The sequence below is a fragment of the Mesoplodon mirus genome (genome assembly GCF_964341445.2).
Source record: "Mesoplodon mirus genome assembly, chromosome: 14".
Lineage (NCBI taxonomy): Eukaryota > Metazoa > Chordata > Mammalia > Artiodactyla > Ziphiidae > Mesoplodon > Mesoplodon mirus.
Genome location: NC_138990.1, coordinates 60,067,043 through 60,211,221, shown reverse-complemented (window position 1 = coordinate 60,211,221; position 144,179 = coordinate 60,067,043). Strand labels below are relative to the sequence as shown.

The following is a 144,179-nucleotide window of genomic DNA, read 5'->3' as shown; positions in this document are numbered from 1 at the left end:
AAACGCACTCACATAAACTCTGGGCAATATAAAATACTGCTCTTGGTTTTCTAGAAGATGACATTCATGATTGTATACAAAGGGCTTACTTGTGTTATCATATTTCAAGTTTATAGTTTAATTAATTATCATGATAAAAAGATATTGATTATGTGACAGACACTAAATGAATGTAAAGTATAGTGATGGTAAAGGCTGTTAAAATTCTATTCCTTTCTTAAAATTGTAGTCTTATCTAGCCTTTGCCAGGTGACATTTGTACAACCTGGTTTTTTATCTTCATTTTACAGAGATTATAAAATCAGTATCAAACTACTACTTGAAAACTCTATTCCTTTTGATTGGTGTAATATGCCATAACAATCACAGTAGATGTCTAACAAGAAGACATATGAAATCTTTTTCCTTGTTTTGCCCTTACTGAGGTTTTATTAAATTGCTATAATTTTCCAGTGAACAGGTTCATCTACATGAAATGAATTTCAACTCATGCATAAAAATCTAAAGAAGTTGTTTGTGATGTTATCTTTAACTATATATGGGGCTAAGAATTCTAGGGATAATCCCAACAGTAACTCACTGGATGGTCCTTCTGCATATTGCTCCATATCTTCTGTCTCATTTCAGAAAGTGCTTTAGCATTTTTCTTCCCCAGTTTCATCATCACTTTATCTACATGAAGTTTTGTGGCTTGCAACAGATTTTCCATGGTGGGCCAAAGGTCATTAGGTTTCGAAAGGTCCAAAACAAGAACAATAGAAAATGTCCTAAAGAAATAAAAACATGTTTCAAAAAAAACGACTCAAAATAATTACTATTTGAAACCATACTACACCGTAATTTATTTTCTAAAAATAACACTATAGTTTAAGAAAAAAAAACCCAGCAATTTTCTAAGGAAAAAAAGCCAAAATTATAGCCTTATTTATTCTAGTGCTTTTCCCTAGTGATATTTAAGTGTCACAACTGAAGTTTTTGTTTGAACTAGTAATAATCCAGTTCAAATAATCGGCAAGTAATTGGGTCCAACACTGCCATGTTTAGATCCAGTTTTGCTGTGTGCTCCAAAGAAGGGAAGCAAAAATAATAATCACAGCAGCAGCAACAATGCAACAACCTGGTGAAGGAGAAGAAAACATTTACTGATGGTCCTTGCTAGGGGGACTACCTACCTTATTTACTCTTAACAACAACACTTCCTAGAAGATGTTATGACGGCCATTTTATGGATTAGAAATCTGAGGCACAGATTCATATAACTAGTAAATTGTAGAGCTGGTATTTACATCCAGAGCCACGTGCCTTTCTGCTGTACCTTGCTGCCTCTCTGAAAGCACACCCCTGGCCACCACACACACCACCACTGTGACCACATGCATGTGTGCTCATGTTCATGTAAATCTAACCTCAGCAACAACAAACAACCCAATTTAAAAAGGGCAAAGAACTCAAATACACATTTCTCTATTTAAAGGTATACATATGGCCAATAAACATATGAAAAGAGGCCCAATATCACTAATCATTAGAGAAACCCAAATCAAAACCACAATGAGATACCACTTCACACCCATTAGGATAGCTATGATAAATAAAAGTAAAAATAAACAAAACCCCCCAGAAAATAACGAGTGTTGGTAAGGATATAGAGAAATTGGAACCCTGGTGCATTGCCAGTGGGAATATAAAATAGTACAGCAGACACTGTGGAAAGCAGTATAGTGGTTCCTCAAAAAATTAGAGGATCCTGCAATTCCACTTCTGGGTGTTTTGAAATCAGGGACTCAAATAGATATATGTACACCAATGTCCATAGCAGCATTACTAACAATTGCCAAAGGGGAAAAATGACCTAAATGTCCAAAGGGTGGAAATGACCCAAATGTCCATCAATGGGTTAAGAGATGAACAAAACGTGGTATATACATACAATGAACTATTATTCAGCCTTAAAAAGGAAGGGAATTCTGATACATGCTACAACATGGATGCATCTTAAAGACATTATGCTAAGTTAAATAAGCTAGACTCAAAAGGACAAGTATTGTATGATTTCATTTACATAAGGTACCTAGAGTAGTCAAATCATAGAGACAGAAACTAGAATGGTGGTTGCCAGGGGCTGGAGAAGGGAGAAATAGGGAGTTATTATTTATTGGGTACAGTTTCAGTTTGGGCAGATGAAATGTTCTGGAGATGGATGGTGGTGATGGCTGCACAACAACATGAATATACTTAATGCCACTAAACTGTACATTTAAAAATGGCTAAAACTGTGAATTTTGTTATGATATTTTACAATAAAAAACGAACAAACAAATATAGGAGTATTTCAGAAAATGGTCATAATAAGTATGTAGAACCATAATCATGGGCCAATATATTTTTGATCAACAGGGCAAACATTCCGCTAGTAGATATAGCAAGGAATTATAATACATGCTAGTTATAATATAGTCAAGTTATTTTGCTTAGTTTGAGCAAATCAGCTGTGTTGTGTAATTACAGCAGAACAGTAGCTAAATTCTATACTATAGGTCTAAATCCAGAAAGTAGTCTTTTTAGACATTAATTAGCAAGATTTTCTATAAAATTGTGCCATTAAATTCTCTAGCCAACTACATCTATGTCATTTTAATAAGCTCAGAACCAGTTTTGCTTAATTGTAACAGAATATATATACATAAGTGAGGATACTGTATTTTCAGAGTTTTAGTATGGTTAATGTTTAAAAAAGAGAGGGGGCTTCCCTGCTGGCGCAGTGGTTGGGAGTCCACCTGCCGATGCGGGGAACGCGGGTTTGTGCCCCAGTCCGGGGGGGTCCCACGTGCCGCGGAGCGGCTGGGCCCGTGAGCCATGGCTGCTGAGCCTGCGTGTCCGGAGCCTGTGCTCCGCGGCGGGAGAGGCCGCAGCGGTGAGAGGCCTGCGTGCCACAAAAAAAAAAAAAAAATCTATTAAAAAAGAGAGGACTATGGTTGAACTTTTTTTAACTGCAGTAAAATATATATAACATAAAATTTATCATTTTTTCCAAATGAAAATAACTTTGTTTTAAGCAAAGGAGAAATGGATTATTCAACTTTTTTCTAAGATTAAAATTTATGTTTCCAGTGCACTGGAAATATCTGTGTTACTTTTACCTTCATAGCAAATGACAGCTAAAAACATTTTTTTTAAAAAAACATGACCTTTTAAAACAGGGAAGTGGACCACAGGAAATGCTCTATTACAAATTATCTAAGGTCTGTGGAAGTGTCCAGTGCATCTATAATTATTCTATGAACAAGCATCTTAAAGATAAACAGTATCTAAGAGCACTAGTACGGCTGCTGAGGTCGCTGGGCTTCGTCCAACATAAGGAAATTATAAGTCAAATTAATTCCAGCCACAAAACACTCTGAGATTTGCAGCTACATGAGGAGTGAAATGCTTTCCATGAATTCTTCCATCACTCAGCGAGCTACTCTGGACCCAGGCCTATGGCGCCCCTGCCCTCTGTTCATCATAACGCTGACCGCTCTTCTCTCCTAAAGCAGGTTCCAGCTGCCCTGGGGTTCCAGGGAAAGAAGACCAAGGACTCACAAAGTGAGGCATTAAAGAAACTGGAGAGGTTTGGCTTCCTGCAGAAACCAGAATTTCTACAAGCCCGTGAGGTCTAGAGAAGGGAAGTGAGGTAATATGGCAAGGTGAAGTGCAAGTCAGGGTCAGGTAAGAGCTGCTCCCGGCCTTTTCAGTCCTGCCAGCCTCAGGCCAGGCTGGCTGGCAGCTCTGGGTCCTTCAGCTCCTCCCTGTCCATGCCATCTCTTCACAACCACACCACCGTGAGCTGCCCGAATTCCCAGGTAGCTTCGATTATTTGTCTCTGTTAAAGGAGGACAAATGAAAACTATACAGCTGTAAAATCCCACGATTCAGAAAAATAATGTCAGGGGAAAACGGTGGTTATACGTGCAAACGCAAGATCTAAATCTATATACATACAATATCCCACACCTGTACAAAGTATATTTACGAACACTGAAAACACTGAAAGAAATACCTCAATATGTTGATAGTTCTTTTTCATGTGATTGAGGATGCTTTTACTTTCTATGTACCTTTCAGTATTTTTCCAAGTTTTCCATATGAGCATACACTACATTTGTAATAAGTAAAAGACAGTAAATCATATTTCTTTAAAAAAATCACTGGACAAATAAAGCCAACATTACCGGCTAGTTATAGGAAAACAATTATCCTAATAACAAGAAATAATTCCATACTCTAAAGATCTTAATGGCTGAAATTTAACAAATAATTGTCAAGCCCTTTGTATTTGGTCCAGGTAGCAGAAATGGTTTGGTTAAACTCTGACAGGAGTAAGATATTTCAGATTTAAAAATTTTGTTTTCCTTGGCTAAGATGACAGTTTTCCACATCTGATTTGGCCACGTGTGGGAGTCATTGTTAGGAAAACACCACCAAAGAGTTTGAGGTTTTCCCCCAGGTTCTGTTTCTTTTAGGTCAGCAAATAGAGACTTTCTTCCTCCTCTGGCTCATAGACTTCCCTTGGATGAAGCTTCAATGGTATTAATTAGCATTAAATTCAAAGTAGACATAATGTCCACCTGCAGGAAAAACTCAGGGCTGAATTAGCTCACGCTTGGATGGGTATTAGAAATAATTGTTTTCAAATTTATTTTTGCCAAGTGAATTCATTGCCCAAGTGTTATTTGACGTATTTTGTTTGCAGGCTTGCAAAATATGTTACTAGTTGGAATGCCAACTATTTCACTTCAGCACAGGCCAGAACCTTGGTTCTTTTAAAATCTCTGACAGCATTACAGTTTAAGCACATAGAAAGGAAGTGAACGTAAGCAACATAAAACTGTCCCTGAAAATTCTGGTTCACAAAAGCCTACTCATATTCATCCTGTGGCCTCCACTGGATACTTACTAACAACTGTTCCTGGAGCTGGCCACACTTACCGTAAGGTGTCACTTGTGATTGGTATGCTGATTAAGTCCAGTAAAGAGGTTCCTCCACCTAGTTCCCAAAAATGAGCAATATCTTTTGGCTGAAAAAACAGGGTTTTTTCATATTAATGTTCTTTGATGTTTTTAAATTTTAAATAGTTCTTATATTTCATTAGTACCAGCCAGTAATAATTATGGATACAAGATATTATAGTCCTCAAGACCATTTCTTGGCAATTTTTTGAAAGGAAAGGAAAGTAAATCTTTTTCCTTTCTCTATTCCATCCCTCAGAATGCACCAAAACCTCTATTCCAGAGAACAAAACTGAAACATTAAGAATGTACCCTAACTTAATAGAAGACATTAAACAGGGCCCCAATTCTGTAAATATCACATGTAGCAGACACTCACTCAAATTAGAAATAAAATTAACAAATTGAACACATTTGGAATTATCTTTTTGAAAACAGTTATAATTTTAGATAGAAATAAAATAGTTGAACAGGAAAGCATCCTAATTGAGGGAGGCAGAAGCTCACAAAATAAATCAGACACACAGACAAGACATGAGGAAACGGGAAGAACAGATGGCAGTCCGGGCTGCAGACTGGGATTTCCCGGGCAATAGTATATAAGCAGCTGGTCTGTGCCTGACTTCCCTGGGGAATGTGACCGGCTGGCACTGGCCATACAAGCGGTAGGTGGGGGAACAAGGAGAGACTCAACAACTGTTTCCCTTTTTAGAGGACTCCAACACTAGGGGATGGAAAGGGCTGGGCAGCCAAAGGGCTGGGTAGCTTGGAAATAAGACCGTCTATTCCATGACAGCTCTCCTAGACCACCGGCTAGCTGATGGCATCTCTGCCTCTGGCCAGATACTAAGGAACCTTCAGGACACCAAGATTGTGTGAGGAGCTAATAAAGCTCTTCCACTTAGAACTTTTAGGAGACATTAAATCTGAGAAAGATGTGAAGCTTCTAGAATGAATATGGAAAAGCCCAACTTGATAGCACAAAGTTTAACAGAAACAAATAGGTGAAAAAGAATCACATGAGTTTTTATGTGTCTAATACCATGAACTTGGAAGAGGCAGGTGGTCATTAAAGCAGTTTTAGATGAATATATATATTTTGCATTTTTGACAAGTTATCTCAACCATTAAAATTGTTTTGCGGTTGCTATTTGAATCATTAATGTTTGTGGGGGAAATAAGTTTGCATTGGAAAATCTCCCTTGATTCACAACTGGATGAAGAAAAGTTTTTAGAGCTCTTCTCAAAAGTTAAGCTTATGAAAGTTGTCTCAGAGTTTCCCATGAAAAGGATAATTCCATTTCTAGGCTTATCACTCATGCAAAAATTCATGTGAGTCACAAAAATAAAGTCCTCCCCCATCTCAATATATTACTTTTTTTCTTTTCTCTTTTTAATTTCACAGTTTTAATAACCAGCTTGGCATTGGTGAATCCAGGAAGCAGCAACAGCCCATTTTAACTGTTTATACATTGTCTAATAATCGAACACTTGGACTGGATCAATCTATAAAAATTTGCCTGTGTTATGGGAGATATGGGACCTTCTACTGTATTCTAGATTGTTCTTCCGTACATCTAATTTTATTTTAAAAAGACCTCTTTTTCATATGAGAACTCCAAAAGAGAATTCCATTTAGGAATTTTTATTCCTCTAACATACACTATAAGTTCTCCCTATACCCTGAACAATGTCTAATTTTCCTCTGTAGATACACTAACACAAGTGAAAACAGGATTATAGCCAATTAGGGCCTGTGGTCTCAAATAGCATTACCAACTTCAAGATGTATTTGTAAAAATGCTAATAATCTGGATTTTGACCAGTATTTTTTCATAAATTTTCCACAGGTCAAATTCATATTTTTAGCAGATTTTTTGGAGACAGAAGATAACTCATGATGTTATTCTCATTTGAAAGAAGAAAATATGCCAAAAAAACTGTACAATAAAGTTACAGAGGAATCCGATTCAAGCAGTTTAAGACATAACAAATGAGAAGGCCAAAATATTTCCCCACAGTTCGGTTGGCTTCATATGTGCTGAGTTGCATTTGAGTTAAAAAGTACATAGCTATGAAGTGTACAGCTGGATATGTGCAACAATTGTAGGTAAGATGGAAAATATAAAACAGTGTCAGCATCCTCACTCCTCCATGCATGTGTAGCGCAGCATCACCAAAAAGACACTCACTATGTTATGTCCTTTTGCTCTCCTTCCATATGTATATTCCAAGGCTAAGGTTGGTTTTGGTGGCTCATCCCTGCACAGTAAAAGACAGGTAGTATTACCATCATGGGTGGAATTATTTTCTTACGCTATCATCTTACCTGATTTATTTTTGCTTCCTCTTAAAAACTTTGATTAGTAGAGAAGTTACACCTTGTATAACACATTGAGATAAAAATGATTAAGAATTTATACAAAAATTAAATAAGCCTTCAAAATACCATCTTTAGTAGCAACTGCAGAGAATAATGGCACCTGCACGTAGTGGCAGCACCTAGCAACACTGTTGGGGGAGTAGAGAAGGAGCTGGCAGTGTTGGTGGCCATGTTAGGGCACAAGCTCTCTGCATCCAGGCCACGTGGGAAGCACTGACAGCAGGTTTGTGCTCAGCCTTGATGTGGGGAGCTGGGAACCTAATGACTATCAATTTAACGGCAACATCAATGAAAGATTTTTATACAGTTCTCAATCTGAAATCACGGTTCAAATGTAGGCATCATTTAGCTAATGAAAGCTACAAACAAACAAGACTTTCCTTATCAACTTCCTGCAACACCTACCAATCATAATCCTAAATCTTAATCTGGTGGCATGCTTCTATGGTATAGATTAGGAAGTATATAAAACAAATGGTAACATGCACAGTTTAAAGACCAATAATGTGCTTCAAAAGTAAACCCGTGAGAGGGCTTCTCTGGTGGTGCAGTGGTTAAGAATCCATCTGCCAATGCAAGGAACACGGGTTCGAGCCCTGGTCCGGGAAGATCCCACCTGCTGTGGAGCAACTAAGCCCGTGCGCCACAACTACTGAGCCTACGCTCTAGAGCCCGAGAGCCACACAACTACTGAAGCCCACACACCTAGAGGCCATGCTCCACAACAAGGGAAGCCACTGCAATGAGAAGCCTGAGCACCGCAACGAAGAGCAGCCCCCGCTCGCAACTAGAGAAAGTCCACGCGCAGCAACAAAGACCCAACGCAGCCAAAAATAAAAATGAATTAATTAAAAAAATATATACCCATGAGCAATTCGAAGACTAATTAACGTTCAAACAGTCATGAACTAGATAGAACTAAAAAGTTTAAATATCAGAGTAGCATAGCCAAAAAAAGCAAGTACTATGGTAGGCTGAGTAATTATGTTAATTTCTCCCCCCAAATAAGGAAATCCAATATTAATCCTGTATAATTTCTTTTTGCTTGTTGTTGGTTTTATCTTTAAAGGAGATTGTAAAAGCCATAATAAGGATTCACTAAGAATTAAAATATTTTGTTTCGGCCTCAAAATTATTCTCTTTCCATATGTCTTTTAGATTCTAACTTGCCCTACACAATAAGAAAAAGCAAATGTAGTCTAGAGGTTAACATAACACTTACCTGTCAAGACACCTTAGAATAATAGTAGTCTTTCCCTGGAAATTCAAAAAGAAAGAAATACTGTGTTAATGTCATCCACATGTAAAATTTTATTATTGTTCATAATTGTGGCCCAAAATAGCTTTTAATCACTTGAATGATAAATTACCTGGAAACTAGAAACTAGAAACTTTCAGAATTATTCCTAAGTTTGATGAGTAGAAAAAGTTAACTGTCAACTTTCCATCAGAGTGCAACTACACTGCTATTATTATAATTATAAAGTCCTGCAGATGACAAATACTAGCAAATCAAACCTCATTTTAGTGGTCAACTTGGCAGCTGTCTTAAATTTTCTCTCTACTCATCAATGCTAATTACTGGTTAAGCTGATGATTAGTGTCTTCTAAAATGTTTTAATTCCAATTTGTTGAAGTGGAAATAAAAAAAGATAGCATACAAATAAAGGACATGTTGAAAATATGTTCCAAGTAAGCAATCCAGATACCAGGTTAGAGTACTTTTTTGGGTTTGTTTTATTTCTAGGACATGTATTTATTCTAAATTTCTTTTTAGGAGTAAGGATATATAGGATGGCATATAGGATATCCCATCTCTGCCACTAATCATGAAATTTAACTTCACATCTTAACCAGGGACTGGCTCAGTGGGTTAAATCATTGTGTTTGTTTTCTTAAAACTATTTTTTTTAAACAAACAATCTCTTACAAGAAAATAGACAAAAGAGGAGCAGAGGGAAAGCTCTACCAAAGGAAACATTTAGGATCCAAAGAAGGCAGTTTGGAAAACTCTGGACTACCAAAAACACAGACTATTTTACTATACATGTGTTTTTTTAAGCCAAGAAACCTATAATATTTACCAAAAAAAAAAGATAATCATAAATAAATGACTCCAGATTGTATCTGGGCTATGATCAAATTGAATGACTTTTTTTTGGTAATGAGATATATAAATAATTGGAATAGTACTAAAAATATATATTATTGAAGGATATTTATTGGTAGGTGTTATATCAGAGTGAAAAAACAGAAACAATCTAAATATCCCAAATAGGGAATTGATTGGCTAAATTAATAACGGCAATCTGTATAATGGAATAACATGCAGCTAACAGGAATGATGACGTAGGAATATACATACTGACATGGGAAGACATGCATAATAGATTATGCATGACCCTGTTTTCAGTTAAAAAGCTTCTTTTCCTACTTCTCTGAGATGCACATACATATATAATATGCATAGATACAGAGAGAGAGAAAAAAAATACAAAAATGAATCCAGAGAGACATCACATGTTAACAGTGAATGTTTCCAGGTGATAACTTTGTAGGTGATTATTATTATTTTTTTTTGCGGTACGCAGGCCTCTCACTGTTGTGGCCTCTCCCGTTGCCGAGCACAGGCTCCGGACGCGCAGGCTCAGTGGCTATGGCTCACGGGCCCAACCGCTCTGCAGCATGTGGGATCTTCCCAGACCGGGGCATGAACCCGCGTCCCCTGCTTCAGCAGGCAGACCCTCAACCACTGTGCCACCAGGGAAGCCCGGTGATTAATTTTTTTAAGAAAATAAAGATCTTCTAATTATCCTGTGCCGAATGTGTACATGTAGAATATTTTTAAAGTTGTAAATAAATGAGGACTACAATACCTAAAAATTAATGTATTCTATGTACAAGAAAGTATACAGAATTACTGTATTTTAGAATTGGAAGGAATCTTAGATAATATCTAGCCAATTTTCTCAAGTTCTCATGATCCCATAGTGTTGATTTAAATTATTTTTATTATAATTTCATTTAAATGTATAAGACTACTTGGTGGAATTCCAAATAAACTCAACTCTGGGCACTGAAGTCAACTTTTAGATTATCATTAAAATAATGATCCAAATTTTAAAAATTCACTAGTAAACTGTTGCGCTCTGAGAATGCATCCACAGACCCCTGGGTTTCCTAGTCCAAGAAGCACTGACACAGTACAAGTTCATTTAGAGACTACCAAAATGAATCTCATCTTCCCTTCTATTACTTCAATCACAGCAGCAGAGTAAACAATTACTCTACTTCTCTTCTCTGGCAAGAATCTTAGAGGCTTGTATCAGTCTACCCTCATGGGTGTCATCTCTTCTGGCTTACAGTCTCCCTCTCCCTCTCAGCTACTGTCATTAGTCTTGTTAACTTCACACCCACATGGGCATGGGCAACCCACTTAAGACCCCCGACCTCTCAGTCCCCTGTGCCTCCTCAAGAGAATTTCCTTCACTCTACTTCTGCTACATGTCACTTTCAAGGTTCTATTTTGAACCATTTCACTACTGGAAATTGTACCACTTCCAAAATCACACAAACAACACATGCTCTAACCATTTTTTAGGAATCCCCACAGGAATAACTCTTTAGCTTTAGTGAGAGGCCTCCAAAGTCCACCCATCCTTCTGGGACACAGCTGGAAACAGAGGGGTGCTCAGGCTACCTGGGCACTGATACTGCCCAGTAAAGCTGTAGCTTCACTGATGCAGAAGTTAGTTCCTGAAAGCCTCATGTCTGTTAACGTGTAGAAGCATGAAGCACAGAAATAAAATAGTATTATATATACTATATATATATAAAATATCATAAAATAGACAGTCCCCGACTTAGGACAGTTCCACTTCTGATTTTTTGACTTTATGATGATGTGAAATTGATATACACTCAGTAGAAACTACACTTTGAATTTTAAATTTTGACCTTTTCCCGGGCTAATGATATGCACTAATATACTCTCTCATGATGGTGGGCTGCAGCTCCCAGTCAGCCCCTCGATCACGAGGGTAAACAACCAATACACTTACAACCATTCTGTATGCACACAACCATTCTGTTTTTCACTTTCAACACAGTATTCAATAAGTTACATGAGATATTCAACACCTTATTATAAGATAGGCTTTGTGTTAGATAACTTTGCTCAACTGTAAGCTAATATAAGTGTTTTGAGCACATTTAAGGTAGGTTAGGCTAAGCTATGATGTAGGTTAGGTTAGATGTATTAAATGCATTTTCGACTGACGATATTTTCAACTTATGATAGGCTTACTGGGATGTAACCCCATTGTAAGTGGAGGAAGGTCTGTAATATAAACCCCAAGTAAGATGAATTTCAGCATCTGCAAGCCTCAACCTTTTTTAGACAGGGTCACCAGCAGTTCTACATCCCTGGCGGAAACTCTGTGGGCCAAGCAAAGCTGCATGAAGATATGACGCATCTGTTCCTGCTCTGTACGGCCACTTCCAAAACCTTTTTTATCCTTGGCTAAACAAGGGAAACTTACAGTCAGTGGGGAGGGGTCTCTTGCTACTAAAGTGTTCCAATGGATATGCTGTCCTTTTCACAACAATAAACAGCCCTTTGACAAACATCATTGGCACAATTCAATTATTCCTTAAATGAGATTCCTAAAAGTGAACTAACTGAATCCAAAATATGAATATTATTTAAGATACTGACTTATTGACTTAGATATTTAAATGGATCCTGGCTTTTTTTTTTTTTTTTTTTTTTTGCGTTACGTGGGCCTCTCACTGTTGTGGCCTCTCCCATTGTGGAGCACAGGCTCCGGATGCTCAGGCTCAGTGGCCACGGCTCATGGGCCCAGCCACTCCGTGGCATGTGGGATCTTCCCAGACCGGGGCGCAAACCCGTGTCCCCTGCATCAGCAGGTGGACTCTCAACCACTGCGCCACCAGGGAAGCTCCTGGATCCTGGCTTTTATACTCAACTGAGGTAGAAGACCTTAATATTTTCAAATTATGAAATAAAAAAGTTAAAATATTTTTAATTATATTTACTATTATAATTTTTCCTAGATCAATATAAGTACTTTTTAACTCACACTAAATATGGTATTAGCTAAGTATAAAATTAGTTCATTAACTTCAAGCTCAATGGTTCCATGACCATGAATTTACGCAAAATGTCTAAATATTATTTTCAAAATGTAATTATTCTAATATTAGGTGATAAAAAATAAAATAATTTATTTCATATGTAAAATTCTTTCATCTGGGTATTTTTCAATCATGTCTTAGTGAGAATGTTAATACTGTCATCAACATTATTTCTTAATTAACTGCCCCCTTATGGTACACAACACTTAAATGATTATTCTATGTGAAATTAGCTCTCTGTTGATCTAAAGGGTATGCTATACCTGTGCACCTATCAACCCATGGATTTTGGCTGACTTCTGCTAATCTGTGTGGAGATAAATGACGTTACTAGGGTCAGAAATGACAAACAGATTGTTGTATCTCAACCACCAACACTATCCTAGAATGCTGTGGATCAGATGTCATCTTCAGGCTCAGCATTAAAAGGCACCATGACTGATAAGATGTGTGTGGAAGATGTGTGCCTAGTGTTTGCTGTCCTTTAAGGGACCTTGGAAAGCACCTTCTGACAACCAGATCTTAGACTATGGAAAACTGGAAAAGTAAAAATGTAGAGGTCTAGATAGCTTCCTTCCCACTTTTCTACCACCTAGAGATTCAGGTTTAGGATGAGAAAGTACGCTCTGGGAAGTGAAAGACTAGTCAATGACAAAGTTCTCTGGGCCACACTCTAGGAATACTAGAATGATTAACCCTTTAAAAAATTTTTTTCTGCAAGCTTTATTTTTTCCCTTTTCCATTATGGTTTATTACAGGATATTGAATATAGTTCCTCAGCTATACAGTAAAACCTTGTTGTTTATCCATTCTGTATTTAATAGTTTACATAGAATGATTATCCCTTGAAAAGAGAGGAAACATACGTCAAGAGGATCAGAAGACCATGCCTAGAAACTTGACAATCAAATGAGAGCAGAGAAAACAAGAGAGAAAGGTCTGGATAAATTGAGATGTCATTAGGTAGGATATTAAGAAAAATTTTTAAAGAGAATAATGGAAGAGGGTCCATGTAATTCATATGACAAAACTGCTGAGACAATGCCTTAGAATAATAAAGCCACAGATGCAAAACTACAAGTAATAAGTTCAGTATTATCACAGGAAAACAAAATGACCTCATATATATTACCAAAACCTGTGGCATGAGTGAGTGCAGTATCAATGTGAAGAATAAAAAGAGACAGAAGAGGAGGAAAAATGCAGCACACTTTGTGTATCTGTATGGAAACTTACAAACATGCAGGTGGTGGCAGCATAAACAAATGCATTTGGATGAAAATAAATAAACAGGGACTTCCCTGGCGGCACAGTGGTGACAGTCTGCCTGCCAATACAGGGGACACAAGTTTAAGCCCTGGTCCGTGAGGATCCCACATGCTGCGGAGCAACTAAGCCCGTGCACCACAACTACTGAGCCTGTGCTCTAGAGCCCGCAAGCCACAACTACTGAGCCTGCATGCCACAACTGCTGAAGCCCGCGCACCTAGAACCTGTGGTCTGCAACAAGCCACCGCAATGAGAAGCCCACGCACCACAACAAAGAGTAGCCCCCACTTGCCACAACTAGAGAAAGCCTGCATGCAGCAACGAAGACCCAACACAGCCAAAAATAAATTAAAAAAAAAAGTTTAAAAAAAGAAAAAAAATGAACAGGGACTTCCCTGGTGGCACAGTGGTTGAGAGTCTGCCTGCCAATGCAGGGGACATGAGTTCGAGCCCTGGTCAGGGTGGATCCCACATGGCATGGAGCAACTAAGCCCGTGCGCCACAACTACTGAGCCTGCGCTCTAGAGCCTGCAAGCCACAACTACTGAAGCCCGCGTGCCACAACTACTGAAGCCCGTGTGCCTAGAGCCCATGCTCTGCAACAAGGGAGTCCTCTGCGATGAGAGGTCTGCACACTGTGGCAGGGAGTAGCCCCCGCTTGCTGCAGCTGGACGAAGCCTACGCACAGCAACAGAAACAGACTCAACAGTTTTCAAAAACAAACTTATTGTTACCAAAGGGGAAAGGTGGCAGGAGGGATAAATTAGGAGATGGGATTAACATAAACACACTACTATATTTAAAATAGATAATCAACAAGGACCTACTGTATAGCACAGGTACCCCTACTCAATATTCTGTAATAACCTATATGGGAAAAGAATCTGAAAAAGAATGTATGTATGTATATGTATAACTGAATCACTTTGCTGTATGTACACCTGAAACTAATACAACATTGTAAATCAACTATACTCCAATATAAAATAAAAATTTTTTTAAAGGGATGGTCCCAAATGAGCCCAGCCTCCTGGTATTCACAGCCATCTGTAGTCCCTCACACTGCACTGCTCTTTTTGATCAACAGCATATGGCAAAAGTGATGGCATGTCGCTTCCAAAATTAGGTTATAAAAGACTGTAGCCTCTGTCTCAGGTAACCTCTCACTTTTGATCTCTCACTCTGGAGGAAGCAAGCTGCCATGCTGTATGCAGCATTGTTGAGAGGTCCACATGGCAAAGAACTAAAGCCTCTGGCCAAGAGCCAGCAAGGAATTGATGCCTCTTGCCAGCAATCATGTTGAGGAGCCTGGAAACTGATTCTCCAGTTCAGTTGAGGCGAGAAATAACTTTAGTCCCAGATGACATCTTGACTACAACTTTATGAAAATTCTTAAGCAGAACCACCCAACTAAGGTGCTCTCAGAGTCCAGACCCTCAGAAACTGGGTGAGATAATGTTTGTTGTTTTAAAAGCTGATAAGTTTTGAGGTAATTTATTATGTAGCAATAGATAACTAATGCATGTAAAAACTAAGGTACATATAAAAACTAGGCAAATAAAAAACAAAGAAGTTTTAAACTTCAGGAAAAAGTTACTTGAGAAAGGAAATATAATCACAGTTCTGCACTTGGCACACCAGCAAAAACGATTTAGACACTTATAATAAAATAAACTAACACTGAATATTGATTCAGCCCAACATGATAATAGCAATGATATTACTAGAAGTGGGAGTTTGAGAGAGATGGGGAAGTAAATACTCTTCTACTATTATCAGAAATTCAACAGATAGTGTATAATATTGAAAGTCTGGAAACAGCCCATAAGCACATTATTCAGAAATATAGAAGTAAATTACAGAAGAAACAGTAAAGGATATGAAAGTGGTGGCTTTGAGTAGAGATTCTGAATGATGTGGAGAGATTTGTTATTTTACTTTATGTACCTTTGGTAATTTTTTTTAAGGTAGGTGTATTTTATTTTCATCTTATACATGAGGAAACAGACACAGAGAGATTAAGCAACTTGATCAACATGCACAAAGATGTTCATCATAGCATAAATTATAATTGTTGAATAAAACACAGAGGAGAGAGTCCAAATATCAAAAAGTAGGCAAACTGTGTTAAATCAATTATGGTACATCATTTGATGGAGGTACTTTAATAATAGTCTATATCAGATTAAGAAGTTTCTTTTCTATTCCTAGTTTGCTAAGTTAGTTGCCCCAGATGCTGAATTTTATTGAATGCTTTTCTAATCTACTGAGATGACCAAATGATTTTTTTTGACTATGACAAATTAATGCAGTATTAAAATATCAAGGAAAGAAGAAAATCATGTCTTTTTTCCAGATTCTTTTCCATTATAGGTTTTTATAAGATATTGAGTATAGTTCCCTGTGCTATACAATAGGTCCTTGTTGGTTATCTATTTTATATATAGTAGCACATATATGTTAATCCTAAACTCCTAATTTATCCCTCCTCCTTCCGCTATCCACTTTAGTAACCATAAGTTTGTTTTCTTTCTTTTAGGATTTTTTTGATGTGGACTTTTTTTTTTTTTTTTTTTGCGGTACGCGGGCCTCCCACCGCTGTGGCCTCTCCCGCTGCGGAGCACAGGCTCCGGACGCGCAGGCCCAGCGGCCATGGCTCACGGGCCCAGCCGCTCCACGGCACGTGGGATCCTCCCGGACCCGGGCACGAACCCCGCGCATCCCCTGCATCGGCAGGCGGACTCCCAACCACTGCGCCACCAGGGAAGCCCATGAGGACCATTTTTAAAGTCTTTATTGAATTTGTTACAAATATTGCTTCTGTTTTATGTTTTGGTTTTTTGGCCGCGAGGCATGTGGGATCTTAGCTCCGGATTTGGGATCGAACCAGCACCCCCTGCCCTGGAAGGAGAAGTCTTAAACACTGGACCGCCAGGGAAGTCTGCACAACTTTGTTTTCTATGTCTGTGAGTCTGTTTCTGTTTTGTAAATAAGTTCATTTATCTTTTGATAGTTTTTAAGTTCTTAAACCACATACATGAATTACTTTAATAAAAGTAATTTAAGATAACAAAAACAGACTGTAACAAAAGATCCAATCTAATAAAATTAAGGACAAAACAACATCATAAATGAAAAAGGCTTGCAGATCCCAAGCTCAAACTTAGTGAGCAGGGTTATGTGATTACTAATATTTTTCTGTACAATAACAGGAACACGGCATCTGGCAACAGAGAAGCTGGCGGACCTGCTCTAGTTGACAGTAGGTAAGCAAAACCTGAAAAATTCTGTTTTATCCTGAGAATTTCACATTAGAATAATTCCAGTTGAGTTACTAGGATCATGACAGATAGATAATCCATGACGTGTAGAGTCCATGACACGGACAGTGTCTAAACCTTCTACAGTTGTTAAGGAAAACCTCAAAAATTCTGTTCCATCCTGAGAAATACAGATTAGAATCACGGCAGATAAGACAATCCATGACTGACTGATATAGAGTCCCTGACACAGAGGCATGGCTGAAAGAAACGTTAAAGCTGAAACAGGAAGACTGAGGGAGACAAGGTGGTTGCCAGAACTATTTGAAGGGCAATTTTTAAATATTTGAAGGTTTAACAAGTAGAAGAGTAAAATTAGACTTACTCGCATACTTTTACAGGTCAGAATTCAGACCAAGGGGCGGAAGTTACAATGAGACAGACTGCAACTTTCCAGCAACTAGGCTTTGTAACTAGGATTTTCTAGAAACAAAAATGGAAGCAGCCTGCCTTGTAAAAGAAAACACCGCCCATTGTTGGAAATATTCAAACCAAGACCATACAACCACTGTTTTCAGTGACTAGAACCCTGGGGGAATCTAATTTCTCATTAAAAAAAAGCACCAGTGCACAATCACACACAATTCTGCATACATTTCTAGGGAGTTCACAGACCCCAAGAAGTACCTCCATGGATCCCAGAGTAAGAATCCCTATTGCAGAAGAGTAGACTAGGGCTTCCCTGGTGGCACAGTGGTTAAGAATCCGCCTGCCAATGCAGGGGACACGGGTTTGAGCCCTGGTCCGGGAAGATCCCACATGCTGCAGAGCAACTAAGCCCGTGCGCCACAACTACTGAGCCTGTGCTCTACAGCCCCGTGCTCCACAACAAGAGAAGCCACTGCAATAGGAAGCCCATGCACTACAACGAAGAGTAGTCCCCACTCACCGCAACTAGAGAAAGCCCACACACAGCAACAAAGACCCAACGCAGCCAAAAATAAAATAAAATAAATTTATTTAAAAAAAACAGTATATCGCTTTTAAAAAAAAGAAGAGTAGATATCTTCAAGGTTCCTTCCATTTCTGTGACACTAAGTTAAGACAGTGAAAGTTAAACGTATTATACTCTATATGGTTCATGTTTTTATTATCTATATGCTTGTTTCAGCTGTACAAGTTACCTATAAATATGGCCATCGGAATAGTATCAATATTTATGGTGACTTTGTGCAAACTGGGAAAAGATAACTCCTCTGGGCTGTCTAGTCAGAAACACATGCCCCTTCCTCTGGGCTGCTGTGGCCCAGGTCAGGACACACCGCTTGACAAGAAGAGAAAGGCTGGGTGTTAGTCCCTACCCACCCATGAGCAGGGCCCAACCAGATCCAATGTAACCAGCAGGCCGGATATTGGTCATCTGGTTAAAGGGTTGAAGTACCTAAATTTTTATCAAAGTATTACAATAAATTTTACCACTGGTTGTTAAATCATTACAATACTTGGGGGAAAAAAAAGTAGGGGGCCTCCCTGGTGGCGCAGTGGTTGGGAGTCCGCCTGCCGATGCAGGGGATACGGGTTCGTGCCCCGGTCTGGGAGGATCCCATGTGCCGCGGAGCGGCTGGGCCCGTGAGCCATGGCCGCTGGGCCTGCGCATCCGGAGCCTGTGCTCCGCAACGGGAGAGGCCACAGCAGTGAGAGGCCCGCATACCGCAAAAAGAAAAAAAAAAAAAAAAAAAAGTAGGAAGAAATGCATTACCCCGTTTTTACTGCCAATGAAGAAAACAGACTTTTCTCCAGTTTCAACTCCATCGCCTTCACTTCCATTACTTCCCCGTTTTTCCACTTCAGCTGTTGCGATTTCCCAGAGAGTTTCACTATATGAGGCAGAAAACCAAAATTCAGAGAAACAAAAAAGAATCCTTTCAAAAATTTCTTTCCAGCCCAAAGAAATTTTATTTCAGTCAGATTTATAAAACAAATCAACATCATTTGGGGGGGGACAATTTACTGGTAAAACTTCGGAGGATTAGTCATTCTCTTTGTACTAGATTGAAGCGGAAAATGATAAGCAGAGTCTTTATTGCCAGGATTTGAGGTTGTCTGATTTGGGGGCTTCCGGGCAAGGCTGAAAGCTGTGTGTGTTAGCGTGTCAGACACACATGAATGTACAATGACTTTTGGAAATGCACAACTTGAAAACCACCATCATCTAGGAAAAGGGGGAATGTGTAAAGCCAGTGTACCACATAATCTTTGCCCCCTGAAATAGTTTTTGGCTTTGTTTTTTAAATTATATATTTTTTGGCTCAAGATTCCTTTTTTAAAGGGGGAAAATCACCTAAAATCACTTTTGAAAATCAACTTTTCATTTACCTCTCTACACACTCATATAATTTTATACAAATAAGATTATATCTTTTTTTTAAAGTAAAGCCTAAATGAATTATGGAGTATTGAACTAAAAATACATGAGAAAGATTTGATGTGTTACAAGCTCGAATCTACTACTTTCTACACAGAGTATGCCAACTTGAGCAAATTACCTAACCTCTCTGGATCCTTCATTCCTTTATTAAGTCAACAAGTATTTCCTGAGCGCCTAATATATGAAAGCTTCTGTGCTAGTCCCCAGGCTTACCTGTTTCTTCACCTCTAAAATGCTGATAAAAAAGAATACCAACATCATAGGATTGCCATGACTGTTCAAATGTGATAATTCATTTAGGTTAGGGCCTGGCCTATACATAAATCACCTAAAATCAGTGAGTGTTTATAATCATTATTATTCAAGAACCAGGAATGAAAAAAAAGGGGTTAGAAAAGATCAAAACAGGTGTCCCTAAATGTTTGCACTAAAATTCGCACATTTATTTCACAGGTGAGCCCCTGAGAACTCAGTCCGGGCCTGTTTGCTCTTCAATTACACACTGTTTCTTCATAATGTGATTATCTTCTTTCCAAGTTCCCAGCAGAAAACAGAGAAGGAGGTGTTGTAACCAATTAAACCGTGATGGGAAGCTTAAGGTTCATAAACTCAACAGAGATCACACTGCCCATCCACCATGTGAGAAAAACAGACTTTCCTGCTCTGTGATGGACTCCAGGACTCCTCTCTCCTGATGTCCTTGTAAGTCGTTTAGAGAAGGTTTAGGTATGACCTTGAGAACAAGCAACTAAAACAGACATCATAGAATTGAAGAGCTAAAATGTATTTGATAGGTGATTAAAATCCCACCCCCACCCCCGCTGCCCGTTTATATATGACCTTACATTCTTCACAGTGCCTTCACAAGTTAGGCTCATTTATTGTTGTCGTGAACCCCTGCACCCGGAGCCGAGGTCCCTGAGGAAGTGGCTTGTGGTCTCGCTCACCGCCTGAAACCCTGTTCCTAGAACATTCCCTAACCCTCGAGAAACTCTTATTGAAAAAGTGAATAATTGGAGTTGAATGATCTTTCAAAATCTCTTAACTTTTCCACCTGGGGAACTTTTCTACTTGCTTTCGGCAGAATCCACACTCTCAAGGATAGTGCCTACGGATCCTTGACTAACAAGACAGGAATTGTAAAGAGGACGAACTCACAATTTTCTTCCACCAACGGGTCCCGCGAATATCTCCTCTCCCCAAATATACCCCCAGCGGCCTCTCCCTCCACCCCTCCCCCATCTCCACCCCTTCCTGGCTGGGTTGGGAAAGAAGGGAGGCTCGCGAGGGGAGCATAAGCCAAGCGCAAGCAGGGTTGCAGGGATACCTGGGCATTGTGGCTCGGCCGCCCCACCGTCGTGGTCTCCGCGTAGGGCCCAGCCTAGAATCAGCTGGACCGCGAGCTCTGCGCGAGGCCGGCTTTAGTGCTGGCTCTTGTGTTGCTATGGTAGCGACGTCACAAGTAAACGTTGCGTGCAGAAGAGGGGCATCATGGGAAATGTAGTTTTCGGCGTCCTTTTCGAGCCTCTCAGCTTCCTCCGTTAGGGTGGGAGAGGCGACAAGTAGTAATAAATCTGAGACCTAAAAACTCTGGGCTTGGAAGTGTTCTTTTATTTAAAAAGTATTCTACTGAGTACCAACTATTTATATGCCAGGGGTCTCTCTCTCTTCAATTACTTTTCTCTCCCCAGTAGCAGTGAATTGAGAACGGAGAAAGAAACAATCTCCTGAGCTGTTTTCTAGTGATTTACTAGAGGCAAAGAATATTTACGATTTTAGTATTTTCCAACTTTCTGCTTGTTTGGTTGTTTCAGGTTTTATGCAATAGCACATCATTTATTAATAAGTTAATAAAGCAAATGCATCTCCAAATACTTCATTTATCTCCAAATCAATAAAAAAACATCATTACTATATGACATACACAACTAATTATAATAACCCAAAGGAAGCCAGAGATATAAGCTATTGCAGAGAGGTACAAACAATTTATATTAGAACAAGTGACTAATTATTCCTCAAAGAGTTGGTGAAACATTCATGGCAGTGACAGTATTTGATCTGTTTTGAATGCTGACCCAGGCTCTCTAGCCCAAGATGAACTGATTGACTGAAGGAGAAACTGTTCCTCTACTGTTCTGCCATTTGGCTTAGTCTCTATGTTGTAATGTTTAAGAATGTGGGCTTTGGAATTAGACAAACTTAGATCGAAGTCGGGACTCAGCCACACTAGCTAAGTTGCCACATTGCCACAATGGAAAATAACTCAATTTCTCTGAGCCTTAGTGTCTGATCCTGTAAAGCAGGGGAAAATTATGAGTTTTAAGTGAGATAAATACATGTAAAACATAACTTATGTGTGTCTGAAACATTATAAGTGCTTAATACTTGTTATTATGGTGAGGTAAGCTGATGATCAGCAACTTTGAAGAAAGAAACACAAGGAAATGAAGCAGATGGTTCATAGCAAATAAAAAGCATTCACTTCAGATAAAATCTTTGGGGACAACATTCTCCCAACACGTAGGTGCATTTTGGAGACATAGAAGACTACAGTTGCACATAGGAAGGGAAGTAATGAAGTTCAATGGAGAAAGGATGGTAGCAAGTGAGGCTGATACATCCATCATTGAATCAGCATTGCCTATAAACTCACAAACTGATGTGGGACAAATTGTAATGAATCGCAATGATTTGGGTTCTGGAACTCTAGAATCCCTTTGCATGTTAGTTGGGAAGCCCTATTGATACGGACAATAATGGCAGCTAACATTTTGCCAGGTGTTTTCTGTGGACTAGGCACAGTACTAGCATTTTAAAGTATAATGGTTTGGGTAACTGGGATACGTGGTTGAAGGAGGGAGCCTGGTAACCAGGAAGGTGAAGGTTATCTGCCTGGGCCCTAATCACCAGCACTGATTCAGGAGTGATTCAGTTGATTCACCTTGATCTGATTAAGCAGGTGAGGTCTCTTTTCTACCCTTATGCCTCCTGAGGCTTCATACTTGGATGAAGAAAGTGACTTTCCTGGGTAGATGAAAATTGTTCTCAAGGTAAAATATACAAAGATTTGAGCTCCTCTTCTGAATCAGCCCAAGAAAACTCACAGATTTCAATGGTGGTGATGGAGGAGGAGACGGTTTTATGCTGCTTGCTGGATGAAACGAACAACAGTGCAAAAGGATAAAGGTGTGTGCAGAGTATATTTGGGGACCTGTGAATAGTTTGGGGTGGAAGCATATAAAGTGCCTGGTGGGGCTACGGTGGGAGAGCAAACTGGACAGGTAGATTGAGCTACAGTGAAGGATCTTGCAGTCTGGATTTTACTGTGCTGGCGATGAGAAACCAAATAAGATTTCAAATAGGGGTGTGCCATGACTAGACCTAAGTTTCAATGAGATAATTTTTTGCAGCTATGTGAGGGATGCTTTGGAGTCTAGAAGTCCATACGGAGGCTATTAACAATAGCCCAGAAAGTGAGAGTTTTTATATTTTTTCCTTGTTTTCAAAGTTACATGAGCTTATTGTAGAAAAAAATAGTATACAGAAAAAACTAAGAGGGTATAATAAGCAAATACCAAGAGTAACAACTATTAAACATTTTGATGTATTTTATTCCAATCTTTTTTCTCACAGAGTTGAGATTTTACTGTAAAGTTTGTTAACATTCTGATTTTAACATGTCTTTTCCCATATCAATTTTTTAAAACCCATAATAAACATAGCTTTGATGGCTGCATAAGGTTCCACTATATAGATTTTTAATAATTTACTTAAGCATTCTCCTAATATGAGTGTTTGAGGTTAAACACCTGAGTTGGGCCAGTCAGAGTCCTTTTCTGGAATTTTTCAAACAAGCATTAGGAAAATCAAGTCATTCCTTCTCTGGAGGAAATTGGCATATTTCCTGCTAAATGAAGTACTCTTGTAGCAATAAAATCCCTTTCTTCCTTTAGGAAAAAGAGAATGGGGGAAATGTGAGAGGAGATGCAGTCCCTCCATGAACCAGTTAGCAGAAAAGCTTCTCCACCTTATTAGTCCTGCTACTCACTTTTGCTTCCTCACTCCCCACATTCCCAAAGCCTTTGCTCCCCTGGAATCAGCCCAGAGACTCTGCAGTGAAGTCCAAATAGCATGACATCTAGGAGGTGGGTGGATGGGTGCAATGTGTTCTCGGCATCTCAGGACCACTTAAAGCCTTTTTCTAGAGAAATATGGTTATCCATGGTGGTTAATTCTTCAGGATTATACTTCAGTACAATTATGGGTTACAAGTATTGTTACAGGAACCTACCATGTATTTTTTTCCTATGGAAAAAATGTCCAAACAACCACTGATAAACACATTTTTCAAGCAAATACTTTATAAGTTGCGACTAACTTTTCTTGTAAATTGAGAGTTAAATTCATTTCTAAGCTATGGCAGTATTTGACTTTAAGGACACACACAGAAATCTAGAGCATTTAAAATAAAATTTTAGACACAGTCCAATCAACTTACCTATAAGGAGCTTATTATGAAATCATGGGAGAACCCCATGATCTATACATATTGTATATGTGTCAATATGCATACATACATACGAAACTTATAATTTGCCAAAACAGCTTCCTTTTATATGGATAAAACAAAGCAACACAGAAGACAAAGCATGAGTGCAAGAGAAGGAGGTAATAACTACCATTTTCACTAGTAGCACACCTCAGCTTTGACAATGAAAACATTAGGTATTTCTTGAAGATTATTCAAAAGATAATGCTTGAAATGGGTTTTGTAAATCATTTATTATGATTGAAAGGGAAGAAAATGATAGGAGACAAATATTACAATTAAACATGTAACATTATTCTCTTGTAACCAATCATAATAACATACTTTGAATTTTTTAAATGGCTATATAAAAGTAATTTCCCAGAAAATAAAATTTTCACATCATCAGTTACAGGAAATTGATTTCTTTCCATCAAAATATTTTATCTCTGCTCTATCAAAAATAAATGCCAAGTCTAGGGTACTACCATTTAAGCTAAGCCTTCACTACTTGTTTAAATTAGATTTTGGGGGGGCTTACCAGATGGTGAACTAACTATTGCCTGAGAATAAAGTCCTCACACATATGTAACAGCTCTGCCAAGCCTGTGGTTCACCAACTAATGATTATTAAATGGTTTTCTGGGAACTCAGAAACTACTGTATCCCAGCCAAAAGGCTCCTGAGAGTCATCTCAAACTGGTAACCAATTTATTATCAGAAATTAATTTGCTTACCCAGTGAGTGGTTGTGGTTCAAAAGATTTAGGAGAAATAGTAAATGGCAATCTATTTCTATGGGTTTTTTTTTTTACCTTTGTCAGTACTAATAAAGCAAAATCTTACTTGATCAATATACTTCTTGGCTCTGTCCTTTAGAAGGATGCTAACATGGGATGGAACATTTTTAAAAGGCTTATTGTGAGAACAGTACATTGCCATAGGGAGAAAGCAGCAAAAAAGAAAACATGAAGGCTCTGCCAACAAATTAATTCAGCAGCTAACTTTTTTTTTCCAATTGGTTAAAAAAATACCATACACAGAGTGATAAATATAAGTCCAACATATAAATATAAAATATTCTACACATAAATAAAATTAAGTATACTCATGATTACTATTTCAATTAAACATTTTTGCAATATAATTTTCATGTCTTATCACAGTTTCATTTTTATCATGAATAATAAGTACTTTATTTTGACACAAACCGGAATGTACTGACCACTTACGTAACCTAGTAAAGTAATACATTTCTAGACTCTTTCAACTAAAAATTTGCCTCCTTTGACAGAAGAGTTACTTTCTCTTTTCTTTTAAAAAATATTTTTGGGAATTTATTTTCAAACTATAATTAAAAAGGACTGTATGAGGCAAAGCTTTAAGAATGGTCTTTGTTTTCATAGATATTATTATTTAACAAAGCAAGGTCAAGATGACCCAGCACCAATACAATGAAATGTGGGCAATATTCCAGTGAACTTGGGTTATGCTGACAGCCAAAGAATGTCAGGAATCACTGCCTCATTTTAAGTTTTACACTCCAGTGATCTGAAAAGGTGACAGGGTACACTTTCTAAAACCACATAGGAGGTTCTGGTTACCTAGCTCCTGTTTTCTCACACAATGATTCATAGGGCCAGAAGACTTACTGCACTTGCTCTAAAACTTACCCTTCAACACCACCCTGCAGCTGTTTCTTAAACTGTATACTCTACTTCTTTCTAAACACCATATCATTAATTAAAAGCACATTTAATTACAGTACTTAATTTTTTGGCAATGAGCATTTCCACATAATCAACTGGTTTGCCAAATGAGAGTATGGAAAAACTCCCTTGAATCTCACTTTCTAAAGATTGTGAGAGTATTTTTTTAAAAAAGAGAAAAAAGCCTTGATGTGTCTGATGGCAAAGGAGAAGGTGATGGAAAAAAATGACAAATTCTAACCCAGTTAAGCTAAGAGAAAATCAGCACGTGGGAAAATCTGTGTTTAGGTCTTATTACTAGCATTCATTTGAATATTTATGAATCAAATGAAAGAGAGTAACCCTCATTATTTTTAAAGAATGGACTACCACTGTGCGTGTGCCGTGCTTCCAGGATGTAAATGAACTTATTTGGAGCCGATGCAGCCATTGGTTAGAGGACAGGGAGTGAATGTTCAGGCCCCTGAGCTTTCAGAGTAAAGTGGGGCCTTTGGTTGGTCTGCTTGACAGAAGGGGCTGGCTTCCCATCACCCTGGCTTGAGGACCCTGGGTCCGAGCTGACAGCAGCGCTGGAGCAGAGAGGTGGTGAACCGCCTTCTGCTGATAGAAGTTGTTTATGTAGCTGGCGATCAAAAGAGTGATTTCAAGAATCTAAAACAAGAAAAATGGAATTGTTATTCTCCTGAGAAGGTCTCATCACTTCCAAAAGAGAGTGAAGGGTTGGCCATGGGTGGTCTCCATCTGCAAGTGCCCAGGCTACCAGATTCCCCTTTTAACCAGATCAAGCAGTGCAGTACAGTTGATCCTTGAACAACACAGGGGTTAGGGGCCCCAACACTCTAAGCAGTCAAACATCCATGCATAACTTTACAGTGCCCCTCTGTAGCCACGGTTCCTCTGTATCTGCAGTTCTACATCCACGGATTCAACCAACCATGGATTGTGTAGTAATGCAGTATTTACTACTGAAAAAAAATCCATGTGTAAGTGGACCCGTGCAGTTCATACCCATGTTGTTCAAGAGTCAACTGTACTTACATGTTCAGCACCATCAAGGCACCGACCTATTTTCCCATTACTTAAACCAGCAGAAAGTGATACTTTAAAAAAAAAACCAAATTTAGTGGCAACATTAGAAAATGTGACAGTAGTACAATTCTACCAGTTATCCTAAAGCCACATTTGTGGACACATGAATAAGAAGTTCAGTGTATTGTACCAACTCTTTAGACTAAAGCACTGAGTGTACCACGATCTTCTACACGTACAGACTCCACTTAAGTATAGAGTTAATGAAGAAATATATATGCCATGTTTTAAAGTTTCAAATCCTAAAAAAGTAGTCTCTTTTAGTTGAGAATTTTAAGACAAAGTCTTAGAAAAATTAATTTCTCATTTTTTCCCCTAAAATCAGAGTTACATGTTATAATGCAGCCCTTTTATTTATTGCTTTTACTTAGAGACATTAAAACTACATAGTGTGCTAAAAATAGTAAAGAAACAAGTATGCCTTAATTTTAAAACCTCACTCTTCTCAATAATGAGTCTATAAAGTGAATTACTCCAAGGAAATAAGGTAATGTGTATAAAGTACCTGACAATAACAACTTATGCCAGGACCACTTATTTTGAACTTTCTGTATACCAGGCACTGGGCTATAAATACCTTACAATTCCTTCATCTTATTCTTAATCCAGAAAAAAAAAAAGTAGCATCATAGCATCATACCATTTTTTAGATGAAGAAACCAAGGTTTAGAAAGATAAGGTAAGCCAGAATTTGGCCCTGTGGTTGTTTGATTGTAAGCAGAGTCTGTTTTCCCATGAGGAACTTATTCTTTGTACAATATATGTTTTAGTATGAAAAAAACTAGCATAAAAAAGTTAGCATAAAGCCTTCTACTCACCTTGGGTTTTGCCATGGCAAAAAGTAATTTCTCTGTTGGTTTGTCCTTTGAATGTGCATTGTTAATGACTATCATAAAATCATCTTGATAACCTCCAAAGGTCATTAGACTCTTGTACACATAGCTGATTATTAACCTCTTCAAAGAGAAATAAAAGTAAGTATGTTATACAATCTTTATTTTCAAAGAAAGATGAGAGATGATTAATAACATGTATCTCCATTAAAATGATGATGTGGTCAACCACTGAAGATGGAAAATATGTTTTAAAAATTCCATAAAGTTCCAAAAAGCAAAACTTGAACTTGCCATGCACCAGCAACTATTTACATAGCATTTACACTGTATTTGTCCTTAAGATTTCTATCTATCTATCTATCTGGTTGAACCATGTGAAACTGATGCTTTTTAAGGTAAAAAAAAAGGTCAAATATTGGCAAATCCACATAGTTCACCCTGATATATAATATCATAATATCATATACAATATCATTTGATATATGTAAACATAAACAGTATCATACATACTACTTTTTTTTAACATTCTGCTTTTAACTTAATATGTTATGAACATCCTTCCATGACAACAAATGTACTTGTATAACATTTTAAATGATTTTATAGACATTTATTTGGATTTTATAGACACACAGCCATTATTTAACTAATCTCCTACTGAAGAATATTTAAGTTTTTTTTATTTGTTACTATCTTAAACAATACGCCAATGAATATTTTGGGACATATTTCATAATACACATAGCCTAATTATTTCTTTGGTTATAAACCTCAACAGCTGAAATTGCTATCTCAAAAAAGTAAATCTTTCCAAACTCAAAAAGGTTATACCCATTTACATTCCCAGCATTACAGTCTTGCTAACAGAGAATATCATCATTCTTTTGAAGCTCTGCCCATCTGATTGGTGAAAAGTAGAATCTCACTGTATTAAACCGAATTTATTTGATTGATGGTGAGATTAACATTTAAAAATACATTTATTGAACATTAGTATTTCTTCTGTGAATTGCCTCAGCCCATTTGTCTATTGGTATGTTCATCATCTCCTCACTGTTTGATAAGACATCCACATTCATAAAGGATACCAACCCTTCATCATACATGCAGCAAATATTTTTTCCCAATGTGTTACTAAAACAATTTAAATAATATAAGTCAAAGATGTGCAGTCTAAAAGGAAAGGAATCTGCGTATCTAATGATGAGCTTACAAGAGTCTGAGCAGACCATCCCAGCACTGAACACCTCTAGGGCTGCAGGCTGAACGTCTACTTCCTGACCTGCAGGTCCATCCCCAGGATCTAGGAACTGGTTTACCTAGCTAAGGTAACTCAGTACTTGTGTACTATTTCTGTTGACTTTAAGTCACTGATTTTATAATCTATCTTCAGATTATCTATTCAAGAACTAAAAGGCATTCAGGAAACATAAACGCCTTCAAAAAAGTTTTTCAGCAATTACAAGGAGAAACAGTTACTATAACACTAAAGGATAACCTCGTTTCCAAGAAATTCTCAGTGATCCTGACTATAGCCACAAGTAGGAGAGCCCACTACACCTACCAGGTGAATTTAGCAATCCTTGCCTAACAGGTTAAAAAAAAAAAAAAAAGAACAAAAATTTTAAAAGTACTCTGATACATATAAAATATGATAGAAAATAAATTTCAGATGAATAAATGAATAAATAGAAATCACAGTTTGACTTTATATTTAATCATGTAAAAAGCTCTAAGATGCTGTCTATGTACAAATGAACTGGTAATTGATATTATGGGATAGTACAGAAATTGTTATAGAAGGCTTCGTGAAACTGAACTTAAAACTTTGGTAACTAAAGTTTCTACCTTAATGTTATCTTCAACAGTTTCATTTTACACAGGAAGCAATCTTCCAAACACAGTAAATGAACAGTCATTTTACAAATACAACCATGATTGCAATTTAGTCATGGTATCTTAATATTTTTCTCATACACAATATATAACCTGTCTAATCTTGATTTAAAAGATTAAATTGTAACCATAGTTATATTTGTAAAATGACTATTCATTATATAGTATTAGGCAGAGTGTTTTCTGTGTATGAGAAAAGTCAGATTAAGATATCATTACCTTCTGTTTACAGTACACTGAGCAATGGAAATAGCTGACTCAATGCAGAACTTAAGGATTTAATCTTACCATGGAGTTGTACTCTAAGATGCTTAAACCATCCTCATGTATAGCCAGCCACATGAAAGTACTTCCAAGTGATGATGGGGTTACAGGCTATGAAGAGGTGAAAATACACTACATAATAAATGCTAAGCAAAATTACAGAAATATTTTTCAGTGTAAATGCAATGCAGCATTTGCAATAACACAACAACATCTTATTATTAAAAATCTCACCTGGGGAGCAAGCAGTGTGGTATAATGGAAAGAGGAGTGAATTAGCAGACCTGGGTTTGAGACCCAGATCTGCCATTTATTAACGTGTGCATTTGGACAGGCCTCTTAATCTAACCCCCAGCAGGTTTCATCTCTCCTTCTTCAGTGTTCCTGCATCACTCTGTTCATGTCACCCTTAACCATATTCTCCACACAATAGTTGTTTCCAGGCCTATTGCCATACTGGTTGTGAGTTCCTGGAAGTGTGAGTACAACCTATCTGAAACCATGGGCTTATGTATCCCTAGAGCTTAGCTCAATGTTTGGAAAACAGAATTCATAAATACTAAATGAATGAGCAAATGAGTTAGAGAGTAAATGAGTGAATGGATGAATGAATAAAGAGAAGAAAGCAGAGTTCACCTGTTGTCTTCAGTCTAACGATTAAGCCTACTGAGTGTAAGAAATGATTTACGGTACGGGGAAGTGGAACGGAAGGGAAAAGACAGAGACGCTGATGGCTTTCCTTCCTTTTCCTTAGTGTCCCTTCATGGTTTTCTTTAAATTGTTGGAAATTTCCTTATCTTCTTTTAAAAAGCCAAATGTACTAAACCTGGGGTTACTCAGGTTATCACTTTATATTTTACTGAACTGAATAGCCCCCCATTCTTTCTTACTTTTGCAAGAAACAATTTGGCACCAAAGAATGGCCACTTCCTGGCTACTGTCAAATAGATTCGCACACAATCAGCAGCACTGTGTCCCCGGAGGGCCATCCATCTGGTTGACAGTCGCTGGCAAAGCTGCCTAAAAAAAGAAAAGAACAAAAACAAAAACACAAAAGAAAAACACATAAATAGTGTATCATCCTCCCAAGATAAAGCTCTCCTTGAGCCAATCCTAAGCACCACTGGGAGACATACTCACAACCGAGGTGAAGCTGTTGTTCTGTGAGTCTCATCTCACCACTGTCTACCCCTAGTCCTTTTTGTAGCATTCCTTCCACCAAATTCTCCTATGGTTAGTGCTCTCAGTATGTATGACCTAAGTTCCCTGCTCCCCACTCCCTTCAGGTAAAATTTTAAAATCTGATAAGCTAACATCAAACCTTCGCATAAATTAGTTTAAAAGGTAAGTTCTCATGGGAATAACTTTCATTTTTAAAGAAAAGTACAAGAAGTCAAGACTGAAGAATGAATCCCCAACAGTGGAATTTTAGGTGCTACCACTCCTGGTTTGGAGAGATGCTAGCTGCAGGGGAAACCTCTTAAACAAAAGCACGAAGGCAACCACTTATTCTACACAGACAACAGACTGATCTCAAATGTTTCTGTTTTGGAAAAATTCATGGTGAATTGGATTTGCCTCTATTTTTGAATCTACAGCTTTTCTTTATATGGTCTCAAAAATCAAAACTTCAAATTAGTTCAGTTTAATTAAAATTTTATATTATAATAAAAAATCTTGTGTAAGAAGATAGTTTATTTTTATTCCAATTTGTTTATAATGGAATACCCTAAGAGATAAAAATTTTTTGGTAAACACTTCATAAAATTAAACATCTTATTAGCCAATTTTTTCCTTTTCTTTATTAGCATGATTAATTTGGACAAGAATGAATAAGGTCAAATGAAAAGTAGATCTTCTAAATTACGGTAGATTTTTTTCTCATTCAAAAAAGTTTAAATCTAGATACTACAGTTTCTAGGCACATCTTAAATAAAAAGAACTATAATCTCTTGGTATTCAACAGTATTTTAAAAATCCTGAGAAAATTATTATGTACAATTTTTTTCATCTTAAAAATTTGAACAGAAAAATGTCACTGAAAAACTAGTGTGCATCTGCCTTTTCAAGAGTTACAAATAGTTCTTTACCTTAACTGTTCTTCAGAAGAGTCATCTCTATACCTTTTAGGATAAAATTTCTCTATGAGTTGTTTTATGGTTTGATTTGCTTTGCACTGATTAGTAACATGCCCTGCGGGAGTAGAAAAAGGTCTTTCAAAATCTCCAATCTCCACCTAAGTGGAAACCCAAAAAAGAGAAAATACAGGATATTAAAAAAGAATTTTAAGAAAGATTAGGTTTCTTTCTAAACATTCTTCATAACATACAATATATAAATCTATTTGTCATGATTGTGTGATTATGGAATTTATAATCATATATAAATACTATTATTTAAATTTCATTTGAAGTCTAATTATGAGAAAAATCTATAATTTAAACATTCCAGTTTCATCTCTACATTAATCACTCTAGGTTAATATCTGGTAGTATTCGCTAAAGGTCACTTACTCTATCATTCCTGTAACAGCACCAGATAATTTTTCATTTTTAAGGTACCATTTTGGTTGATAATAGTAAGGCAAAATAGAAGTTAGAAGTGAAAAATTAAAAAGTTATAAAGCTATGAAAAATCTTTAAAAAGTATTACTTGGACTTTTTCAGGATCTCTACCGAACATCATGGGAGCAAGTACTATTTTCTCATTACTTTCTTCCTAGATTTTCTCCATAAATGTTACTGTATTCATCCCCTCAATCTATTATTCTGTCATTTCTGGAAATAAAGCCCTTCATTCCCCCTTTTCCCTGAATGAAACAATGTTCAATCCTTACTTCCATTAACAGGCTACACAGATGCCATCCTCTGCCAACCCATCCAACCAATCACCCATCCATCTCTCCATCTACTCTCCCACCCATTCATTTACCCAAACCTATACTGAGTCCCTGTTATATGCCAGGCACTGTGCTAATTTATATGAGAAAGAAAAAAGTTGAACATAGTTCTTATCCTCAAAGAGTTTACTGTCTAGTAGGGGAGACTGAAGAATAAATAAATACTTGTGATAATCTGTGTTAAATGCTTTGTATAGAGTACCAAAGAGGGCTCAACAAGTGAGATGGGGTGGGGGACATACTGAACTTCCACATCCTTACCTAGAGTACTCTCCAGCAAGCAGATGGAGGGTTCCATCAAGACTGGGATGGTCTTATAGAAAGCCCTGGGTCTCCATCTCAAAAGGGCCCTCTGCCTTCAAGTAAGCTGTTAGCACAACCAGCCTCTGAGATTCTGACCCCGTGACCTCCTTTATCTAGTTCTTAATCTGACCAGCTACTGTCTAAATTCCTCAGCTGAGCTTTGCCCTTACAGTCTATTCTTATGACTTTCTAGTTTCCTTGACCTGGTCCCTTACTTGATGGTTTCTTGGCTTGGCTTTGCTGTTCAGTTTTTTCACCCTCATCTCCTATCTAGTCAGGTATCATCTTAATTTCCTCACACCAAATAAAAGTTGTCCATATGCTCTTCAAATACATCGAAATCCTTCCCCCAGAGCAAGCTTTTCATTGTCTCCACCTATCACCAGGCAGTACTCAGCACAGCTAGCTGTGAACCCTTAGACCAGGAAATAACCTCTAAGGATATGGCAGTTGGACAAACAATAGTTACAAACATAGAGGCCACTTAAGGCAAGCTTGGCTGTTAGGGAACCCTGTAGTGGGATATTCAAGCTCAGGGTCTCCCTCTCTGGCTCCTGGCATACTGTGTGGCACAGAATGAGCACAATAAATGTTTGGAGAATCAACTCCAAATGTTTGGAGAATCAACTCAGATAATCTCCAATACACCTCATATCAACATGACCCCTTACCAGACACCATGTACAGCAATCAGAACATCAGCTCCAAGAATTTCCTGATTAAGACAGAGAATATCAACAAGGACCTATAGATATGCAAATCTACAACAGAAATAACTATTTTCCTCTACAGACCTCAGATTTCCTTAGCATATTTCATTTATCTTCACAAAAACTACTCTGAGGAAGAGACCAGAGGTATTATTTAATCTTCCTTTGGTAGATGGAGAAATTACACTTTTTAGTTAGTAACATGCTCAGAATTTTCTAGGTGTATGGTTTTACCTTTCTACCCCTTCCGAAAATTCATCTAAAAAATATTAGAAGTGTGTATCTCCAAAGGATATGATAATTTTTCTTGGAGGAGCTTTCCCCAGAAAATTAAAAAGTAAGACGATGAACTTAAATTTTAGCAAAAATAAGAGTGATTTTAACAGAGCATCTGTGCCTTTAGAGAACCAAAGCCTAGAATGGCATGTGATAGGAAATCATTCCTAATCCTATCACCAAGAAAAAATGTGACCTAGTTCTCATTTCTTCAGCTTTTTATCACTTGCAAAAACGGAACACTCAGTGTAGCACTAAATGCTTTAAAGTCTGGATGACCATAAAATTGTTATGAAAGTAAACTAAATTATCAACTAGTCATTCATCCAAGAACATTTATGGAGAACGGACTGTGTGTAAGGCACTGTGCTAGATACAAAGATGAACAGAGAGAGCCCTTGCTCTCAGGAAGGCCCCAGTCAGTGGTGCAAAGCAGAAACAAATAACTAATAGTAAACCACTGGGGTCAGGACAGTAATAGATACGTGCAGGGCATTACAGAAACCCCAAGAGGAACATTTAACCCAACCAGGCAGAAGTCAAGAAGGTTTTCCTGGAATGAGTGACCCCTAAGATGAAAACTAAAGGATAAGCTGAAGTTAACAGGTGGAGGCATGGGAGTAGAGGTGTTCCAAGCAGAGGAGACAAGTAACGTTTAAGAGGTAAGAATAAGTGAATCATATACAACTCAGGACCATACAGTTCAAGGTAGAGAGTATTAAAAGACAAGGCTGGAGAGGCAGGCAGAGTTTAGATCATGACAGTCCCTCCATGTAAAGAGAATGACACAGCTAGATTCACATTTTTGCTATATCTCCATTCCAGTTACTGTATATTACTGCTGCCTGACAAACCACCACGGCAGTTTCTAGGCCCAGACCTTAGAAAATGGCAGCTTCCACATCTTGTCTCTTCTGGGACAGCTCTTGCCACCCCACCACCATTCTGTGAGGAAGCACAAGCAACCACTTTAAGAGGCCACGAGTAGGTCTTCCGGCTGACATTCCCCAGCAGAAGTTCCAAGTAAGAGCTGGCATCAGCCACAAGACGTGTGAATGAATGAGCCTTCAGATGATTCCAGCCCTCAGCTATAGAGTCACAACCAGTCTACAAGCTATGCCAGCTGATGCCATATGAAGCGGAGACAAGCTGCCCTTATACATCCCTGCCCAAACTGTCCTTTTGAGCCAAGTCTTGGAGTCATTTGCCATGCAGCAATAGGTAATTGGAACAATCTCTCTAGATTCTGCATGGAGGATAGAAGTGTGTGTGGGACCAGACAAGAGAAAAACACATTAGTTAGAAGCCTGATGCAGGACAGCAGGCAGGATGTGATGATGGTCTGAACCATAGCAATGGTGGTCAGCATGGAGAGGAGGGAACAGAGTTAAAATGGGCAGGGCACATTTTAACTGGGGGAAAGGGAGAGAGGGAGGGCAGAGGCAGTGATGATTCCTCGATTTGAAGCTTGCTTGGCGGACTGAATGGAGGCAGTGAATATGCAAAATGTGAAGGAAAAGAAGGGAAGATGATTAGCTCCCGATATGTCGAATTTAAGGAGCCCGTGAAAGAAATATGAGCTGGAGAGAAAAGATTTGGGAATCATCAGCACAGGTGCTAGATAAAATTAAGAGAATGAGTAAGATGTCCTGGGATGGTATGTAGAGGGAGAAGACTGAAAACCCTGGGGAATCTAAGCCGACACATCATTTTCCCTTAATTAACCTGTGCAAAGACCCAGATGGGGTAGAGACTGTGGGTTGTCTCTTATGACCATTCTCTCCTGCTTTCTGAATAATAAAAACCTTGAATTTAGCTGGGCTCACTGCTGCCCAGCTAAGGCCACATTCTCCAGTCTCTCTTATAGGTTGGCAAGGTTGTGTGACTTAAGTTTTGACAGAGAAACATAAATAGAAGCGTTCTGTGTAACTGCTGGGAAGTTTCTCAAAAGCAGGAGGGCATGCCCTTCTTCAGTCCTTCCTCCATTATGATGCCTGGAACACTGATGTAATGGCTGGAGCTCTGGCAGACCTCCAGGACCGTGAAGATGACAGCAGAATGGAGGGCAGGATAAAGACCATGCCCCTAATGCCTGTAGAGGCGCCAGCATGTCTATCTCTCGCTGGGGAGGGGCAGATTCCCCCCCCACCCGGAGTTCTCTTAGCTGGTCTAATAATGAAACTGACACAAGACAGATTAACAGGAGAAAAAAAACCAATTGAACGCACAGAGGTCTCATAGAAATGGGACCCCTGAAATGACCAAAGCAGGCTGTTTATACATCATTTTTAGACAAAGAAACAATTATTTATGAAGATTTAACAAAACAAAGGGGTTTGTGCTTGGGATAGCAGATTAGTGAAGAAGCAACAAAGTTTGTTTATACAGCTTTCTTAGCCTTGAATTCCCTAACTCTGTTGACAAGGATGCTTTTTATCCTCCTGGTAGAGGGAGGATACTTTCACATGGGAGATTTATTTCCTGCTTTTAAGGGAAAAGAGGGAGGTCAGAGTGTTTTTTAAATATATATCATTTTTTTTCACCAGCTGTTTCTCAAGTAACTTTAATTAAAAATAATCAATATGCCACTGAGGCATATTTGGGGGCACACTGCCCTGGGCCCCAACACTCTCCATATGAGAGACAAATAACACTTCCATTTTAACTGCCATTAGTAATTTGCATGCGTGTGTGGTTTACAGCCAACTGAACTTAATTGATACAATAGGTAAATAAAAGCAAGTGCTTTAGCTTTTTAGAAGACTGATCCTATTTGACTACTGAACGATTTTAGCATGGCAACCGCAACCCCACAGTTCGACACTCAAACTCCTTTATTAAATGCAAAGCTTAGTGGGATATTTTCAAGAGATTAAGAAACTAGGTTCCCTTTATGGAATATTGTCTCATACATCACCGCAATTGTCAGCAATGGGAGTCAGGCTGCAATTATAATGCCTGTAATTTTTAAGGTGTTAATCACAGCAAATTGAATTTAAAGAATTACGAAAAGTATATTGTTTTACTACATTTAATTCAGTGGAGAAATTAGTATTTTATCATTACAAAACATCGCTCTATATAACATGGAAGTTACCTGAGCTAAAAGAGCTGCCATTTCTAATGCCAGGTCCCTGTTCAGAGGAAAAAGTCCATTTACTATTTGATCATTTGTCTGATACATTAACAGCAGCTTTTCTCTATCAGTCTCTCCACGAGCTTGCATTGAGAAATACAGTCTGTAAAAAAAGAGGAAATTTTTCATTAAATGATCTACTTACAAGGGAAAAAAGTAAAGAGAAATCCAGAGGACTGATATGGGGTTGCTCTAACAATAGTTCTCTCAATGATACAAACTTAGACCATTACTATCGATTAATGACCTCTATTTCTATTCTTTATAACGTTTATCAGCAAACTGAGGAAAAACTGCTTTGAAGTTGAGGCTGATGGATGCTTCTATGCTACCTTTACGCCCTGAAATACCTTAATACCTTAGGTGTTACTGAGGAAGGACCTCAGACACCAGTGGGCTGTATAAACCCAGTTTTCAAAACACCCATGATCTTTCCTAAACACTTTGGACACACCAGGGAATAGGAAATGAAGGTTTCAATTCAAAATCAACATCGAATGGTCAAGTGGGGCAGTTTTCTCCGGGAATCTAAAAGATAATATTTGCACATTTAAATGTTTTGACTTTTTTATGTCACATTCTGATAAACAGCCTTAGGATCTCAAAAACAGTTTACATGTTACCATTATTACTTGTTGAAACATGACATGACTTTTGTTCGCCTAGGTCTTCCTCAATTCAGTGACCCTCTGTGTTTAATCACTGTGCTGTTTCTTGGTATGTGAGGTTTCTGGGGCTCTGATTCCAGGCTGCAGGGCAGGCACAGAGCACTGTAAACACTGTAAATGCTGTGACAGTGGGGTGGGTAAGCAGCACCGTGACATACCTTCATATTGTCATGACAACACAGTGGCAGGAAAACAGAGATTTAGATCTGGCATTTGTTAAGTGTGTGCTCAATTAGCTATAACTGGATTTCCAGCCTTTTTTCCCCTATCCACTTGATGATAGGGAGAGGACACCCTATCATCAGTTACGGAATCTTTCGTGGTAATTACCTCAAATAGCAAGGAATGAGAGGGCAGCAGGTCAGAATCTTGGGGGAAGCACGGGGTGGGTGGACTTTGAAAAGCTCTTCCTCCCCATCGTTCTGACTATTATTTCCGTTCACGCCAGCTTAAGAATCACTGGCCTGGGCCATCATTCAGAGTGGTTTCTTGATAAAATAATTATCTGTAACTGCATGATGGCAAATTGTTAACTGGTAGGAGAATATGGCTGGGCAATAGAAATCGATTCTAAATTCAAAATGGTGTTAGCAAAGGGATATAAAATAAAGAGAATAAAGTTTAAGATAAAAGCCCTCCCTTTCTGGCATGTGAACGTTTTTGTACTTAGCTTATTTTCTCCACTTGAAGTTAAGAACTATGTCTTATTCATCACTATAATGCAGTAGGGTTTTTTTTAGCTAAGTGTTAACCACTGGAAGGTTCTTAGTCAAAGTTTGAATTAGTAATACAGCTAGGAGGGAAAAAAGAACCTGTAGTTCAAATGGCTACAGGCAAGAAGAGCTAAAGTGCATTTTCTATCATCTCTGGCGTGCCAATAAGACTGCACCTGGGAAGGGAAAATGAAGCATTATAGGCACAAAAGAGAAAAACAATTCCAGACACACATATAGGAACACAACCTGTAGGAATCATAGGCTCAAGCCCCTAATGGAACAGTTTGGGCTCCAACAGCTATATAGGGATTTGGAGAGAATGTGAAGAGGAACTGAAGAGTCACAAAAATGATCAGGAAGTCAGAAAATCAAATCCACGGATCTTGAATAGGAAAGGTGCCGGGGTTACATGATCTGAGTCTCTCCCAATAGGACCAGCTTCCAGCTGCTCTCCAATCCTAAAGGGACCTGAAGCAGAGAAAGGGGCTTCTGTCACAGCAGGGAAGGCACACGTTGGGAGGCAGGGGCATTCCCAAATGCCCACCTCCTCACTTGACATCCAGGAAGCTGAACACTGTGGGATGGAAATCACGTCACTATGTGGACCAGTATCAGCAAACACTGCTCCAAGTTCAGCAGAGCTCTCGGCACTGCTGGGTAATCCTTTTGCTCGCCTCCGACCGGCTCCATATTTCAGTCCTCAGAGCATTTATTTCCTACTGTTGCCTTTCTCATTATCATGTAAACGTACTGAAGAAGCAGCCTGCCTTCACTCTCTATTTACCTTCCTTCCTTCCTCTGTCCACCATGGTCTGCAGATAACACTACGAAATCTGCAATTGTGACGCCCCTTCCCTGTTCTCCTCCGGCCTCTATGGCTACCACAAGTCCTGTGCTCAGAAGTCACCACTGTGAGAAGCCTTCCTCTCTGTTCGCACAACAGCTTGTAAACAGACATGCTATATTCACAATAAGAGCGAATATCACTGGGGTATCTGCTATGTGTTAGGCTCTGATCCAAGTGCTTTACATTTGCCAACATTTAGTCCCTCAGGCAACCCTAAAGGTATGTACTGTTTTCATCTCCACTTCACATAGAGGGGACCTGAGGCACAGAGATGGTGAGTGACTTGTTCAAGGTCACAGAGTGAGTGGGGGAGCCAGGATTCTAACCCGGCAGTTTCTCTCCAGAGCCCATGTTCTTCACTACTCTGCTGTACTGTCACTGTTACAGCATTAATCACATTGCTAAGAATTCATGTCTGTCTCTCCCTATAAACTGTGAGATTTCTAGAGGGTAGGAAAGTTCTATTCACCTTTGAATCTCTAGGGCTTCAACAAGGCCTGGCACTGGCAGACACTGGATAGATGTTTACGGCATGAATGGATAAATGAATGGTGGTGAGAATTGTTACATATGGAAACTATTTGCCAAAAAAAACCCTGAAAAATCCCTTCTGTAGCCTTGGGTAAATGAGTTAACTCTCTAAAGCTTCAGTTTCCTCATCTACAAGATGGAGATTAATGATAACACCTACCTAGAGGTGTTGTTAGGATTAAATGAGATGATGCATATAAACAGCTCAGCATAGGGCCTGGCATATGGTAAGTGCTCAATAAATATTGGTGGTAGTTATTATTATTACTATTATTATGATGATGAGAGTCTTCTCTAGAGGTCTTTAGAATCACAAGAGTCTCTTCATTCTAGATTTTTTTTTTTTTTTTTTTTTGGTGTGAACACAGCTGGAAGAAATGGGATAAACTAGGTGACCTGTTAAGAGGCTTCTTAGCTTAGGATCCAATGGATATAGGTGCTCTTACAGTCAGCTAAAGGTGGCAGAGATGGGAATGTTAAATTATGTTCCAGAAAACAATAACAAAGAATTATTGAAAATAATCTTTTGTTTCAAAGAGGGGAGAAGGAAGAGTTGTTCTCTGTAGAGAAAGACCCTTGCCAGTTTTGTTTTGTTAAAAACATGCTTTGATTTTGCAATTTCAAATAGATAGTAAGAAACCAAATTAAATAAGTGGCTTAAATATGAATAGAATTTAAACATTAGTTACCAAATGGTTTTCTATGAGAACAAGTTAAAAACCTGTTAATTAGATCCTTAACCCCTAAATCTAAATAATTAAAATTCCATAACTTACTAAATATGAGCAAAAATTCCATGATAAAGAGAGCTGGTGCTTCAGTGTTGCTTATTACAGTGCTGCCTGACAGATGAAGAATCAAGTCCGCAGCTGCACGGTAGGTCACAGCCAGCTCCCCTCCTAACTGTGTCACTGGAAAATTAGGGCTCATTGTCTAAGCTATTTTACACATGTGCAAATCACGACCACATTTAGAAACAGTACTTTCTCATAGCTGTGGCTATCCAGCCATTTCAGACCTCTGTTAAAAATTAAACGTTATGATCGAGTTGCTTTTTCTCTGATGTCAAAGATATTGTCATAAAGCTTTGTTGTTGTCGTTAACAAGGCATTGTGTTACTCATGACTGTCTTTGTCCTCCCTGGTGGTGTTTGCTAGACTTGGCACAGTATTCTTATGTCTTTCAGACCACTTTTCTCCATTTCATCCATTTAATTTTGGTTCCAACTGTGGCCATCACAGTCAAAATCAGTATGTATTCAGCATTCATAAGCTATGTAGTGTTAGGAATAGTCTTAGACATGGATGTAATTCCACTTAGTGCCAACAAAACCAAATGAGAATTCCTGAACCTCTGCTACATAAAGATATATGGCAGGTCAGGTCCAGGAGCTGGCTTCCTTCCACAAAAGACACAGGCAGCAACACGGACCTCTGGATCAGTGCTTCTCAAAACTTAGCATGAGTAAGAATCACCTGGAGAGTTGTTAAAACAGACTCCTGGGCCTTATCCCCAGACATTCTGACTCAGTAGGTCTGACATGGGGCCAAATAATTTGCATTTCAACGTGTTTCCATGTGATACTGAAGCTGCAGATCCAGGGCCCACACTTTGAGAACCACTGCTCCAGCGATCACAAAACTAAAACAAACATCTGGAAGGTCCACGTCTTCCAGCTGCCGTTCTTGCCAATCACCAAAGGGCCACAGATGAAGACTGCCATCAGTGGAGACAGGTTCCTCTGGGAGTACAGCCTATTAGATTTCTAGTATCTAAGTAATCCTGCTTATCTCTACGAATATGAGATTTTAAAACCTTAGATACCAAAGCTTGACAGTTACCTTCTCGTTACCCGGAACTCCTGCGAATCACCTCAGCTCATGAACCCTTGAACAGAGAAGCTCTAGTGGCTCAAAACCACCATTTATTCAGATCAAAGGAGTCTGTTCAAACAGTGGTGACCCTTTAGTGTCTGAGTGTGTAAGAGGAATCCACAATATTTATTTAACTGTTCTCCTATTGGTAAACTTAAGTACCCCCTACAACACTTATTTTTCACTGTTATAAAGAATACTGGAATATTCTTGCCCACTTATGTGGGTATTTCTGTGGGATAAAGTATCAGAAAAAGAGATCCTGAACTGGATCAAAGGCTGTTATATTCTTTATGTTATATAGTACCCTTACTTCTCATATCCCAATTTCAGATCTATGAACATATTCCAAAAGTAGCCTTCTGAAAGAAGTCAAAACTTCACCAATAATTCTACCAGGCTCTTGGTCTGATATTTTAGATTCCTTACTTTATGGGATATAAGAGTCAAATAAAACAAGAAAATACTTTTTTTTTTAGTTTTTTTGCTGTTGTTGTACAGTTAATATGACCTGGTCAGTGAACACTCTTTATTAAATACCACCTTCTACTAATACATGGAAGAAAAGAAGATATTAAAAGAAAGAAAGAAAGAAAGAAAACCTGGTTTCTGATCATTTGCCAAAGTCTTTTAAAATTCTATCAGTTGAGAAAGCGAGTGCTCCAGCCCTACCAGCTTTTTCCTAGTTCCTGAAACACTGCGCAGCCTCCTTATACAGGCTTTGAACATCCTTTTCCATCCATTTCCACTCTCAGCGCCCTTCTGACATGGGCATAAGCATCATTTCCTTAAAGAAGCCTCCCGAAGTCTCCAGGCTAGGTCAGGATTCTTGTCATGTGCCTCACAGAACCATGCTCTTTTCTTTCAGATAACTTAATATGTTATTATATACTCATTAGAGTCATTGTAAAATTAGCAACCGTCTTCCTCACTAGCCTGTAAATTCCAAAAGATCAGGGATTGTGTCTGTTTTTATTATCATTTTATCCAGAGCATCTAGCTAAGTGCCAGGCTTATAGTTGAAGCTCAATAAATACAGAGGAAGAGAGAATATGAAAGAATAAGAATGAATGGATATGAATATATCACTTCTAAAAGACTTGGGTAAACAAATACTTCTTACTACAGATCTGCAGTACGGTATTTGAGTATTCAGTCTTATGAAAAACTGTAATAATAGTGTTAAAGGAAATTTTGAAAGTGAAAAATTATATCAACTACCCTAAGAGAGCAGCTATATTTTCCTATAGTTTTTTTCTAATCTTTGTCCAAGTGCATATTTTTATAAAATATAATTATTCATGACATTAACAAACTAGAATTAGAGAAAAAAATTTATGTCACAGTTTCTTCCTCTTCCTACAGAAACAGTTACCATTTATAAGAAAACATATAAATGAATATAACTTTTAAGGCTATTCAATAGGAAACTAAATTGTAGGTACATGATTTGAACATAGATGTATACTCCCACTTTGGCACTTGGCGATGGCATTACACACCTGTTTTTATAAGTGAGACGAACAGTTCTCGTACCTTCCCATTTCCCGGGCTGCTGTTCTTTGGAAGCCTGCTCCCATTTAGAGATAATGTCACAAATCTAGAAGGGAAGTGGAAAATGGAGATTCATAATATTTTTCACATTGGGTATTTTTTGAAGACAAGCATGTCTATAGACTGAAATTTTTCAATTAATGTGATCAAACCAAATGGACTGATGCTTTCTGTTTTAAGCTTCTGCAGCTCTGAGTTTAGAATTTAATTATAAATCACTCTTTGGTCCTCTTTATCCTTTTGGACACACATTAACTTTGGACTATGGCCATGAAGTTTTTACTCAAAAAGGAATCTTAATGAAGGACTGCATGAGACTGGAAACAAGGAGATTCCAGGAATTTTTTCATGATTTAGTCACTGAAGAAGCAACTTCTCACCTTCTGAGTTTATAAAGATTGGAATAACTGAAGTTATACCAAAGAAATCTGAAATATAATGTTAAGATTTTTGATTGGGAAAGAACAAAAATTCTTCAGGAACCAAATAAATGTTTGGTTTTTTTTTTAAACTGGTCATTTGAGAATTATAAATAACAGTTTTCAGAATTATGGGGTAAGCAGTTATTCACCAAAGCCCCTAATATTTACTCAGCTCAAGTCAACCAAAAATACTAGCTTATCTTCTTGACTAATTATTAACAGTGCTCAAGGAATGTCTGTCTCAAAAATTTACATTTGGAATTGTTGATCTAAACAGTATATACTTGGAGCTGAGAAGAAAAAGACATTCATTTATCTAGATGTCTCAAAATGCAGCTGAAGAAATAAGGCAGGGGTGGGGTGGAGTGAGGTGGAAATCCTATCTTCTGACCAGTACTCCTAAGGAACTAAATATGAGCTTTAACATAGTCTGCGGAACCCCATGGAGACCCAACAGATCGTTTTGCAAGTGGAGCTGACCTTTTGGGAGTTAGATGAAAGTACTGATATTTCATATGTTCTAAACTCATGGGTGTGTCCCTTGCTTTGCCCCAATTCTTTAATCTCCAAATCATAGAAATACCTTTACTCCATAACAAGGTACTTATTCCCAAGAGCAATCAAGGACCACATCAAGTAAGAGGGTCCAGACCTGGTTCTAGCTGTTTGATTTGCCATAAATCATTTTTCACTCTGGGCTTCAGTTTCCTCATTTGCAAAATAAGTGGGTTATTTCTCTAAAGTTCCTTATGGTTCTATATTCTATATTTTTAATTGTTGCCATCGCTAGATGGAAAATTTATTACAGTTATTTTACTATGACCTAGAAAACATTTAAAGAATCTTCCAATTCTCTGTCTTTGCTCATGATCTTCCTTATGTCTGGAATCTCTTCTTTATTTCCACAGGTCCGTATTCTACCAATCCCTCAAAGACCAGTTGAGCTCTTCCCTAATTTCCAATCTGAACTTAATCTCTCCCTTTGTAGAATGTTCACCTTGCTCTTAATATATTTATCACTTTCAGATGTAAGGTTATCAGTGTATAAGGCTACTCTTTCCTAAGCAAATTAGAAGTTCACTGTGTGCAGGGACAATTTCTCGACCTTCTTTATATTACCCACAGGGTCTGGACCAGCTCCTGGGACACAATAAATAATTCCATGAATATTGCTGAGTGAATGAATAAAATGGAAAGCCATTTTATTAGACCTTCCACACCTCCACTCTTTTTACCCTAATATTTAGGGTATTATTACAATTACTAATCCTCTTCCTCTCTTTTTTTTTTTTTTTTTTTTTTTTTTTTTGTGGTACACGGGCCTCTCACCGCCGCAGCCTCTCCAGCAGCGGAGCACAGGCTCTGGACACGCAGGCCCAGCGGCCACGGCTCACGGGCCCAGCTGCTCCACGGCACGCGGGATCCTCCCGGACCGGGGCACAAACCCGCGCCCCCTGCATCGGCAGGTGGACTCTCAACCACTGAGCCATCAGGGAAGCCCCTCTTCCTCTCTTTAACATGGAGTATGTGTGTGTGCAGATTGTATTAAGAATTCTATGGCTTCAACGAAGTCCTGCAATATTTTTTTTATTATGAAAATTAGATTGCTTAAATTTTTGGAAAATTCTTGAGCTAAACTTTTTGCAAATAGCAGAGTAGCTTCTTTGCTGTTTTCTGGGTCTGCCTCCTTAAAAGGAGTTGGTTTTACCTTGATGTTTCCTTGAAGACAATGCTCTAAATCCCTGCCAGAAGGATCATCTGTGAACAATGCAAATCCAGACTGTGCTGGCCTCCTCATCCCTGTATCCTGGTTCAAAGTATTCAAAAATTCTTCCACTGTGGTGGATGCATCAAATCCAACTACCTAAACAGAAATAACAAAGTTGTTCTCTTAATAAATAGGTACACACATTTCAAACTTAGATTTCAGGGGGGAAACAGGGCATTCTTGATGCATGATTAATGATAACATGTATTCATCTAGGTGTTTTAACTTTTTTTCCAAAGCTCCGCTGGAGATATTTAATGTCATCTTAGTCATTAGCTTGATGTAAGAATTCAGAAATCTTGGCTTCAGCCAACAGACATGAATTCAAAATAGAAAGATCATTTGACAGCTGCAAACATCTTGCAGAGATATTATGCCTGCCCATTAGAAGCAAACCAAGAACTACAGTACAATATGTAATCTTTCAGCAAAGGGGAAAAAAACACATTTAATTTTTGTTTCTTTTCTTTCTTTTTTTTTTTTTTTTTTTTTTTTGCGGTATGCGGGCCTCTCACTGTTGTGGCCTCTCCCGTTGCGGAGCACAGGCTCCGGATGCGCAGGCCCAGCGGCCATGGCTCACGGGCCCAGCCGCTCCGCGGCATATGGGATCCTCCCAGACCGGGGCACGAACCCGTATCCCCTGCATCGGCAGGCGGACTCTCAACCACTGCGCCACCAGGGAGGCCCTTGTTTCTTTAATATGCAGTTAAGTATCTGAATTCCGTGATAAAAGGCTTAGAGCTACAAAGACTAATTGCTAGCTTTGGAACATGTTTGCTTGAGTTAATAAGCAAGCTATTTAGATCTGAGTTGGGAGGGCTTGGACAGTTTTCCCAGATAATTCCTGAGATCTGGAGACTTTAAAGAGACTAAACCTGTACACATTCCATACGTTAGTAATTATTTCCTCACCTAGCCGGTACCCAGGTGGGGAAAGGCCTCAACCTTTTTGTTTTTCTCCATCAGAATTATAATGGTAGTGAAACTCCTCCCTTATTTGGCTCAATTATGGATTTTTTTAGTGTGAATCCTTTTTAGCAAATCTGTTTCACAACTCAGCTGTCCTGACAGAAGGTCTAATACATTTGCATATTTATCACTGCCAGGAGCTGACAGAAATAGGGAGACAGTCTCACTTCCCAATTCCACAGAGTGCACTTAGAATTCTAGACTAAGCATGTTTTCATTGGGTAGAAAGTCTAATCTACCTGATATATCCCATTCATGAAGTGTACGGGGATACTGAAGGGCAAAGAATGATGATACGGGTTTCGAAGAAGGGTGGAAAGAATTTCCATTCTTGAGGGTCTTGCTTCTCGATCTCCATTCTGTTGCGTTCTTTCTACACATCGCTGGCAGTAAATGGCATATTTTCCAAATTCTGTCCTATAATACAAAACTTAAGATAAAGCCTAAGAACAAATTTAATTAAGACAACCTTTTATATATATGAAACCATTAAGAAAGCTTTCCTTGGTGTGCAGTATTACACTGTATTATGCTAATGTTGACAGTAATTTTTCTTTTTGAGTGATATTAACTGCTGTCACTTTTCTCAAATTCTAGTGTCTTCACTTTTGCCACTGACTAAACCAGGCTTCCCCACAAAACAATCTTCATTGTTATTGTATTATTATAGTCACAAAATAAATTTAAAATTACCAGATATTTTATGGTCAATATAGAATGATTATATTAACAAATATAAAGAAAATAACTGTATAAAGACTAGTGCAGGATAACTTAAGAAGTGCATGATGAGGAGAGTTCTCTTTTATTTATTTATTTATTTATTTATTTTTTGCGGTACGCGGGCCTCTCACTGTTGTGGCCTCTCCCGTTGCGGAGCACAGGCTCCGGATGCGCAGGCCCAGCGGCCATGGCTCACGGGCCCAGCCGCTCCGCGGCATATGGGATCCTCCCAGACCGGGGCACAAACCCGTATCCCCTGCATCGGCAGGCGGACTCTCAACCACTGTGCCACCAGGGAGGCCCAAGGAGAGTTCTCTTTTGAAGAACATAGAGGTTAATGCCATTCCTGCTAAGCAAGGTAAGAAAATATCTTCAAACAAAAATAAAAATATATTTTCCTTTTTTGCAAAACTTCTTTAAAAATGTTAAATGTTAAACAAAACTGCTGGAGTAAATAAATCCAGTAAAAGCTGGATAGAGATCTTATTTGCCCTCATTTGCTATATATAATTTTTATTCTGTTTATAAAAGCAGGTTGATAACATCTCTAAATATATTTTTATTCCAGTGCCTTCTAGGTAGACTTTAAAATGTCACCTTTGTCTGGTGGGGGTAGGGGGTCCTCAGTGACTGCAATTGAAATCACATGACCTTGATGACAGAGTCTCCAAAATATATTATGAGCTGGAGTATATTTTCCTACTGCTTCCAAGTTGTTTTTTGATTCATCATTTGTTTGTTTGTTTGAATCCCAGAGTCTATTTAAACAACCTAATATGAACCTCTTGGACAAAATTATCCTGATAACCCTTGGCTGGGTGCCCTGGGTCTCACTGTAAGAAAGTCACTCTGACAGCTGAATTTTACGAGTCTTTTTCAAAGGAGTAAAAATTCTGAAGTAATTCAAATACATACAATTATAAAAGGTGGGAAGACCATCAGAGAAGTCTTCTACATAAAAGAGTTCAATGTGAAGAAAATAGTAATAGGAAAAATAAGGAAACAAAATAGTTGCTTTTATTGAATGAACACCCACTAATGATAAGGCATTCATACTTGAAATGTACATAGACTTTTCACTTAAAATATTCTTTGTCCGTTTTTCAAGCTTTTACTGTCATCTTCCATAAGAGATTTAACATAACAAAGGAAATATTTTCCCAGCTCCGCATAAATGATAACCAAAGGCTTCCTGTACCAACATTTGTTTCACACATTCTTCCACAAATGTACCTGGCAGGTTACTAAATACCTTTGATTTATTGTAGACACTCAGAGGCCACATAAATGGTTTACCTGGCTAGAATTCTGCATACCTGGAATCTGCATTCCTCTTTAGGTGGAGCCTGAGGAGCCACAGGAAAGGGTGATGGGGAAGGAAGAGCCCAACACAGAGCGCTAAGAGCTGCCAGCCCTGGGCAAAGAGAAGCATCACAGGTCAGACACCATGTGGTCGTCAGAGATCCAAGTCAGGGCGAGTGTGACTGACAGAGGCTGTGAGAGCAAAGGGATGATGACAGTCTTACTTGACCCCACAATGTTTTTGCTTTTTCCATATATACATTATCTGCTTAGAGCGTTTATAATACATAAAAACATAAAAGCTTCATATTGGGTCAGAACCATAATCCATCTAGTTGTATATATTGTTGTCTACAACTGAGGTACCAGAAGATATGATATGGTAGTCCTTTTTGATATCACACCCAAAGATTAGGGAAATTGTTGCTTTTTGTTCATTTATGTATTAACTCATTCATTGAAATATAAGTAATGGTACTGAGAAAGGGCAGATTGAAAAATAGTAAAAAAATTATATATACAAAAAGCAAAACCAATCTACCCATATATAGATACATACCTAAATAAGGGGCAAGTACAAAAATATTAACAGAGGTATGTCTAGGTAATAGAATTGTATGTGATTTTTATTCTTCTCTTGCTCTGGACTATATTCTATTTTCTATCTTAATTTTTTTAATTAAGCAAGTATAACTTCAATAATTTTTTAAATGTCACATAAAAAAGGAGAAGGGGGAAGGGCCCTGCCCTTGAAGAACCTACAGTCCAGGAGAAGACATTATATATTGTAAGTAATTTATAATATAACATCGCTAATACATTGTAATAATATTTTTTAAGTATAACCAATGGAGGGAATGACTTACTGTTGTGGAAGTCAGGAAGGAATATTTGGGAGAGATGTTGCTTGGGCTGGACGGTGAAGTCAAAGGTAGGAAGAAAGCAGAGGGATCCAGGTAACAGGAATGATGCCAGGTGCAAGGTGAAGGATAATGCAAAGGCAGGGTGTGTTTGAAGAATGGGGAGAGTTTATTCATTCACTGTACACTGGAGGCAGGAAGTATAAAATGAAGTGGAGAAAGAGAAGGCCACTGGAGCCAGACTATGAAGGGCCCTTGATTCACATAAAGCTTAAGCTTCAGAACCCCTCTCACGCACAGGTCCCCTCCAAGTCCCTGGGACAGGCCCGATGAGCTGTCATAGTCATATGACATGGTCATACGTTCTTTTAAAATGTGTAAAAGTAATGTATTTTGTACTCTTTTTCTTGGAGAGTATTCATTGCATAAACTTCAAGTCCCACAAAACCTGGATCCACCCCTGAGAGTCTTACAGGCTAGGGTAAGAAATTTCTATTTTATCCTGTAGTTGACAGGGAGTCAGTAAGCAAAGATTAAAAGAGGTATTCATTGAGGAGTAAACACAAGTGACCAAAACCCCCTGAAAATAAATTCAACTGCACTAATAATTAAGGAAATGCATCCAAAATCAATAGTGAAATACTACTTTTTACCTGGAAAGAAATTAAAAGAAGAATTATACTGAACATTGTTGAAGATATAGGAAAATTCTAGAAGTGGACTCAATGAAATTCACTGGACTTGCATACAAAATTTAGGTTCAAAGAGGTCTAATGTAGTGGTATTTATTATAGGAAAAATAATTGGAAAATCCTAAATGTATAGTAATTGATATTAATGCAACTAGTATTGATGTTTTATAGACTGTTGAAGGCTATAGGGGAAATGATTATGTTCTATAGTTTTTAAAAAGTAGTATGCACACTGTAACTAGTAATGTGAAAAACTGTTGAGTCCATAAAGATATACACACATACATTTATATATAAATATAGAAACTGAAAGGATATACATAAAAATATTAATAGCTGTTTTTCCATTTCATACTTTTTTGTAATTTTCCAAATGTCTGTATTGAATATGTATTATTCTTATAATCAGGAAAACAACATCATTTAAAATTGCATGTATATGTATCAACAGATACCTGCAGTGGTCCTGGTTGATTCTGTGGCTGTCTCCGTCTTGTCTGTTTAATGAGCTGACAGCAAATTTCATTCTGTAGCTCAGGATGTGTCAGACAGATTTGCAAAGCACTCTGGGCTAGAGATATGTGGTAATCAATTGCAGGAGAGTCAACTGCTGCATTTATAAAAAGTTGGCAGGTCTGAATTAAACGAAAAAAATAGATATACTTAGGGTGAGAAATGATCAGATTTATTCTGCATGAAATATTGATTCTCTTCTTAGCAATAGCTTTTGTTTAAAAGGATGGAAAAGGATATATTGTGATAACACTAATCAAAAGAAATCCAGAGTGGCTACTTTAATATCAGACAGAGTAGATTTCAGGGCAAGGAATTCTGCCAGAGATAAAGAGGGTCATTTTATTTTTATTTATTTATTTATTTATTTATTCTTTTTGCGGTATGCGGGCCTCCCACTGTTGTGGCCTCTCCCGTTGCAGAGCACAGGCTCCGGACGCGCAGGCTCAGCGGCCATGGCTCACGTGCCTAGCTGCTATGCAGCATGTGGGATGTGGGATCTTCCCGGACCGGGGCACGAACCCGTGTCCCCTGCATCGGCAGGCGGACTCTCAACCACTGCGCCACCAGGGAAGCCCCAAGAGGGTCATTTTATAATGATAAAGGGTCAGTTCATCTAGAGGACATAACAATCCTAAATGTTTTAATAACATAGCTTCAAAATACATGGTGCCACAACCTATACGACTATAAGGAGAAACAGACAAAGTTCACAATTAAAGTTAGAGACTTCAATATCCCCTGTCAATATTTGAGAGAACAAGTAGGCAGAAAAATCAGTATGGATTTAGAAAACCTGAATAACACTATCAACCAACTTGAACTCATTTGTAGAATACTCCACCTCAGAGCAGAATATGCTTTCATTTTAAGGGCATATGGAACAGTAATAGCCTCTGGTCTACCAGACTATAAACTTCATAAAGACAAGGACTCTTTCTTATTTATCTTTGTATTCTCTACACAGCACAGAATTTCTAAACTTATTTGACTACAATCCCTTCCCATCTTTATTTTTTCTAGTAATACCAATTGGCAACTTTAAAAACTAGTTTACTGAGGAAAATATTTTGGGAAATAGTAGAATAAATAACTTAAAATGAATGCAAATAAATACTTTTTTCCCCCAAAGAGATTAAATTTTAGAGTAGGTTACTAGGAAAAGGTTATAGCATAATCTTTCCTAGACATTTTCCAAAGTAGGATATTAATACTTATCATTCTTCATTTTAACAGTTCATTGTAATAAAACTGTGAAAATTTGTTTTGTTCCTGACTAGAGGAGTAGGTACTCTTGCCTGAGAAAGTTTAGGATGGATTGCCTAAAGGCAGGGGAAGCAACTTCAATACTCATAAAGTGTTCTATCTATGAATTCTTAAAAATATTTCCATGCTAATTGAACCCCAGATTATTGTAATAATGTATTAATTAAATTTGTAGTTATAGTGTAATATATATATATATTTGTTTCAATGAATTAAATATATTGGGCTTATTAATGACATTGATATTTGGGAGTAAAATGAAGTTCTGAGAGTGAAATCAGTTTCTTTTGAGCAGGCTATTTTAAAATGTCAGTCTTTTTTTCTTACAACAAATGTCAGAAAACAAAAGAAGTACTGCTTGTGACAGCATATAGTTGGATCTTGCTTTTTTTTTTTTTTTTCTTTTTGCGGTATGCGGGCCTCTCACTGTTGTGGCCTCTCCCGTTGCGGAGCACAGGCTCCGGATGCGCAGGCCCAGCGGCCATGGCTCACGGGCCCAGCCGCTCCGCGGCATATGGGATCCTCCCAGACCGGGGCACGAACCCGTATCCCCTGCATCGGCAGGCGGACTCTCAACCACTGCACCACCAGGGAGGCCCCTCTTGCTTTTTTTATACAATCTGACAATCTCAACCTTGTAACTGGAGTGTTCAGACCATTTAAATTTGATGTAATTATTAGTATGATCAGGAATAAATCTTCTATCTTGCTATTTGTTTTATATTTGTCTCATATGTTCTTTTTGGTTTTCCTCTTTTTCAGCCTTTTAAAAAATTACTAGACTATATATTATGATTCTGTTTTATGTCCTTTATTGGCTTATCAGCTAAACCTCTTCGACTTTTATTAAGTGGTTGCTCTAAGGTTTTAGCATATATTTTAATATATAAAATATATAAAACAGTCCACCTTTAAGGAATATTATAGCGCTTCTTATAGTATGAGAACCTTGTAACAGTATACTTACATTTCCCCTCTCTCAGTCTTTGTGCTATTATCGTCATATATTTTATTTCTACATATAATTTTAAACCCCACAATACAATGTTATTATCTTTCCTTTGAACAGTCAATTCTCTTTTAGAGAGATTGAAATAATAAGGAAAAATTCTTATATATTTACCCACATATTTGCCATTTCTAGTGCTCTTCATTCCTCTGCATAAATCCAGATTTCCATCTGGCATCATTTTCTGACTGCCTAAAGGACATCACTAAACATTTCTTGTAGTATTGGTCTTCTGGGGAGTAATTCTTTCAGGTTTTATATATCTGAAAAAGCCTTTATGTCACCTTTGTTTTTGAAAAATATTTTCACTGGATATAGAATTCTAGGTTGATAGATTTTTTTCCTTGCAGTACTTTAAAGATGTTACTCCACTATCTTATGACTTGTATAGTTTTCAATGAGAAGTCTGCTGTCATTCTTATCTATGTTCTCTATGTTATGTTATTCCTCCCAAACCACCACACTCTTTGTAACTTGTCTAAAGCAATTGATTATGATGTGTATTAGTTTTTGTCACATTTCTTCTGTTTGAGATTCACTGAGCTTCTTAAATTTGAGAGTTTTATAGTTTTCATTAAATTTGGGAAAAGAAAATTTAAGCCATTATTTCCTTGAATATTTTTCTGTTGCCTTCCTTCCTTTTGTAGAACTCCAGTTCCATATGTTAGGCTGCTTGAAAATATACCATTGCTCACTGTACTCTATTCAATTTTTTTCAGTTTTTTTTAACTCTGTGTTTCATTCTGGATAATTTTTCTTGCTATGTCTTTAAGTTCACTAGTCTTGCCTACTGCATTATCTTACCTGTTGTTAATCTCATCCAGTGTATTTTTTTCATTTTAGCCACTACATTTTTCATCTCTGAAAGTTTAATTTGGATCTTTTAAATATCTTCCATTACTCTTCTTAAAATGTTTATGCTTTCCTCTACCTTCTTGAATATATGAAGTATGGCTGCTAGTCTCCAAGATGGCCCCCAATGATCTCCATCTCTTGATATTCAGACAATATCTGAGGCAATCCCCTTCCATACTGTACTAGAGTTAGTTTGTTTGACCAGAAGAATATGGCAGAAATGATGGTATGCCATTTCTGAGGTTAGATTATTAAAAATCAATGTGACTTCTATCTTCAGTACTCTACTTGATGCCTAGTGCATTAGGAGGTCTTTCCATTCTGGATGATAGGAATACAAACTATTTTCAGCTATGTGTAAGCTCCAGGAGTTGTTTTTTTTTTTTGCCTATTCTTTTCTGGTAGTTCTTTCCCTAGCCTCAGGTAGTTTCCTCACACACATATGATTATCAGTTCTCAGCTAAAAACTCAAAAGGAACCCTCTATGAATCTGTGGAGCACTTTCCCACTCTCTTCTGCTCACTCCTCTCAGTTTTGGAAATTCTAACTATCTTGGCCTCCTCAAATTCTGAACTCTGTCTTGGTAACTCAGGAAGACTGCCAAACACTATTTGGGTGTCCCTGCATGCACTGTGATCATGAAACTCTCTCCAAGATATTAAGCTGCAACGATTGTAAAGCTTACTTCATTTGTTTTCCTGAGGATCACTGTCCTGCACAGCCTGTTATTCAACAGTCTGAAAACCATTGGTAGGGTAAATTCAGTTCCTGTTGCTCCATCACAGCCAAAAAGCAGAAGTTCTTCCTTTTATCTTATAACTGGTTGTTGTTTGTACATGTAAAAAGTTTTGATTTCTACTTATTAATTTTGTATCTCACTATATGATTGAATTATCTTTTTTGTTTGTAGTAGTTTTTTAAGTTTTTTTCCCCAGGTATACAATTATATAATCTGTAAATATTTGCATTTCCAGTTTGTTTCCTTCTAATTTGTTTTCATTGCCTAATTGCAATTGGTTAGTACCACTAATAGAATGCTAAATAATAATAATATTAATAATAATGGGGATACACTCTATTCAGATTATGCTTTAATAAGACGTTTTTAAAATATTAATGGGAGTGAATATCATTGTTCTTCACTTTAATGAAAATGTTTAAAGCATTTCCCCATAAAGCATGACATTTGTTTTTACTAAGCAGAAATATTTTATCATGTTAAGGAGATATCTATCAGTATTTTATGAATGCATTTTTACCATCTATAGAGATGACTGTCGACTTAATAATAAATAATATTAATAGACATCCTAATATTTAGCCATACTTGATTTCCTGGGACAAATCCCTCTTAGTCATGATTAGTATTCTTTTAGTATGATGTTGGATTCTGTTTACTAATACTTTATTAGTTTTTGTATGAAATACTCCGTTTTCTACAATATCTTCTGCGGTTTGGTATCAAAGTAATACTCACTTCACAAAAAGAATCTGGTGACATGATGACTGAGAATTGCTTCAAAATAATCCAATCTTGGGGAGCAGTGGGGTTGGGGAGAATGAAACAAAATTGGTCATATGTTGACAACTGTGGAGCTGGATGATGAGTATCTTATACTTCATAACATTCTCTCTACTCTTATATATGTTTGAGATTTACCCCCAAAAAAGTAAAAGAAAAAAATTTTGCAAAATTTCCTTCTTTCCTATGCTTTGGGACAGTTTAAACAGCATTGAAATTAACCACAATTATAAAGTTTGGTAAATTTTCCTGTTTAAATTTTCATTCACCTGTGTAATTGGTTTTCACCATTTATATTTTGTTATAAAGTTGATCACTTCATCCAGATTTTCAAATATATTTGTATAAAGTCTTTCTTGCTTTGGGTATTTGTGTATTCTACAGGTGGATTTTTAAAAACGTTCCATTATGGTAATTTTAAAACATGAACAAAAGTAGAGAGAAAGTATAATGTACCCATCACCTGGTGTCAACAATTGTCAACAAGCATTTTGCCACACTTGTTTCGTCCAACCCCTGCATCCACTTTTTTTCTGTAGTATTCTAATGTATATCATGTTATTTTACCAATAGTTCAGTAGGGCTCTCCAACTGATAAAGATTTTTTTCCCATAACCATCATGTCATCATTATCCCCTTCCCAAATTAACAATAATTCCTTAGTATTATCTAGTAAATATATAATTTTTTGAGATGGGTGGAATGTAGGCAAGAAAAAGCCAAAAGAGAGACAAAAATTGAGACTTTAAGAGACTATGGGAAAATGAAGTACCAAGGTCCCAGTGCAGAGTCAAGACATGAATCCATAGAAGGTACATTATATTCTGAGACTGGAGTAATGGAGGAAAAAATAGATGAAATGTCTGTTGAGAAGAGAGATTCGAGGTGATCATTTCTGATGCCCTCTAATCTTCCCAATGAACTAGAAGGTAAGTTTGCTGTGAGGAGCATTATTGAGTAGGGAATTTGAGAGGATGTGACCAAAGACAAGCAAAAGGAGAGACAGTTGACCCTAAGGAATGAAGACCACAGATTTACATTGGCTCCAGTCCATACGGCTGTTTGAGGCTCTCTAGCACTATGTATGTGATTAATATGGAAGCAGACAAGACAGCAGCACTGATCTCGGTTGGGGTTCAGCTGAAGAATGCATGGAACTACAGGTCCCAAGGAACTATGAGTATTAATGAAAGTCATCCAGACTAGATAAAGAAGGAAGAAAAGCCAAGAGGTAGTTATTGTGCTCTCTCTTCATCTCAAATAAAATAAATGGCTCAAAAAAATGTCTTAGTGAGGATGAGAAATGGAAGAAAGAAAATAAGAGAGCTCATGGGCTAAGAGATTATGGTTAATGAAAGACACATTAGAATTTAAGCTTTTAGAAGTGGTGTACTTATGAGGAATGTTGAGGTCAGGGTGTGGACATGGAGAATTGGAAGGTGAAGCAGCGTAAAGAGGAAGCTTACTGACATTGAGAAGGTCAGGAATCTTAAGGCCATGGCATTGGTGAGTGAAGTGATAGTAAAGTAATTCAGGGTAATGGCAAGATTTGAGGCAGAGAGAAAGATGTGAGTTGGGAGCCAAAATCCTTAATGAAATTTGAGGAGTTACCAGAAGGTGACTGACAACAGAGATGATGGGGGTGGAGGATTAAGAGTGATATAGTTGAATGGTATGCTTCAAGTCACCACGGATTTCTAATAGAGGTTGAGTAATAAGAATTTGAGAGTAGCACTGGAGAAGAAGAAGGATATTGATCCCTCTCCCAACACTGAGGTACAAATGATGTCAGGAATCTCTCCATTTGAGAGGTTGAAGAGGAAATGATTCTTCTGATATTAAGTGTTTCACATGGCCCAAACCAAAGATAGTTTACTGCAGTAAATCTCAAATCCTCACTCAGAAAGCATATTAAATTCACCTAATTTTATTTCAGTAGATTTTCTTAATCATCATCACATTTTGAATTTTCTTGAAAAGAGTGAAACTTTATAATCTGAAGTTTTATTTTTTCCTATTAAATTTTTTAATAATATATAACTCCATATAAAATCTTACCTTAAATAATTTAATTGCTTCTGTCTGTAGAGCTTCCGAAGGTAGTGTTGTCAAAGGAGAAATGAGTCCTTCTTTGCTGTGACACAAAGTAGGGTGTCTCCATATCTGAGAGGCTAAATACAGAATGAAGTATGAACAGGAAACAGAAAGAATCACTTATTTTGGCCTCACATTAAATCAGCCCTTTAGAAATTACCTCATTCTGGCTTGGCTCACAATTTAAGTCATAAAAGTCATGAAAAACCTCTGATAACATTATTTTATTTCAGTTTCCAGGCCATTGGGATTCTCCTATTTCTGTTTTGGATAAGTTAAAGCTAGAAGAGTTTGGTACAAATATTCTAGGCCCAAACAAGTCTTACCAGGACATTGTCATGTTGCTTAAATGTGCTAAAGATCGGTGACCTAGGTGGGGAGATGACTGTACATGAGAGGGAGCGGGGGGAAGATACAGAGAGGAGAAGCCAGAGCAGAAGGAGACAGAAAGATAAAGAGGAACTTGAAGTCATTCCTAAAATCAACATTTATTAAATTCCTATGCTAGACACTGCAAATAAAATGTGATCTCTATTATTAAGTAAAGCAGAGCTTAGAATCTAGGCTCTCAATGGGGAAACCTTAGCCATAAAAAAAACTTCAGTGCAAAGCAACAAATGCTATAAAAGTTTTAAATGGTAAAGTGCATTGGGATATAATTTTAACACTTATTAGGCACTTTTTATGAGCCAGATGCTGAGTTGGGATGGGTTGGCAGGGGGAGCTCCTAAGGTAGGTAGGATTTTATCAAGTTGGTGGGGAATGTGAAGGAAGAAGGGTGTTCCAGGCAGAGGGAGTAATGTGAGCAAAGGCAGAGAGGTGTGACAGGATATGGACATGTCAAGGAATGACTGTGTCCTTGGAGCCGAAGAACCACAATGAGAATCCTGGCCCGTGACAAGCAAAGCCTATGAGAAGATGGGTACATCTCAGGGAAACAGGAACCCGCAAAGTGAAAACTCTATTAGGCTAAGGGAGTTAGGGCCCATTTCATAAACCATAAAGCCTTGTACGTTATAAACTTACAAGGTTCTCCTTCTATATTTAGCAATTTGCAAACGAGTTGTTCAAATTCAGATCCAACATTTATATTGTTACTTCCAGCTGCAACAGTCAGGTGATAAAGCCAAGTGTCCTTAAAAATCAAAACATATTAATAGAAATGTTAACCAAGACACAGTTTTTGATGACTTAAGGAAAAAAACAACTTGCATAAACAGTAGAAAACTTTGACAATGGAAAAAAAAAACACTTAATTTTTAAATAACTAAAAGCCACTTAAAGAGTTCTGAAGCCAGCTTATTTGAATTGTGCTCATAGTACCTTTTCCCCATTGTTCACATTTAGAAAAGCATAAGAAAATTAAGAAAGTAATGTGACATTAAGAGACTAGAATAAATACAACCAATTAATATTCTTTTAAGAAATACAACAAATTCTATCAAATTTAAAATCTGACTCCTAGTACATACAAATAGAACATATAAAATACCTAGGAAATCCAGAAAATTTAAAGAAGGAAATAATACCCAGAAGGAACATACCTCAACACAATAAAGGCCTTATAAGAAAAGCCCACAGTTAATATCATACTCAATGGTGAAAAAGTGAAAGCTTGTCCTGTAAGATCTGGAACAAGGCAAGGATGCCCACTCTTGCCACTTCTATTCACCATACCACTGGAAGTCCTAGCCAGAGCAACAGAGCAAGAAAAAGAAATAAAAGGCATCCAAATCGGAAAGGTAGAAGTAAAATTATCTCTGTTTGCAGATGACATTATCTTATTTGTTGAAAACCCTAAACATTCCATAAAAACACTGTTAGAACTAATACATTTAATAAAGTTGCAGGATACAAAATCAGCGTACAAAAATCAGTTATGGGAACATCCCTGGTGGTGCAGTGGTTAAGAATCTGCCTGCCAATGCAGGGGACATGGGTTCGAGCCCTGGTCCGGGAAGATCCCATATGCCACGGAGCAACTAAGCCTGTGCGCCACAACTACTGAGCCTGTGCTCGAGAGTCTGTGAGCCACAACTACTGAGCTCACATGCCACAACTACTAAAGCCCGTGCACCTAGAGCCCGTGCTCCGCAACAAGAGAAGCCACCGCAAGGAGAAGCCTGCGTACTGCAAGGAAGAGTAGCCCCCACTCGCCACAACTAGAGAAAGCCTGCACACAGCAATGAAGACCCAACACAGCCAAAAAAAAAGTAAAATAAATGAACTAATTAATTTTTAAAAATCGGTTGTGTTTGTATACACTAACAATGAATTATCTGAAAAGGAAATTAAGAAAACAATCTGAAAACAATAGCAAAAAAAAAGAATAAAGTACTTAGGAATAAACTTAATCAAGGAGGTGAAAGATTTGTACACCAAAAACAATAAAGCACTAATGAAAGAAACTAAAGCAGACGCAAATAAACGGAAAGACATCCAGTCATAGATTGGAAGAATTAATATTATTAAAATGTCCATACTACCCAAAACAACCCATAGAGATTCAAATTAATCCCTATCAAAATCCCAATTTTTTTAACAGGAATAGAAAAAACAATCCTAAAATTCACATGGAACAAGAACAGACCCCAAATAACCAAAGCAATTTTGAGCAAGAAGAACAAAGCTGGAGGGATCATACTTCCTAATTCAAAATATATTACAAAGCTACAGTAATCAAAATAGTATGGTACTGGCATAAAAACAGACATTAGGTCCATCAGTGGGCCTAATGATTGCTTCATTAGGCCAATGGGACAGAATAGAGAGTCCAGAAATAAAACCATGCATACATGGTCAACTGATTTTTGACAAGGTTGCCAAGAATACAGTGGGCAAAGGATTGTCTCTTCAATTAATGGTGTTGGGAAAACTGGATATCCATATGCAAAACAATGAAATTGGAGGGCTTCCCTGGTGGTGCAGTGGTTTAGAATCCGCCTGCCAATGCAGGGGACACAGGTTTGAGCCCTGGTCCCGGAAGATCCCACATGCTTCAGAGCAACTAAGCTTGCATGCCACAACTACTGAGCCTGCACTCTAGAGTCTGCGAGCCACAACTACTGAGCCCACGTACTGCAATTACTGAAGCCCATGCACCCTAGAGCCCGTGCTCTGCAACAAGAGAAGCCACCGCAACGAGAAGGCCATGCACCACAACAAAGAGTAGCCCCTGCTTGCTACAACTAGAGAAAGCCCGTGCGCAGCAATGATGACCCAACACAGCCAAAAATAAGTAAATAAAATAAATTTATATAAAAAAATGAAATTGGACCCTGATATCACACAGTACACAAAGTCAATTCAAAATGGAATAAAGACTTAAACATCAGACCTGAAACCATAAAACTCCTAGAAGAAAACATTGAGAAGAAGCTTTTGGACACTGGCCTTGGCAATGATTTCTTGGGTATGACACCAAAAACACAGGCAACAGAAGCAAAAATAGACATGTGGAATTACATCAAACTAAAAAGCTTCTGCACAGCAAAGGAAACCATCAACAAAATGAAAAGATAACCTACTGAGTGGGAGAAAATATTTCACATCATATTTCTGATAAGGGGTTAATATTTAAAATACATATAAAACTCATACAACTCAATAGCAAAAAGACAAACAATCCAATTAAAAAGTGCGCAGAGGATCTGAAAAACATTTTTCCCAAGAAGACATACAGATGGCCAACAGGTACACAAAAAGGAGCTCAACATCACTAATCATCAGGGAAATGCAACTGAAAACCACAATGAGTTATCACCTCACACCTTTTAGAATGGCAACTATCAAAAACAAAACAAAACCCCCAAAAGACAAGGAATAACAAGTACTGGTGAGGATGTAGAGAAAAGGGAGCCCTGTACACTGTTGGTGGGAATGTAAATTGGTGCAACACTGTGGAAAACAGTATGGAGTTTCCTCAAAAAATTAAAAATAGAACTACTATATGATCCAGCAATTCTACTTCTGGGTATTTATCTGAAGGAAGCTTTTTAATATAAATTTATATAAAATATTAACTCAAAAAGATATACGCACCCCCATGTTCATCACACCACTATTTAAAATAGCAAAGACATGGAAGCAACCTAAGTGTCCATCGATGGATGAATGGGTAAAGAAAATATGGTATATACATACAATATTATTCAGCCTTATAAAGGAGGAAATCGTGCCATTTGTGACAACATAGATGAATCGGGAGGACATTTCTGTGTCTGGTTTCTTAGCAACCAGGTTTGTTGCCTGCTAACAAACCAGACACAGAAAGACAAATACCATATAATACCACTTAATATGATGGATCTAAAATAGTCAAACTCATAGAAGCAGAGAGGGAATGGTGGTTGCTAGAGGCTAGGGGAAAGGGGAAACAGGGTGGTATTAGTCAAAGGGTACAAAGTTGTGGTTATACGAGATGAATAAGTCCTGGGGAAAAAAAAGAAAACAAACAAAAAGATGAATAAGTCCTAGAGATCTATCATACAGCATGGTGCCTATAGTTAACAATGTTGTATTACATACTTTAAAATTTACTAAGAGGGAAGATCTTATGTTATGTAGTTCTTATCACACACACAAAAAAATAATAATTAAAAAAGAGGTTGAGAGGAAACTTTTGGATGTGATGGATAGGTTTATGCCATAGACTGCAGTGATGGTTTCATGAGCAAATAATTATTTCCAAAGCATCAAGTTGTATACATTGATTATGTATATAAGGAAGAAAGGAAGAAAAGAACCCATTTTTCTGCTCCCCAAATATACTGGACTTTTTTCTTTCTATTAAAATATATATGTACATTATATTTTCACATAGTTGAAATTATATTAAGGATGTGCTTATGCTATATTAGTAAAATTCAGAAATTATAATTATCTATTTTTAATATAAAAAAGATATAAGGCTGCAGGATATTTTATCATATGGACATTACTTAATCAATTTCCTATTGTTGAACACTTAGATGGTTACTAATTTTACACTGATAAAAAAATACCACGAAATCTAACATCTGTTAAGTATAAAAGAGTGTCTGTTATATTTTTTATGTTTGAAATATATCAGAAATAAAATTATTTTAAAAATACTATGTCCAACAAATCTATACATAAATCTTTTTTTTTTTTAGTTTTTTTTTTTTTTTTTTTTTTTTTTTTTTACAGCTTACCCTTCCCCCTCCCCATATCCTCAAGTCCATTCTCTAGTAGGTCTGTGTCTTTATTCCTGTCTTACCCCTATGTTCTTCATGACATTTTTTTTTTCTTAAATTCCATATATATGTGTTAGCATACAGTATTTGTCTTTCTCTTTCTGACTTACTTCACTCTGTATGACAGACTCTAGGTCTATCCACCTCATTACAAATAGCTCAATTTCATTTCTTTTTATGGCTGAGTAATATTCCATTGTATATATGTGCCACATCTTCTTTATCCATTCATCCGATGATGGACACTTAGGTTGTTTCCAGCTCCGGGCTATTGTAAATAGGGCTGCTATGAACATTTTGGTACATGTCTCTTTTTGAATTATGGTTTTCTCAGGGTATATGCCTAGTAGTGGGATTGCTGGGTCATATGGTAGTTCTATTTGTAGTTTTTTAAGGAACCTCCATACCGTTCTCCATAGCGGCTGTACCAATTCACATTCCCACCAGCAGTGCAAGAGTGTTCCCTTTTCTCCACACCCTCTCCAGCATTTATTGTTCCTAGATTTTTTGATGATGGCCATTCTGACTGGTGTGAGATGATATCTCATTGTAGTTTTGATTTGCATTTCTCTAATGAGTAAAGATGTTGAGCATCCTTTCATGTGTTTGTTGGCAGTCTGTATATCTTCTGTGGAGAAATGTCTATTTAGGTCTTCTGCCCATTTTTGGATTGGGTTGTTTGTTTTTTTGCTATTGAGCTGCATGAGCTGCTTATAAATTTTGGAGATTAATCCTTTGTCAGTTGCTTCATTTGCAAATATTTTCTCCCATTCTGAGGGTTGTCTTTTGGTCTTGTTTATGGTTTCCTTTGCTGTGCAAAAGCTTTGAAGTTTCATTAGGTCCCATGTGTTTATTTTTGTCTTTATTTCCATTTCTCTAGGAGGTGGGTCAAAAAGGATCTTGCTGTGATTTATGTCATAGAGTGTTCTGCCTATGTTTTCCTCTAAGAGTTTGATAGTGTCTGGCCTTACATTTAGGTCTTTAATCCATTTTGAGCTTATTTTTGTGTATGGTGTTAGGGAGTGATCTAATCTCATACTTTTACATGTCCCTATCCAGTTTTCCCAGCACCACTTATTGAAGAGACTGTCCTTTCTCCACTGTACATTCTTGCCTCCTTTATCAAAGATAAGGTGACCATATGTCCGTGGGTTTATCTCTGGGCTTTCTATCCTGTTCCATTGATCTATCTTTCTGTTTTTGTGCCAGTACCATACTGTCTTGATTACTGTAGCTTTGTAGTATAGCCTGAAGTCAGGGAGCCTGATTCCTCCAGCTCCATTTTTCGTTCTCAAGATTGCTTTGGCTATTCGGGGTCTTTTGTGTTTCCATACAAATTGTGAAATTTTTTGTTCTAGTTCTGTGAAAAATGCCAGTGGTAGTTTGATAGGGATTGCATTGAATCTGTAGATTGCTTTGGGTAGTAGAGTCATTTTCACAATGTTGATTCTTCCAATCCAAGAACATGGTACATCTCTCCATCTATTTGTATCATCTTTAATTTCTTTCATCAGTGTCTTATAATTTTCTGCATACAGGTCTTTTGTCTCCTTAGGTAGGTTTATTCCTAGATATTTTATTCTTTTTGTTGCAATGGTAAATGGGAGTGTTTCCTTGATTTCACTTTCAGATTTTTCATCATTAGTATATAGGAATGCCAGAGATTTCTGTGCATTAATTTTGTATCCTGCAACTTTACCAAATTCATTGATTAGCTCTAGTAGTTTTCTGGTAGCATCTTTAGGATTCTCTATGTATAGTATCATGTCATCTGCAAACAGTGACAGCTTTACTTCTTCTTTTCCAATTTGGATTCCTTTTATTTCCTTTTCTTCTCTGATTGCTGTGGCTAAAACTTCCAAAACTAGGTTGAATAAGAGTGGTGAGAGTGGGCAACCTTGTCTTGTTCCTGATCTTAGTGGAAATGGTTTCAGTTTTTCACCATTGAGGACGATGCTGGCTGTGGGTTTGTCATATATGGCCTTTATTATGTTGAGGAAAGTTCCCTCTATGCCTACTTTCTGCAGGGTTTTTATCATAAATGGGTGTTGAATTTTGTCGAAAGCTTTCTCTGCATCTATTGAGATGATCATATGGTTTTTCTCCTTCAATTTGTTAATATGGTGTATCACGTTGATTGATTTGCGTATATTGAAGAATCCTTGCATTCCTGGAATAAACCCCACTTGGTCATGGTGTATGATCCTTTTAATGTGCTGTTGGATTCTGTTTGCTAGTATTTTGTTGAGGATTTTTGCATCTATGTTCATCAGTGATATTGGCCTGTAGTTTTCTTTCTTTGTGACATCCTTGTCTGGTTTTGGTATCAAGGTGATGGTGGCGTCGTAGAATGAGTTTGGGAGTGTTCCTCCCTCTGCTATATTTTGGAAGAGTTTCAGAAGGATAGGTGTTAGCTCTTCTCTAAATGCTTGATAGAATTCGCCTGTGAAGCCATCTGGTCCTGGGCTTTTGTTTGTTGGAAGATTTTTTATCACAGTTTCAATTTCAGTGCTTGTGATTGGTCTGTTCATATTTTCTATTTCTTCCTGGTTCAGTCTCGGCAGGTTGTGCATTTCTAAGAATTTGTCCATTTCTTCCAGGTTGTCCATTTTATTGGCATAGAGTTGCTTATAGTAATCTCTCATGATCTTTTGTATTTCTTCAGTGTCAGTTGTTACTTCTCCTTTTTCATTTCTAATTCTATTGATTTGAGTCTTCTCCCTTTTTTTCTTGATGAGTCTGGCTAATGGTTTATCAATTTTGTTTATCTTCTCAAAGAACCAGCTTTTAGTTTTATTGATCTTTGCTATCGTTTCCTTCATTTCTTTTTCATTTATTTCTGATCTGATTTTTATGATTTCTTTCCTTCTGCTAACTTTGGGATGTTTTTGTTCTTCTTTCTCTAATTGCTTTAGGTGCAAGGTTAGGTTGTTTATTTGAGATGTTTCCTGTTTCTTAAGGTGGGATTGTATTGCTATAAACTTCCCTCTTAGAACTGCTTTTGCTGCATCCCATAGGTTTTGGGTCGTCGTGTCTCCATTGTCATTTGTTTCTAGGTATTTTTTAATTTCCTCTTTGATTTCTTCAGTGATCACTTCGTTATTCAGTAGTGTATTGTTTAGCCTCCATGTGTTTGTATTTTTTACAGCTCTTTTCCTGTAATTGATATCTAGTCTCATAGCATTGTGGTCGGAAAAGATACTTGATACAATTTCAATTTTCTTAAATTTACCAAGGCTTGATTTGTGACCCAAGATATGATCTATCCTGGAGAATGTTCCATGAGCACTTGAGAAAAATGTGTATTCTGTTGTTTTTGGATGGAATGTCCTATAAATATCAATTAAGTCCATCTTGTTTAATGTATCATTTAAAGCTTGTGTTTCCTTATTTATTTTCATTTTGGATGATCTGTCCATTGGTGAAAGTGGGGTGTTAAAGTCCCCTACTATGATTGTGTTACTGTCGATTTCTCCTTTTATGGCTGTTAGTATTTGCCTTATGTATTGAGGTGCTCCTATGTTTGGTGCATAAATATTTACAATTGTTATATCTTCTTCTTGGATCGATCCCTTGATCATTAGGTAGTGTCCTTCTTTGTCTCTTCTAGTAGTCTTTATTTTAAAGTCTATTTTGTCTGATATGAGAATTGCTACTCCAGCTTTCTTTTGATTTCCATTTGCATGGAATATCTTTTTCCATCCCCTCACCTTCAGTCTGTATGTGTCTCTAGGTCTGAAGTGGGTCTCTTGTAGACAGCATATATATGGGTCTTGTTTTTGTATCCATTCAGCCACTCTGTGTCTTTTGGTGGGAGCATTTAGTCCATTTACATTTAAGGTAATTATCGATATGTATGTTCCTATTCCCATTTTCTTAATTGTTTTGGGTTCGTTATTGTAGGTCTTTTACTTCTGTTGTGTTTCTTGCCTAGAGAAGTGCCTTTAGCATTTGTTGTAAAGCTGGTTTGGTGGTGCTGAACTCTCTCAGCTTTTGCTTGTCTGTAAACGTTTTAATTTCTCCATTAAATCTGAATGAGATCCTTGCTGGGTAGAGTAACCTTGGTTGAAGGTTTTTCTCCTTCATCACTTTAATTATGTCCTGCCACTCCCTTCTGGCTTGTAGAGTTTCTGCTGAGAGATCAGCTGTTATCCTAATGGGGATTCCGTTGTGTGTTATTTGTTGTTTTTGCCTTGCTGCTTTTAATATGATTTCTTTGTGTTTAATTTTTGACAGTTTGATTAATATGTGTCTTGGCGTATTTCTCCTTGGATTTATTCTGTATGGGACTCTCTGTGCCTCCTGGACTTGATTAACTATTTCCTTTCCCATATTAGGGAAGTTTTCAACTATAATCTCTTCAAATATTTTCTCAGTCCCTTTCTTTTTCTCTTCTTCTTCTGGAACCCCTATAATTCGAATGTTGGTGCGTTTAATGTTGTCCCAGAGGTCTCTGAGACTGTCCTCTGTTCTTTTCATTCTTTTTTCTTTATTTTGCTCTGCAGCAGTTATTTCCACTATTTTATCTTCCACCTCACTTATCCGTTCTTCTGCCTCAGTTATTCTGCTATTGATCCCGTCTAGAGTATTTTTTATTTCATGTATTGTGTTTTTAATCGATGCTTGATTCATCTTTAGTTCTTCTAGGTCCTTGTTAACTGTTTCTTGCATTTTGTCTATTCTATTTCCAAGATTTTGGATCTGGGAAATAGAATCTTGGATCATCTTTACCATCATTATTCTGAATTCTTTTTCAGGTAGACTGCCTATTACCTCTTCATTTGTTAGATCTGGTGGGTTTTTATCTTGCTCCTTCTCCTGCTGTGTGTTTTTCTGTCTTCTCATTTTGCTTATGTTACTGTGATTGGGGTCTCCTTTTTGCAAGCTGCCGGTTCGTAGTTCCCGTTGTTTTTGGTGTCTGTCCCCAGTGGCTAAGGTTGTTTTAGTGGGTTGTGTAGGCTTCCTGGTGGAGGGGACTAGTGCCTGTGTTCTGGTGGATGAGGCTGGATCTTGTCTTTCTGGTGGGCAGGTCCACGTCTGGTGGTGTGTTTTGGGGTGTCTGCGGACTTTTTATGATTTTAGGCCACCTCTCTGCTAATGGGTGGCGTTGTGTTCCTGTCTTGCTAGTTGTTTGGCATAGGGTGTCCAGCACTGTAGCTTGCTGGTCGTTGAGTGAAGCTGGGTGCTGGTGTTGAGATGGAGATCTCTGGAAGATTTTTGTCGTTTGATATTATGTGGAGCTGGGAGGTCTCTTGTGGACCAGTGTCCTGAAGTTGGCTCTCCCACCTCAGAGGCAAAGCACTGACTCCGGGCTCCTCAATTTGGGATGATGTGTTGTCTATTCATGTATTCCACAGATGCAGGGTACATCAAGTTGATTGTGGAGCTTTAATCCGCTGCTTCTGAGGCTGCTGGGAGAGGTTTCCCTTTCTCTTCTTTGTTCTCACAGCTCCTGGGTCTCAGCTTTGGATTTGGCCCTGCCTCTGCGTGTAGGTCGCCGGAGGGCGTCTGTTCTTCGCTCAGACAGGACAGGGTTAAAGGAGCAGCCGCTTCGGGGACTCTTGCTCACTCAGGCCGGGCGGGAGGGAGGGGCACGGAGTGCGGGGCGAGCCTGCAGCGGCAGAGGTCGTCGTGACGTTGCACCAGCCCGAGGCGCGCCGTGCGTTCTCCCAGGGAAGCCGCCCCTGGATCCCGGGACCCCGGCAGTGGCGGGCTGCACAGGCTCCCGGAAGGGCGGTGTGGGCAGTGACCTGCGCTCGCACACAGGCTTCTTGGCGGCAGCAGCAGCAGCCCCAGCGTCCCACGCCCGTCACTGGGCTCCGCGCTTTCAGTCGCGACTCGCGCCCATCTGTGGAGCCCCTTTAAGCAGCGCTCTTAATCCCCTCTCCTCGCGCACCAGGAAACCAAGAGGGAAGAAAAAGTCTCTTGCCTCTTCGGCAGCTCCAGAGTTTTCCCGGACTCCCTCCCGGCTAGCTGTGGCACATTAGCCCCCTTCAGGCTGAGTTCTCGCAGCCAGCCCCAGTCCTCTCCCTGCGCTCTGACCGAAGCCCGAGCCTCAGCTTCCAGCGCTGCGCGCCCCGGCGGGCGAGCAGACAAGCCTCTCGGGCTGGTGAGTGCCGCTCGGCACCGATCCTCTGTGTGGGGATCTCTCCGCTTTGCCCTACCCAGGTATGTGGGGAGTTTCTTGCCTTTTGGGAGGTCTGGGGTCTTATGCCAGCGTTCAGTAGGTGTTCTGTAGGAGTTGTTCCACGTGTAGCTGTATTTCTGGTGTATCCGTGGGGAGGAAGGTGATCTCCGCGTCTTCTACATAAATCTTTGATTGCACTTAACAGTCATTTGAAAATTATTACCAATACTTAATCATATTAGTCTAAATCATTCTAACTCAACCAATTAGACCTTACATACCTTTTCATGCTTGGATCCAATCAGGAGGTAAGTCGGACCTTGGTCTTTGGGGTGGATCACAATAGTGTAATGTGTGGATAAAAGACTTCGCCCACTGGCTTCATAATCTTCATCTGAATCACAGGATCTGTCAACCTCTTCAACTTTAGCTTCCCAGAGTCTGATCTGACCTAAAGGAAACTAAAGTAAATATTAGTAATTGTAAGGAAGGAACTTTTAAATATTTTCCTGCTAAAATTTTTCATAGTCTTTTTCATTCTTACCTTTATAAAGCATACCTTTTTTTAAATGAATGCCTAAAGCTAATTGTATTATCCACATTGTTACAAAAGTAGTAGCCACAACCAACATGCCAACTGTAATACTGAAGAACAATTTGAATACTAGACATTTAACTTTTGTGGAAAAAGCAAGAAGCCACTTCCATACAGTGGTTTGGATTATTCATTTGGACCAAAGTGACACACTACCTAGTCAAGCAATTCAGTCAAAATATTCATTTGACTTTTTTCCCCACAGAATTAATTTGATTAAGTTATTGGATCAAAAGGACAAGGGTAGACATAGTCTCAATACTATTCACAGAAAAAGTAACAAAGTTAAACAGCTGGTGTGAAGAAGTGTGATTAACTACCACTCTAAACCCCAATAAATGAGGAGTGTTTTGAGGCTATATACACATATATGATATATTACACATGTAATATATCACAAAAAATGCCATGATTTCTTTCATCTTAATTTAAGTGTAAGAAAAACATCCTAAAAATGATTTATATTAAATTTTACCTACTCTTTTACTGATGAAAACAACTATTTGCTGTGTAGAATATTTAGCATATTTGTTTTAAAACTTTTCTTTAATTAAGCCCATTTATTCCAGGAACACACACAGTCTGCTTCAGATGTACAACTTCTAAAATATTCGGTCAGGTTTGGAATTGCAGCCTGAAAAAGTTCACTGTAACTCCAAGGACATTTACCATCTTACATTTCCATGCTCGGGCCCAGGGAACTCTTTTCCCATCTACACTCACTCCCCTGGGTGATGTCATCCAAGCTCATGGCTTTTGCATCAGCATGTATTAGCTACTTCCAAATTTATAACTCCTGACTCACACTAGCTCTACTTAGATGTCTAATAGCATTTCAACATCACCTGGTAAGTCCTCCCCCACCACCTGAGTCTCTCCCATCCCAGTTGTTTGCAACTTGATCTTTCCAGCTGTTCAGGCCAAAAAGATTGGCATCGTCGCTGCCCCTTTTCTTGCTCTCATATTCCATACCCTTTTAGTCAACAAATCCTATCAGCAAATCTTTCAAAATATACCCAGAATCTGGTCTCTTCTCACACCTCCATTGCCACACTAAACCACAATCATCTCTCACCTGAATTACTGTAAGAGCCTCCTAACCAGTCTCCTCCTAATTCCCTTCAGACAGTAGCTGGAGTGTTCCTGTTAGACACAGGTCAGATCATGTCACTGCTCGGCTCAAAATCCTCAAATGGCTTCTCATCTTACTTGGAGCAAAAGCTAAAGTCCTTACTATGATAAGGCTCCCTGCGATTTGGTCCCCGTTACTTCCCTGAACTCATCTCCTATTGTCCTCTCCCTAACGGAGTCCAGTCCAGTCACACTGACCTTCTCGCTATTCCTCAAACACACCTGGCATGCTCCTGCCAAGGCCTCTGCACTCACTGTTCCTTTGGCTTGGAATACTCTTGCCTCTTTTACTTCCTTCAAAACCTAATTAAAATGTCGGCTTCTCAGTGAGGTCTTACCTAGATATCTTATCTGCCTAATAGCTGATTAATAGTAAAAAATTAATTCATTTGATTAAATGTGTTGTCTTTTACGAGAAACATTGCTTTTTCCCGTTAAATTAATTACAGTTATTTTCTGAGTAGTTACTATGTGCAAAGCACTATTCTGGGGACTGAGTGAAGAAAATTTACTTCTGAAAGAAAAATGTGAAATTAACTTATCTATACTTTCAGAAAAAGAAAGGCAGTAAAACAAAAGCAAAATAATAGGGCAGAAAATTCACATCAATAAATAAAAAGCAAGCTTTAAAAAATAGGATAAAGAAAACTAATTCTACTATGATAATACATGACAATACTATCCTAATTGTGTGCTTTAGGCATACCCAATCATATGACAATCAAGGTTCCATCCACCCCAATATTTAAAGATGATTATTCCTTTTACCAGAGGATTTACCATGGTTCTATAAACAGTGAATAGACCAGGTGCTTTCAAATATTTTGACTGAATTTTTTAAAAGACACTGATTGAGATAAACACAAATTGCTTCTGAAACATCTATAGCACAAAATGAAGTAAGCTTATACTGATTCACAAGCATCCTCAATACTTTTCCAGTAATTATAATGGATTTCTGTTCAGCTATCTACATTCCTCTGACTTGTTCCTTCTGTGATCAATGCTATCCATTTTTAATAAAAAACAAAATTATTATTAGTAGTAGTAGTAGGAACATTTAAATTCTACTCTCAGCAAATTTTAAATTATTTTTCTATTTATAAAACATGAATATAGAAACTTGGTAAAAATAGGAAGTTATTAAAAAAAGGGAAGAAAAAAATCATCCATAATTCTACTGCCACTCAACATTTTGGTATAGTTCTTTCTGACTTTTCTGCTATGTGTATCTTTACATAGATGTGCTGGACTGAGAATTATAAACTCAGAGTCCCAAACTTCCTCTTCTACACTCTCCCTGTAACTGCAGAAAAGAAGCTGGGAACTAAATTTGTCAGAATCCCCTTCCCTGCATGGCTCCAGGTTAGCACTTGCCTGAGAGAATTTTCATGTGATGTGGAAGGTAAGGGTGAAAGAAGAGTCATGATTCTCCTGAGACAGCTGCAGTCAGATGCCTGGGCTGATGTATCACAGAGGCTTCTCAGTAAACTGCTGAGTACCAGCTGCCTCTGTGCTTTGTGTTCAGACCGTTGGTGCTGACTTCTCAGATCTTCAGTGGCAGCTGCTTCCTCGACCTCTACTCCCCCAACTTTTCTAAAGTTATGTATGTCCCTAATTCTGCATTAAAATTGTTAAAACTGGAATACACAGAGTGGCTTCTGTTTTCCTGACTGATAATTGAGTTAGGGTTATACTGAATATGCAATTTTGTACTGTGCTTATTCTTGTATTATTTTTATGAGCATATTCCCACATTACTTCAGAGATATCACTCTCAATGGCTGCACTGTGTTAAGTACCAACCCGTGAGCGATACTGAGAATAATGGCATGCATTTTAAATATGGCTAGTCAGAACTGAGAGTGCAGACTATGAAAATAGAGCAGAGAAATACTAACTGACCTACATGGTCAGTGGACCAAGAAGTTTAGTCTCATTAACACAGTAATCAGTCACAGGCTGCTGTTCTGTGGAGCTGGCATCATTGTTTTATGCAAATACTCTTGGTCCATGTTAGTTCAATTTTTATAGTTTCAGTAATCCAAAGATGACATGAGGTATATACAATGATAATTAGGTATACATTTCACGTTTGGAAGATACCCATCTTTTTACTCTGAAAATGCAATAACTTAAGTTTGGCGTGGAGGAGATTAGTTAAAAATGAACAAATGGGATATAGATATGCAGATGGATGGATAGATAAGTGGTATCTAGGGATTCGAGGGCCTGCGACAGGACTGGATTCTTTTCCCTTCCCAGCTCTTTTTTCCTAGCTTGCTGTTCCCTTCAATCAACCTTATCTAGTCTGTCAGACCTGGAAAATATGAGAACTTGATGGTTGAAAGTGGGATAGAGGAAGACTTTTCTAGGTCTTAGAAGAAGAATTAATTAAAAGTTACTAAAGCTTATAATTAAGAATCAAAACCCCTGTAGGGGGCTTTCCTGGTGGCGCAGGGGTTGAGTCCGCCTGCCAATGCAGGGGACACGGATTCGTGCCCCAGTCCGGGAAGATCCCACATGCCGCGGAGCGGCTAGGCCCGTGAGCCATGGCCGCTAAGCCTGTGCTCCACAACGGGAGAGGCCACAACAGTGAGAGGCCCGCGTACCGTGAAAAACAAAAAACAAAAAACAAAAAAAAACCCTGTAGGTCTATGATTACCTTAGTAATAAATTTTATGCAAAATTTCAACCTTATCAAAAATTCTAAAGTTTGAGCTACCAACAGAACAGCGAAAGGGAAAATTTGAAGGCAAAACAAACAAAAAATTCCTCTAATTAGCATATTAAAAACACATACATACCTTATCTTCTTGACTACGAAAATAATATAATGTTTTTCCTATAAGTGTACACCAGACTCTCTTGGAGTAGCCATGTTTTACCTGAAATCATATTTCAAAGAATTACAAATGTAGCTCAGAACTCTGACACCTTAAAATATAGTTTATACACTTTATTTGAAGCTGTTCAGCTATCCAGTTTGCTTGAGATATAAGTGATATTCCAACTAGACTATCCAAATGCTATTTAAAATTTACCTGTTATAGTAGCAGCATGGTATGTTTTGCTTTGGTGCTCACCATCCAACATTTAACAAATGTTTACTATATGTCAAGTACTATGCCTAGGACTAAGGATTCAAAGATACCAGTTTCACAAGTAAGTATATTTCATAGTTTTTATATTACATAGATTTCCAATAACCCTGTGGGGCTCTCTGGGTTAACACTCTAATGTTAGAAACAAGATTGAAACCTAAGAATTCTAGTGATTTCCAAAATGTAAGAGATTCATTCATTCAAAACATTTGATGCCTTCTCCAGAAGTAATAATACACTGAACACATTTGATACCTTCTCCAGAAGGATACACACAAAATTGTAAAATAATAATATTAAAAGCTATTATTACATATTGAGTACTTCCTATATGTCAGGAACTATGTCAAGTGATTGGGATGGAATCTGAATCTGATTCCTGACTCTGAATAGTCAGAGGCTGGTCTAGATACTGGGGAGATGGATATGAATGAGACACAGTCTCCTTCCTCAAGGAGCTCACTGCCTCGTGAGGAAGACAGACAACTAACCCAGCAGCGTGCTGCATATCTTCATCAAGAACACAAGGAGTTTACAAGCCTAGTTTTTTGGGGGTATTTTTTTGGTAGAAGACATTCTACCAAAATTTGTACTGAATACCACAGGTTTGGTAGCTTTATGAAGATCCTCACTGTGAGTTCCTCTCTGCCCCAGTTCCGCCCAGGTACAGGCACTGAAGATCTTTGCCAGACAGTCCCAGCTACACCCTCAAGCCTAGAAAAACACCAAGAACCCCATTCCCGTCAGTGGGTAAGATTGATAATAGGCTCTGTTGCCCCAGACCTAGAATGTGGTGTGCCTGGTTGAGTTTGCCCTATAATCCCACTACCGTGGCAGCCCTGCCAACTTCTGCCTTGAGGCTTGACCCTCTCCTGCAATAGTTAGAGTGGGCTTCAATTTGGAGTGGCCCACCACCTGGAAACCAAGACACTGGTGGGTAAAACGAAAGCCCAACATTCCATTGTCATGCTTGCCCACGGTGATAAATACGAAGGAGAAAACTACAGCAGGGAAGGAGAAGGAAGTGCCTGGAGAAGGAGGGACGTGTTTTACAATTTAAAATAAGGCGGTAAGGAAGGCATCACCAACACTGATTCAAGCCTTGGAGGAGGTAGATGAGCTATGCAGTCACCTGAGAGAAGAACACTCCGGGCAAGGAAGCAGCAAGCACCAAGGTCCTGAAACGGTGTGTGCCCATGTGTCTGAGACTAAGCGAGGAAGGGGAGAGGTCACTGTGGCAGGGGCAGCATATAGGGGTGGGGAACACACATATTTTGCAGGGCCCTTGTAATGACATAACATTTAAACGGACTGCTCTGACAGTTGTACAATGAGAAGAATATAAATCATCGCCACAACGGATTTTACAGTCAGCAAGTCACGACAGTAGAAAAGGCCTGGATTCTGAGGTCAAATGGACCAAGGCTTAAATTCCAGTTCTACCACATACTGGATGGATGATGTCCTCAGGCAACTGACTTGACCTCCCAAGTTCTGAGTTAACATGGGATTACTGTACACCTCACTGGGCTGTTGTGATGACCAAAGGAGAAAATGTAAATAAAGGATACTAGTAGTTACTCAATAAATGCTTCCTTCCTCACTATGCATAAGGAGAAGTAAAACACATGTTTCGTTTAAACCCACAAATGCAGCCAGCCTTTGGGCTTTCAAAACTATGGTTTAAGCAAACAAATAACTCCACCATCTAACAGTTTGATGGATTTAAACGTTGCTTGAGGAAAAACAAAACAAAACAAAGTGTCGCATTTGGCAAGACATGTTTCGGTTTAATTAAATTTAGAAACATATATTTACAGATAAATATCCTGGAAGTTTTAAATAGCTTGTGTTATGCAGCTTTTTTTTTCTCCTTTTAAACAAACTCCAGAAAGGAGTCTTAGCAAAACTGAAGAATAATGCATCTGGCTATAGAGAGTATACTTTTGAAATGATTTATCTTTAAAGAGAACAATGTGTGCCTTTGAGGAACTACAAATTAATGAAGACTTCTGCCAACTTACAGTAAAAGCTGTGTTTTAAAACATAGTCTATCTTTTTATGTACATCTGATTATGTAAAGATTTCTTCCAATTCTGACTTATTCTGAAAAAGTCATAATAAAACAAATTACACTAGAAGAATCCTCACAAAGATTTAAAGACAATCTCAAACCTCAAGGCTCTGGTGAACTAAATAGTTGAAAGAATAAATTTTTTTACCTTGCATCCATAACAAAGTTACTTATATCAGTGCTCTCTGAAACTTTGATGACAAATAGTATATCATATTCTGATTGGCCTTTCTCATCACACAAAACATAAGCTCCCACGGTCTTCTCCCCTCTCCTCTATTTTCATGCCTGTAGCCTTCTCCACCACAAATCCTGCCACCTGTCTTGCTGACTTCAGCATCTAGGTAAAACTTTTGTGATAACAATAGCTAGCACTTTTGGCATGTTCATGATGTGCCAGGCACTGTTCTAAAGCACTTCACATGCTTAAATAATTTCTTTAATCTTCCCAGCACCTGTGAGGTTGGCACTATTATTATTCCCACTTTACAGAAAAGGACACTCAGGCACAGAGCCTCTAAGTAATCTATTCAAGGTCACACAGGTGGCAACTGTCAGAGGAAGGACATGCACCCATGCAGTCTGGCCCCTGAACTCTTGCCCTAGCCTCTTTGCTGTACTGCTTCCCTACGATCTTAACTCACAGTTCCTCACTCTCTTCATTTCTAAAAACCTTTGCTATCCTTCCATTTTTGCCATTCATCCGCTTGGCCACACCCTGGTCCTTTTTCCTTCATTGGGAACTGCTCCACTTCTGAAATTTACATTCTACGCTCTGACCCCAACCTTCCCCCAGCTCCCACCCTCCTACTCACACCACTCTTATTCTTTGACATCATTCAAAACTTTTAAGTCCTCCAACCCTTCCATTTTATTCCAGTTTATCAGTTCCCTCCTGGCTTCTCTTCCTTCTCCACCAACCTTGGATTTGATATTTGATCACAAAACAACTCTTGCTTTAAAAAACCTGTGATTAGGGCCTCCCTGGTGGCGCAGTGGTTGAGAGTCCGCCTGCCGATGCAGGGGATGCGGGTTCGTGCCCCGGTCTGGGAGGATCCCATATGCCGCGGAGCGGCTGGGCCCGTGAGCCATGGCCGCTGGGCCTGCGCGTCCGGAGCCTGTGCTCCGCAACGGGAGAGGCCACAACAGTGAGAGGCCCGCATACCGCAAAAAGAAAAAAAAAAAAAAAAAAAAAAAAAAAACCTGTGATTATGTTGCATTCCCATGCTTCTAACGAATCCACACAACAAAATTTCACCTCCATTTGTTTTTAAGTAATCCAGTGGATTACGGGAGGTTACGGGAGGTTTTAAGAAATGACATTAGCCATAGTTAATAGCTGTTGAAACTGGGTAATGAATATATGAAGGTCCTTTCTATTATTCCTTCTACTTTCACGTGTGTTTGAAAATGCCCATAATAAAACACTGATTTAAAAATCATCATCTTGATATGTATAAAGCAAGGAAAATGTTCATTGTGGAATTTAGGTGGTGGGAATATGAGTGTTCACTGTAAAATACTCTTCCAACTTTTCTGCCTATTTGAAAATTCACATAATAAAATGTTAGAAAAAAATGACTATCCTCACATCACTACAATGTAAAGTCTCTGCTCTTATTTCTGAGCATCTTAGAGAAAAATGAACTCAAGTCACTGAAGTCAGGTGGGCCCTCGGTAAATCAATCCTTCTATATGTCCTTGGGTATATCTTACTTCCCTTATTCTCAATCCTTTCCTTCACTCTCATGGAACTGTCCACTGGAGTAATCTTCATCGAAGAAAACCGAGGACATCAGACATGATTTCACTCATTGCCCCACAAACTTGGATTTTCATCCTTCTCACCTTTCTGCAAGTCCAGCCCCTCCACAGTGCCCTCCCACCATGCCCGATCACCCATCTCTTCTGGACTTTGTTCTTAACCTCCCACTTCTCTCTCCCAGCTTCCTCCCTTCAATTTTGGAAACTCAAGGTATGCCTTTCCCATCTGAAAAAGCGCCTCTCCTGACACCATGTTCCCTCCCAGCTTGATTCTTTCTCATGTGCCGGAAGGTATGGACAGTCCTCCACACTCAATACTGCACTTACTCATCACCCGGTTACCGTTCAACATACCACAAGGCACTTTCTGCCCTAGCACTTGACCGCATCTGACACTACAGATCACTCCCTCCCTGTCAACCACTCCACACCTGGCCTCCAGGACTTACTCTCCAGGGTCTCTTCATACATCACCTTTATGTGCCCTCAAATTTTGGGAACCCGAGTGTCCCATCAACAGTCCCCTGCTCTTCCCACCCTACACAGTTTCCTGGGTGATTTCTCTTACTGTCGTGGATTCAACTCTCATATCCATGCTGATAATTCCCCAAATCCTTCTCTCCAACTTAGCCCTCTCCTCTGATGGAGACTGGTGTTGCCACTGCCTGCTGGACTTCTTTATTTTTTTCTTTTTTTTTGCGGTACGCAGGCCTCTCACTGTTGTGGCCTCTCCCATTGCGGAGCACAGGCTCCGGACGTGCAGGCTCAGCGGCCATGGCTCACAGGACCAGCCACTCCGTGGCATGTGGGATCCTCCCAGACCGGGGCATGAACCTGTGTCCCCTGCATCGGTAGGCAGACTCTCAACCACTGCGCCACCAGGGAAGTCCCTGCTGGACTTCTTAACTCAGGTGTCCTCACAAGCTGTAAACATTGACAGTTCCCAAAATAACCTTTCAGTCATCCTAAACTGCTCCTGTTTTCTGAGCTCTCTATTATCTGACATGGTCTTTCACCCAGCCATCCTTATCTCTCCCACTTCCTAGTTGCTGAATTCAGTCTAATGGAAGACTTTACCTCCTAACATTATTCAGATTCACCCTCTGGTCTCTTTCCCCATGCCCAGTTCAGAGTCCCATCCTCTTGAGGAAAACCACTTCCACTTACTGTTCTTAGAACCTCCAGTTTGCTTCCCACAAATTTATCTTCCTCTCGGCAGAGTAATCTGTTAACAGCATCAATATAGCCATGTTCCTGTTACAAACCCTGAAGGGTTCCACAACACCTTCAGGATGAAGAACAAAGTCCTTAACAAGACAAAAAAGCCCTCCATGATCAGGACCCTCAAACTTTTTCTCCAAAGGACTTGCTCTTCACATAGGTAGCACTGCTTTGAGATACTGTGTCTTTTGTTCGTGCTGTCTTCTAGCCTGGGATACCTTTCCTTGTCTGTTTCCAAAATTAATTCCTACTCCTCCTTGGAGACTTGGCACAGGCAAATCTTCTCTGAGAAGTCGTTCCTGATCCCACAGTCTAAATTAGGTTTCTCTGTGACCTTATGATGCATATCAACAACAGTATTTTATATATATCATTATAAATATGCTGATGTCCTTTTCTTTCCCAATAGATACGAGGCTCTCTGAGGGATGGGGCAGTGGCCTATTCATCTTAATACCCTGCAGCTCATTGCCTGACATGTGATAACTGCTCAATACATTTTTTTTAAATAAATGAATTTTTATATAGGAAATGTTCTTCCAAAGCATTAAAAGTTGCAAGAGTGACTGTCCAGAATCAAATTAGTCAAGTTCTTAATATCTACCTACATATTTCTGTACTTAATAATAACAGTGTGACAACTTGGAAAAGCCTCCTCCCCTCCAAAGTATTCAAATGTTGCTCTGCCATATCTGGGATTGTAGCCTGAACGTGAGCTCAGAACAAGTCACTCAAAATGAGTTTTTCTCTTATAAGGCTTTGCAGGTGAAAATATGGGGGTGGACAAGCCTTCACAAATGGTCGGAAGGAAACCTAATAAGCATCCTGTCTATAAATTCTAATGGTTTAGGCATCTGATAATCACATCAACTTATACTCATTTAAAATGCAATTGTGAAATGGGAAGCAGGGAACGGCAGAAATGTAACAGGAGTGGAAATTGACAAGCCATGCCAACAATTAAAAATAAGCAAAAAAACAAAAACACTAATTGTGAAAGAAGTAACAAACCCTTAGCCATGAGATCATATTAAAGCTTAAGGGTTTGATAAACATAGCCCTGGAAACAGGAGGACACCTAGTTACTACGAATTAGAATAAGAATGTGATTTAAAGTGGTACTGTGTTTGCTGGAAAACATATATCAGCACAATACCAAGGAGTTCTCAAGCCCATTAGTAACTGGAAAAACATTTCCATGGTAATGTAATGTTTTGGAAAAAAACATAGTGCATCTCTTTGTTGAATGTATTGGTAATTTTTTTCTCCAATTTTTTTCTACAGTCTTTGTAAATATTACTGAAGAGCACCCACCTACATTCCCACATTAACATTAAGTATAAATTACATGGTGGCATAGCTCATTTACAGCTAAATTTTTCACCTCTTACATAAATAAAGCACATGAGTGATGAGTGATGACAGAGAGGTTATTTTTGTGGGTAATATTTTGCATGTAAATATCTTATTGTACTGTTCTAAAAGTGACAAACTGAGCTCTTTAAAATTTATAAATAATATTTATCTTAGCGTAAATCAATACTTCCTCATTCTAAAAAAGTTAGAAAGCAGAACTAAGCAAAAATGAAGTAAAAACCACCCAGAGATATCTAATATACCTTAGTATATTTCTTAGTCAGACGTTTTTCTACAAACATGTTTACCAAAATTGGCATAACAACCATTTTTATGTATTTATGGTAATACGCTATTTTATCACCTAACAATACATCATAACCTATTTCTAAAACATTAAACATTCTCTTACAACATTTAAAATGACTGCATAGTAAAGCATTACCTGATTACATAAATATTTATTTAAAACTATGCTCTACTCTACATCTAAGTTGATCCCAGTTTTTCTTTATTATAAACCATGATGTGCAAGTAACCTTTCTGCAGTAATGGAAATGTTCTGTATCTTGAGAGAGTGACAGTAAATATCTGTCAAAACTGATCAAATTCTGCACTTAAGATCTGCATTTCAATGTATGTTAATTATATCTCATTTGTTTTAAATAGGAAAGGAAAAATCATGCTGTGATGGACATCCTCATACTTAAATCTTATGCAAATTAAGATAATTTCCTAAGCATAAATTTCTTGGACTGAGATTGCTGGATCAAAGTGTACATATATATGTTCATAAGACATTTAATATTCATTCATTTATTTGTTCATTCAAAAATATTTATTGAGTAAACACTTTAGCCAAGACATTGCCAAATTGCCTTCTAAAGTAATAAACTCACTAGCAAATTTCTTAATTTGTGTCGATACTGCATTTCATACTTTTAAAAGAGGCCCTCCCTTGATAAGCTTTTTAAAAAATATCCATTATTTCTTGCTTTTTAAGGAAATTATTATTGATAGTAGAACGTTTTCCCATATGTTTATTGATCATTTGTATTTCTTCTCTCTACTTCTCTCTCATTGTGTCCTTTGTTCCTTCCCCTCACTGGTATTTATCCTTTACTTACTGATTAGAAAAAGCTTGTTTTTCATGTTCAAATACCTTTCCAAAGCTTCTCATCGGTCTTTTAAAAATTCTGCTTAGAGAAATTCTGATAGTAAGAACATTTACTTTTTTTTTTTTTTTTTGGTTGTGCCACACAGCTTGTGGGATCTTAGTTCCCCGACCAGGGATTGAACCTGGGTCCTCGGCAGAGGTTCTGAAAAGCAGAGTCCTAACCACTGGAACACCAGGGAACTCCCAAGAACATTTACATTTTTTATGTAGAGTAGTCAAATTTATCATTTTTCATCTATATGGTTTTTGTCTTTTTGTCTCTTCCCCACCCCAAGATAACATAAATACTCAATATTTATATTCTCTGATGCCCACTTTTTATGATCGGGGGCTAATTCCATCGTTCCCTGGGATAATGCTATGTACAAGAGTTCCCACCTTGGTGAGCAATCCCTTCACTGTTGGTTTGCCCTCAGGTTGGAGGAAAAGGGGGTTGGCAGCTTGTACCCGAAGAACGTTCTGTAACACTTTAATCCATTCCTCCAATATATTGGGAGAATCTGCAGTCAGATAGTATGTGTGTTTTTCAGTGGTCAACTAGAATGGGATAAGAAAGAGATAGGAAAGGAAACTCTGAAGATTTTAGGATATTAGCACTTTCTTGTCCATTCTTCAAACATCACTACCTAACACGGAAACAAACGTGCCGAACCTTGAATCCTAGGTTTTAAATAAATGATTCCATAAATCACGTAGCATATTTTAACCACTTTGTGAGAATGACAATTAACTTTTTTTGAAATAATTTTTTTCACTTCTGTTTACTTTAAAACTCTTCATAGTATTAAGCTTTGGGGTCATGATTTTTTATCTTGTTTACTCATTACACTTTCCTTTTCTCCCTTAAATGTGCTACAGGTTCCTGGTTGTTGAAATGAGGAGCAGAATGATTTCAGACTGTAATAAAATAACACACTTTAAGCAAATAAAGATAAGTTATTTGTTATGGAAATGAAGAAATCAATTATAAATAAAATAAGAAAACCTATACAGCAGAAGAGGAATCCTTAAACATGTAATCAGATATTATGAACTCACAATTTCTCAAGTTCAAATTAGCCACATTTCAAAAATTCCAAATATTTCAGAAGCCTACAAATGATTCTTATCTGCCATGATCCAAGACAAAGTTTTCCCTGATTCTCCTTTCTACATTTTTGGGCAGTCCTCAGGTATCATCCACTGGAAACACTGATAATGTACCTTTCTAATAAAATATTGTATTCTACCCTCCAAAGGAGCAAGATAAGAAAATAATGATTATTGAAGGCATTTCAGAAATAAGGCATCTGAATTTTAAATCACACATACCAAACTGTCTCAATAGCTTGTTTTTTCTGTTTGCTTGTTTTAATTTAACAAAGGTTTCTAGCAAGACTGGCATTATGTGTGGGTGAAATGGTCAGCAGCTACCTCTGCCATGTGACTCAGTGGGAGCCAGGACAGCCCCTCTGCTCACCAATATCCTTCCCACTTTGGTGCTACAGCCTCTGAAGTTCATAGAACTGCCATTTTCTGGTTCTCTATTAAATTGCAAACATTTCTAAATTTAATAGTACATTAAATTATGAATATCTTGTTGGGAATTCATTTATCAAATAACCCTCCGTTAAAATAGCTTGACAGTTTGAGAACAGAAAATGGTTGGGAGGGTTAGTGTGGGGAAAGAACCGTGTAAAGGATCAAGGGCAAAGAAAGTGTAGAGGAGAGTTACTCACATATCCTCAGGTTATATTATAGTTTTAACTAAGAAGTCCTAGGGTTTCACACATTTTGGGGGGCATCAAACTGACCCCAAAATGGAATAAACAAACAACTGAACACCCAATTTCCACTCTATTAGCTTACATAATTGAGAACTGAGTTTTGCATGATACAAAAAAAGAAAAGAAAAAGTACCTGAACTGTTTGTTTGTTATCTCCTCTTAAAATGCTGCAGGATGCACTAAGTTCAATATGGCCCTGGGGTTTTCTGATTACATCACTCTGTATGAAAGGAAGAAAACCAATGCAAAGTGATTACCTATAATAGTCATAATGAGAAATGCTTTGTCTAATTAATTGCATTACATGGAAGAAAATCAATCAGGAGTTTGATTTATAGTTTGAGGAATTCAGTTCTAAATAACAAGCAATTTCCACTCACCGGAGATTTGTAGTAAAGTAATTCACCACCTTTAAGAACAAACCATCTCCGCTTCCAAGTCTTGACTTTACCACTCATTTTTAATAAGTAGCCAGATTTTTCCAGTGGTTCCTAATTAAAGAGATTAAAAAAATATTTAAGTTTCCCTTTGGAAGCTCAAACTAACAGATACATTAATGTTTAAAAAAAAAACCTGATTCAGTGTTTACATTTTTCCCATTATCACTGGAAGATGAGCAAGTTTTCGGGAGCTTCTGCTCTGGCTGCGAGCACTCTAAGTCTGTGGAGTAAGCATCTGGGGGAATAGCATAATCACTTTCAGAAGCCACAGAAGAGAGAGACACACCTAGATGAATAAAGAAATAAATCAAGTCAATATTTAATAATTGGGTGGTCCAAATGCTGACTGTCAGTTTTCCTAAGAAATACATCTAATCCCAAATCATAACCCTTCCTAGACTAGATGTAGTCCATACCTTTGGCCATGAAGTACCTTTAAAGCAGAAAACAGAACTTAAGCATAAGGACTATCATGCAAATCTCCAAGGAAGTTAAAGGAACATAAATAATATTTTGGTATGATTATAAGCACAGCTATTTTTACATATATAAAATGTATGCAGTAGCCTAACAATATCTTTTATTAAGGATTAAAAATATGTGTATTTACATATTGACATATAGGCAAACAAATGCTGAACCTTAATTTATCAAGATTTGTACAATCACACTTTACTGCACTTAATTTTTTTTTTAATTAATTAATTTATTTATATTTTTGGCTGTGTTGAGTCTTCGTTTCTGTGCAAGGGCTTTCTCTAGTTGCGGCGAGCAGGGGCCATTCTTCATTGCAGTGCACGAGCCTCTCACTGTCGTGGCCTCTCTTGTTATGGAGCACAGGCTCCAGACACGCAGGCTCAGCGGTCATGGCTCACAGGCCCAGCCGCTCCGCGGCACGCGGGATCCTCCCGTACTGGGGCACGAACCCGTGTCCCCTGCATCGGCAGGCGGACTCTCAACCACTGCGCCACCAGGGAAGCCCTGCACATAATTTTTGTAATCTTTTTTTTTTTTTTTTTTTTTTTGCGGTACGCAGGCCTCTCACTGTTGTGGCCTCTCCCGTTGCAGAGCACAGGCTCCGGACGCACAGGCTCAGCGGCCATGGCTCACGGGCCTAGCCGCTCCGCAGCATGTGGGATCTTCCCAGACCGGGGCACGAACCCATGTCCCCTGCACAGGCAGGCGGACTCTCAACCACTGCGCCACCAGGGAAGCCCTGTAATCATTTTTTTAACATCTTTATTGGAGTATAATTGCTTTACATGTAATCATTTTTAAAGTAACATCACATTAAAAAAAAAACACAAGGGCTTCCCTGGAGGCGCAGTGGTTGAGAGTCCGCCTGCCGATGCAGGGGACGCGGGTTCGTGCCCCGGTACGGGAGGATCCCGCGTGCCGCGGAGCAGCTGGGCCTGTGAGCCATGACCGCTGAGCCTGCGCGTCCGGAGCCTGTGCTCGGTAACAGGAGAGGCCACAGCAGTGAGAGGCCCGTGTACCGCAAAAAAAAAAAAAAAAAAAAAAAAAACATAAGTCCAATACTACTAGTTTATAGATTTTGAAAATCTTTCATAAAAGAGATGCAATAAGACTTAAAGATATAAACAGACTATTTCATTTGCCAGCAACTCTAATGTAAAATTCAATGGAGCATTTTTCACAATAATTCACTTGCCATTTTAGAAAACAACTTGCAAGTTGCAAGCCACATTTGGAGAGTCATTACAATTGGAGATTTTGAAAATATTAAATAAAATTAAGGACTTAAGTCATTATTCATTACAGTATGTGGCAATTTTTTAAGTGTTTATTAACATTTAAGGGAAACATTAGGACAATGTCACTATATTATTCCTCTTATTTATTTGACTAAGACAAGTAATGGCTGTGATAATAGTAATATCTTTATTTTTCAAAGAGTAACAGAAATTTAGATCTACAAAGGACCTCAGAGATCATCCTGGTTCATGCCCTCATTCTCTAAGGAGACTAAGGTCCACAGATTAAAGGATTTGTCCAAAGTCAAACAGCTAGGCAGAGGCAATGTTGGAGTGCAAATCTCAGGCTCCTAGCCCCAGGGTGCTAGGGACAGAGCAGAGAACAAAACGAAGAAATTTCTGCCCTCATGGAACACAGATTCTAGTCGGGGGAGACAGACAAAAAACAGGGAGCAAATGCCATGGAAAAATAAAATGTAGAGTGGACTAAAGGGAATAAAAAGAGCTAGCAGTTAGAGAAGAGCAAAGGACTACATTTGAATGGTGTGCTCTGGGTAGATCTCCTTGAGGAGGCAGTGTCATGGAGGAGGCAAAGGAACATCTGGAGGCAAGAATACAAGGTAGAGCAAACGATCAGTGCAAGGTCCTGAACTAAAGGAATGAATGGCATGTGCTGGGAACAGCTAAAGGGTCTGGATGGCCAGAGCTGAGTAAGAGAGAAGAAAGGAGGAGATGAGGTCGAAGACATCAAAGAATCACATAACATGTTATAGTCTTTATAAGAGGTCCTTGCAGTGTTTTGAGCAAAAGTATGATATAACTTGATTCTGGTTGTCAAGGGGGCAAGGTCATATAGCAAAGGGACTGATGGAAGCCCCAAATATTAAACCTATGAGAGTTGAACAGCTCCTGTTGAAGCTGAGGGGTTTGGGAGTACCTAGGGGTTCCATGGAACACAGTTTGAAAGCCAACATACTGTGCTGCATTAAAGGCTTTTGTAAAATACAGATGTCATTTAATGTGAGTGGCTCTCTCTGTAACCTGTATGCCAAAAATGTCTTCAAAATCTACAAACATCGTAGACATGCCCAAAGTAAGTTTTTGTTGGTTTCCATCTTAATATCAGATTAACCACCACATTTTTAGGTATATTCTTCTGCCATTTAGCAGTGCAACAAATTTAGCTGAAATAAGTCCATCCTATAAATTATTCAAAATCACACAGTAACTGTAAAAGAAAAACCTCATTTAAGCCAAGTATCTCACTTTATTCCTATAACGAAGTGATCTCTCTTTTAAAGTTAAAAAACAAAACAAAAAACAAAACAAACCACTGTCTTGTCTGGAATCACGAAGAGAATTTAGAAGAGAATTAGGACTAAAATATAAGCGCCTCAGTCCTAGGTGAATACTCTTTTCACTATGAGTGGAAGGCAGCTCAGATTTTTTTTTAAAGTCCTATTATAGAGATAAAATTCCCATTAAATATTCAGAATTATTTGGAGTTGTCTTGTATGCCTGAGACTCTCCCTTACCTCGTTTCATTGCTCTGGGGCTGCCTGGCCCACTCCGACTGCGAGAGTCTGACTCTGAAGTCCGGGAGCTGGATCTGGAACTATCTTCTTCCTCTGACCCAGAGGAGTCATCCAGGAATGGGTTGCTGCTTATCTGGGTCGCCTTCTAAAGAAAAGCAAAACAGCCTCCCTGTGTCCATCCTTAAAGTCACCACTCTCTTTAGGTATAGAATGTTTTACCAGAAGTTATGGAATAAGATTTTTTAAGGAATACAAGAAAATATTTTGCCATTATCAAAGTCACGTTGTTAAATCCCAAATTCCAATTAGCAAGGCATTTGTCAATTATAAAAGATTCCTAAGAACATAAGGCTGTTAATACCTGACGATACTTTTTTTTCTGATACTTATTTTAATTAGGTACTTCACACAAAGGAGGGGAACCTTGGCAGTGATACAAAGATCTTTCTATATTAGGAGTTTTCATTACATCATTAATACTATTTCCTTTAAAGAATTAACAGCTATGGAGGGTGTGGAGACTCACAGGTAGCATAACAAAAACGGAGCATATCAGACCTCTAATACTCCAATAAGAATAAATATCTTCTCTAGATCTTTCCATTTCTTCTCTTTTAATAATATGCTAGTGTGAACTTCTAAAACTCCCTATAAAGGGACAGTCCATGTAAAATGTCAAGAATGGAACCTGGAGCTTGACTAAACAGTTTTCTTGATTCATCATGAAGAGCCCCACATGTTTAACAGTAACAATAATGAGTTACCCCCTTTAAAGTTGTGTACACTGGGGTTGTCATATTCTTGTATATCAGTGATGTATAAAGTCCTGATGTGGTATAGGAAAGCACTGCAACAGAATCTGAAACAGAAAACAAAATGATTAAGAAAACAAACCTTCTAACTAGCACTTATGTCTACTTCTTATGAATGTGAATTAGCAAAACTTCCAATTAAAGAGAAACTGGATGAACATACAATATTTATTACACAGTCTACCTGAAGATTTATGGTATTTATGGCAGTTTTAATTATACACTCTCTTGCATGGTTCATTATGTCCTCAGGTGTGCTAGTTCCCCAACTAGACTGTAAGCTCTTTGAGAGCAAGGATCTTAGCTTTTACTTCTTTGGCATCTCCATCCAGCTCACAATGGGCAGAAATCAGTACAAACACCTGCTGACTGATTCAGTGAGCAGTACCCTATGAAGATATTCTCTGACTATTCAGAGACCTATTACTGACACATGTTAAAACATCGTCACTTTTAAACCTTAATCAGGTGAACCTCAGATTGAAAGGTTAGAATATATTTCCTGAGTGGCAAGAACAGAGGATAGCTGAAAAGGAATAGAACAATAGTCAGAGGTAGGATAGGGAGGGGGCCAGTAGAAGGAACCACAGAAAAAATTTTTCTTTTTATTCCAGACAGTTCTCTGTTGTTTGGTTTTATTTTTCATAATGAACATGCATTGTTTCTATAATAATTTTTTGAAAAAAGAAAGAAAGGAGGAATGTGTTTTAAACTCTGGAAAAAGAAGACAGAGATCAATAGTTTTACAATTTTAAACAGCTAATTTTAAACAGCTGAAACTCCACAGTTTCTTAGCTTTAGCCTCTTTCGGGTAAAAACATGAGGTACTTTCTACATAAGAGTTGAACATCTATGTGCCCCTATACTGAGTAACATGAATTTCAATTTTAAAATATAAATCAGCAACCTCAGAAAGCATTTTCTGGAAGTTGGCAAAGTTGTATTTTTTCCAATGACTTTAGACAGTTAGGAAGTTCTTGGCTAATGAGATGGCAATACAAAATCACTTATTTTTTTAAACATTTTTTATTGTAGTAAAAAACACCTAAGATAAGATTTACCACCTTAACCATTTTTAAGTGCATAGTTCAGTTAGTGTTAAGTATATTCACATTGTTGTGAATCAGATCTCCAAAGCTTTTTTATCTTGAAAATCTGAAACCCTATAGCCATTAAGCAACTGCTCCCCTTCCTCTACTCCCCCTAACCCCTAGTAACCACAACCCTACTTTGTTTCTATCAGTTTGACTATGTCAGATATCTCATATAAGTGGACTCATACAGTATTTGTCCTTTGTGACTGCTTATTTCACTTAGCATAAAGTCCTCAAGGTTCACCTGCATTGCAGCATGCAAAATCACTTACTTTTATTAACATTCTCCATATTGAAGGCCTCAGACATTCGAATGCCTGATTTGGCTACAGCATAAATTCTGCTTTCCTAATATAAAAGAGAGATTTAAGCTGGATATTTGAAGCAAAGAAACAATTACTTTCAATACACATGTTTTTCATTTGTGCTTCATTTAACTGTCACCAGAGTACAGAATTATTATAAAACTGTCACCAGTGCCAACTAAAATATGCCACTGTGAACAGCACTGCAGAATTTTCTTCCATCCATTAGTCACTCCATTATTTATCTTTGTTCCCAAATTTTTGCTTGGTATTTTAAATTCTTCTGAAGAGACAGGAAAAAAGTAAGAGAAAGCTTATTCTCAATCACTGACTATTCATAAATACCACCATTAATATTCCACCATTTCAGAACATGGTCAAAAAAAAAAAAAAAAAAGGAAAACTCTGAATGGCTGCAATATGAAGCCAGAAACCATTTATTATCATTGACTAGACACAAATATTATCTTTAATATTCTACCATTCTAGAATATGGTTAAAGAAAAAGAGAAAGCCAAAACTTGAAGTCAGAAAGCACACACAAAGTAACATTTAGTGCTATCACCTTCATATCTCAATGTACATTTCAATGAAGTAGAAGAAATACCTGAGGTCAAATAATAATTGAATTTGAGAATTGCAATGGAATGTATAGGCTCTTGTTCCAAAAGTAGGTTGTTATTTTGCTTTCTCTTCTTCTCTGAGAGAGATTTCTGAAATGGGTACTGGAAGGCTATTGGCCCTGCCCCCTCTGAGAAAAGGGACTCTAGGTTGTTCCTAATGCATAGATCACCATGTCCTGAACTTTGTAACACACCTAACCTGGACAGTTATCTGGATCGGGGCACAGTGGGCAACTAAGGCAGTCCTCTTTGGGACTGCACTAGCCAGGGGCCTGTGAGGCAATGGGCAGGAGATCTCTAACCATCTGAGACACTTTAGATTGAAGAGTGGCTGACTGAATGAATCACTCTCACAGCTTCTTTGAGAGTGTGATGGTGAGATACACACAGAGGGACAAACAACAGAGTGGACAGAACAAAAAGACATATAAAAATGAGGCAGTAAGTGAGGCACTTAGAAGCCATGAGAGAGCGAAGGAGAGTAGTTGGCAGTCATGAGAGAAGCAGACAGTCACTGTAGACAGGAGAGGACCAGCTGAGCCACGGGACCAGGGACAGTGGGTATCACCTGTTTTTCTAAGGAGTTGACCATCAAAGGTTCTCCTGAGTCATTACATGCTGTCCTGCTAGAGTGACTACTGTATTTTGGAATGATATTCCAGTTCAGTAAGAATGGGCTATGCCTTAAAATAAACTCTTAAAAATCCTTAAACTCTCATAAATTGAGGTGACTAGAATGTATCTCTTTAACTTGAAACTTGAAAATACCCAACAAGCAGAAATAAAACTTCAAACTTGGCCAGTTTGCTAGAAGGCTTTTGCAAAGCGGTACTACTTTTTCAGGACTGGATAGTTTCAGAAAGCAAGAAGAGAACAAGGCAAAAAAGTAGTAAAAATGGTTTGCCAAATAAAATGAAAGTAAAAGTCTAACCTAAATCTCTGACAACCCCAACATAATGAAAGAAGCAAAATTTCAACTCCTAACTGCCTAAAGGGTAACATAATTGGAATTCCAGAGATTCACATGCCAATAATGTCCATTTTTTAATGCTATCCAGAGTTTAGTAATAAACTGCAGGCAGTTTCATGTGAACTTTGCAATGAAATGTTCTTTTAAAAGTAAATAAGAGCAGATGCATCTCAAGGTCTGAATTTATAATAGGAAAACATAGTTGCCTTCATTTGCTTAAAATTGCATTGGTCACTAAATAAAAAATAATAACAGAACATGACTCCAAAAACCAAAAAAACCCACAACCCAGATGATTCTCTGGAGGCCAAAGGTTCAATTATGTCAATATGTGAAGGAAAACTTCAATCTACAAAACAGATAATTTAACTTTGTTTCAAATATAGGAAGAATATTTTTTTAATCTAGAGATTCTTAAGAAGAATCACACAGTTAATGGGTTAATTATTATATTAATGGTCAATGTTTCAATGGAAGAAATTTCAATCTATTCTAGATACACAGGAAGATGCTTTTGGTTAAAGCAATAGATTTATAAGTTCATGAAGAGTAAAATTAAATTTCTCTTAAAGCCAATCAAGTAAATACTTAAGTTCAGAACTTGATGACCAGTAAGTGTCCTCATCCAGAATTTACCCACAAGTATTATCCAGTAAGAGAGAGCCCTTCTTCCCCACCCCAATGTTTCCTTCCATGTGGAGGGAGCTCCAAAAATTGAACATTCCTGATCTCTAGCCAGTGATTCCTAGAAGGAGAAACCAGACATGCAAAGCCCGGCACCTTCCCCTCTCCTTTCTATTGAGAAGTAGCTGTGTGCAGGAAATAACCATTTGTTCTTTCTCTAGACTGTAAGCTTTAGAGGAGCTGGGCCTCACTGGAGGCAGCCTGTGGTGGCTGGTCAAGCGCTACCTGGGCCTGGGTGAATAAATCTAGCTTTTTCCCAGGTGTAGTACTTGCTCCTTTGCCCACCAATTCTCTAAAATCCGTTTTATCAGTAATAAAGGTAACATTTTGATCTTGCTTTGTCTTACCCTTCTCTTATTTCTCAACTGGTTCAGGGGAAAGAGAAGGGGAAACTGAATTCTAAAAACTGGGAATTGTCAGAACAAAGCCGGACTGGAAAAGAAAGGAGAAGAAGTAGAGTAAAACCTGAAAGTGAGCGTTGAGCAAAGACGAGTGTGTGTGCGTTGCACACAACATATAATTTACCCAAGAGGGAAACCGGTGCAGGGGAGGAGTTGGAGGTTTGCCACAGGCCGCCTTCTTTGCTGAGTTGCAGGTTTCCTGGTCATCTGAACACGGGGACTCCAGGGAGCCGTAGGAAAATAATCCATCATCACAACTAGTGTCCATAGTCTCTAAAATTTCTGTACTGTCGCCATCAACCAGATCAAGATCTGTTTCCTGAGGTCTCAGTGGCCGGATCATGCTTATAGCATTTCTGTTTGTACCAAACATCCTGTCGGAACTTAACTGTGGCTGGCTTAGGTGTCTTTTGGCTAGAGCTACACTTAAGCTGAAAACATTAGGAACCCTTAATTTGGGAAGTGGCAGGTTTGAGGGGGGCACTAGTTCTGTGCCTTTTCCAGGGAGTGAGTTAGGATGCTTTGGACTCAAAGCTGGGGTCAGAATAGGGCTTGGGGTGTTGGCTTCACTCGATGAAGATGAATAATCCAGTCTCTGAGACTGAAATTTTTTATTCAGTTCGTCTGAGGAACTATCGTGCTCCTTTTTACTTGATTCGGAATTTCCCTTTCCGAGAGGACTCCACTGCGCCTCCTGTTGCCAAGAGTACAGCTTCTTGTGTTCTGGTCTCTTTATGCGAAAAGTCTCTTCTTCAAATATAGAACTGCTGTCATCAGAGGCTGTCAGATACGTCTCACTGCCCATTCTGCTACACTGGACCCCCTCCTCTGATGTGTGGCTGGAAAGGGTGGACGTGTACCTGGACTTGGATCTTCCTTTGCTCCCGTCGTCCTCATCGGAACTCCAGTCACTCCCAGGAGCCCCAGAATTCTGGGATATGCCACCATCCGTCAAAAAGCTTGTCCTTGTTTTCTGATTCTGCTCTGAGACACAAGGCACTTGATGCAATGTTCTCTGACCTCGGTTGTTTTCTTGAATTTGGTTATCGACAGACTTTTCTGGTATTTCCATTTCTAGAAAAGCATACATTATATTGGCATGCTGCCTTTAATCAGACAATCTTTCTGTATGTTTAGCTTTATATAACTACATTGTACAAACTGGAATTTCCGTATGAGTCAAATTAATTTACATTATCCTTTTTTAGTCATATGCCTTTTTTAAAGCCAAGTTTGAAAACTACAAGCTTTCTATAAAACACTGAGCCCTTACACTTCAACAGAATAATATCAAAATGAAACTGCTTTTTACAAAGAAACATGAAGGAAAAAAAAACTGACAATAGTCTAGGGCGAGATAATACAAGAAGCAAAATGAAAAATAGGGCAACACTGACTATCAAAGAAAGCAGCCACTAAAAAAATGAACACCATTAATTATATTTTAGAAGCAAAGAAACTTCAAAATAATTACTAAACTTCAAAATTATCATAAGTAAATTGAAACATAATAAATATAAAGCTATAGTTTAAAAAAAAACTTTGTTCCCAAGCTTCACTACATGAAATATGCAAAACTGTAAGGAAAACATACAGAGAAAAGCTTTATTCACTCTACTTTTGGTTTAATCATAACTACAAAATATGTCTTTACAATAAAAAATAACAGTCTTTAAAAATATCTTTAGATATGGCTTATTTTTGTTCATAACATAATTAATAGAACGAACCATTGACTTTATAAACAGTGAACTAAATATTTAGATTGAAGAATACAAAAGAAGCTTTGAAAACATGAAAACATAGATAGGACCTTCATAATTAAGGATACAGAGGCTGAACAAATAAACTCCACAATTTGGTATCGGGCAGTTTGTTAAATTTGCAAATGAGCAAGAACTGCAGTACAGGCAACCTCAGCTGTACTGAGCTGTATTCAACTATTAGAAAGTGGGAAAAAAACTAAAATGAGGGGCCTCCCTGGTGGCGCAGTGGTTGAGAGTCCGCCTGCCGATGCAGGGGATACGGGTTCGTGCCCCGGTCTGGGAGGATCCCATATGCCGCGGAGCGGCTGGGCCCGTGAGCCATGGCCGCTGGGCCTGCGCATCCGGAGCCTGTGCTCCGCAACGGGAGAGGCCACAACAGTGAGAGGCCCGCATACCGCAAAAAAAAGAAAAAAAAAAAAAAAAAAAAAAAACTAAAATGACTTCTCAAAAAAGAAAAAAAATCCATGTAATGGCATGAAAACAAGTATCAAAGGAGCCTTCTGAATGGAAAAGCATTATGTAGTTTTCAGAGTTTCATAACCAAGCACAGAGACAGTTCTTAGGGCTATAATTTTTCTCCTTTGGAGGAAGGAAGCATGAACTGAAAATAGAGAAGATACAAGTTCAAGTCTTTCTAAAATATTTGGGAAAAGTCATACTAGTGGTGGCAAAGCAGTAACCACAAAATTAAGCAAAATTTAGAGGGGCTTTAAGACTAAAATAAGGGTAGAAATCTGCACACAGGTCCAAAGTTTAAACATCTGGCAAATATTTTCCTCTTTGAGGCAATAAAGGGAAAATAAAAGCAGTTACTAAATTGTCACCTGGTGTTCTTTTTCTATTTTAAATAAATAATGAATAGAAAGTTCATACTTCTAAAACTCAGTTAAAACGAGTAGGTATGACTGTACATTTAAAAATTTTAACTATTACTGCTACCTATTGCAGGAAAAAGTATCAAGAAGGGAAAACCAGTTTTTCCTATAAATCATTGGCAGAGAGTCTCAAAAAACACACAAGATAAGTAGATACACAGAGTTAAATGCTGTTTTGTTCTTTAGAAATAGTCTCATGAAACACAAGTTGTCAGGAAAAAAATAAGGAAAATGAAGCTATCTTTGCATTAATCTTAGCAAATGATTTTTCCTTTTTTAAAAAAATGTCAAAGTAAATTCCTCTAGTCCATAAATACCTTCTACGTCTTTTCCTTCAGTGAACTCAGGTTCTTTAGACGATATCTTACTCATTTCCTCAGATTTTACAACTTGAGGAGGACTCCTTGCTCGGGATAAAAAGCACCCAAAGGTCAGACTGCTCAGACGCTGGCCTTCTGTGAGCTTTGGTGTGGAGACAGTGGACAACTTCTTTCCTTGAACTTCTGCAAGATCATTAATCAAAATGAAGATCTGAATTTTTTATAATGATTTGTTAAACAGAGAACCAAAGCATATAAAAACGTGGACAAATCACTCCTTGTACCAGAAAAAAGCCTGAAGTTCATCTTTATTTATGTATAGGAACCCCTCAATGTCTAGCATCACACGCCAGTGTTTAAAATCTGTTTATATATTCTGAATGCACAAATTATTTTTTAACTGCTAAGAGAAACATTTCTAATCCCTTTAAAAGTAGTTAGTTCTCAAACAAACAAACCAAAATCCAGATATAAACAACTAGGAAGTTATAGCTTCTTGCAGTGTCAACTATTGGTAAATACCAATCAAGTACTGGTAAAATTTGATTGTTTGGTATTGCTACTAATAGTGAGAAAAAAGGGACTGAGGTCTTGGTTGCAAAGACAACCCAGGAAAATTTAGATGATCACTGGGGCAAATATCACATGATCACTGGAATAACTTTTGCTTATCTTAGTTTTTAGTGTGCTTCTCATAAGAAAGCAGATGAAGGGACTTGGTCTATGGTGACCACACATGGAGAGCCTTAATCACTTCCTTAGAGAACAAAAAGGGGAGGGGGCAGTCTCTAGACTGAGAATTTAGACAGCTAGGTAAGTGATTAATCGAGCACCTAATCATGGGTTTAATTCATCTTCTAGGAATTGTAACATTGCTGCTTGTAAGATCAAAAGCATGGAGATCCCAGTGATAGTAAGAAAAGTTTCCAAAGAAATTAAATTCTCAACTCTGGGAGAGCACCAAAGGGTTAAGTTAAATAGCAACTGATAATTGAGTATAGAAAAATACCTTTTTTTTTTTTTTAGAAAAATACCTTTATATAGTGTATTCCTTCAGATGTATCTTCTAATATTTTCATGTTGCCATCGCTCACAGAACTAATTCATGATATTTTAGTAATCACATATATACATATATATTTTTAAGGTACTATATTATATCTACATATGTTGTATCTGTTCTTCTCCAGTAAAGCCTAGGTTCCAAGGATCAATAATCCTTAGTCTCCAAGACTAAAAGGCTGCCAGTGAAGACTAGAATTGCAAGTTAAGACTATCAGGGAAACAGTATTTGGTGAAGGGGCTTAGTACATCCAGTCTATTTCAAAGAGGGTGAACACCACAAAGACCTAAAACTTTAAATATAAACATGGAATTCCAGATCAACTATAGGAACACCTATTTTTTTCATCATATAGGTAGAGGAAATGTGTGATATAAGAAATAGATTTTGGTCTTCATCCGTGGTTCCTGGCACACAGCTCCTAAAACCCTTGGAATGTCCTAAGAGCGATAAAAGTGTCTTTTGTTTTCATAACAAGCCCTTTTAAACACATCTGAGTATGTATTAAGGAGGTGATTTCTGGAAAGCCCCTAGATGGCCTCAGGATGGGGCCTGGTTGCCAGGGGAACCAATCAAATCATGAGAGGGTTGGAAATTTCAGCCTCACCCTCCACCCCCTACCTCTGACTTCAGGTGAGGAAGAAAGGGGCTGGAGGTTGAATTAATCACCAATGGCCAATTATTTCATCAATCATGCATGCCTACATAGTGAAACCTCCATAAAAACTCAAAAGGATGGGGTTCAGGATGCTCCAAGTTGGTGAACATGTGGAGGTGCTGGGAAGGCGGTATACTTAGTGAGAGCCTGGAAGCTCTGTGCCCCTTCTCCCGTATCTTGCCCCATGCATCTCTTCCATCTGGCTGTTCCTGAGTTACATCCTTTGTAATAAACCAGTAATCTAGGAAGTGAACTGTCTGACTGAATTCTGTGAGCCTCTCTAGCAAATTATTGAACCCAAGGAAGGGATCTTGGGAACCCTGGATTTACAGTCTGTTGGACAGAAGCAGGGATGCCACCCTGTACTTGTGACTCTGTGCGAAGTGTGTGTTTGTGTGTGTGTTCAGTGCCTGCTCGGAGGTGCAGGTGGGTAGTTTTGTGGGGGTGAGGGATCTGGTGCTATCCAAGTAGATAAGTCAGAATTGAGTTAAATTTATAGGACATCCAGTCAGTGTCTGTTGAGAATTGGAGAATTGCTTGGTGTGGGAAAAACTTCCACACATCTCATGTCAGAAATATTCAGAGAGCGAAAACAGGAGTTTTTTCCCTTTACAAAATGACAGCAATAGGTAGTAACACGCAGTAGACAAAGTGCTTTCACATGTCCTATAATCAACAACCCCCATGAAACCAGTAAGACACTATTACAGTCACCATTTTACTGATGTAAAAAAAAAAAAAAAAACTGGAGATATATACACAGCTATTAAACTGTAGGGCATTAAAGTTGACTTCAGAGTCTGGGTTCTTTCTACCATGCCAGTATTTTTCCAATGCGTTCTACGAAACTCCAAGGCTTTATGAAAATGTTGCAGAGGATGCATGAAATGAAAGAAGAGTCATGGGTGAGACCAAGTCTGCAGAACTCTGGACCCATCACCCAGTACAGGTTTTTTACCTATTTTATCTCTTGAGATTCTATAGGAAAAAAAACTGTTAAAAAAGGGTTCTGCTGCTAAATAAAAGTTTAAAAAGCACTATACTAGGCCATGGGTCTAATAAGCACAGGCTATCCATACACCCTGCTGACTTACCTCCTCTTCAGCTCAATGTGCACTTGAGTGGCTATCATACGAATAGCATATTAAGTGAATCTCTATCATTAACTCTACCACCCATCCTTTGGTTTTAAAGTTAAAAAGAAAGGAAATAGCCCTAAGCATTAGAAAATGCAAAGAGTTTATTCGCATTATAAAATTCTGCTCCAAATATTCAGGTTGTAAGAATTTCAATCACCATTGAGCACAATGCTACAAAATGAAAATAGAAAATAACAAGACTGATTTTTTTTAAAGTAAACATACCTGAAATTAAACGTTCAAATTACCCCCTTTGGGTTATTCACTATTGTCTAGCTGTGCTAATATGGACATGTGACTATTTAAATTTAAATGAATTCAAATTAGATAAAATGTAAAATTCAGTTCCTTAGTTGTGCAAGTCATATTTCAAGCGCTCAATAATAAAATTCTAGCAAATAAATCCAACTAGGCTATCTTAGTCAAAGAGCACATACCTTGTAATTTTGACTGTATTGTTCTTATCTCTTCGGTTTGGTTTTGGTTGATCAAACGAAGATTCTGATTCTCCAATTCCAGCTAAAAGAACATAATGGTTTTCTTTTATACAGGGATAACATTTCTAAAATGTACTAGTAAATTATAACATTTAGAAAATGTTAATATCTAATTTAAAACAAGCAAAATACAAAAGAAATAAGTAAATATCAGATGAATTTATCATCACAGATTGTCAGCCTAGATAATTATGGCTTTAATATTTGTTTCCAGAGCTAAAAGTTTTAAATGTTTTTCACCCCTATGCCTTTTCCACTGTAAAGTTATTTTAAACCAAATTATTTTGGCATTTAATCTGCCATATAAACTAAATAATGTGTACTTCTCAGATACTGAATATATTAATTTTATGAGATATGCACATATATTCTCTAATTATTTAAAGTTAACTAATTAGAACTAGTCAACTAATTAGAATGAGGCTACTTAACGCTGATTACCATGGGTCTATCAATATTTTTAATTTTAAAATTACATTAGTCATTAAAGTGAAAGCTACCTATCTCACGTTTGCCAAAAGCCAGCAGCACCACCAACTGATCAGAATTTTGTTTCATTCAGATATTCTGATGACTTATCTATTCAAAAGAAGTAAAAGGTAAAGAAAAGATAAATATGGCAATAAATACCTCATTCAACTTAACTGTTACCCATTCTTTGATCTTAGCTGCTTTCTCTTCTATTATTTTAGCTTCTTGAATCCTTATTTGTTTCTGAAATAACATTAGCAGTTTGTTTAGTTCAAACAGAAGCTCACTGGTCTGGAAATGTTACAGTCATAGATATAAAAGGCAAGTCCACTTAAACCTATTTCCAAGTTAAGACGTCTGCCTTTAAATTACCAAACATAGGAAAAAACAAGAATGGCTGTCCAGCAGAACAATAATAAAAGCGTACATAAATATTCCTAGCTTTAACATCTGCTATTCCCTTTCTCTGAAAGATCATATACCAAAATCAATCCACTGAATTTATCAACAAAATAAACCATTTCTGGAAATAGTCTAGGTTTAGAACAGTGGAATAGAGTTCAACCAGGTTGGGGAGAGGAGAATCAAAATCTCCCCTGGAGAATGGCTTATTTTCCCCTCAAGTGCTAGTTTTAGAATGTCCAGAAAAAATAGAGATTGAGAAACTCTAGCTCACATCCACCAACCTTTAAATCTGGTTATGGTCACAAAACCACTGAGAGTGTGACTATCATATAAATCCTAGTGGGTGGAGGCTGAAAGCCACTGACCTAAACGAACACTGACGCCAGAGAAATGAAAAAAATGATTAAACATTTAACAGTTCTATAGTGGTCATATTTAAATGACACTAAATGACCTTTTAAGTAAATAATCCTAGTGCAATTTTTTTCCTAAAAATTAAAAAAAAATAAATTAAATACTATACTTGTTCTCAATGAAGTGGTTTAAAAACAGTATACACATTTCTAAGCAGAAGGATTAGAGTCAAATCAAACACATGTTTAAAATTTAACCTTCCATAAACATTTCCAACACCCTAACAATCTAAAGCAAAAATTTATTGGAAACATTTTACAGACATAAATACCTGCTGATAACCAAGTGTTTCCAACTTAAGGAGTATTGTCACATCCAAAAAGTGGTAGATACTGCCTTGGAATCACCCCGGATTTAAAGTGAATGTATTTAACTTGCACCTTTCACCAGTAATGTGATGTAATCCTAGGGGGTCACCAAGTAAGATTTCTGATCAAAATTTAGAAATTTTGACTCTCTTTTTAATCTTTGCGATTATGCATAAATGAATGCACATATTTAGGACTCTTTGATGATCAAATTCTTCCTAACCTGCTCCTCAAGTTGCAGTTCCAAGTTTTGAATGATGTCATCTTTTTCCTGTATTAGGGTTTCCAGATCTTGACACTTTTTATACAACCTCGTCTCTGATTCACTGGTTTGAATATTAGCTGCTTTTAATTTTTCTTCCATAACTTGTACCTAAATTCAGAGGATAAAATATTAAAACTATGCATGTACTTAATTTATCATAGTATTAAATTCAGAATTTTACTTAAACATTAAATTCCTAAAAGGTTTCATCATAAAAGGAAAACACTGAACAGCAAGTTTTAATGTATGTAACAATTATAAAGTCTGAAGACTACTTTGCTAAGCGATGTTACCCCTGAGGTGCATGAGGGTACATGAAAGATTCTCAGAATATTGCTATCATGTAAAGAAATGTACATGTTAACTAGATCAATGATAATATGCAAAGTATTTCATGTGAGCATAGAATTAGAAAGCTTCCAGCTCTCATTTTTTCATATTTAAAAAAAAAGAATATCGGGTTTCCCTGGTGGTGCAGTGGTTGAGAGTCTGCCTGCCGATGCAGGGGACATGAGTTCGTGCCCCGGTCCGGGAGGATCCCATACGCACAAAAAAAAAAAAAAAAAAAAAAAAAAAAAGACTATCAAGTAAAGACGTTGAGTGGTAAGATAAGACTCAGACTGGATGATCAAGTATAATAACATATCTTGGAAAAAAACTGAACTTAGCTGAAAAAGGTACACATTATACAACAGAAGGCAAAAGTAAAACAAAAGAACCTTAAAGGGACTTCCCTGGTGGTGCAGTGGTTAAGAATCTGCCTTCCAATGCAGGGGATGCTGGTTTAATCCCTGGTCGGGGAACTAAGATCCCACATGCTGTGGGGCAACTGAGCCTGGGCACTGCAACTACTGAGCCCGCAGGCTCTGGAGCCCATGTGCCACAAATAGAGAGGCCATGCACTGCAACTACTGAGCCCACGTGCTCTGGAGCCCGCACGCCAAAACTAGAGAGAAGCCCGCGCTCCACCATGAAGAACCCACGCGCCACAGGGAAGATCCTGCGTGCCACAACTAAGACCCACGGTTAAATAAATAAATAAATATTAAAAACAAACCAAAAAAGAACCTTAAAATCCCAATGATGAAATCATAGAGAGTAAAAAAGTATGACAGTCAAGATATAGGTAGGAGAGTACATTCCGTGAGGGTTTATTGATTCAATACTTTAACAAATATTCAATGAACACCTGCCAAGTGCCAGGTCTATACCAGGTCCTGGGAAGACATCAGTGAATAAAGCAGACCCCCAAATCTTTACCTGCATAGAAATTACATTCTAGTGGGTAAGAGAGATCACAAATATAATAATGACTAAAAATCACACAGTTTGTTACAATGGCAATAAGGGTAACGGGAAAAATAAAGCAAGATAAAACATATCGCTGTACGGCCAGGGGTTGTGGTGCCTCAATTTTAATATCTAAGATATACTGGCTCTGCTTGGATCTTCTGCAAAACACATTTGGGCATATGAAATCCTTGAAGAGATATGTGTGATGTTAATGTTAGTAAGAAAGAAAATAAAGTACTGGGCACTGTATACAATATTAAAGCTTTTATTCTATATACTTCAAATAGGTAAGAATGTAATCTTAGTAATGTTTTAGATTATAGGGGGGCAAAGAAGAAAAATATGTAAAGGCCTTTGAGAAATTAAAGATGATAGGTAAGATGAAAAATCTTATAAAACATCTCTGAAAAATCAAAATGAACTTACTTAAAGCTCAAAAATACTTGATTAATGGGGGTTCCTAGAAGGAGGGTGTTAAGGTTAGTTTGGTTTTGTTTTTTTAACCATGAATACAAAGTTTCATCTGTGGGTTCACTGTATAAATGTAAATTCAACTCAAATGCTAAAACTGTCCTATTTAAATACCACCCACATGGCTGGAAGCTATGAAAATAAAAGAAGATCCAAAAAATAGGAGAAAAAATATACTCTACTATCCAAATGATAATTTTAAGTTATTTTAAGATTTAGATTTTTTAACATAATAAAGCAGGCTTTCTGCAGGAACTTCAGACCAAGAGGTCAAGGACAAAGGCCTATATCAGAGATGCTGTCATGAAAAAAGCCAGGGCAGGACAGAGAGCTGGACAGTAAATAACAAAGGTCAGTCTTAAAATGGTACAGCCAGTTCCATGCAGGGTATCCTGTAGCTGTGGAAGCAGGGAAAGAAGAGCAGAGACCAAGTGCAAAATGGTAGTCCTCCACCAAGGAGGGAGTAATAGATCATAACACTCCAGAAAGACAAAATTAATAAAAATAAATATTACCGGACCTACATCTACAGTCTCCTTTTATTAAATTGGAGCAAGCCACCCTATGGACATTGGACTACCACATAAAATTGTCCTATTATTGCTTAGAAAAGGCCTATGGTCCTGGAAAACTATTTTTCCAGGACCTTCTTCTTCCCTGAAAAATATATTCAACTTGAAAGGTGTTGTCATTTTACGAATGAATGCTAGAGTCAGAGCTCCTTGGCTGCACCTTTGCCTGGTGCAACTGCTTCATTTGACTATTACTTTTAGATAAACAACTTTCCTGGGCAAGAAAAACATTGACAAAAGTGGCAACATCTCTGCGGGAGAGAGATCACAAAGCAGTTACAGGCAACCTTCTTCCAGATGGCCCTGTTAGGACCAAGTTCCACAGGATTCACCAGCCTTCCTTGGCAATTAGTATGAATAAGAAATCTGCAGAAAAGTTAAGAGGCCTACAGAAAAACTAAGCAGCCTTTAAAAATATCTTACCACAAGTACACAGAAAATAGGTCAGATCTTTTACCATTTATTTAATTTGAATTATACAATTTTAACTACTCGGAGACTGGCCGGTAACACACACCTATGAATTCAAATTAGTTGTTGAATAAACTCTTACAATTACCAATATGTGGATATCCTCTAGTGAGGAGTGTTTTGTACTTTCAGGCTACCTTTCTCCTTTACTTCCAGGAGAGCCTCTGGTTGCATCTACCTACCCCCTCAGCACACTCCTCAGATATTTCCCGAAAGTCTTGTTGATTCTGAGCTTTTGTGCAGTGAAGGGTTAATTCAGCAGGCTTGGGGTGCTGAAACCCTGTACGTTCCAAAGAAAGAACTAGCCTTTGAATGTCTCCTGGGAAATAACCTCTGAGCCCCTGGAATATTCTGCCTGATAAGACTGTCTTTATATAGTTGATATACTGGGCCACACCAGACAGTTTATGTTAACAGTGTGACTTATACTGAATACCTTTTTTGTTTACTTACCTGGGTCATGGGCCACACTGTATCAAGTTTGACCTCTGGAGGGGTTGGAAGTTGAGTAGATAAGGTGGGTTATGCATGCATTTCGTGCTTACAAGACTGACCCCTCCCCACCCCCCACCCCCCACCAATAAAAATCCTGGACACCTAGGCTCGGATGAACAACCCTGGTTGGCAATACTTCATATGTGTTGTCCCACATCACTGATGGGAGAATCAAGTGCATTCCTGTGCAATTCCACTGTGAGAGGACAACTGGAAGCTTGTACCTGGTGTCTCCTGGACTCTGCCCTATGTGCATTTTTCCTTTGCTGATGTTAATCTGTATGCTTTCACTGTAATAAACCATAACCATGAGTATAACAGCTTTTCAGGATTTCATGAGTCTTTCTGGTGAATCATCAAACCTGAGGGTAGTCTTGGGTACCCTGACACAACTTCCAATGCTATTTTCCATTTTCTTGTCTATCCTGGAGAAAGCAGAAACTGCAAATATTTTCCGTATTGTAACTATCCATATCAATATTTCCTTCTTCCCATTTCTAACTTCATCCCTCCCTCCCCCACTACAGGTAATCAAGATGTGACTATATTTTTGAGTGGGGGGTGTAAGTTTCTATTCCTGTATAAGTATTGCAATGACATGACAAAGATGCTTAACCATTCCAAAATACAATGATGAAATTGTTAAGAGTATTTTGAACCCCAGACCATTTTCCAGTTAATTAAAATTTATTGCAAATTAATTAATCATTCTAATCATATTTTAAACATAGTTATTTCAGCATAGTGCTCCAAAATTTATGCAGTAAGGCCAGGCCCATTCTCACTGAAGGTGAAAGGGAACATCACTGGATAAAGTAGGTTTCCATGTAATGAAGCAAATCATTACATGGTCTTGGATGTTAGGATGACTGAGTAGTTATCATTTACTAAGAACCAAAAATAACTTGGATACTAAGAACCAACTTTATAAAAGGCAGATGAGCCCACATATTAGAATGGTCAGAAGGAAATTTAAATCCAACTCCTACCAAGCCTAAATCAAATACACGCAAGTGACTGAGTCCAGAAGGACAGAATTGAAAAGACAAACTTCTACAGGGGAAATTATCTACCCCTCTTTAGCATAAATTAGTGTATTAGATTGTATTATATACCTAACTAATCAGATACTTGAGAAGGAATCCTGTTTATCAGTGTCTCCCAAATGTGCTATTTGCTGCTTTTCTGCCTCACAAGAGTTCTCATAAGTAGTACTGGGTTGATCTGCACATACTGCTTTCAAAATTTGTGAACAATAACAATAAAGATGTACTACAGCATCAAGTAAAAAGACTGCCAAGATTTCTCTGGAAGAATGTTTAATTCTTTTTTCTATCAGCAACTTATTTAGTGATTATGCAAGTGATGCCCACACATTAATGAACAAGGAGAAAAATGTACAAAGCTAAAGTGTAGAGTTGAGCTGTTTCAGCTGACTATTGCTCTTAGTGGTGAAACATTCTTTCTAGGTTAGTATAAATACAGTTTAAGTCTTAGGATATGGCTCAATGACAAAGGATAAATTATGAATTTAAGCAACATGAACAGCAGATAGGCCATAGTCCCATGGAAACTGTTAAAGACAGTGAAGGATTCAGTTACTCTAAGTTAATAATATTTACTTAGCCTTGCAAAGGCAAAAAAAAAAAAAGTAATATAGTCAGTGCATTAGAATTCATCTGCTCTCTGTTTATATTTCCTGTTAACTTTTAGATTCATTATGAAATATTTAAGAAAAAATTCTTCTGAAGCATAACAAAAATAGGTACTGTATAAATTTAAAGTGTTATGACAAAAAGAAATATCTACAGATTATAAAGAAACTCTGGGAGATCCTCAATTCTCACTCTTTTGGGGGGGTGTTGATTTAAGGCAGTATATCTAAAATAACCAATCATTGTATAATTTTGCTTAAAAATGTGGCACATAGAATTAAATAACTTTACATTTGATATCCTCAAAGGACAACTTCAAATAATATATTCTTCCTGTTAACTTATTGAGATCAGTGGTTGGGCCCTGATGGCTACAAACTGCCATGGTGTGCTTCCCTTGAATTGAGAATGGGGATTCCTTTTTTCTTTCAAGATCCAGTCAACCAAAGGGGTAAAAAAAAATGAAAATCAAAAATTAAAAAATTCTTCATTTAGTTTAATTTTCAGAGCTAAATAAATTTGCTGCATATATGAATTTAGACTTTTAACTTAAGGCAAAACGAAACCATCTTCAATTTCCTTCTTTTTTTTCCCCTATAATATGAGCAGTTAAAGGAGAAAAAGGGAAGGGAAGGGAAGGGAAAAGAAAGCTAGGAAAGAATAGACAGAGAAACGTATGGAGACAGCCACGGGTACAGAGATAAAGAGAGATGTCACCAGGAAAGGCCAAAGTCAGAAAGGGAAAGAAAGGGAAGGAGACATGAAAGTCAGAGAGGTCGACAAAATGACAAACGTATGCTGCAAAAGGCTGAAGGCTGAACAGGGACGCACATATACGGCCCACCACAGAAAAAGACATTTGGTATAGAGTGACAGAGAGTGATATAAACATAAGTCTTTCTTTTAGAATGTAAGTGACCTTTAATGACTTTACTGTTAATTATTGGCTTTTTATAGATATATGTAGAGTAATTACTATTTGGTCCCATCAACTAAAGAATATAAAATACAAAAAAACAAGCAAATCATACATCCTTACCATTACTACTAGTACTTGTATCGAAATCTACATTTGAGGTTTTAAAAAATTATTGGTAATCTTTCGGTGGGGTGATGGTACTGTAGCTATGATTTTTAAGTCTTTATTTTTAGATGAGTTGCTGAAATACTCTTGGGTGGAATGATATAATACCTGGGACTTGTTTCCAAATAACCTAGTGTGGGGGTAGGGAAGAAGTGGGTGGAGGTATATACTAGCTGTGCATCAACTAACTGCTGAAGGTGATGACAGGGCTTCATTATACTATGTTCTCTACTCCTGTAGTGGTTGAAATTTTGCATAATAAAGTTTTAAGATTTTATCTTCAAGTATAATTAATTTAAAAAAATTAAGGATTAGGTTAAATTGGGTTAACTTAGTCAAGCCACTAAAACAATCTACTGAGTAAAATTAAATCTTTTAGGTGAAAGCAAGATTTGGTAATACTCAAACTGAAGGAAGAAATATGACAAACTTAGAGCAAGTATAAGAAATTGAATATACACTCCTTGAAAGAAACAATTTTGTATTTAAGACTTCTGAAATTCTTGACTTGACTGAATCTGACAGAGATCTTTTCATAAAATGTGAAATGATCAATTTAGGCTCCTTAGACAAACTTTAAGGCTGGTGGGCTCATCCAAACCACTCATTTTACTGTTGGCAAGGCCCAGAAAGGGTTAAGTGATTTATCAAAAGATTATTTTTTTAAAGTAAAAGTAGTACCAAAATCAAAAACTAGAAAGTATGAATACACAGAAGAAAAAAACCAATCATCCATAATTCCACAAACACAAATTTCATGATGTTTCCTAACAGCTTTTTTTTTAAGCTCTTAGGTTTGACTTTTTCCCCCCATATCTATTAACATGTTAAATATAAAAATCTATATATATTTTTCCTAATATAACTAAGCATTTTTCCATATTTGTATATATTCTTTGTAATAGTTATTTTTAATGGTTGTTTAATATTTCATGGAATACATACAGTTCTCTAATTCATTCTCCTATAAAATGGCATTCATATTATTTCCAACTCTTTATTACTATAAATAAAGCTGCCATGAACATATTTATACATAAAATGTCATTATGGTTAGGCATAACCATAAAAGTCATATTTGATTTTTTTCATAAGTAAGATAAAACTTCTGAATAGAAGCATTTTTGTCCTTTTGAAAATTTATTAAGGGGCAAAACAAAGTTAGATTCTCCATTTTCTCTATGGAACCAGCTCATGAACAGTAAAAATGATACAATGAGGAGGACAGCTGAAGACTATTTTCAGGATTGTTTTGGGCAAAACAATGTTTATATTGGTAGAGGCAGAAAACAATTTTATTTATTTATTTATTTATTTATTTTGCGGTACACAGGCCTCTCACCGTCGTGGCCTCTCCCGCTGCGGAGCACAGGCTCCGGACGCGCAGGCCCAGCGGCCATGGCTCACGGGCCCAGCCGCTCCGCGGCACGTGGGATCCTCCCGGACCGGGGCACGAACCCGTGTCCCCTGCATTGGCTGGTGGACTCTCAACCACTGTGCCACCAGGGAAGCCCAGAAAACAATTTTTTAACTAAAACTATACCCTACCTGTTGGAAAGATTTTTCTGCTTGACGTTCAGCATCAATAACTTGTCTCTCAAGCTGCTGCATCTGAAAGGTGAGAAAAGATACAAAAAATAGAAAAATTCATATTTCCCTTTTGGAATTCTTTAAGAACATTTAAAGTACTTCAGTGAATATGAATTGCATACAATTTAGCACATTAAAAGCTCTTTCAGGGCATATTTAAAAATGGATCAAACAAAATACCAAAGGTTTGATACTTCTAATACAATGTAATATATACTACATGAGTATTCATCAATAGAATTTTCTTCATTGGACTATATGTTAGAAATCACTGGTTAACACATATTAAGAACAATAAATTAAATCTAAGAGAATAGTAAGATCTCAAATGTCATATTTGATTTGTTGATCAAAAATAGACATTTCTCCAAAGAAGATATACAGATTGCCAAAAAACACATGAAAGAATGTCCAACATCATTAATCATTAGAGAAATGCAAATCAAAACTACAATGAGATATCATCTCACACCAGTCAGAATGGCCATCATCAAAAAATCTACAAACAATAAATTCTGGAGAGGGTGTGGAACAAATGGAACCCTCTTGCACTGTTGGTGGGAATGTAAATTGATACAGCCACTATGGAGAACAGTATGGAGGTTCCTTACAAAACTAAAAATACAACTACCATATGACCCAACAATCCCACTACTGGGCATATACCCTGAGAAAACCATAATTCAAAAAGAGTCGTGTGGGCCTCCCTGGTGGCGCAGTGGTTGAGAGTCCGCCTGCCGATGCAGGGGATACGGGTTCGTGCCCCGGTCTGGGAGGATCCCATATGCCGCGGAGCGGCTGGGCCCGTGAGCCATGGCCGCTGGGCCTGCGCGTCCGGAGCCTGTGCTCCGCAGCGGGAGAGGCCACAACAGTGAGAGGCCCGCATACCGCAAAAAAAAAGAAAAAAAAAAAAAAAAAAAAAGAGTCGTGTACCACAATGTTCATTGCAGCTCTGTTTACAATAGCCAGGACATGGAAGCAACCTAAGTGCCCATCAACAGATGAATGGATAAAGAAGATGTGACACATATATACAATAGAATATTACTCAGCCATAAAAAGAAACGAAATTGAGTTATCTGTAGTGAAGTGGATAGACCTAGAGTCTGTCATACAGAGTAAAGTAAGTCAGAAAGAGAAAAACAAATACCGTATGTTAACACATATATATGGAATCTAAAAAAAAAAGAAAGGTCAAGAAGAACCTAGGGGCAGCATGGGAATAAAGATGCAGACCTACTAGAGAATGGACTTGAGGACACGGGAAGGGTAAGCTGGGACAAAGTGCGAGAGTGGCATGGACATATATACACTACCAAATGTAAAATAGATAGCTAGTGGGAAGCAGCCGCATAGCACAGGGAGATCAGCTCGGTGCTTTGTGACCACCTAGAAGGGTGGGACAGGGAGGGTGGGAGGGAGGGAGGGAGACGCAAGAGGGAAGAGATATGGGGATATATGTATATGTATAGCTGATTCACTTTGTTATAAAGCAGAAACTAACACACCATTGTAAAGTAATTATACTCCAATAAAGATGTTAAAAAAAAATTCCCAATGAGCAGGGGAGGGATAAATTAGGAATTTGGGAGTAACATATAAACATTCCTATATATAAAATAAACAACAAGGACCTACTGTATAGCACAGGGAACTACACTCGATATTTTGTAATAACCTATATGGGAAAAGAATCTGAAAAAGAATATATATATATATATATATATATATATATATGAATATATATATATATATATATGAATATATATATATATGGAATCACTTTGCTGTACACCTGAAACTAACACAACATCGTAAATCAACTATACTTCAATAAAAAATAAATAATAAAAAATTTTAAGACGAAGAAAAGGGCTCCCCTGGTGGCGCAGTGGTTGAGAGTCCACCTGCCGATGCAGGGGACACGGGTTTGTGCCCCAGTCTGGGAAGATCCCACATGCTGCGGAGTGGCTGGGCCTGTGAGCCATGGCCAATGAGGCTGTGCGTCCGGAGCCTGTGCTCCGCGACGGGAGAGGCCACAACAGTGAGAGGCCGGCGTACCGCAAAAAACAAACAAACAAACAAAAAAAACAAAAGAAAAGATACATTGACACAGGCTTAATATAGGAAAAAAAAGTCCCAGTGATATCAGAAAGTGGTATATTCTCATAAACTCCATAGGTGGTATGTTTAAGTCACAACTAAGGAGTTTTAATTCTTACAGATCATGATGGAAAGAGTATAGAAGATACTCTGATTAAACACACATGTCCACAAAAGCATACAGCACAGAGAATGGAAAAATATCTGGGTATTTTTTAAAAGGTCTGTGGAGAAGAGAAAGTTTGGAGATTTTAGAGGGTGGAAAATAAAAAAAAGTTTGGAGAGTTAAAGTGAAATAGTAAAATAAATATTATAAGTAAAATAAACAAAAGTCTTAAATTGGACCCAATGCAAGTTAACATCATACACAAACAGCATGTAAAACTAAATTTTTTGCTGAGTATTGAAGTCTGGTCAACACTAGAGCCGTCTGTGGCTCAGTCTGTGTTCATTATCAATTTTATTGTTGGCTGATATTCCCAGACGCCCTGAACTTCCAGAGCATCTCAAACTCACAGCACCCTGGGTACCACCCCATAGCCGACACTCCAGACCTGCCCCCTTCTCGAAAACCACAGAGAAGCGGCCTCCTGCAGGTACAACGGCCCAGCAGGGAGCTGCCCTCTCTGGACCGCCTGGGTGACAGGGACCCCAACTGAGGTGTGCACTGTTCTCAATGCCTGAAAGATGGTTTCTGTTATGATTGTACTGTATCATTTTTTAAGCGTACACTGGTTGGGAGAATTTGCTCTGTTTTGATAACTATGTTCAATTACCATTCGACACAAGTAAAACTCAAGACCATGAGCACCATCACCTTCACCCACCTAACACAAAAGATTTCTTAAACATTTCAGAAGTGGAACGCATGGAGCTCAGTAAAAGTATCTGTATTTACTCTACCATCCTTGTAGAACCTAATGATGAGTATTATTGGGCTGTACTGAAAGAGACTCAGACCAAACGCTGTGACAAAACAGAGCGCTACAGTACTAAAAATGATGGTTTGTTTAAGATAAAAAATGACATGTGGACACAGATGAGGAAAAGGTACAAATATGTTTTTGGGAAGCACGGCAACAACTACAACTGGTTCTTTCCTCTACATCCCACTACATTTACTGTCATTGAAAATAAAGTATCTTCTGTTTACTAGAGATGCATCACAACCTTTCTATGTGGGCCACACTATAACATCTGGTGACCTTGAATATGTGACTATGGAAGAAGGAATTGTTTTTTAAGTATAGAGCTATGAAAAGACTTAACAGACTTCTGAATAAGTCTGAAAAGTGTGCAGATCAAAGTGTGATTTGGAAGTTATCTGAAGATATGCAACTGGCAGTCTGCCTGAAATATGCAGGAGTTCTTGCAGAAAATGCAGAGGATTCCGAAGGAAGAACTCTATTTATAAATACAAAACTACTGCATGTCTTATTCAAGAGACAATGTCTAGTAACCCTCAGCAAGTAGCAGAAGCCTGCTGTTCAGATACGGCTATTACTTTTAATGGACTGACTCCTGAAAAGATAAAAGTAATGATGGATGGTGTGTGCCAGCTCAGGGCATTTGGACATTATTTCAATGACACACTGATTTTCTTGCCTTCAAATGGTTCAGAAAATGACAGAGGGCTGGGAAATAATAGGACTGTGTTGTCCAGGAGTGCTTGAAATGTGGCTAGTCCAAATTGACATGTAGCATAAGTATAAAACACACACTCCATTCAATAATATTATTTGAAAACCTAATACAAAAAGTATAAAAATCTCAGTAATTGTTCATACTGACTCAACAATGAAATGATAATATTTTGGATATGTTGCATTAAATAAAATATAACATTAAAATTAATGTCACCTGTTTCGTTTACAGTTTATTAATGTTGTTAGATATTTTTAGCATTCTTTTATTTATTTATTTATTTTGGCTGTGCTGCGCAGCTTGTGGGATCTTAGTTCCTTGACCAGGGATTGAACACAGGCCCGGCAGTGTAAGTGCCAAGTCCTAAACGTTGGACTGCCAGGGAATTCCCTATGGAAGATTTTTTTTTTTATCTTTCTTTTATTTAATGGAAGATTTCTTTTTAGCTTTCTTTTATTTATTTAAGAAATTTTTAAATTACATATGTGTCTTACTTTATATTTCTATTGGATAATAAAAATGTAAAACATTCCATTATCACCATATATGGCAATTTAACTTCCTGTCCACATGGCAGCATTTTTTAAAAGGAAGTTTACTGCAGGGATCTATATTCTGGAAGAGGTTTCAAATATTTGGATACGAAAATAGATACCTCCCAAGTGCATTCTCTGGACATATGTCACCTTTAATTTTTGTGAAGATATTTCAAATGTTTAATAAGCAAGTATTGTTGTCTAAAAGCATTTTATTGAGTCATTGTTACAGACTGCAGCATTATGTCAACCAGTTGGACAAGCATGGTGTCTCCTGTCTAGGATATTCCTTATCCAAAAAACTAACTGGCATGCACATGCCAACACCACATTCTTTCACTACTGACAATATGCTAACAATCATAACCTCTGCAATGCAACTACATTGTGTTTTCAGGGGAACTTTTGCACTTGTGCAGCCTTAGCCTCAATTTTGAATATTTTTGAGATTGCCAGGAAAAACAGGAAAATTCACAAACATATTGCTGCTCTGTAAAATTTTGCTAGTAAAAAAAAAAGACTGACATACCTATTAGAATGGCCAAAATCCAGAACATTGACAACACCAAATGCTAGCAAGAATGTGGAGCAACAGGAACTCTCATTCATTGCTCATGGGTATAGCCACTTTGGAAGACATTTTTATGGTTTCTTATAAAATTAAACATACTCTTATCATACTATCCAGCAAGTGTGCTCCTTGGTATTTACACAAAGGAGTTGAAAACTTATGTTCACATAAAAACTTGCACACAGGGACATCCCTGGTGGTGCAGTGGTTAAGAATCCGCCTGCCAATGCAGGGGACACGGGTTCGACCCCTGGTCCAGTAATATCCCACATGCCACGGAGCAACTAAGCCCATGTGCCACAACTACTGAGCCTGTTCTCTAGAGCCCATGAGCCACAAATACTGAGCCCATGTGCCACAACTACTGAAGCCCATGCACCTAGAGCCTGTGCTCCACAACAAGAGAAGCCACCGCAATGAGAAGCCCGCGCACCACAATGAAAAGTAGCCCCCATTTGCCTCAACTAGAGAAAGCCCGCGTGCAGCAATGGAGACCCAATGCAGCCAAAAATAAATAATTAATTAATTTAAAAAATATCTTAAAAAAAAACTTGCACACAGATATTTATAGCAGTTTTATTCATAACTGCCAAAACTTGGAAGCCACCAAGATGGACTTCCTTCAGTAGATGACTGGATAAACTGTGGTATATCCAGACAATGAAATATTATTTAGGGCTAAAAGGAAATAAGCTATTAAGCGATGAAAAGGCATGGAGGAAACTTAAATACATATTATTAAGTGAAAGAAACCAATCTGAAAAGGCTACATAAAGTATGATTCCAACTATGTAACATTCTGGAAAACGATGGAGACAATAAAGAGATCAGTGGTTGCCAGGGATTGGGGTGGGGGAGGGATGAATAAAAAGAGCACAGAAGCTTTTTAGGGCTGTGGAAATGCTCTGTATGATACCATAATGATGGATACATGTCATTATACATTGTCCAAGCCCATGCAATGTACAACAGCAAGAGTGAAACTATGAACTTGGGGTGACAATGATGTGTCTATGTAGGGTCAACAATTTGTAACATGTACCATTCTGGTGGGGGATGCTAATAATAGGGAAGGCTACACATGTGTGGGGGCAGGGATTATATAAGAAATTTGTATCTTCCACCCAATTTTTCTGTGAACCCTAAGCTTCTCTAAAAAGTTTTAATAATAATAATTTAAATAAATAATAATAATTTTTAGAAAGATTTAATAGTTTCTCAAGAGGACCACTCTGATCTGAATGTTTGTGTCCCCCCAAAATTCACATGTTGGAATCAGAGTGTCCAATGTAATGGTGATTAAATCCTGAGGGTGGACCGCTCATGAATGGGATTAAGGCTTTTATAATAGAGATCGCACAGAGCTCCTAGCCCCTTCTGCCAGGTGAAAGTACAAGAAGTCTGCAACTCAGAAGAGGGCCCTAACCTGATCTTGCTGGAATCCTGGTATCAGACTTCCAGCCTTCAGAACTGGGCGAAATAGATTTCTATTGTTTGCAAACTACAGAGTCTGTTGTATTTTGTTATAGCAACCCGAACAGACTAAGACAGAAAATTGGTACTGAGAGTGCAGTGCCTCTGTAACAAATATCTAAAAATGTGGAAGCAACTTTGGAACTGGGTAACAGATAGAGACTGGAAGAATTCTAAGGTGCATAGTAGAAAAAACCTACGTTGCCATGAACGAACCATTAAAAGCAATTCTGGTGAGAGCTCAGAAATAGAACAGGAAAGCTATAGAGAAAGCCTCAATCTTCTTGGAGAATATACCTAAGGATTGTGAACAGAATGTTGGTAGAAATGACGGATGGTAAAGGCTCTTCTGTTAAGGTCTCAGACGGACATGAGGAACATGTTATTGGAAACTGGAGGAAAAGCGATCCTTGTTATAACGTGGTAAAGAGCTTTGCTGAACTGTGTTCATGTCCTAGTGTTTTGTGGAAAGGAGAACTTGTGAGTGATGAAATTGGATATATAGCTGAGGAAATTTCTAAGCCAAGTGTTTAAGGAGTGGCCTGGTTCTTTTTGAATGCTTATAGTAAAATGTGAAAAGAGAGAACGACTTAGAGATGGAATTGTTAACCAAAGAGGATGCAGAAATGGAAATTTTTTGGCCTATCCATATTGAAAGAAATGAGAAAGCCTGTTCCAGAGAGAACAGGGTGTGGCCAAGCCACCTTGTGATTAAGAGATTAGTATGGGTTTGAACCACAGACTGAATCAGCCACCCCAGCAGGAAAACAGTCCGTTTGAACTGAAGAAGAAGGAATGAGGAAGGCTGTTGGACTTAGATTTTACAGGACAGGACTATACGGCTGTGAACATGGGCTATTCTTCAAGACAAGGAAAGAAGGACCATAAACGTAATTCAGAGATCATCAAGGCTCCACAGCTAACATTGTTCTCAATGGTGAAAAGCTGAAAGCATTCCCTCTAAGATCAGGAACAAGGCAAGGATGTCCACTGTCACTACTTTTATTCAACATAGCTTTGGAAGTCCTAGCCATGACAATCAGAAAAGAAAAACAAATAAAAGGAATCCAAATTGGAAAAGAAGAAGTAAAACTTTCACTGTTTGCAGATGACACGATACTATACATAGAAAATCCTAAAGATGCTACCAGAAAACTACTAGAGCTCATCAATGAATTCGGTAAAGTTGCAGGATATAAAATTAATACACAGAAATCTCTTGCATTTGTAAACACTAACAATGAATGATCAGAAAGAGAAATCAAGGAAAATCACATCATAAAGAATAAAATACCTAGGAATAAACCTACCTAAGGAGACAAAAGAACTCTACTCTGAAAACTATAAGATGCTGATGAAAGAAATCAGAGATGACACAAACAGATGGAAGGATATACCATGTTCTTGGATTAGAAGAATCAATATTGTAAAAATAACCATACTACCCAAAGCAATCTACAGATTCAATGTAATCCCTATCAAATTACCAACAGCATTTTTCACAAAACTAGAACAAAAAAATTCTAAAATTTATATAGAAACACAAAAAAACCCTGAATAGCCAAAGCAATCCTGAGAAAGAAAAACAGAGCTGAAGGAATCACACTCCCTGACTTCAGACTACACTACAAGGCTACAGTAATCAAAACAGTATGGTACTGGCACAAAAACAGACACACAGATCAATGGGACAGGACAGAAAGCCCAGAAATGAACTCACGCACCTATGGTCAATTAATCTTTGACAAAGGAAGCAACAGTGTACAATGGAGAAAAAAACAGTCTCTTCAACAAGTGGTGCTGGGAAAACTGGACAGCTACATGTAAAAAATGAAATTAGAACACTCTCTAACACCATACACAAAAGTAAGCTCAATGAGCCACAACTACTGACCCTGCACTCTAGAGCCCGCGAGCCTGCGCTCTAGAGCCTGTGAGACACGACTACTGAGCCCGCATGCCAAAACAACTGAAGCCCACATGCCTAGAGCCTGTGCTCTGCAACAAGAGAAGCCACCGCAATGAGAAGCCCACACACCGCAACAAAGAGTAGCCCCCTCTCTCCGCAACTAGAGAAAGCCCAAGTGCAGCAATGAAGACCCAAAGCAGCCAAAAATAAATTAATTAATTAATTATTTAAAAAGAAAAAGGAAACTCAAAATGGATCAAAGACCTAAATATAAGGCCAGACACTATAAAACTCTTAGAGGAAAACACAGGCAGAACACTTTTTGACATTAATAGCAGAAATATCTTTTTTGTTCCACCTCCTACAGTAATGAAAATAAAAAAAAAATAGGGGCTTCCCTGGTGGCTCAGTGGTTAAGAACCCACCTGCCAATGGAGGGGACACAGTTTCAAGCCCTGGTCCAGGAAGATCCCACATGCCGCGGAGCAACTAAGTCTGTGTGCCACAACTACTGAGCCTGTGCTCTAGAGCCCGTGAGCCACAACTACTGAGCCCGTGCACCACAACTACTGAAGCCTGCACACCTAGAGCCCATGCTCTGCAACAAGAGAAGCCACTGCAGTGAGAAGCCTGTACACCACAACAAAGAGTAGCCCCCGCTCGCCACAACTAGAGAAGCTCGCACACAGCAACGAAGACCCAACACAGTCAAAAATAAATAAAATAAATTCAAAAAATAAAATAAACAAATGGGACCTAAGTAAACTTAAAAGCTTCTGCACAGCAAAGGAAACCATAAACAAAATGAAAAGACAACCCACAGAATGGGAAAAAATATTTGCAAAGGAAGCAACTGACAAGGAATTAATCTCCAAAATATACAAACAGCTCATGCAGCTCTATGTCAAAAAATGAACACCACAATCAAAAAATGGGCAGAAGATCTAAATAGACATTTCTCCAAAGAAGACATACAGATGGCCAAAAAGCACATGAAAAGATGCTCAACATCACTTATCATCAGAGAAATGCAAATCAAAACTACAATGAGGTATCACCTCACACAGGTCAGAACGGCAACCATCATAAAGTCTACAAACAATAAATGCTGGAGAGGGTGTGGAGAAAAGGGAACCCTCTTGCACTGTTGGTAGGAATGTAAATTGATATAACCACTATGGAGAACAGTATGGAGGTTCCTTAAAAAACTAAAAATAGAACTACCATATGATCCAGCAATCCCACTACTGGGCATACATCTGGAGAAACACCATAATCCAAAAGGATACGTGCACCCCAATGTTCATTGCAGCATTGTTTACAATAGCCAAGAAATACATGGAAGCAACCTAAGTGTCCATCAACCGAGGAATGGATAAAGAAGATGTGGTACATACAATGGAATATTACCCAGCCATAAAAAGAATGAAATAATGCCATTTGCAGCAACATGGATGGACCTAGAGATTATCATACTAAGTGAAGTAAGTGAGAGAAAGACAAATATCATATGATATCGCTTATATGTGGAATCTAAAAAAAGGTTCAAATGAACTAATTTACAAAGTATAAAGAGACACAGATGTAGAAAACAAACTTATGGTTACCGGGGAGGAAGGGGGAGAGGGATAAACTGGGAGATTGGGATTGACATATACACACTACTATATATAAAACAGATAACTAATAAGGACCTATTGTATAGCACAGGGAACCTACTCAATACTCTGTAATGACCTATATGGGAAACGAATCTAAAAAAGAGTGGATATATGTATATGTATAACTGATTCACTTTGCTGTACAGCAGAAACTAACACAGCATTATAAATCAACTATACTCCAATAAAAATTTTTTTAAAAAAAGAGAGAGAGAGATCATTAGGGCTGCCTCCTCAGTTTCAAAAAGTGGTAGATGGGTGGGATTATTGCCTGGGTTTCAACAGGCCAGATGACCGACCTCTGCCTAAATCAAAGTGGTACTGCCCAAAGCTATGGGGGCTCTATCCTGCCCAGCAGAGCCATGGGGGCATGGCTACCTCCACCTAGATTTAGAAAGATGAAGCAACCTGGAGCCATGGGTCCACAACCCAAGCAGAGGGTCACTTGAGGGCAAGGTCGCTGAAGGAAGCCACTACTAGGGCAGTGCCAGTGAAGCCATCAGGCCACCCTTGGGGCCCCAGACTGGTAGAACCACCAGCATGCAATTGCAACCCATGAGAGATGCTGTGTGGCTACACCCAATAAAGCCATGGGAGGCGAGCATATCCCAGTATGTCCAGAGGGTGAGACCACCCCCACACCATGCCTCAGGTGGGTCTGGAAGGTAAGACCTCTGCCCCACAGAGCAGAACATCTAATTAAAGAAGATTGTTCTCAAGCTTTAAGATTTAATGTTGTTTGTCTTCTGGGGTTTTGGACTTGCTTGGAATCTGTTACCCTTCTTTCTCTCCTATTTCTCCCTTTTGGAATGAAATGTCTGTTCTATACCTGTCCCATCATTGTATTTTGGAGGCACATAATTTGTTTGATTTCACAGGATCACGGCTAGGGGGAATTTTCTTAGAATGAAGCATACCTTGAGTCTCACCCATATCTGATTAAGATGGTATTTAGAATTAGGAGTTTAACAGATGCACACTACTAGGTATAAAACAGATAAAAAAAACAAGGACCCACTGGATAGCACAGGGAACTATATTCAATATCTTGTAATAACCTATAGTGGAAAAGAATCTGAAAAAGAATATATGTGTGTGTGTGTGTGTGTGTGTGTGTGTGTGTATATATATATATATATCTGAATCACTTTGCTGTAACACCTGAAATTAGCACAACATTGTAAATCAACTATACTTCAATTTTTAAAAAATATGGTATTTATATGAAATTTTATTCTTTAGACTTTTCTGTTTGTGTCCCCCCAGTTTCACATGTTGAAATTCTAACACTCAAAATGATGGTGTTAAAAGGTGGGACCTTTGGAAGGTCACTAGGTCATGAGAGCGGGGCCCTCACAAATGAGATTAGTGCCCTAGATCCCACAGAGCTCCCTGAGTCCTTCTGCCGAGTGAGGATATAATGATAAGTCTGCAACCCAGGAAAGTACCCTCACCCAATGTTGCTGGTGCCCTGATCTCAGATTTCCAGCCTCCAGAACTGTGAGAAATAAATTTCCGTTGTTTATGAGCACACAGTTTGTGACATTTTGTTATAGCAGCCTGAATGGACTAAGACAAGGACTATACAAATATCTTGTCAGATTTCTCTTTCTGAAGTGTTTGATTTTTAGTGATAACAGTGAGGGCAGAAGCCTTGTCTGTCTGCCTCACTGTTACACACCCTAATACAGCTCTTTATACATAATAGGTATTCAATATATTATAAATTATTGAATGAAATGACATCTGTAAAGCACTATGCCTGTATGAAGGATAGCAGCATTATTTTTGCCACTGTCAAATAACTTTTTTCTGTTCCTATGGCATTTACTTTCTACCTTGTACTATTTTCACAACTATACTGTAAGTTGCTTGAAGACATATTTCATGTGTGAGTACCCTTTATATCCTCCGTAACACCATATCTTTGCACATACAATTCACTCAGTAAAATTCTAAAAGCTTGCCAGCAAGAAATAACCTTACAAAAAATGATTTTTCCATTATAAAAAGCATTACACACACACAGCATTTCACAGGACTTGGTATATAAGGTTACAAATAAACTGAATTTGCTGGACGTGAAAATTATATGGACATGCCTTTGAATACAGTGAGTTAATTAAAAGCATATGTCCAAAAAGTATTTTTGCTTTTTTAATTTAAAAGGGGTAGTCCTTGAAATATTAATATAGGGAAAAGTGGAAAGAGCACTGAACTTGGAGGCAGGAAGGCCTAAATCAGAATCCAGATTTCACTACTTATAAGCTGTGTAATGATGGGTAAGACATTTACCTTCCTGAGTCTGCATTCCTTACCTGTAAAGTGAGATAACACTTATCTCATACTATTTATGTGACGATTAAACAGGAAAGTGTCCAGCATAGTATCTAATACTTAATGGGTGTTCAATGAATATTTATACAGAAAAATTTAAAGCTGTGTATTTCTACCACATGTATTACTTTTATGAATAACTTTAAGTTAGCAAGGTTTAGTTGAAAATGAACTAACTATAGATTTAAGACACTGGGTTCTAGTTCTAATTCTACTATTTACCAACAATTTGGCATTGGGCTCTAAAATTCTTCTTAATTCCCTGTTAAAATAGGGATAATATAACCTATTCTACCTACCTGACAGGAAGTTATGAGGATAAAAAACAAAAAAAATGTAAAAGTGATGTGAAAGAGCTGTTGGTGTTTCATTAATTAGAAATACGTGGTAGTAGGCTTCCCTGGTGGCACAGTGGTTGAGAGTCCGCCTGCCGATGCAGGGGACATGGGTTCGTGCCCCGGTCTGGGAGGATCCCACATGCCACGGAGCGGCTGGGCCCGTGAGCCATGGCCGCTGAGCCTGCGCGTCCGGAGCCTGTGCTCCGCAGTGGGAGAGGCCACGACAGTGAGAGGCCCGCGTACCGAAAAAAAAAAGAAAAAAGAAATACGTGGTAGCAGTTGTGGTGTTATAATTTGAATGATAAAAATAAAAGCCATGAATGTCCCAAAACGGGATTGTCTAAATATTTAAAGAGATACCATATATTCATTAAAAATATACATAGATGGGTTAAATAATAATATTGAGGCTTTGATTCAACATAACATAGGAGAGGAGAAGTAGGTCAGGCTATAAGTGAAACAGGATTGGTCCCGATTTAATAACCATTAAAGCTGGGTGGGGCTTCCCTGGTGGCGCAGTGGTTGGGAGTCCGCCTGCCGATACAGGGGACACGGGTTCGTGCCCCGGTCCGGGAGGATCCCACATGCCGTGGAGCGGCTGGGCCCGTGAGCCATGGCCGCTGAGCCTGCGCGTCTGGAGCTTGTGCTCCGCAACGGGAGAGGCCACAGCAGTGAGAGGCCCGCGTACTGCAAAAAAAAAAAAAAAAAAAAAGCTGGGTGATGTGTACCTGGGACCCATTATAATATTCTGCTCACTTTTATATGTTTGAAAACTTTAATAAAAAGTTTTTTAAAATATGTAAATGACATATTGAAAGATACATGTAAATGAAATGTAGTGTAATTAAATAATATATGCAAATATATGCTAGTTAAGAGGTCATTAGTGACTTTTGTGAGTTCAGCTGTAATGTGAGGAAGCAAGGACACAAGTTGGAATGGAAGAGTCTGAGTGAATTAAAGTGACTGATTAGGGTTAGACAGCCACCCAAAATGGCCACCATCAATTCCTTTCCTGCCTGTAAGTACATGTCACTTCTCTCACTGAAACGTGAGGTCTCCTGTCCCTTCTCTTGACTCTGTGATGGCTTTGTGACCTGCCTTAACACATAGAATGCAGTGCAAGTGACATCGTGCCATTTTGGGTCTAGCCTTTAAAACATATTTATACTTATATTTTTTCTTTTTATGAAAACACAGTTATATATATTACAAATTAAAAGTCTGCTGCTGTTGCAAAGCCATGGCAGACTAAGGAGTTGTTGAGGGCTAAATTATTCTCCAAGGTGAAAGATTTCCTTCAGTTGTATTAATATATCTACCCAAAATGTGATTCCATCACACCCTATCCCAACGTATCCCCACACCACCTCAGGCTTTCAAAGTAGGCAGTTTCATGATTATGTTGGAAAAACCACTAGTTCTCTTTAGGAAAGACGGGGCAATTGAAGTCTTTCTGGTTGCCTGACATTCTCCCATTTTATGGCTTATACTGGACTTACACATTTCACATCGTCTAGCATCTTCAATGCTAAATAATTACCTAAATTCCAAGAGCTTGACTGAAAGCTTAAATTGAAGGTGCTGTTTTTTAAGTTCTAGAAAATGCTCATTCTCTAAAGAGTGCTCTCTAAAGAAAAACCAGTGCTGGCCATCCTAACAGTTTCAGCAGTTCCTGTTTTGATGCTGAGCTCTCCATTGCTATTTGTTTCCATCCTTTCCTTCACCAACCCCCTACCACAATGCCACCTTATATAGAGGTTTTTTTTTTTTTTTTGTAATTATCACCAACTCCCTAATGTTTCCTTGATACATTCGGTTTCAAGTTTTATTGTTACAATATAAAGTATTTTTGCTGGCCTTAAAAAAAAAAGAGTTAAGGACAATCACTTAAAAGAACAGAAATTCAGTCCATAGCTTCCAAAGCATCAGAGAGGAAAAAAAGCATGGGAACAGGGAGGTAATGAAAACTTCATCAATATGATACATAGAAATAATACATTTATTGTGATTTCAGATACATTTAAAGAGGCCATATGTTAGGTGATAAAATCAGTCTTAATAAATTTAAGAGGGTTGAAATCACATCAAGCATCTTTTCTGACCACAATAATATGAAAACAGAAATTGACTACATGAAAACTGAAAAAATTCACAAATATGTGGAGATTAAACAACATGCTACTGAAAACCACATGGGCCAAAGAAAAAAATCAAAAGAGAAATAAAAAAATACCTGGAGTAAATGAAAATGGACATGTAACACACCAAAATCCATGGGATGCCGTAAAAGCAATTCTATGAGGGATGTTCACAGCAATAAATGTCTACTTCAAGAAACAAGAAAAGTCTCAAATAAACAACCTACACCTCAAGGAACTAGAAAAAGAGGAACAAACAAAGTCCAAAGTTAATAAAAGGAAAGAGATAAAGATTAGAGGAGAAATAAATTGGAGACTAAAAAGACAGTAGAAAAGATCAATACACCTAAGAGTTGATTCTTTGAAAAGATAAAGAAAACTGACAAACCTATAGCTAGACTCACCAAGAAAACAAGAGAGAGGACTCAAATAAATAAAATCAGAAATGAAAGAGGAGATAATACCACTGATACCACAGAAATAAAAAGAATCATAAGAGACTACTATGAAAAATTACATGCCAAAAAATAGAGCAACCTAGAAGAAATGGATAAATTTGTAGAAACATACAGCCTACAAAAATTGAATTATGATGAAAAAGAAAATCTGAACAGATGGATTACTAGTAAGGAGACTGAATCAGTAATCAAAACTCTCCCAACAAACAAAAGTCCAGGACCAGATGGCTTCACTGGTGAATTCTACCAAGCATTCAAAGAATTAATACCAATCCTTCTCAAACTCTTAAAAAACAGAAGAGGAAGGAACTCTTCCAAACTCATTTTACAAGGCCAGCATTATCCTGATACCAAAACCAATCAAGGATGTCACAAGAAAAGAAAATTATAGGCCAATGTCCCTGATGAACACAGATGCAAAAATCCTCAACAAAATATTAACAAACCAAATTCAACAATACATTAAAAGGATCATACACTACGATCAAGTGGGATTTATTCTAGGGTTGCGTGGATGATTCAACATCCACAAATCAGTCCATGTGATACACCACATTAACAAAATGAAGGATAAAAATCATATGATCATGGGACTTCCCTGGTGGCGCAGTGGTTGGGAGTCTGCCTGCCAATGCGGGGGACACGGGTTCGAGTGCTAGTCCGGGAAGATCCCACGTGCTGCGGAACAACTAAGCCCGTGTACCATAACTACTGAGCCTGCGCTCTAGACCCACGAGCCACAACTACTGAGCCCGTGCTCCACAATAGGAGAAGCCACCTCCGTGAAGAGCACGTGCACTGCAACAGGAGTGACCCCCGCTTGCTGCAGCTAGAAAGAGCCTGCATGCAGCAACGAAGATCCAACACAGCCAGAATTAAATAAATAAAAAAATAAGTTAAAAAATATATAACCCAGTAATTTCCAAAATATACACAGCTCATACAATTTAATATCAAAAAAAATGAACAACCCAATCAAAAAATGGGCAGAGACCTAAATAGATATTTCTCCAAGGGAGACATACAGATGGCCAACAGGCACATGAAAAGATGCTCAACACTGCTAATTATTAGAGAAATGCAAATCAAAACCACAATGAGTTATCACCAGTCAGAACGGCTATCATCAAAAACCCTACAAATAAATGCTGGAGAGGGTGTAGAGAAGAGGGAACCCTCCTACACTGTTCTTGGGAATGTAAATTGGTGTAACCACTATGGAAAACACTATGGAGGTTCCTTAAAAAACTAAAAATAGAGCTACCATATGATCCAGCAATCCCACTCCTGGACATATATCTGGAAAAGATGAAAACTCCAATCTGAAAAGATACATGTACCCCAATGTTCACTGAAGCACTATTTACAATAGCCAAGATATGGAAGCAACCTAAGTGTTCATCAACAGATGAATGGATAAAGAAGATGTGGGGTGTGTGTGTGTGTGTGTGTGTGTGTGTAATGTATATATATACACACACACACACACACACACACACACATATATATATATAGGAACATTACTCAGCCATAAAAAAAGAATGAAATATTGCCATTTGCAGCAATATGGATGGAGCTAGAGATTATCATACTAAGTGAAGTCAGAGAAAGACAAATATTATGATATCACTTATATGTGGAATCTAAAAAATAATACAAATGAATCTATTTACAAAACAAAAACAGACACACAGACATAGAAAACAAGCTTATGGTTACCAAAGGGGAAAGGGAATGGGGGGGGGGGAGATAAATCAGGACTATGGGATTAACAGATAGACACTACTATATATAAAATAGATAAGCAACAAGGATTTACTGTATGACACAGCGAACAATATTCAATATTCAATATTTGTAATAACCTATAATGGAAAAGAATCTGAAAAAGAATATATATGTATATATTCTGTATATACACACAGACACACACATATATATAACAGAAGCACTTTGCTGTACACCTGAAACTAACACAATATTGTAAATCAACTATACTTCAAAACAAAACAAAAAAACCCCCAAAGTATATAACCCAGAAGGCTTCTTTTTGATATACTCTGAAAACACAAAATAAATTATTTTGTTTAGAAAGTGATTTCCATGGAAACATCCTATTAAGATCTCCTCCCAAAGAATAAGTCCATCTATTTCACAATTTGATTTAATTTTTGTTTTTTTTATGTTGATCAAAGCCATAAATACACATTGTGTCAACCAGTTTCATAAGATTTTTTAATAAAATAATTGTACTCTTTTGGTCAATGCTCTTATTATTTCCTTAAGTGTTCTAAATAACATGCTTCTATTTCTGTTGACTTCTTCAGTTTAGTGACTTCCTACTTACTTCCTTCATGGAGAATGAAGATTTAGCTCTTTGATCTCCTTGCCATCAACACAGGTACACTCCCATTCTTCCAATATGTTTATATCTTACCTTTGGTTAAATCGCTGTTCTTCATTAGTATTATTGTGACTATGTATGATAGTCAAAGAGGAACCATGTAGTAGACTATGGTTACTTTTTCCTTTGCTACATAACTTTTTTCCCTAAAGTGTCCTGTTCTATTATTTACTTAGCTTTCTATGAACTTAATAGTTCAACTCCAAATTCACACCACTGTCTAAATCATCTCTCAAGATGCTCATTCACATCTAATTTTCCACCAATTTCATCTTCCTGAAGCTGCTCCTAAAGCCTCTGACCTGTGTCAATACAGACTGGCTCCTCTTTCTGCCTGGGCACTGCTGTCTTCTTGGGAAGGCCCTTCAACTTCCTCCCACATTGAATCTCCTATTTACTATATCTTATGCCTTCCTCTTTTTTGGTTTACTTCTTCCTTTTAATGGAGCATATCCTTCCGGAGATTCCTCAGAAAGGTTACCAGACCCTGAATGTCTTAAAAATCTCTTTATTCTACCTTCAGATAAAATTCATAACTGGCCTCAGTACAGAATTCTGAGTTTGATGTCACTTTCCTTCAGAATTTTGAATGCATTTTTTCATTATCTCCTAATTTCTAGCATTGCTTTTGAGAAGTCCAAGCCATTCTAATTCCTGATCCTTTGTATGTGACATGTTTTTTCTCTTGGAAAGCTTGCAGAATCTTTTCTTTGGTCTATATATTCTGAACTTTCATGAGGATGTGCCTTGGGGTGGAACTATTTTTATCTGTTGTGCAAGGCACTTGGTAGACCCGCTCAGTCTGGAATCTTGCATCATTCAATCCTGGGAAACCTCCGTTCATCATTTCACTGATATTCTCCCCTCTAGATTTCCTTTTATCCAGAGCTTGGATATAGTGGACTGGTCCTCTAAATTTCTCTTTTCTCTCCTGTGTTCCATCTCTTCAACATCTTTCTCTACTTCCCAGGAACTTACCTTAAGTTTATATCCCAAACTCTTTATTAAATTGACTATTTCTTCTATCATGATTTTAATTTTTCGAGGGTTCTTTTTATTTCCCGAATATTCCTTGTTTCATGGATGCAATACCTTTTCTCTCTGGGAATATTAAATGATAGGATTTTATTTGTTTTGTTTCTTTTTTCCCTGCATAGGCGGTATTAGTTTTTTCTGATTGGTTGTTCTCTATCTTCCGTGTTAGAGGCCTTCATCAGATGTCTGGTCATTCATGAGATGCCCACTGATGTTTAAAGGTAAGGAACTAAAAAGCTGACTAGAAGCTTTTACACATATATGGAGCTTGCTGATCATGAACTTTAATATTAGGTGATCTGGCTAGACTTTCTGTTGGAGAACCACTGATGTCAGCATTATTACCTCTTTCCACCTGGGCTGACAAGATTACCCAGAGACTTTCAAACTCCTCCTGTAGAATTGGCTGTCAGCATTTTAGGAACCATGTAGGAGAAGAAGGCTGGGAGTGGGAGGACAAGTTCACCATTAAATATTTCACTTAATTCTCTTGTTTTTGGTGAAGCAGAGTGACAGAAACCACAGCCTAGAATAAGGATTGGAGGGTCCTGAACTTCTCCCCTGGGAGCTGAATGCCCTGCACAGCCCTGTAACGACCTACAGGGGGAAGTGAGTGTGGGGCTGGGAATAGTGGGTATTAATGGAAAACACGTGGTCCTTAGAGTCAACTAACTCCCTGAAACCTTCTCACTTATCCCCGTGTGCCAAATGTGCAGCAGCTAAGCATTTACTTCCTGTTAAAAAACTGAAATGTTCTTCTCTTATAATGCTGAATAAATTACTTGGAGGGCTCTAGTCCAACAACTGTGGCATTTATGGGCTCATGGTGTAATAAGCAGTCTCCCACCCACTCATTCTAAAGCAAACATTGACAGTTGACCAGCACTGACTATTTATACACAATTGTTGGTCAGCTTTTCGGATATCTCATTCTTAAATATAAATGGACCACCAAACAGCATCAGACATTTGAGAAAAGCTTGCAACCTGAAAACAAACAAACAAACAGACAAACATAAAAGTGGAAAATAATCTCAGAGGAAAGAAAAATAATTCAGGGAAGAGAACTTTTAAAAAATTAGAATTAGTGTTCAGGAACCAGGAATTTTCAATACATTATTTCACAGTCGCGTCATAAGACAGAAATCATTATTCCCATTATAAAGATTGGGAAATTGGCGTGTCGAATGAGTATGCCTTGTGTAAGCTAATGCTCCCAGCCAGTGACATGGCTGGGATGTGAGTCTTCACGTTCAGATTCCCTACTGCTCTTTTAGTTGAACCACAGCAGCTTTGGTATTTATAAACTCCACACACAGTGTATAGTTCTACAGAACCATATGAAGATCTGTCCCAAATACGTGAAACCACAAAATCTTTGCTTGGAAAGCATTTGTCTTTATTTTTGTCCCTTGCATGCTATTCTTTTGGCCTAGGAATCTTTCATTGGTAACTTAAAATCATTAACATTCGTAATAGGAACAACTTTAAGTTGCATGTTCTCAAGAAACCTATTGCAGAAGGAAACACAGGGACAGAGGTATGACCAAGAGAGGCTAAATTTAGAATTTGAGATTCTAACCAAATTCTACCTAAGTAGTCTCTCCCCAGATTTGGGGTTTATTATTTACTTACGTAACATTGGTTGTGGCAGGGGTCATGAATACCCCATAACAGAAACTCAATAAATGTGTGTTGAACAAATAAAAGAAAGGAAAAAATAATGAATGAATGGATGAAGGTTTCAACTCTTTCCAAATAATTATTTAAAAGCAAAGATACATTTTGATAAAACAAAATCACTAAATTTTCACAATCTATGTTAAAGATCATAAATACCAAACATTTCACACTGCATAAATGTAAATACACATTAAGTATATCCAATAAAGTTTAGAACACTTTAAAATCAGTTTAGGGACTTCCCTGGTGGCACAGTGGTTAAGAATCTGCCTGCCAATGCAGGGGCCACGGGTTCAATCCCTGGTCCAGGAAGATTCCACATGCTGCAGAGCAACTAAGCCCATGTGCCACAACTACTAAGCCTGCACTCTAGAGCCTGCGAGCCACAACTACTGAGCCCACGCGCCTAGAGCCTGCACTCTGCAACAAGAGAAGCCACCGCAATGAGAAGCCCGCACACCACAACAAAAGAGTAACCGCCGCTCACCGCAACGAGAAAGTCCATGCACAGCAACAAAAACCCAACGCGGCCAAAAATAAATTAATAAAAAAAATCAGTTTAAACACAAGCATAGGATGAAAAGCAATACTTTGTTTTTCGAGTGATTGTTTTTATAATCATTCAAACTGGGCAATAACTTTGCAAAATACTAAAAATGAAAAAAAAAGCAATGCAGGAAATACCCATGTAAGTTTTTACTTTTACAATGTAGACTGCAATGTAAAGCTTGGGTCAATTCCACAGCCAATCCATACTAAGTCAGTAAAAGAAACCTGAAATGATCCATATCAGGCTTTGGACAAAAATAAGTCTTTTATGAACAGGCCACTAATACAATAATAAAATGAAGAAGCAAATTCTAAGCCTGGTGCTTTGATTTACCACAGTGAAAGTGCCCTCTGTAGCCATTGTGAACACAGCAGCAAGTGGCAGAGGGAAAGCTGCCACTGGTCCAGATTTTACACACACACACACACACACACACAACACCACCATACGTAACACTCAGTGATCTCATTGTTCCATGCATTGTATACAGATAAACTTATTTAATGAATTGGTTACTACAGGCAGAATACTTTAGAACCTTCAAACTCATTGATGTGGACAGAAATTCCTCATTAAGTATCTCTCTTCTTGATTTTTCCCCATAGAACCCATGAAAGACGCTATCACCATTTAAAAATTTTGTTATTAAAAATAATATCCTCAGTCAATAGCCCAAAAATGAAATTTAAATTAGCCTGAAAAATCTCATTATTAGTATATGTATAATTTTCACTGGGCACTGTGAAATATTAGGTGGGGCAAAAGAGTAACAGGGCATGTGTGGTTTAAATAGGGCAATCACGGTGGTGACCGGACCGTTACATGAAAGCAAATACAATGCTATCCAGATACTCCTTATTCCTAGATGAGAATCCTAGACCACCTCAGGGGAATCATATTCACAAGAGGAAGGTTAAGTGGCAGGAACTGCCAGACAGAAATGCTGTATCAGGTAAAGGCAGCATTAGGTTATGTGGTCCATGCTGATGCCCAAAGGGAAAATTCATATTTTTCACCTTTTCCTTTTCACTGAAAATCTAACCCATAGGAAATAACATTCACTTCAACTGAAAAAGAAACTTTCCCTTTCCCTCCCTGACTCCGAAAATGAACTAGTAATACTGTAAAGTAGGAAAATTACTTAAATCTCAGCTTCCCTAAAGAGTTTATGTTTGGCATACTAGAGATATTTCCAACACCATTCCTTAAATTCCTCTAAAGACCTCTCCCACTTACAGCAGGACTTGCCCAAGACTTCAATAAGGCCTTTTTCTTCACAAGTTCCAATATTCGAAGTTACTTGGAAATTGTAATGGAAAAAACAAATAGGTGAAAAAAATAGTTTAAAAAAAATCCCATGTATTCTCCTAATTCATCTCCAAAAATATACAATGTATATATAATTGAAATCCATCTTGAATTATAAAAACACTCTGAGATCCTCTCATACATTTTTCCTAAAAAAATTCAGAAAGATGTCTCCCATCAATCTATAATTACATTAGTTTAAGTCATCTCCTTGTACACTTAACCAGTGTGTCCAGTCAGAAGGATACAGGAAAATAATAATGAGTTACTTCTATGTGCCACATACTCTTTTAGCTGCATCACAAAAAAAGCGTGAAAGATCTAAGGTTTCATGCCAACTCTGCTATTTGCTAGCTGTGTAATATTGGGCCTACTACTCAAATGCTCTCAGTCTTAATGTCAGCATCTGTAGATTGCGGGTAATAATAGTTATGTCATAGAGTTACTGTAGGGTTGAAACTAGCTAATGGTTGTAGTCAAGGCTTAGGAACCATAGTTAGCACCTAGTGTTAGATGCCTCAAATCAGTGCCAAGAAAACAGAACTAAGAACCAGAACTGTAGCAGAAAGGAAAAGCTGGACAGAATTTCTGGCAAAGAGCTGAGGAATCAAATTAATATTCTCTCAAGAATCTTCAGACTTAGGCCTGCAACCATCTGGAGGGAAGGTATGGAGAACTATTAGGAAGAAGCCTTGGGGCAGACTGGTTCTCACACAAAACTAAAGGTTACAGATGGGACCAGACTGTCCTCTAGATCGCAACAGGTGACTCAAGTTGTGTTGGCACGCAGAAGCAATGCAAGAGGGTTTGCTTTGAAAAATACGTAATATTATGTAAACTGTTATTACTACACCCATAAATGCATCCTAACTTACACAGACATGTGCTGCCAAGCAGATATGGAGTTACATGCTGTGTGGCTGAACAGAGAAGACAGAATAGGTGAGTAGGTAAGAATATCAGAGAAAACAAAGAATGTGGTAACAAAACTATATTAGAGATGCCATATAGGGTGACAGCTAAGCATTCAAGCTCTAAAAACAAAATGTCTATTTTCAAATCTTGGCTCCACCACTTACATTTCAACATGAACTCAGGCAAGGTAAATAAATAATTTTTATGTGCCTTAGTTTCCTCCTGTGTAAATATGAATAATATTAATAGGTACCTCATAGCATTGTTATAAGGATTAAAAAGTTAATATATGGGCTTCCCTGGTGGCGCAGTGGTTAAGAATCTGCCTGCCAATGCAGGGGACATGGGTTCGAGCCCTGGTCCGGGAAAATCCCACATGCTGCGGAGCAACTAAGCCCGCACACCACACCTACTGAGCCTGCACTCTAGAGCCCGAGCCACAACTGCTGAAGCCCACGTGCCTAGACCCTGTGCTCCGCAATGAGAGAAGCCACCACAATGAGAAGCCCGCACACCGCAATGAAGAGGCAACTAGAGAAAACCTGAGCACAGCACCGAAGACCCAACAGAGCCAAAAATAATTTTTAAAAAAAAAGTTGATATACATAAAGCACTTAGAAGATTGCCTGGCACACGGTAAGCATCATTTTCCTAATCTGTAAATTGGGAACAATAAAACGTATTAATCCATAGGTTGTTATAAGAGCTAAATAAATCATATCTGTAAAGTGCTTAGTACATAATAAATCAATATTTAGTATTTTTATTAAAACATGGGTGGGTACCAAAAATAATTTTTAATCCAGAGAAAAATATTTCATAGTAGAAAATAACAGAAAATATCATGAAAAGTGTTATTCCCGTTTTGGTGTTGACATTATTTACTGGGAAACCATGAGTAAATTTGGCATGCTTATCCTCTTTCCACTGTACGAAACACATCTGAATCATTCCATCTCTGAGATCTGTCAAAGGATTTAAGACAGATACGAATGACGGAAGACAAAAAAGAAGAAGGAGAAGGAGAAGGAGGAGAAGGAGAAAAAGAAACCACAAATATAACAGCAAATAAAACAGCAATTCTGAAATAATATTCCTCTGTGAATTCCTCTATAATTCCTCTGTGAATATTCATTCACTGGCAAAAAAGAAAATTTAATAACATAAATTAATCACCAAGAAACTATTTACAATTTTACTTACAGAGAAAACGACACTTTTAAAATTTACAAATGGGCACTCCTAAAGCAATTTGTTACAATAAGCCTTCTGAAGAACAAAACAAATGTTGGCATTAAATTAAGAATTTAAAAGTCAATTAATTGGAACCCAAATAAGCATAACTTCTTATAAAGTCCATAATGAAACCAAGAGAGTAAGTAGTCAACGGAACCAAGAAAATTTTGAGGAGGCTGTGGTCAACAGCGGGCCAACTGTTGAGAGGCTAAGGCACCTGGGATACCTGGAAAATGTCCAGTGAGGTTTAGCAGCAAGGGTATAATTTGTGATATTGACAAAATCATTGCATATGGGATTGGGATTGTGGAAAATACCAGATAAATCACAGTACAACCCAGGAAATGATTTCTTTTCTTTTCTTTTCTTTTTTTAAATAATAAAACAGCTTTATTGAGAGGTAGGCATCATGTAACCTAAGGATTTGTATCTATCTATCTATATATTTTTTAACATCTTTATTGGAGTATAATTGCTTTACAATGGTGTTTTAGTTTCTGCTTTATAACAAAGTGAATCAGCTATACATATACATATATCCCTATATCTCCTCCCTCTTGCGTCTCCCTCCCACCCTCCCTACGCCACCCCTCTAGGTGGTCACAAAGCACAGAGCTGATCTCCTTGTGCTATGTGGCTGCTTCCCACTAGCTATTTTACATTTGGTAGTGTATATATGTCCATGCCACTTGCTCACTTCATCCCAGCTTACCCTTCCCCCTCCCCGTGTCCTCAAGTCCATACTCTACGTCTGTGTCTTTATTCCTGTCCTGCCACTAGGTTCATCAGAACCTTTCTGTTTTTTTTTAGATTCCATATATATGTGTCAGCATACGGTATTTGTTTTTCCCTTTCTGACTTACTTCACTCTGTATGACAGTCTCTAGGTCCATCCACCTCACTACAAATAACTCAATTTCGTTTCTTTTTATGACTGAGTAATATTCATTCATTGTATATAGGTGCCACATCTTTTTTATCCATTCCTCTGTCGACAGACACTTAAGTTGCTTCCATGTCCTGGCTATTGTAACTAGTGCTGCAATGAACATTGTGGTACATGACTCTTTTTGAATTATTGTTTTCTCAGGGTATATGCCCAGTAGTGGGATTGCTGGGTCATATGGTAGTTCTAGTTTTCATTTTTTAAGGAACCTCCATGCTGTTCTCCATAGGGGCTGTATCAATGTACATTCCCACCAACAGTGCAAGAGGGTTCCCTTTTCTCCACACCCTCTCCAGCATTTATCGTTTGTAGATTTTTTGATGATGGCCATTCCCACTGGTGTGAGGTGACACCTCATTGTAGTTTTGATTTGGGAAATGATTTTTATAGAGAGAGGAGCAAAAGACAAAGCATAAGTCACTAACTTTGAGTTAGGATAAGCTTCTCCAACTTGGAGATATTCAAACTGGGATTTTTTTTTCAAGTTATAATTTTTATTCTTACAGTGATAAATAAAGAAAATTGATATTGGGGATTCATTCCACAAAGCCTATTACTGGGTCACCCTATGGCCCAAAGTGAGAAGGAAAACTTTAATCTTTCCATCGAACAGCTGTTAATACACAAAAATTTAAGATGATACATATAAAAGGTTAAACCGAACGATGTTTTACTGGATTTTATTACAATTCTTCTGTGCTAAGAGACTCTTGGCTAGCAATGAAAGATTTAACACAATTTTTGGAGATGTTAAAAATCTCCAAAAGGATTTTTCTCCACCCTAAAAGGATTATGCAGACTAGAGTTTAAGAAACCACCTATAAATTCTTCTGATCAGTTCTGAATGACCATTAATACCATTTATCCATCCATCCAGACAGCACTGTCCAACAGAAATATAATGTGAGTTGCAAAAATAATTTAAAATTTTCTAGTACCCATATTTAAAGTTTAAAAAAGGTAAAATTAATTTTACTATTTTCTATTTAATCTAATATCCAAAATATTACCATTTCAACATGTAATAAATATACAATTATTGCTTAGGTATTTCGCATTCTTTTTTTCATACTAAACCTTTGAAATCCGGTGTGTATCTTACATTTCCAACACATCCCAATTTGAACTAGCCTAATTTCCAGTGTTCACCAGCCACTTGAGGCTACTGCCTGCCACACTGGACAGTGCAGGTCTAGAATCCAAGTTCTCTGGAAATGGGAACATGCATAGTCTCCTTCACAGATGTAACTGTAGCATTAAGAACAGTGTCTGGCACAAAATCAGCCCTCAATGAATATTTGTTGAATGAATAAACAAACAAATTAATCTATCAGTTTTATACACTATATTTTTTTTAAAATCCTATGACATAAATGAAATTTTAATTACATGATCGGAACTATTAAGAGAAGCATAGAATTATATCAATCCAATTCTATAGTTTAATGATACATAGTCAACACAAATTCCTAAATAGGTGTATACTTCCAAATACAGTATAAACACATTTTACTATAAACAGGGAACGAACAATAATCACTTTAAAGATGATTTTCCTAAACATTTAGTAGATCAAAATGTTGTCACACTACTCTAGTAAAATCAAGTAAATTATAGCTGTTCTCTCTGGAATGAATGAACTCCATATTCATCAAATACACACAATTCTTACATAGCCCACTACTATTTGCAAAGAAGTGTTTTTTGTCTTAATGTCCAATCCATTCTAAAACTGGCAAAATACCCTGAGAAAAGCATAATTCAAAAAGAGACGTGTACCACAATGTTCATTGCAGCACTATTTACGATAGCCAGGACATGGAACCAACCTAAATGTCCATCAACAGATGAATGGATAAAGAAGATGTGGCACATATATACAATGGAATATTACTCAGCCATAAAAAGAAATGAAATTGAGTTATTTGAGTGAGGTGGATGGACCTAGAGTCTGTCATACAGAGTGAAGTAAGTCAAAAAGAGGAAAACAAATAGCGTATGCTAACATATATATACGGAATCCTAAAAAAAAAAATGGTACTGATGAACCTAGTTGCAGGGCAGGAATAAAGATGTAGACATAGAGAATGGGCTTGAGGACACAGGGTGGGAGGCGGAAGCTGGGGCCAAGTGAGAGTAGCATCGACATATATACACTACTGAATGTAAAATAGTTAGCTAGTGGGAAGCAGCCGCATAGCACAGGGAAATCAGCTCGGTGCTCTGTGATGACCTAGAGGGGTGGGATAGGGAGGGTGGGAGGGAGGCTCAAGAGGAAGGGGATATGGGTCATATGTATGCACATGGCTGATTCACTTTGGTGTACAACAGAAACTAACAGTATTGTGAAGCAATTATATTTCAATAAAGATCTAAAAAAATTAAAATAAAACTGGCAAAAGAATATGCCAAATATAGCTTCAGATCCCTGACCAAACGTTAAATTATATTCATTATTTTTTAAATGCTTACCCTAGCCTAAAGTACTGAGATTATTTAATATAAATGAAATGGGCCCCCAAATAGCTGATGTTTACTAACAAAGGGGAGGGAGGAAAGCTTACCTTCTCTGCTAAGAGCTCTCGTATCTTGCTTGCTTGAACTCTAAATTTCATGAGCTGGGACTCCAGGGCTACACAGCGTTCTTTCCAATCTACTGGTCCTTCTGTCTCAGAAAGCTCTGCCATATTTATTCTAGGAAAGAAAGCATTCAATTGGCATAATATCAATTAGCATTCAGGATAATTCATTAAATCATTGAACACACATATTCTAGTCACCATCTAACGATATCTAGACGCAAGTTTTTAATTCTAAGATAAATTCCAGAACTGGTGAAAGCTCATGGAAAGAACTTAGGGGAGACAAGAGGCCAGGGTTGGAGGCCCAACTGGGTTACATAAACTTTCTGTTTAACTTAACCTTTCCATGTCTCAGCTTATCCAATCTAGAAAAAATGGGGAATGTGGCAATAACAAACCATTTGTCTCATGGGTAGGTTGTAAGGCACAAAATAACTACTGCTGTTCTTAACAACACTTTGGACGATATGACAGCACCAAACAAACAGAGCACTGTCATTGCTTTAGTTCTGCCCAACAGCCGACGTAAGATTGTTTAAATCTGTCCGTTTGTAATTTTACCATGTTCTTAAACTTACAGAATTATTACAGTTTTGATTCAATTGGTAGCATCATAGAATAACCTAAAGAAACTTCATATCAGTGCTACAATTATGGCTTAGACTTATTACTTACCACCACCCTATATTTGTCCAGGTCCAGGCTGTCTTTCTTTTTTTTTTTTTCCATCTTTATTGGAGTACAATTGCTTTACAATGGTGTGTTAGTTTCTGCTTTATAACAAAGTGAATCAGTTATACATATACATATGTTCCCATATCTCTTCCCTAAGGCTGTCTTTCAAACCAAAAATCCTTTGGCATGTTTAACTGGGCAAAGTATTACGACCCTGGACAAGTTTAGATAATTTTTATTTGGTGTAAGAAGAGAAAACATATAAACATGAAATTTAGAATCACCTACATTAAGTAAATCTGGATCAATGTTTTCGATGATGCTAACCTTCCTTTTGGAGGAGATGAATCCTAGGGAGAAGCATGGTAAAGGGGAAGCCAAGAGGCAGGAGAACTGGTTCTGAAATTCTAAAGTGCAAAAAACTATTGCTTGACTTTGGAAGCATAATTATTTCTAGCTCTGGGATTCATAAAAGTAGTTTTAAATGTTTGTTAATGTTTCATCAGACCATTTTCATAAATGGCTTGATAATGTATTTCTGAATTGCCCTTGCTATGAACTGACAAAATCTGCATTAGGAATGGCTCTTCAGGAGAAGCCAAGTCCTAGTCATAGAATATATGTGACAGCAAACTCTCAGAACCCCAGGATAGAACTGCAGTTGAAGCGTATTATTCTGTTCTTCTGTTTTACAAAAATATGTCTCCCTCACAAATTAACCAAGTTTATTTTCCCAATATTTAGTGTAATATAACCCCTTCTTAAATCTATACCAGTTTTTTAACTCTGATTATTTTCCTAGCATAAATATTGATTTGTGCTTAGATCAGCTTTCACATTAATACTTATATTATCACTCAATAATTTAGAAATAAATATAAGCAAAGTTATTCTACAAAGGCTACAACTTTATTAAGAGCTCCCCAACCATCTCAAAGCCTCCAGATGCTCCTAAATTCTAGCCATAATTTAAGGGAAACTTATTGTAGAGCTAGAAATTGTTCTCTTCATTTCTTCGTTTTCACAGAAGCCCCACCCCACTGTTTTATGAGTTTTTCCTAAGGATATTAGCCTTGTTAATGACCTTTTTTTCATTACTCACATCAGCATTTTCTATTAATGATTTAGAAGTAAATAAGGTAGTTTGTCAGTCACAAACTTTTTCTCAATTCTACTGCTATTTCATTTCTCTCCTCATTAGCTTTAGAGTGGACAAGGAAGAAAATACAGATGAAATATTAAAAATAAAAAGCAGTCCTGAAATGGACATCCTTAAGTCTTGAACCATTCATATCACTGCACAGAAATATAGGGACACTCCTCTATCTTAAGCAACAAGAAGAGTCTATTTCATGTTGGTTAATTTTTGCACTACATTTAAAATAACCTGTTTATGTTCTACTGTAAAATTTCTACAGTTTTAAAAATAACAAACATATTTTTCAACAAATGCAATCAATGTAATGAACCATATGAATAGAATAGAAAACAAAAACCATATGATCATTTCAACAGACGCAGAAAAAAACATTCAACAAAACCTAACACCCTTTTATGATAAAAACGTTCAACAAACTAGCAATAGGAGTGAACTTCCTCAACGTGATAAACAGCATCCATGAAAGCCCACAGTTTATATCACACTTAATGGTAAATGACTGATCCGCCTAAGATCAGAAACAACATAAGGATGTCTGCTCTCGCCACTTCTATTCAACGTCATACTGGAGGGTCTGGCCAGCGCCAGAAAATAAAATAGAAAGCGCACAGATTGGAAAGGAAAACCTAAAACTATTTCTATTTTAAGATGTCATGGTCTTATTCATAGGAAATTCTAAGGAATCCATTAAAAAAAACTATTAGAACTATTTGAGTTCAGCAAAGTTTCAGGAAACCAGATCAATATACAAAAATCAACTGTTTTTCTTTATACTTGCAAGGAAACTCCAGAAATGAAATCAAGAATATATTCCATTTACAATAGCATCAAAAAGAATTAAATAGTTAGGAGTAAATTTAACAAAAGAAGTATAAGGTTTGTACTCTGAAAACTACAAAACATCATTGATCAAGATGAAAAAAAATTAATTACAAAACATCATTGAAAGAAATTAAAGAAGACCTAAATAAATGGAAGACATCGCACATTCATGGATTGATTAAAAGACTTAATACTGTCAGGATGGCAACACTTGCAAATGGATATACACATTCAATACAATCCCTATCAAAATTCCAACTGCATTTTTTTGCAGAAACTGACAAGCTGATCCTATAATTCATATGGAAATTCAGGGAACCCAGAATAGCCAAAACAATCTTAAAAAGTTGTATGACTCACACACTCAATTTCAAAAATTACTACGAAGCTACAGTAATCAAGACTGTGTGGTACTGGCATAAAGATACACAAATATATAGATCAGTGGAATAAAATTACGAGTACAGAAATAAGGAAATAAGAAATAGGTGAAGGGGATCCAGTGGTACAAACCTCTTATATTAATTATATAATAAATAAGTCACAGGGATGTAATATACAGCATAAGGAATATGCTCAATGTACTAATTTTGTACGGGGACAGATGGTCACTAGACTTATCGTGGTGATTTCATAATGTATGCAAACATTAAATCATTATGTAGTATACCTGAAATTAACATAACATTGTACATCAACTATATTTCAATTAAAAATATCTGTAACAACCCTACTTCCAAATAAGATCACATTTTGAGATACTAGGGGTTAGGACTGCAACACATCCTTTTTGGTAGTGGGGGAGAGCTATTCAATCCATTAAAAAAAGTACAGAAATAAAACCTCACATTTAGAGCGAACTGATTTTTGATAAGGTGAAATAAATAGGTTTTTTAAAATAAATTGTGCTAGACAACTGATATCCACACGCAAAAGAATGAATTTGGACCCCGGCTGCATACCATATACAAAAATTAACCCCAAATGGATCAAAGACCTAGACGTAAGAGCCTAAGCTCTAAACTCATAGTAGATTAAATAGGCATAAGTCTTTGTGACCTTGAATAGACAATAGTTTCTTAGATATGACATCTAAAGCATAAGTAATCAAAGAAAAAATAGGTAAATTTAACCTAAAAAGAAAAACTTTTGTGCTTCAAAGGACACAATCAAGAAAGTGAAAAGATAACCCACAGAATGGGAAGAAATATTAACCATTCACATTATCTGATAAGGGACTTGTATCCAGATTATATAAAGGACTCTTACAACTCAACAATAAAAATTCCAGTTAAAAAGTAGGCAAAGGATCTAAAGAGATATTTCTTTAAAGAAGATATACAAATGGACAATAAGCACCAGAAAAAATGCTCAACATCATTAGCTATAAGGGGAAATGCAAATCAAAACCACAATGACTTCCCACTGCATACTAAATAGGATGGTTATAATAAAAAAAAGACATGTAATAACAAGCGTTGATGAGGATGTAGAGAAATGTGAACTCTTATACACTGCTGTTGAGAATGTAAAAATAGTACAGCTGCTTTGGAAAGTAGTTTAACAGCTCCTCAAAAGCTTTAACATAAAGTTACCATATGACCCAGCAACTCCAATGTTAAGTATATACCCAAGAGAACTGCATACCTAAGTCCACACCAAAACGTGTACACAAATGTTAACAGCATTGTTATTCAAACAGCCAAAAAGTGGAAACAAACCAAGTGTCCATCATCAGATGAATGGATAAACAAAATGTGGTATATCCACACAATGGAATCTTATTCAGCCACAAAAAAAGGAATAAAGCACTAATACATGCTACAACAATGGATGAATCTTGAAAACATTACCCTAAGTGCCTAGTGAAAGAAGCAAGACACAAAAGGTAACATACTGTATGATTCCATTTATATAAAATAGGCAAATCCCGAGAGACAGAAAGTAGCTTAGTGGTTGCCAACAACTGTGAAGAGAGGACAATGGTGATCAACTACTAATGGGTTTGGGGTTTCTTTCTGAAGTGATGAAAATATTCTAGAATTAGTGCTGTTGGCTGCACAATCTTGTGAATATATCAAAAACCACTGCACTGTACACTTTAAAAGGGTAACTTTCATTTGTGAATTATACCTTAATTATAAAGAGCATATATTTACAAATGAGTAAAGAAAAAGTAACAGTTTAAGTGGATGTATATTAATAATCTATTGTTTGTGGTTATTCCTGCTGAGAATTCCACCATTAACTCGAACAATTTAGAGTTAATTGTTAATCTCAAATATGACAAGTATCAGACATATATTTTACCAAGAGTACTGTGCTATGAAAATGACACATCAAATAAATTCTGTTAAACACACCTATTCATTTCTATAGTTACACTAATTACATATTTTTACAGTGAAGTAACAAAACCTTAAGAACATTATTGGCATTTAATGTCTGCATTCCCAGTTACTAGAGTCATAATTTTAAAAATTCAAAACTACAGATTGGTTAGCTAATGGTCTATCCTGAGGTCTAGACACCTGATTTCCTCATTTCGTTCTGTAATTTCAGTTAATATAAAGTAACTGCTGTGTTAATGCACCATCTTGAGTAAAGATTCTAATTTTGAACAATATCCACCATCCTTTTCCATTACTACTGATTTTATAGAGCCTAATGATATAGCTTTGGGAGCTATACCACTTGCTAAATAAACATCATTTCTAGATTTTGAATTTGAAATTAATCTAATTTTACTGCAGCGGACAGGAAAAAGTCTTGGTTTCCCAAATACCCAAGTGACTTTGGGAAAAATTTACTGACACGAAATAAACTGTTTACGATTGTGGAGTGAATGCTCTTTTCTCTGAATCTTTGACTTCCTGTTTCTCTTCCAAATCCCTAAAGGGAAAGAAAAAGAAAAGAAAGAGTTCATCTACTTAGGCTTCCCCTGATGAAGCTCAAGGTAGCCACTCATATTCCTTAATTCTCTCCTCTTAAGGGACAGCTTAACTTGGCCCCATGAGAGAGAGAGAGAGAGAGAGAGAGAGAGAGAGAGAGAGAGAGAGATGTGTGTGTGTTTCTAAAGCAGAGAAGATGTCTTTCTTGACCACACTGAGGCTTGCCTTGTTTAAGCAACCTCCCGACCACCACCCAGCACCACTTGGGCAAAGCCTGCCCTTCGGTAGCACTGCTCAGAACCCGTGCTCCTCACTCCAGAGCTCCTCAGGGACACACAGCTGTGTGGTCGAGGCTTGCGACTGGCATTTTCACAAAGAAAACAGTGACCTGCAGGTAGCACAGCACTAGGACTTTTCCAGCGTAAATGTTTCAACCTCTCTTTCCACTGCGTTTCGCACGTCAAAATTTTTGGCTCAAATGTTCCATCTTTTAAAAAGTGGTCGAAAAACTTGAGGGACAGCGCAGTTTCATGGTAGCTCACCTAAGGGCACTTTGACATTCTGGCAACTCAAGGTGTAGAAAATGGTTCTTTAAAGTTTTGATAAGTTTCGCCCCCGAGACCACAGTGGGGCTCCCAAGAAGCGGAGGCCGAGCCGCAGCATCCCTAACTGCGTGGGCCACTCTGCGCGGGGACGCGCAGCAGCGCCGTGTGCCCCCCTGACTGCCCGCGCCGCGCCACAAACCCGGGCCCCGACTTTTCAAACAAAATGTCACGGGAGACCAGTGGGCGAGGAGCCACCGACCACCGCTCCCAGACGAGACCCCAGTCCTGGTAGCAGCAAGGGGAGCGACGTGGAGTGCGGAGGCTGCGGCGGGAGGCGCGGAGTTGAGTCCGGTGCCAGCCCGCTCCATCCCCGGGTCCCGGCCCTCCGGATCAGCCCGCCGCCCCCATCCTCCGCGCGACGCGCCCACCCAGGACGGCGCGCTCTAGAGGGGGCGGGGATCCCCGGGCACCGGAGTCTCTGGGGTCGCCCTTCGGCTCCCGGCCAGTCTCATCTGCCTACCTCTGCGCTGGCCCCCGGGGGCAGCGCCCGTTGTCCCGGGTGCGTCTGGTGCGGGTTTCCTGGGGCTCTCAGCCTGCGCCCGCCTCACACCAAGCCCGGAGCGGGCGGGGGACAGCGTACCGCCTCCTCCCCGGACTGGCGGCCGTGGTAGCCAATCAGAGACCTCAGTCGACCGCCTCACGTCACCTGGGGGTGTGGCCATGACTTTGACTCCTCCTAGTCCCTATCCCAGGAGGGAGTTCTGTCCAGGAGTCTCTATTCCTGGCCTTTGGCACACTTAGAGCTCAGAGCCTGTTGTAGCGCTCACCTCCTTTCCATTCCCTCTGCCTCGACTCGGCATCCTCCTGTTTGGTCTCCCAGCCTGAAGCGTCTCCTCTTACCAGTCTATCTTTCATCCTCTCTCCTGGTTAACTGTCCTTAAGTGCGATTTTGACGTACACCCTGACAAAGACCTTCATTGGCTTCCTTTTGCTTAAGTTATCAAGAACAGATCCCTTAGTAGCATTCATAGCTTCCAACCCACTTTTGTCAGGTTTATTATTCACAGCTGCCCTTCACACACCTGAGCCTGTTGCTGTGCACTTCCCCACCCCAGGGAAGTCCATTTGGAACATTTACCAACTATTTCCTATGTCCACCTTTAAAAGTTCTAACTATCCTCTAAGACACAGCTCAAATCATCTTCTGCATGTAACCATGCTTGTCGCCCCACCTAGCAGTAATCTCTTCTCTTGTTTCTGCTCCCTGAGCATTTACGTTTTTTTCTCCTCTTGGCACTTAGCTCATTCTGCCTTGTGTACCATTCCTTATCTCCCCATTAGACTGTGAGTTCTTTGAAACCAGGGATTTGTTTTCTTTCTTTTCGTATCCTCCTCAGCACCTAGCACAGCGCATCGCATGAGTTAAGTAAGTGATAATTTTAACATAATTGGATTTTACATCCCAAGATGGGGTCTGGAGAGGCCAATCCCAGGGTTAAAAAAAAGAAAAGAGAATTCTGAATGTTATGGGTAATCCTTCCCCAGGTCACAAAGCTAGGTCAGACAAATTACTCCCATTGGTTCACGGTTGGCCAATAGAAAGTGCAGGAGGCTTTTTTCAGTACAATCTTTTTTGTTTTTCCTTAAGCTTATCTCACCTTATATAGATAAAGTACAAAACAGATAAAGATTTACAAAGTTCCACAGAGGGAAGACAATAAACAAATAAGACTAAAAGGCCAGCAAGTGAGTATCAGGCTTCCATATTTCTTCCAGATGAGCACTAGTTTTGGACTGGATCCCAGACTACCCCCACACATCAAATTCCTTTTGCCTTCTGTGGGAGCTGATGATGCATAGCATATGAAAAACTGTCTCCAAACAGCTTTGGCAAACAAGCAGGCTGGACTGGGCTTATTTTATAGAGCACACAGGAGTTAAATAAACAAAGCTTAAATAACTTGCAAAATTTAACACAGCAAGTCAGTAGAGACCAAAGAGCTAAGTTCAGGAGAAAGAGAAAGGATGCCAAAATAGAATCACTTCCGTTTGTGAGTCAGAATACTAAATAGACTAAGAGAGCTGAGTGAATAAAGTCACTCATGAAAAGAAGCTTTCTAAACACGGCTGCCACTCTTGTAAGGCTCTGCCAACATTTGCTTACTGTCACCTTTTTCTAGAAACATGACAAACTGAATTTGGCTGTGGAGAACACAGTGGAATGGTATCCTGTTTCTGGTTGTGCTAAGAAAAATACATGAACAGTGGAATATTATTTAGCAATAAAAAGAAAAGTACCTTTAAACACTACAACATGGATAAACCTTGAAAACATTATGCCAAGTGAAAGAAGCCAGTCACAAAAGACCACGTTTTGTGGGATCCCATTTACATGAAATGTGCAGAATAGGCAAATTTATAGACAGAAAGTAGATTAGTGGTTATGAGGGGCTGGGGAGGATAGGTGTGATGGCCAAGGAGAGAGGGGTTTCTTTGGGGGAAATGAAAACATTCTAAAATTTGTGGTGATGATTGTGCAACTCTGTGAATATACTAGAGACTATTGACGGGTACAGTTTAAATGAGTGAATTGTATGTTATGTGAATTATATCTCAATAGAGCTGCTCTTTAAAAAATACATGCTGAATTTTATGTTTTCATATTAGTAGGGGCAGTTGGAAAATATCTCTGACCAGCCCTCATGAATGTTCATGGCACTATATACCTCTGTCGCATAGTATTTACCTTAGTTGTATTTACATTAAGGTAGTATTTATCTTAGTTGACAGTTGAGCTCAGGTGTGAAGCCAGGCAGGATCAAAGAGATAATGAGAAGAGCATCCCAAGTCATGGGAGCCACAGGTGCCAGGCCCTGCAGTGAGGAGGAGCCTGAGACATTGAAAAGACTGAATGAAGGCCAGTGAGGCAGGGGCACAGTGAGGCATAGGGAGCAAGGGGACAAGTAGAGCAGGACAAGGCTGCAGAAGAAAGAGGGTCGGACCATGTGGGCCC

The 144,179-nt window shown here is 38.0% G+C and overlaps 3 protein-coding genes across 4 annotated transcripts in view; 1 reads left to right on the top strand and 2 right to left on the bottom strand.

Annotated features, from left to right (window-relative positions):
* Positions 1 to 20,925, bottom strand: part of DYNC2LI1 (dynein cytoplasmic 2 light intermediate chain 1) — a 33,911-nt gene extending 12,986 nt beyond the window's left edge. Inside the window, exons 1-6 of the mRNA XM_082642524.1 lie at positions 20,814 to 20,925; positions 18,818 to 18,935; positions 8,595 to 8,629; positions 7,182 to 7,251; positions 4,969 to 5,057; positions 581 to 767 (exon numbers count right to left, since the gene is read on the bottom strand). Coding sequence (XP_082498650.1) covers positions 581 to 767; positions 4,969 to 5,057; positions 7,182 to 7,251; positions 8,595 to 8,629; positions 18,818 to 18,935; positions 20,814 to 20,821 — 507 coding nt within the window. The 5' untranslated portion in view covers positions 20,822 to 20,925. The remainder of the gene's footprint in view (positions 1 to 580; positions 768 to 4,968; positions 5,058 to 7,181; positions 7,252 to 8,594; positions 8,630 to 18,817; positions 18,936 to 20,813) is intronic.
* A 3,342-nt stretch (positions 20,926 to 24,267) lies between these two features.
* On the bottom strand, positions 24,268 to 141,771 carry PLEKHH2 (pleckstrin homology, MyTH4 and FERM domain containing H2). 2 transcript variants are annotated; one of them, XM_082643117.1, is made up of 30 exons: positions 141,687 to 141,771; positions 135,057 to 135,186; positions 107,200 to 107,262; positions 99,569 to 99,718; positions 98,378 to 98,461; positions 97,688 to 97,769; positions 94,388 to 94,573; positions 91,554 to 92,503; positions 88,719 to 88,794; positions 87,305 to 87,399; positions 86,541 to 86,685; positions 83,440 to 83,576; positions 83,231 to 83,341; positions 82,984 to 83,070; positions 81,463 to 81,621; positions 73,196 to 73,276; positions 68,935 to 69,123; positions 58,346 to 58,454; positions 57,284 to 57,396; positions 50,516 to 50,695; positions 48,523 to 48,620; positions 46,723 to 46,900; positions 45,455 to 45,610; positions 43,273 to 43,370; positions 37,096 to 37,237; positions 31,901 to 32,046; positions 30,701 to 30,830; positions 29,835 to 29,921; positions 27,633 to 27,770; positions 24,268 to 26,376 (listed from the first exon to the last, which is right to left on the bottom strand). In XM_082643117.1, exons 2-30 carry the CDS (start codon positions 135,177 to 135,179, stop codon positions 26,197 to 26,199), a joined length of 4,473 nt encoding a protein of 1,490 aa, XP_082499243.1. In that variant the 5' UTR covers positions 135,180 to 135,186; positions 141,687 to 141,771; the 3' UTR covers positions 24,268 to 26,196. The 2 variants fall into 2 exon arrangements, with proteins under 2 accessions (XP_082499243.1, XP_082499244.1); XM_082643118.1 differs by having other exon boundaries at positions 68,944 to 69,123.
* C1GALT1C1L (C1GALT1 specific chaperone 1 like) lies at positions 109,537 to 111,017 on the top strand (the record flags this gene model as incomplete). The annotated part of the gene is given in 8 exon segments (XM_082642992.1): positions 109,537 to 109,552; positions 109,828 to 109,940; positions 110,070 to 110,122; positions 110,124 to 110,132; positions 110,134 to 110,478; positions 110,480 to 110,582; positions 110,584 to 110,764; positions 110,767 to 111,017. Coding segments are annotated over 8 exon segments (1,071 nt in total).
* Positions 141,772 to 144,179: the final 2,408 nt, after the last annotated feature.

Coding starts and splice junctions, on each gene's coding strand:
- PLEKHH2 (XM_082643117.1), bottom strand. CDS start 135,179: ATGGCAGAGCTTTCTGAGACAGAAGGACCAGTAGATTGGAAAGAACGC. Junction 92,504..94,387: donor TGAAGGAAAAGACGTAGAAG/GTATTTATGGAC, acceptor ATGCTTTTCTAG/AAATGGAAATACCAGAAAAG. Junction 86,686..87,304: donor TGTACACAACTTTAAAGGGG/GTAACTCATTAT, acceptor GCTTTTCTTTAG/AAGGCGACCCAGATAAGCAG.